Source organism: Corvus hawaiiensis, chromosome 3 (genome assembly GCF_020740725.1).
Source record: "Corvus hawaiiensis isolate bCorHaw1 chromosome 3, bCorHaw1.pri.cur, whole genome shotgun sequence".
Classification (NCBI taxonomy): Eukaryota; Metazoa; Chordata; class Aves; order Passeriformes; family Corvidae; genus Corvus; species Corvus hawaiiensis.
The window spans coordinates 86,234,388-86,338,383 of record NC_063215.1 but is presented as its reverse complement, the minus strand read 5'-3'; the positions used below and the strand labels follow the sequence as shown (position 1 = coordinate 86,338,383).

At 56.6% G+C, this 103,996-nt stretch overlaps 6 protein-coding genes and 1 long non-coding RNA gene across 22 annotated transcripts in view; 3 read left to right on the top strand and 4 right to left on the bottom strand.

The window, feature by feature from the left end:
* Positions 1-5,999: 5,999 nt before the first annotated feature.
* Positions 6,000-19,448, top strand: NFKBIE (NFKB inhibitor epsilon). Its single transcript, XM_048298721.1, has 6 exons — positions 6,000-6,717; positions 16,993-17,095; positions 17,620-17,851; positions 18,023-18,111; positions 18,392-18,640; positions 18,960-19,448. The coding sequence occupies exons 1-6, from the start codon at positions 6,374-6,376 to the stop codon at positions 19,023-19,025; spliced, it is 1,083 nt and encodes a 360-aa protein (XP_048154678.1). The 5' UTR covers positions 6,000-6,373; the 3' UTR covers positions 19,026-19,448.
* Positions 19,449-21,477: 2,029 nt separating this feature from the next.
* SLC35B2 (solute carrier family 35 member B2) lies at positions 21,478-28,265 on the top strand. Its single transcript, XM_048298099.1, has 4 exons — positions 21,478-21,526; positions 24,222-24,415; positions 24,706-24,866; positions 26,142-28,265. The coding sequence occupies exons 2-4, from the start codon at positions 24,238-24,240 to the stop codon at positions 27,078-27,080; spliced, it is 1,278 nt and encodes a 425-aa protein (XP_048154056.1). The 5' UTR covers positions 21,478-21,526; positions 24,222-24,237; the 3' UTR covers positions 27,081-28,265.
* A 1,889-nt stretch (positions 28,266-30,154) lies between these two features.
* On the bottom strand, positions 30,155-37,100 carry HSP90AB1 (heat shock protein 90 alpha family class B member 1). 2 transcript variants are annotated; one of them, XM_048298098.1, is made up of 12 exons: positions 36,992-37,099; positions 36,732-36,878; positions 36,345-36,551; positions 35,875-36,034; positions 35,555-35,688; positions 34,763-35,074; positions 34,157-34,322; positions 33,773-33,963; positions 33,352-33,499; positions 32,816-33,084; positions 32,053-32,386; positions 30,155-30,725 (listed from the first exon to the last, which is right to left on the bottom strand). In XM_048298098.1, the coding sequence occupies exons 2-12, from the start codon at positions 36,876-36,878 to the stop codon at positions 30,616-30,618; spliced, it is 2,178 nt and encodes a 725-aa protein (XP_048154055.1). In that variant the 5' UTR covers positions 36,992-37,099; the 3' UTR covers positions 30,155-30,615. The 2 variants fall into 2 exon arrangements, 1 of the variants encoding a protein (XP_048154055.1); XR_007202448.1 differs by lacking the exon at positions 30,155-30,725 and adding an exon at positions 32,604-32,710 and having other exon boundaries at positions 32,318-32,386; positions 36,992-37,100.
* A 2,231-nt stretch (positions 37,101-39,331) lies between these two features.
* On the bottom strand, positions 39,332-73,319 carry SLC29A1 (solute carrier family 29 member 1 (Augustine blood group)). 9 transcript variants are annotated; one of them, XM_048296391.1, is made up of 14 exons: positions 73,155-73,319; positions 67,026-67,190; positions 46,914-46,996; positions 46,377-46,458; positions 45,966-46,138; positions 45,596-45,735; positions 45,254-45,388; positions 45,004-45,101; positions 44,585-44,675; positions 44,368-44,456; positions 44,124-44,232; positions 42,760-42,845; positions 40,893-41,092; positions 39,332-40,332 (listed from the first exon to the last, which is right to left on the bottom strand). In XM_048296391.1, the coding sequence occupies exons 3-14, from the start codon at positions 46,940-46,942 to the stop codon at positions 40,221-40,223; spliced, it is 1,344 nt and encodes a 447-aa protein (XP_048152348.1). In that variant the 5' UTR covers positions 46,943-46,996; positions 67,026-67,190; positions 73,155-73,319; the 3' UTR covers positions 39,332-40,220. The 9 variants fall into 9 exon arrangements, with proteins under 9 accessions (XP_048152348.1, XP_048152351.1, XP_048152350.1 ...); XM_048296394.1 differs by lacking the exon at positions 73,155-73,319 and adding an exon at positions 72,407-72,478; XM_048296393.1 differs by lacking the exons at positions 67,026-67,190; positions 73,155-73,319 and adding an exon at positions 64,456-64,857.
* Positions 73,320-74,898: 1,579 nt separating this feature from the next.
* LOC125322593 lies at positions 74,899-94,493 on the bottom strand. 6 transcript variants are annotated; one of them, XM_048296383.1, is made up of 32 exons: positions 93,913-94,493; positions 90,692-90,799; positions 89,151-89,306; positions 88,325-88,456; positions 88,009-88,200; positions 87,844-87,927; positions 87,610-87,728; positions 87,341-87,455; positions 86,984-87,070; positions 86,546-86,661; positions 86,225-86,369; positions 85,915-86,021; positions 85,729-85,798; positions 85,425-85,550; positions 85,217-85,348; positions 84,693-84,949; positions 84,452-84,575; positions 84,091-84,285; positions 83,628-83,783; positions 82,941-83,161; positions 82,449-82,626; positions 82,004-82,150; positions 81,379-81,777; positions 78,308-79,813; positions 77,813-77,893; positions 77,504-77,590; positions 77,287-77,378; positions 76,989-77,074; positions 76,359-76,425; positions 76,073-76,236; positions 75,664-75,798; positions 74,899-75,453 (listed from the first exon to the last, which is right to left on the bottom strand). In XM_048296383.1, the coding sequence occupies exons 1-32, from the start codon at positions 94,339-94,341 to the stop codon at positions 75,218-75,220; spliced, it is 6,249 nt and encodes a 2,082-aa protein (XP_048152340.1). In that variant the 5' UTR covers positions 94,342-94,493; the 3' UTR covers positions 74,899-75,217. The 6 variants fall into 6 exon arrangements, with proteins under 6 accessions (XP_048152340.1, XP_048152341.1, XP_048152343.1 ...); XM_048296384.1 differs by having other exon boundaries at positions 85,729-85,795; XM_048296386.1 differs by having other exon boundaries at positions 85,729-85,792.
* A 6,444-nt stretch (positions 94,494-100,937) lies between these two features.
* The window catches only part of CAPN11 (calpain 11), a 12,975-nt gene continuing 9,916 nt past the window's right edge, over positions 100,938-103,996 (bottom strand). For both annotated transcript variants that reach the window (XM_048295956.1, XM_048295957.1), the window contains exons 18-22: positions 103,389-103,457; positions 103,180-103,258; positions 102,603-102,719; positions 102,469-102,527; positions 100,938-102,222 (exon numbers count right to left, since the gene is read on the bottom strand). In XM_048295956.1, coding sequence (XP_048151913.1) covers positions 102,196-102,222; positions 102,469-102,527; positions 102,603-102,719; positions 103,180-103,258; positions 103,389-103,457 — 351 coding nt within the window. In that variant the 3' untranslated portion in view covers positions 100,938-102,195. The remainder of the gene's footprint in view (positions 102,223-102,468; positions 102,528-102,602; positions 102,720-103,179; positions 103,259-103,388; positions 103,458-103,996) is intronic.
* The window catches only part of LOC125322312, a 2,570-nt gene continuing 1,021 nt past the window's right edge, over positions 102,448-103,996 (top strand). Inside the window, exons 1-2 of the long non-coding RNA XR_007201944.1 lie at positions 102,448-102,548; positions 103,117-103,996. The exon at positions 103,117-103,996 is cut by the window's right edge and continues 1,021 nt beyond it. This is a non-coding gene — a long non-coding RNA (uncharacterized LOC125322312). The remainder of the gene's footprint in view (positions 102,549-103,116) is intronic.

The window sequence follows — 103,996 nt, the reverse complement described above, 5'->3', positions numbered from 1 at the left end:
ATTCCTTATTAATGCAACAAGGGGAGCGTGGGTGAAGGAACGCACCTCTTGCTCCAGTTAAACAGCATCCCTTTGCCAGTGTTGACTGGTCAGTGGTGTTGACTGTCTGGGTGCCATCTACCTCTGCAAGCTTTGTCCTCAAGGAAATACGTGCCATTAGTTATGTTTTCATCTGCTACACTCAGACTTCACATCTGCTGGGAGGAGATCCAGGTGTGCCTTTTTTATTGTGGGAAGGAAACCCCCAGAGGTCATGAATTTGTGACTGGGAGCTTGTTTCTGTTTAGCATCACTAACGGGGTACACATCACGACTGTGGTCCCCAAACACCCAAAATCCTAAACCTCACAAAGTAGGTGGGTTTGTAGCTGCTGCTCTGGGGCACATTTCACAGAATAGAATTGCTGTCATTGAAAAGTCTTTGATCCCCGCTCTGATCCTTTCTTTTCCAACAGGCTGCCTGCATACAGTTTGTTTGTTTTCCATCCAGCCCCATGAGAGTCTATTTTGTCATCATCACAGCTATCTGTGAGGCTCCACAGAGGTTTCTGGGTCAGGTTAAATCACTTTCCTCTCTGCAGTAGCCCAGCAGGATATCCAGGGCCCTCCCTCACATCCCCCCTAGAAATGAAAAGCGGATTCAGTACTGCCCAGATGCTGTTTGACAGTCCTCGGGACATTTGTCAGACATAACTCCAGAGCAGTGGCAACTGCCCCAAGTGCCTGGAAACTGAGCCAAATCTTCCCTTGGCAAATGTTTTGTTCTCACTTAAATTTTTGGCCCATCACCCCCAGAAAGGAATAAACCACAGAAACCAATGGCTCGGGGAACTTAGTCTGTCTCTAGTTATGGTCCCAGGAGTCACCTCCCTAAAAGACGAAAATAGGTTTCTGTTGCAGTTTGCCTTCCTCATACTGAAGGGTGGGAGCTGACATACCCTGACCTGGAGAATCATCCTGTCCCACCAAGCTCTCCCCATGGACCTGGCTGGCAGGGAAGTCGCTGTTCTAGGGAAGGGGCTAAAACCCCCTGAATGCTTAGGCATCATTGTATAGGCCAGGTCTGTCAGTCTGGCCAAGGTCCTGGGGAATGGCTGCAATCCTACTTTCTGTGTGCCCCATCACCTGGGCAACACAGACTTAGTAATCACTTTTTCGAGGACTCAGAGCTGCTCTGTCCAAACGGATAGCCACCTGCTCCTGCTCAGCACCTGAATATTTCAAACAGCTCACTCATCCCTACCTCCCTCCCTGCCACCCCACTCACTCCTCTCTCCCAGCCCCTGCCTGGGCTCCTCACTTGCTTTCAGTAATGTGGCTCCACCAGACCTGTTCCCAACTCACTCTGATGCAAGTGTGGAGAGACACAAGCTCTAATTCAGTCTGGCAGCTGGGAGGTTTAACTCTCCTGAGAGCAGAGCCGAGCTTGCATGAGTAATACCTAACCACTCGGAACACTGATAGGAGACAGGCACTGGGCTAGTGGGGGTGCAGGGCTGCGCTGAGGGGCTGAGGTGACAGGGAAAGCAACTCAAGCAGAATCAACTCAAAAATGAGAGTTAACCCATCCTCCCTCCTACCAGCCATCGGGTCCAGTGCGGCAATGCTGAAGCCCAGGATGCAGCACTGGCAGCATCTGTCCTGTGCTCCCTGGCAAGGTGAGCTGAGGGATGCTTGGGTCGGTTGAGGTTTTTGTTTTGTCTTGGATAGTCTCTGCCAGATGAACTGTACTTAGAGAGTCATGAATAAATGATAGCCCGGCGATGGAGCACTGTCTTCCACAGCTATTCCATGGGGAGGGAGGAGTGTTCTTCATTATAGTGATGTGGCCAGACAGAGGTTATCAGAGCCACCCTCTGGAATTGAGTCTGTCTCTTCACTAGCTGTAAAGAGAGCCCCAGGTGACAAGATTTCTCACCTAGGGCACAGTTTCACCATCTATTTAAGCATGGGTTTATTATCAGTTCTCCAAGACCATCTGCCACCCCCTCCCCATTCATAACCACATCTGCCATCTCCTTAGGGAGAGCTCTGAGCACACACACACACACACACACACAAATACATAGCAAGGCCTCTCAGCCATGCAGTTGCCCAGATGCAAGCACAGAACATTGCTGCTGCAGCCACCAGGCTGACAGGAATTACACAAGAGGGATATAATTTAGAATGAAGTTTTAATGTTAAAATATCTGGGGGGTTTGTTCATTCACTTTATCAGTTCGAGGATTTTTAGCGCATCTTTGTACCAAACATTTTCTGTTTATGGAAGCGAATGCTGTGGCCGAGAGCAGAGTGAGTTAGGTGTGATCCCCATTCAAGGGATTAACCAATCCTCTTGCCCAACTTCCTACACATCATACACACACATACACACAGTGAACAACAGAGGAGGTAGAAACTTCCCTGTTCACTGTGGGACTCTGAGCAACAGTGGGAATCTTCTCAGGAAGGGCGTTAGCTGGGCAACTTGCCGACCACCTACCACATGCAGACAAACCTGATCCGCTCTGGGTTGTGTCACCACACTGGCATGATGGCTCCCATACATAACAGGAGTGCACAACGGAAGGATGAGAGGCATCCAACGCAGACTGCAAGGAGAAAAATTCTGGCTGGAAATAATCCCTTATTGAAAAAGCAAGCAGATGCCCAGAGCAGCATCCCTGGAGAGATTCAAAGTGACCCTGTGACTTCAGCCAGACTTACCAGGAGACAGCAGCCAGCGCTTTCTGGGCTGACTACCCCAGAGAATGGGTACCTGAGGAGGACCTGCTTTGCATTGCTCTGTTGGAAAGCTTGGCCTTGCTTCTGGGCACTGAATCTTGAAAAGTCATGTTCCTCCTTTCCTCTATTGGGGCAGAAAGTGAGGTGACCCAGTTTGGTGCACTACAGAATGGATTTGCTGTCAGATATATGGAACCACAATCAGAGCAGAGAGTCTGTTGTCTTTCCTGCAACTTTCATCGCTCTTCCAGGGCTTCTGCTTCCCTTGAATGCCCACCTCACAGGGCTGAGCTCTCTGAGCTGGAGCTGGAGCCCCAGACAGAAGTCCAGGTTGTTGCTTGGGGTGCCCAGCAACGTCTCTGGTGGGGAGAATGCAGAGAGAGCTTCCTCAAATGGGGATCTAGCACCTTTCTTATGGACTCAGCATTTCTGATTCTGCGGATGAGGGAAAAGGGCTGCATCCCCAGGGAATGGGGCAGCTCAGTGCTCATGTGGGACCAAAGCTGTGCAGTGGACAGTCTGCATGGGGGGAAGGTAGCACCAGTCACGTTGCCTGCTGTGAATTATTGCAGCAGTAACTGCTTATCACAATGTCAGGTAACCCATGTTGCTTAAAAATTACAGAACCACAGCTGGTAATTGAAGGGCCATTATTTTTCCTCAGACCAGACACAGACTGGGTATAATCTCCCTTTCTCCATATCTCCTAGCTGCACTTCACTTATTTTACCCAGTTAACAGCTCAAAGAACAGCGAAGATGCTGGTGCTGGGCCAGGCCTTCGTTTCGTTTAGTAAATCAGAGGGCTGTGCTTGGGGACAGGAGATTATCAGGGACAATACCCGGGGGTCCCGGTAGCCTAGGGACTCCTTCCCATGTCCAAGCTCTGTCCTGATGCTCATGGCATCACAGTGTGGAGGTAGAGCGCTGGTGCCTTGAGCAGCGTGTGTTGACACTGACCTCTAGTGGGAATAGATCCCTTCCTCTTTGGATTTTCCCAGCAGTTTTAACCATTTTAAGTGACACATATTAAAGGGGACTGGAGAGAGCCCAGAATCAGAGCTTCGTTTTAAAAACCCTCAAAACCAAATCAGATCAAGACTTGCCTTATATTACATTTAATTATTTTTAATCCCTCTACCACTACCTTCAATATATTATATATAGGTATTTATGCATGCGTATATCTCTCTGTATTTAAAGCCTCTGAAAATAATGGAAGTCCAAAACTTGTGCAGCCAGGCAGAAAAGTTTTCTATTAGGAAGACAGCATGAAAGGGAGCCCAAGCCTTGCAGAATGAGTAATAGAAGGCAAATAATGGGGCAAAGTGGCCAAGTTCCTCTTTCAGATTTTCCAGTGAAATTGTCTGAAAGGTTAATAGAAGCACAGCCAGTCGGAAGAGGGATGGCATGAGATGGTGCCTGAGCTGGGTGTTAGTGGGCGTAGTTGAAAGGTCAGAGCAGAGAGTGGCTAGCCATGGATGCCTGGGGGCATAGCTGATGTTAATGGCAAGTGCCTGGTCTCCCCTGCTCAGCTGCAGCCGACCACGGCAACACAGCCCTGGGAGAGCACTAGCCAGCTCAAAAGTGTTCAAGGCTCACCTTAAGGAAGCTGCAAGATCACAAGCTCCAGCTAATTTCACATCAGCAGCAGAGGAAGGCCACTTGCAGGGGCTACTTGATAGCCAGAGGCGTAGACAGCTTGCAATGGACCAGACTGTAAAGTCCCCAGTGGTAGATCTTGAATTGCCTCTTTGCAGAGCTGGTCCAGGGCTTACTACTCCAGGTTCTGTGCTTTGGCTGAACTGTTCCTGGACATGTGCTAGTCCTGGAATCAGGATCCACACCTATTCCCCAACTGGAAGAGTACATCACAATAAAATCAAGGTGTGACTGTTGCTTGATGGAAAGGTAAGCTGCAACTCCTTCACAGAAAAATGAAATCTTTGTGTATCACCACATAGATTTGTGCTGATTTGACCATTTTATCCATAGGAAAGTGTACAAGGAACCATTCCGTGATGGAGCTGCAGCTAGTATGTCACCAGAGAAAATGGAAAAAGGCATTTAGGAAGGCAATTGATGGGTAACCTAGTAGCAGTTGGGTATGGAAAGCTGAAAGAATAGAAATTCTGTGTGGGGATCAGGAACAACAGCTACAGGTGGAGCTGGGATGCAGCCACCACCAGGATGTGAGAGGGAGTGACATAGATACATAGCCCAGATCCCCAGACTGCACTGGACAGAGCTGACAGATGTGGGAGACGCTCCTTTCCCTTAGTAATTGTAATCTTGCAGCTACACGGTGCCAGAGACACAACTGGAGACACTGAAACAGATCCTGAGCGTGGAAGGAAAACCTGTGACTGGAAGTCATTGATGCCAAAAGAGACTTACCTGCCTCCCTGCTGCTGCCCTCACACCCCAAAAGCTTTCTTCCTACAAACCCAAAGTGACAGCTGCAGTGTGGGATAAGGATACATTTGTCGCTCTGCATGTGGTTTCTGCGAGCCCATCCAGTATCCATCACCAAGCTCTTCCCAGGGAAGCTTCCTTGCAGGAGATTGTTCCCCTCCTGCTCAGATGAACTGGAAGAATGGGGACCCTGCAGAGACAAAAAGACATCTCAAGCAAAAAGTGAAACTGATTTTAAAGTGTCAGGTGTGTTCAGAGCTATCTAGGTTGTCTTTTGAGGAAAGCCCATTGCTTGGGACACTGGCAAGTAATTACATGACATCTATGCAGATCCATGAGGAACAAACACCACTGGAGTTTTGGCACTGGGAGGAGAGCACTGAAATGCAGTCTGGTCAATCATTCACAGGCAGTGAACTGGGCCTTCATTTGACCTTCTCTTTTCAACTTTGATCTCTATGTCTTGGCTGCTCTTGTGTGAGCCCTGGCAGCCACTCTAGGCTTCGAAAGGATTTCTATTCGCAACACAGAAAGGTGATGGGAAGCGGCTGGACCAGGAGGCTTGTACAGCCAACTACCTCCTGGCTTTTCTTGTAAAGGCAGAACAGATGAGAAGGTGTCTCAGCGGGTGGAACAGTTTGATGTGTGCACATGGGAAAAGCAGACGTCTTGTTTGCACCTCTGCCACAAGTGACAGCCACCATATTGTTTCCCACAGAGCCTGTGGCTTCAGTCAGCACCTGCACACGCAACAGCATCCTCACCCACACACCGCCTGGTTTGACAAGGTCCCTCCCTCCCCTGGCAAACCTGCGTGCTATTTAAAGAACCCAAACCAACAGGACAGGGGAGGAGGCAGGCTCAGGACGCACTGCCGTGCGCTGCTCGGCGCAGGGAAGTGCAGCGCGGCCGCTTCCCTCCCCTGCACACGCCTACGCTGCCGTGGCCACCGTAATCTGCCTCCCTCTCGGTGTTTCTGCGCTCCCCCAGACAAAGAGGGCGGGGAGAGGCAGCCCCTGGTAGTGCCGGGGCGGGGTGGCGGCGGGGGAATCCCGGGCAGGCGGGCCGGCCGCGGCTGAGTCAGTGCGGGCAGGGGCCGGAGGAGGAGCCGGAGCCGTGGCGCCTTAAGACTGCACCGGCCGCTGCGCTGTGGCTTTCCGGCCATGAGCCCCCCGGCAGCGGGGCCGGGAGCGGGACCCGGGCCGGGGCAGGCGGACGGCGGGCGCTGAGCCATGTCGCGGGCGGCGGGCGGCGAGTGCCGCAAGGAAGCGGCGGGCTGGGAGGGCGAGGACGGGCAGTGCGACTCGGGCATCGAGTCGCTGCGCTCGCTGCCGGGCGGCAGGGAGACCCCCGCCGCGCCCGAGGGCCGCCCTGAGGCCCTCGAGGAGACCCTCGCCGAGGCCGCCGCCGCCGAGGAGCGCCTGGATTCCAGCTACGGCTCCGGCGCCCTGCTTGAGGCGCTGCCCGGGCTGCCGGGGGCTCCGGGGGGCCGCCCCGAGGAGCCGCCGCCTCGGCCCGAGGGACTCAGCCGGCAGCAGCTGCAGGCCCTCTCCTACATTTCGGAGGACGGAGACACGTGAGTGACCCCCGGGGAGCTGCGAGCGCGGCCCCCCAGCCCCGGGCTGCTCCCCGTGCGGCCGGCCAGCGGCCGGGAGCTGCTGCCTAGAGATAAGCCAGGCTGTAGTGGTCCCCAGCCCTCTCCCGAGGAGCATCCGTTCAGCTGGGCTGTGAAGGAGTCCCCGTGCCCCTGTCCTAAGAGCCTCCCGCCTTGCCTTGCTGTGCGTGGATGCTTGGCATCCTGGTGTAGGTTTGGGTGGATGACCCTCCTCACCCGGCTGAGGGGTATCTGAGCCAGGTCCAGCAGAGTGAGCAGGAAGAGATGCACCCCAGGCTACATGGCACAGAATGGACCCACCATAGGAAGCCAGCTTCTGCTTGCCATGGGGGCTGCTAGCAACTAGAAGAAAGGGGGGAGCAAATCAAGCCCCCGCCCCCCCCCCCCCCCCCCCCCCCCCCCCACTGTCTCTTCCTCAGAGAATGCAATGTTTCCTCCACAATGGGGGGAGGCTTGGCTGTGTGAGATGGCACATAAGCAAGTCCTGAAACAAGATTGGCTCTTCAGGGCAAGGCCTTGCAATGGCTGTGTTAGATGCTGCTCAACCGAGCAACCCAAGAACTATTTGTTCTCAGGTGGGAATCGCCTTGCTTTGCCAACTTGCCTGCAGAGCCGCAGTGTTTGGCACAGTTGTGACGCACACCCCGATGTGGGGCTGCCCTCCTGAGGTTCTGTGACGGAGACAAGTGTTTCTCTTAATGAGGGGGGGCTTCCCACATCTGAAATGCCCTCTCAAGGGTAGAGGCATCATGCCAGAGTTATTTGGTTTGGCTTCTGGTAATTACCTTCAGCTAATCACAGCGTTTTTTCCTGTTGTACATTCCCTCGATGGAAGGTTTTCATCATGAGTGTACACGCAGAGCATGAGCGAAGCGTTCTCACAGCTGAGGGCAAAGCTTTGCCCCAAACCCAGGCTGGAGTTTAATACTGAGTAATGGTGCAAGAGGAAGAGAAACTAAGAAGCACTGACATGAGCAAGCAAATGTCTTCAGTAGCGGGAATAGCAAGAAGGCTCTGTCCTTGCCTGGCAGAACACATCTGGACTGAAGCTGAAGATGAGCTGGGAGACAGCCTGAGTGTTTACTTCCCTGTTAGGAAGGAGTCTGTGCATCTGCTAATTAGTTCATTAATGCTGACTGTGGGATCTGTTCTGAGGATTGGCTGGAAGGCTCATGGCAAGCAAAGTTAGACTAAACCCAGCCTCCCACACTCCCCAGACAGGCTTTCTAGTCCTGTCCTATCTACAGGCTGATTCTGCCGCTCCTCAGAATGGAGGAGCTTCACCACTTTTCCTAGCCTGTAATGCTACAGCCAAGGTGTCCATGGAGGGAGCCAGGCATCTTTTAATCAGAGCTGTGGAAGTAACATTTCCCTGCTGGCTTGTCTGTCATGGTGTGCCCAGGGCTCCTTGCTTACTGCTTTATTAGTGAGCCCCATAGATGCAGCTGCTTGGAGATGCTTTTAGTGCTTGAGGCTGTCTTGTTTGGTGGTTGAAGCCCTTTGCCTGTCAGACTTGCTTGGAGAGACCTTATGCAAACATCTCATTAGCTAGGAAAACATTAATCAGTGGTGCCTTGGTTACTGTAGGCAGGAGAGGCTCTCAGAGAGCTCCCCAAACGGTTGCCTTTGCTCTTCTGTTTTCTCTCACTCACAGTGCAGTTCAGAAGAGGAAATCTGTAAAGAGTGAGGGAGGGAGTGATAGGTCTGCTGGTTGTACAGCTCTGGGTTTGCCGTGTCCACGCAGGCGACAGCTTTCCTGGGATCTACTCCCACTGCTGGGAAAAGAAACTATTCTTGTGGTTAGAGTGGTGAGGCTGTGGATTTGTGCCTCCGCTATTCTTGTCTCTCCTCCTGACCCTGCGGCAGAGGTAGGTGGCATTTATATTTAGAAGTGCTGAACATCCACCGCTCAGGTTGATGCAAGTGGGGACTGTGAGCACCCATCGACTCATTAAACTGCCACTGGTTTTGTATGTGAAAACAAGTCAGGGCTGATAGTAATGCTAAAGTGTATGGTGCAATTGCTCATCCAGTGACAGAAGGTCCCAAGAGAGATGGGATCACAGGGCCACAGACTACATCCCTTTCATCAGCCAGACAAACCCATCTTCTTTTCTTCTTTTCATCTCTGTCAGCAGCACGTTTCCTTGTGTGCCTTTTTTGAATGTGTGCCACAAAACAGCTCCAGGCAGAGAGTTAAAATCATGCTATCATTATATTTCAGAAGACTTGGGCAACTACACTTTCCTGTAATTGTAATTTTGAACATACAAAAAGTACAGGGGTTTTGACCAAGTAGTTCCTGTTTGCTCAGATGCCCTGGCTGCTACTGAGCTGAGAGGAGCACTGGGCTTGCACAAAGGGAGCTGGCAAAAGTCTTGGCTCTACATCTGACAAAAATCTTCACTGTCCATAGCTCCCTCAGGCTCACCCACCTGTGCCATCTCAAGGTGTGCCTGTGTTTGTCAGCCTGGTACTCGTGGGGTAAGAACAGGAGGTGGAGGCAGAGGTGCTTGGACAGCTGGAGTGTCAGCAGGATCCTCCTTGGATACCTCCCTGCCTGCCTCCGCAGGAGAGGTGCGTCAAAGCAGGCAGGATGAAGCAATGGGGCTAAAACTGTCTCTCCCTGTGCTCCCAAGTTAGAAGGAGTCTCACTTCGGCAGGAAGGAAGTTGGCTAGCAGGGAAGATGGGGGTGTGATGGCCAGTGAAATGCGTGGGTGCTGTCTTCCAAGAATTATTTGCCCAAATGTCACCCTCTCCATGACTCCCTAGTGCCACTGGCAGCCCCTCTGCCTCAGGGAAGTCAGAGCTGCAGTAATCGGGCACTGGTGCATTAGTCCCTGAGAGAGTGGCTCAGCTGTGAGGGCAGGAGATATCAAGCATGAGGAGTGGAGTGGCAAGCGGAAGATAGTGGCTGCACCTTGAGCAGTGATCTGTACCCCGTTTATTGTGTGGGCAGGTAGAGAACAAACCCTGTGCACTCAAGCTCAAATGGTCTCCTCCAAGCATCTGTCTTTTCTATGTGACCCAAGACTCCAAATATCTGTCTCTTCCATGTAAACAAGCTCCTTTTCTTCTGACGTGGGTCCTGATGGGACTGCTCTGCGTGGAAGTGAAGAGAGGGGCTTTCCAGCTGTAGGCCTGGCTACCTCTGAGCAGACTACAGGCAGATTTATTGTTGTGCTCCAGACCACCTCAATCTTTGTTAAGATTCACTGAGGAAACCCCATCCCTCCCAGCCTCATCTGGCAGATGCACAATTCCAGCATCCTGGGAAAAGGATGGGGATGGGACCAGCTCCTTCAAGGTGAAATGGGGTGTGAAGGGATCACCTGTTTTGTTCCAGCACAAGAGAAAACCTTCCCATTTCCTTGGGCTGATGTCAGCCTCTGCCAGCTCTGGAGAGGCAGAGTTGATTCATTAGTGTGTGAAGTTAAAGCAGAGTTTCCTCTCTCTAGGACTATATCATCTATCTTAAAAATATGTTTCCCTTTCTGCTCGTGCTGGTCCTTGGGCCACACACCACTTTCTACCATTGGTACCTGATGCCGCAGTGATGGAGAGGCTGGGGGCTATGCCTCTGCTGGAGAGTGACTGTCTTCTGCATGGGGCCCCGTATGCAAAGCAGTGCAGCACCTCTGCAGCAGTAAAGGTCGGGGGACCCCAGCTTAATCACAGGAGGGAGACCTAGGCCTCCTTCAGATGGAAAATGGGACTGTGTGGTTTTGGTTGGGTTCGTGTTTCAGGGAGGGAGGGGAGCAGAGGAAGCCTGACTTCCTCCTTCCACCAGAGACAAGTAGTGCCCATCTGCTGATAAGAAATCACGTGCCAGTGACTCGTGGGCTGAAATGCCTTAACAAGTGCTTGGGGACAGTTAATCGAGTAAAATCAGGGCCCCATGGGGGCTGATGTTCTGAACTCTGCTCCACATGATGGCAGTGAAGGGGCCTCCCTTGCCTGCATGGGTTGTTGCTGAGCACAAAGGCTCATCTTGAAGGGGCCAAGAGCCACTTCTAACCATTCACTGGCGTGTGCCAGTCATAACCCTCCCAAGTCATGTAGTCCTGGCCTGGAGATCTTCCCTGAGCAGGGGAATAGAGGTTGTCCCCATTCAGGCTGTCTGCTCCAGTGTGGCTGTTTTCTCACTGCTGTCCCTGCTGTACAGGGGTGTTGCTGACCCCCTGTGCCCTGTGTGCCTGGGGGAGTGCTCAGAGTGTGACAGTGAAGATAAAAGAAAGGGAAGGAAGGAAGAAGAAGCAGAGTACTGGAGAGACTCACTTTTAGGAGGAGGATTAAAGAAGTCTGATGCAGAGAGCACACCTTGTTGCTGGTCAGGCTGGGAGTCCCCCTGCTTTTCTGGGCTGGGCTGTTGCCAGCTGCCCAGCAGTGGGATGCCTGTAGTTAATGGGAAGTGGGGATGCTCCTGGTTTTACCAAAGGGTCTTCAGAAACCTCCTTGCTTGATTGCCAGGATTCAAGTCCATCTCAAGTTACTCCCTAGCATGCTGCCAGTTGTGGGGCCTTAGAGAAAGTGAGTCCTAACATGGGTCTGCCAGGAGGAAGAAGAGATTTTCCCGTGTCCAGCTCCCTGTCCCTGAACTCTCAGCTTTTCCTCCGTGCGTGCTCAGGAGTTTGGTAAAGAAGAGAGAGCTTGGTGTCCCTCCAAGCAAGGCCAGGCAGCTCTGCACAAGTTGCTTTGGGATGCCAATTCCAGCCAGGAATTGCTGGCTGCTGCAGGGGTCACGTACATACAGCCTTGGTGTAAAGTGGGTAAGTCCTGGCAGCCTTCTGAGATCGTGCATGCAAGAGGTTTTTTTCCTTGTTTGGATGACTTCAGCCTGGCCTGGAGGAAGTTTCTTCAAACTTTCCGCCTGCCTAGGTTTGCCTCGGGCCTGGGGAGAAACACAGGGAACTTCCGCACAGAGGAAGGGAAAAAATGGCTGGAAATTTCCATGTCCTGGGATGCAGAAGCCTGGCTGTAACAGATCAGCCAAGATGGGGATGGCTTCAGGTCCTTGCACTCTGCAGGCAGGCTCAACTGCTGCGGGGAAAGGGTTGGGCTCAGCTAATTTAACACAGAAATTTTCATTTTTTATTGGCTTGGGTTTGGGTTTTTTTAGTATAATGTGAATAAATGAGGAGTCAGACATGCCTGTGTAGGAAGAGGTTGTGGGATCTGAGCTGTCAGAGTGGTTACTGCATGCCTCTCAATGAGCTGCGTGGGATGCTCTCTGTGTCACAGCGTTGGGAAGCCCCTCTGACTGGGGCAGATACGCGGCTGAAGGGAGCCCCTGAGGTATCTTAGACCCACGGCTTGTGCCTCATTAAAAGAAAGTCCTGGGACAGTGAGAATACCTGTGGGGTTGTAAATGATTGCTAGGATGTGTTGTACAGGCTCTGGCAAAGTCCAGGCACTTCCCTGTTGTTAGAGGCTCTTCTGACCTCAAGATATCTCTTTGTGTACAGAAACTGTAGAATGCATTTGCCTCCCAAGGAGTGAGGTATGAGTTTGTTCTGTTTGATATGGATTAACCACAGTCAATGGATTTCTTGGGATGTTTGCTGCTTTTATTGAAATTGTTCATCATGCTTCTCTGACGGTGACTGGCCCCTGCTAGGGTGGGCTGACCTGTTTTCTGGCTTGGCCCATCTGTGCATAGATGGTAGTACGGGACAGGCCCCTTGTTTTGCAGGGAACAGCCCACATGCATCTGATGTTTAGTGCTTCTGCAATCCTAGACCCACCATCTGCTCAGAAATGGAGCAAAATTCTCAAATGTGTGGGTGCAGTCTAGAGGGTGTGAGACCAGGGTCGGGGCACCTTCTTGTCCCCACCTCACTGAAAAATGAGGCACCCACAGCCCTCCTGCAGTGCCTTTCCTGCCAGTCAGCCTCCAGCACTCCTCTTCCTCAAGCACTCAGACCAGACCCTCTGCAGAGCACCCCAGGAAAGGTGGGACTGTCTCCTCTGCTCACCTGTCGGTTCTCACCTCTCACTTGGGCCCCAGGAGCAGCAGGCTCGGAAGCAGCTGCTGCCCAGACTGGAGATCAGGAATGCTGAACCCAGCATGGCTGAAAGGACTTTGCATCCCTCTAGCTGCAACCTCCCTCCAGTCCCATCCCAACCCCCCCTCCACTCAAATTCAAGCTGTGCCCTTCCCAGGGAAGGGGCAAAGAAACCTGCAGGGCAGGAACACAGAACATGGGAGGAGGCAGCTGGGATCCGCTGCTCCCTTGGAGCTGACAGAAGGCAGCTGGAACAGCTTTATGGAGCAGGGCAGCATTGCGTTGCTATGTGGGGAGGAAGGAAGGGAGCCAGGCTGGGCTGGTTCAGGGCTGCAGGGCAGGATTGAGCTGTGCTTGCTGAGCCCGCTGGCAGAGGCTCATGCTGATGGCTGAGGAAGCGGTTAGCAGCGCAGGTTACAGGGCTGGAAGAGGAGAGCAGGGTAAGCGTGGAATTCCCCTGTTCTCCTCCTCCTTTGCTCTCCTTTCTATTGCTGCTGGGGCCATTTCCTCCCATGAACGAGTTTCTCTTGTGTGAATTGTTTGCATGATTTCCTACAGTTCCACTCAGCCAAAACAAGGAGCTGGGAATGAGCTGTTCCTGCTGCAGACAGGGACCTTGTCTAGAGAGGGAGAAAAACTTGTCAAAGCAAATTCAATTGAATGCTGGATCCCCTGATTTAGGTGCTTCTGAGGTGAGATGGTGAAGGGAGAGGCTGCTTTGAGGACAAGGTGTCTTCCTCTACAGATGGGGGGATCTGCATGGTCAGCTCCTTTTCTACAGAGGTGGAAAAGGATAGCCAGAGAACTGGTGGGGCTTCATCAGTTCTGCTTGTGTGTCAGAGCTGGGTGTCACTGTGGAAATGGATGCTCTACTGTGCTTAAGCTAGGACCACTTTGGGCATGGCATGTTCAGTCCCAGGGACATCCCCAGGGATAGCCCCAACCTCTCTGCTCCAGGGTTATCTCCATGATGATGGGTAGATCACTTTGTGCCAGGGATGTCCTGTGCCTTTGTGATTCAGAGCATTGAATCCCCTTATGCCAGGACAGAGCTGGTGAGCAAGTGGAAAAGCTGAGAATGAACCCAGCAGTCTGTACTCCTGCCACATTTCCTCTGCCCACAGCTCCTCCATCCCTTGCCCTCTCCAAAATTCCCCTTTGCCCTTTCTGACAGTTCCTGCTGAACACCCACCCCTGTGGCTGCAGCCAGGAGCATTGCAGGCAAGAGCCTGAGGAGGGAGGGAGCAGGCAAGTAGAGGAAAGCAGAGGAGAGATGTGCAGAGAGCCCGAGATGGGCAAGGATCTGATGGCAGGGCGGAGGGCTCGTTCTGGCAAGGGCACACCGCTGTGGCTGGGCGAGGAGCAGTGCCTGGCGGCGAGCAGGTGTCTCTCCATTGCCATGCCCTGGCTCTGGCACATCATGTGCCAGCATGTAGCAGCCCATCAGCAGCTGGGCCACGTGGCTGCCGTGGCACAGACAGAGAGGTATGCTCATAGCCTTGGTGGAAAAAAGTGGAGACTGGCACGATGCCTGCGCCTCATGTCTCCTGGGTGTAAGAGGTTTCCTGGGCTAGGAGAGAATCCCAGTTCCTGGTTGGCAGCACTGCCCGTGGCACAGAATGCCTCGGTGCACGTGTGCTCATGGTGAGCTCCTCCCAGCCCGCTGGCCTTGTCATGATTCCCCCAAGTAGCTCAGGTTCCTGCAGCCATTTCAGGAAGTTGAGGGTTGGCAATGAGGAAAGGCAGGAACGAATGCAGAAATGAAAGCCCAGGAGGAGGCTGCACCGGGTGGAGAAGGAAGAGGGGGGGAGAAGCAATGCTTCAAAGCAGGCACATCCCAGCTGCAAGGTGAAAGCCTGAACTCTGGCCAGGAGGATGATGGTCACCCTCGTTGCCTCTGCAGCATGGATGCTCAAACTAGCTCAGCCCCGAGCGGCTCCACTGTCTTGTTGAGCTTCAAAGGCAGCCCAGCCAGGAAAAGTGAGGTGCTGGCAGTGGCAGAGGGCTGCTCGGGGGTTTCCACCTCCCCGGGGTGACTGCCCCACTCGTCCCCACATGACAGTGCAGTGTGGTGTGGGTAGTAACAGAGGGGCCCGGGGGATTCCTGGGGCACGAGGGCTGTCTGCCGTGGAACACAACCCTGAGCCCTGCTCTCTCCCCTGGGAGCCCAGTGTGGCTCTGGAAAGCGAAAGCACTGGCGGTTTAAAGTTCAAGCTGAATTGCTGTGGAAAGTCCCCTATTTGAGCAGTCTTAACTCTGCTGTACCTGAAAAAGGCAGATCTGCAGCCTCTTCCCGCACGTGGTGCCTGGGAGCAGGTTTGGAGAAACAGGGGCTGTCCCTGCAAGTGTGCAAAGGCCACCTCAGCAGAGGTGCTGCCACAGGGACCGGGGCCTGATGCAAAACGCAGCAGGGAATATCCCTGCTCGGATCATACCCAGGCTAGGGTCAGCAAAGGCCTGATGAGGGGAGGGGCATTCTTGCAGCTGTTTGCCTTGTTCCTGGGCTGGGCACCTTGGCTGTGCCTCTGCCCCATGGACCACTGAGGGTGGCCAGACTCTGCCCAGGGGGCTGCATGGCCCCTGCTTGCAGCCCCCTCCCCTGCCCTGGGAGTGCTGGCAGTGAGGGGGCACCCCGTGGCTGTGCAGAGGCAAGCAAATATGGGTGGCCTCCCCTTCCAGTGGGGAATTCCCCTGACTGGGGCTTCCCTGGGGACAAAGCGTCTCCTGTTGGGCACAGCCTGTACCTCGGCAGCAGGGTGGAGAGGAGCTGGCCTTGTTTCGCCTTCAAAATCAGGTTTCAACTGAAGATGCCTGGGGTCCCAGATGCTGGCTTGATCTTCAAGCAGCACTTGGGAGGAGGTCAATAAAGGACATTTTTGGGACTGGCCTCGGAGCTTCTCAGCACACTCGTGCAACTGGCAAAAAGGCAGTCCCAGCCCCACTTCTTGTCTGCAAAGCTTTAGGGCCAGGTGTTGCCCCTCCTGCCTGTGGAGGGATGCTCTCTATCCCCCACATCACAGGTGGCATCCCAAAGCTGTCTGGAGAGTGTCTTGTCAGGGCTGGCACAGCTCTCACCCTGCATATCTTGGCCCTGTCAGTCTCCATCAAAGCAGCATGGGTGACAGAGCCCAGCCTTCAGTTTGGAGCTGATTCCTTCCAGAGAGAGAGGCCACCCAAGGTCCCCAGTGCAGTGGTGAGGAGGGAGCAGGAGGCTCAGCTCATGCCTGCCATGCTGTACAGAGTGGGAGCTCCTTGCTGCTGACCACAGTGGCCAGGTTTGGCCTGAGGGTGCTGCCCTATGGTGGGAGGATAGCCCTTCAGTGCAAGGGGCCTGGGAGACAGGAGGTTGGCAGGGGGAACTGTAAATTCCCTCTTGGCTCTGCCTCTGTTGTGGTCTCGCTCGTCTTCTGACTGTGCTGGGGCTGTCTGGAAATAAAACCTGTCCTTGGGCTGGGGGACTCTGGGGTGCCTGGCCACCCCATGGCTGTGAGGACCACAGTCCTGAGGACCAGAGCTCCCTGCTGGCCACCAAGCTCTGACAGCTGCATCTCTGGTGTCCCTCTGTGCTGACGGGCTGTGTGCAGCCCTGCCGTGACAGTGCTAAAAGGGAAGGATGTGGGGGAGAGAAGAGGAAATCAAAGTGGACCGGCAGGTCAGCTGGCATAGGGACTGTGCCATGCAGGTGATCTTGGACCAGCCCTGGGCTCCTGCACAGCTTTGACTCTTTGCCTTTGTGGAGGGGAAAGCAGAAGTACAGTGTGCAGCTGGCAGCAGGGAACTGGAATTCCCCAGGCAGCTGCCAGAGCCCAGACCTCCCTCCGCAGCCACCAAACCCAGCGCTTGGACTCTGGAAAACACATCCCAGGCTCTTTGGACCTACACCAGTTGGAGGTCTGGCTTTGGACAGTGGCAGATTGAAACCCTACAGATGCTGTGAGGTCTGAGGGAGGACCCTGTGTTGCTTAGCAGGGACAGGAGGGTCTGTTCCCCATGGGGATCAGAGTAAAGGACTGCCCTGTGGAGCCTCAGACCATGTTCCTGCCTTGGCCTTCTGCTGAGCTTCCCCAGGGAGAGGGCAGGATGGAGGAGCTCCAAGCTGGAGGGAGGGAGACTGGAGGAGGCAGGGGGATTATTCCTTCATGCAGCAGGAAAGGATCTCTGCTCCTGAGCATGGCACTCAGGACTTACTTTTCTTTTTTTTCTTTCCTGTCACCATTATCCCCTCTGCAGGTTGGTTCATCTGGCCATTATCCACTGTGTCCCAGCTGTAGCACTCTGCTGCATTGCTCAGCTACCCAGGGAGGTGCTGGAGATCCAAAATGATCTTTTCCAGGTATGCTGTTGTGATAGGCAGAAGATGGGAGGAAGAGAAATGCTGCAGCTGTTTCCTGGATAGATGCCCAATCCATCTGCCCTTTCCCCAGGACCCCACACCTGCTTCCCCCAGAGCGTGGTGAAGGTCCCATGTGAGCAGCCTCTTTACAGGGAGGGGAAGAAGGGAGGTGGAGATACCCTGAGAGAGAAGTGTGATAGCTCCCAGCACCGTGGGGTGAAGGGTTCCTTTGCAAGGCCCCAGGACATTGCAGACAGCTGTGAAAGAGGCATGGCTGGAGTGTGGCAGGGTAGATAACTTGGGAGAATGAGCTCTGTCTCCATGGGTGATCCCTGAGCTGAGGTGCAGGGGAACAGCAAGCCATGTGACCCCACCAGTGTCAGCCACATGTAACCTCAGGACAGGGATGGGGGTCTCCTGGGTGGCAGTCAGCCCATGCTGCCAGGCTAGCTCCTGGACACTGATGGGGCTCATCACACCTGGTGTCCCATGGGACATTCTCCCCTTTCCTAATTTCTCTCCAGACCCCGCTCCACCTCGCTGTGTACCTGGAGCAGCCCAGTGTGATCCAGGCACTGATCCAGAAGGGAGTGAACCCTGGGCTGCAGGACCGCAATGGCAACACCCCGCTGCACTTGGCCTGTGAGCAGCAGCACCTGCAGTGTGCCCAGCAGCTGCTGGAGGGCACAGCCACAGCGGATGGCACGACTCAGCCCCATAGGCACCACCAGGACCTGCAGCTCCAGAACTGGCAAGGTGAGACCTGAGGGCAGCCCAGTGGCAGAGCTGGTGGCCAGATTAGGGCAGAGATCATGAGATATGTATGCAGGGATCCAGGAGCACACAGAAGGGGAATGGGGCTGGGATTGGTGTGCCCCAGGGTGGTCTGAGCTGACTGTGGCTCTCTCTTCTGCCTCCCCATCACAGGCTTGGCCTGTCTGCACATCAGTACCTTGAAAGGGAACATCCCAATGATGTCTCTGCTTCTGGAGAGTGGTGCCAACATCAATGTTCGGGTAAGACTGGGCATGGTGTGATGTTTTATAAAGGCTGGGATGGTGGGTTTCTCCCTTGGGCACGCCCTTCAGCCCTGGGGAAGACACTGCTGTGAGGCTTGGGGGCACTGAATTTTGAGGGAGCAAAGAGTAAAGGTCCTTGAGAGGTTGTTGGGTGCTGTGACAGCAGTCAGGGTGGGGGCTGCCCTCTGCACCCAGTCGAAGGGGTGTGGGTGGGTGCTGCAGGGCCCAGCTGAGAGGACCCCCCCCCACCAACACCCTTGTGACCTTTGGGTTGCAGGAGGGCACAAGCGGGAAGACCCCATTGCACCTGGCTGTGGAGTGCCACAACTGCAGGGCTGTGCAGTTCCTGCTGCGCAATGGGGCGTACGTGGATGCCCAGATGTACAACGGGTGCACTCCGCTCCACCTGGCCGTGGGCCGCAAGGATGCTGCCATCGCCGCCGTCCTCTCACACTCTGGGGCTGACACCCTGCTGAGGAACATGGAGAACGAGACAGCTCAGGACCTGGCTGATGGCAACGATGATGTGAGTCTCTGTGGGGGGAGGCCTGTGGCTCTGCAAGCGTGTCAGGGGGTGCAGGAGTTGGATGATTAGAGGGCACCTCCCTGGAAGAGTTTCTAGCTGTTCCTATCCTTCCCTATAGGTTGTAGGCACTGGCTGTGTGGGGTGTGGGTAACTGCCTTTTGCCTCAAGCCCTAGAAGAAGCCCAGACAGGGTTTCTTGGCACTTCCCTGGGGAGGTGGGAGGCTGCAGGATTGGGTGCGGGGAAGGTTCGGGCCCTTACCCCAGCTCGTTGGAGACTCAACCCTGGATGCTTACGTGTCCATACTCTTGGTCTTTGCAGCTCCTCGCCTTGCTGCCCTTCGATGACCTGAAGATCTCAGGGAAGCCTGTTGTGTGCTCTGAATGAGCAGGTGGACTCCTTTGGCCTGTCGGGCTGCCTCCTTCCTCTGTGCTGCTGCCCACTAGGATCTCGCTTGCCTGCAGTTCAGTGGGAGCAGAGACACTTTGGGAGACTTACCCCACTGCCCCTCCCCTCTTTGGAAAAGTTTTGTTTGCCTCAGGCTGCCTTCCCAGATGGAAGAAGGTGGCATTATGAGCACTACACAGGGGAGGCTTTTCTTTTAGTATCTGTGCACTGCAGCAGGACTGAATTTCCCCTCCCTGACATGGGTCTGACTTGTGGGGATCTCCAGCATACACAGGGAAGGAGCAGGAGAGGACTCATTTTCACACTGTAGGCCGGACAGAGCATCCTCTGGCACCCCATCAGAATTAAGTGTGGGGTGAGGAGAGTCAACACTCTAATAAATGTTTGTTGTTGCTGTGGGCACCAGAGGTCTCATGTGATCTAACCCACCCACAGCATCAGGAGGCTGCGCATCACCGCGGGGGCTTGGGGACGTGAGGGCTACAGGGGTTTCCCCAGTCTGCCCGCTCCCTTGGGTCCTTCACACCGCAGAAGGTGAGTGGGAGCACAGGGATTTCCCCACTTGCAGAGCCTTTCTACTGCTCAGGGCTAAGGCTGGGGGATCCCAGCCTGGTGCCCTATTCCCATACTGTCTTGCCGAGCATCTGGCTTCAGGGCTGAAAAAAGGGCATAGGAGATGCTGAAGACGTGGTTGTGGATCCCTGCTTCTGCCATTGTGCCTGACACCTTGCTGCTTTAGTGTGCTGTGGTTTCCTTTTTCACAGAGGACAGAAAGATCCTGCCGCATCTCCTGGCTTGGAAGGGGGCTAAAAAACTTAGGGCACAGATCTTCCCTGGGTTTTAGATTCTCCCAGGCTGAAAGGGGAGGAGGTGGCAGCATTATCTTCCCATCCTTTCTGTTGTTCAGCTCACCACCCTTCCCTGCCACTTCTCCAGCCAGTGGAGCACATGTGATGCATTAGGAAATCAGCCAAAGGTGCTGTGGGAATGGATGCACAAAGCTGCCTTACCCCATCTCAGCCGGGGAAATTTCCCACTTGTTGCCTCAGAGCAGCTGCTATTGTTTGGGACAAATACTGGATGGTGCAGTTGACCAGGCTGCTCTGGAGTGAGCTTTTGTCTTCTTCCTCCGTTCTTGTAAGGGAATGCTGCCAGAAAAGCACCATAAGGGACCCCTGAGGCCTCTCTGGACCTTGCCTGATTTCCTCAGGAGTCCTGGGCTGGATTGCTCTGTTTCTTCTGAATCTTTGCCACTCACCTTCTGGCAGGGCATCAACCCTGCTGCAAACCCATGGGGCTATTTCAAGGACACCTTCACAAGGGACAGGAGACATTTCCAAGCTGCCCAAAGAAGGAATGACAGATGCTGCAGGGTGGTGTGGGATGGTGCAGCCAGGGCTGTAGCTGGGAGCAAAGGGAAGGGCAGAAAGATGTGATCTGCACTTTTTTGTTTGTTCTGTTATTTAAAAATAAAACTATTTGTTATAAAAAGATGTTTGTAAAATGTTACTGGGTTGCTACATGATAGCTCCAGCTGGCCCTGCAGCCATGCCTGGGGCTGGGATAGGGGATTTGGGACTGGGGCTGGAGTAGGTGCCATCCTGCCCTGAACCCTTCGAGCAGCACCTGCCCCAGGGAGCAGCTGTGTCTGTGCCCAGTGCAGGGCTGGCAGCTCAGAGCGGGTTGCCCTGAGCCAGGAGGCAGGGATGGGGGGATGTCAGGGCTCAGCTTTGAGGGCTTCTAGTTTGAATCAAGAATAGCATGGCCATCAGGACTAGGGATGTCATTGTCCCTCTGCACTTGTGAGGCCTCACATCGAGTCCTGTGTCCAGTTCTGGGCCCCTCACTCCAAAAGGGGTGCTGGAGCATGTCTGGAGAAGGGCAATGGAGCTGGTGCAGGGTCTGGAGCGCAAGTTGTATGAGGAGTGGCTGAGGGAGCTGGGGCTGTTTAGTCTGGAGAAGAGGAGGCTCAGGGCAGACCTTGTCACTGTCTACACCTCCCTCAAAGGAGGCTGCAGCCAGGTGGGGATCGGCCTCTTCTCCCAGGCACCCAGCGACAGGACAAGAGGGTATAACCTCAAGCTGTGCCAGGGGCCTTAGGTTGGATGGTAGGAGGAATTTCTCCACAGAAAGGGTGATTAGACATTGGAATAGGCCAGGAAGCTGGTGGAGTCACCGTCCCTGGAGGTGTTTAAGGAAAGACTGGTCATGGCACTCAGTGCCACGGTCTAGTTGAGACGGTGGTGTTCGGTCATAGGCTGGGCTCGATGATCTCAGGTCTCTTCCAACCTGATTGATTCTGTGATCCTTTGGTCGCGGCCCCCTCCCCGTCCCGCCCGCCGCGGTCCCTCCGGAGCGGCAGGGGCGCTGTGGGGCGCCGAGCGCCCCCGCTGGGCGGGGGTTGCGCCGCCGCTGCCGCCGCCGGGAGCGGAGCCGAGGGGAGCCGGCCGAGACCGGGCCGGGCCGGGGCCGGGCCGCAGGTGGGTAGCGAGGCCGGGGCGGACGCGGAGGGCGGGCCGGGCCGCGGGCGGCAGCTGCCCCGCTCGGCGAGGGCGGACGAGGGCCGCCGCCGCGCTGCCGGCCCGCTCGCTGCGAACGTGGCCGCCGGGCAGGGAGGCGGCGCCGGGGCCACGCTCGCCCCGCACCCGGCCGGGCGCTGCCTCTCCCGCGGGCCGCCGGAGCCTCGGGCAGAGAAGCCCCGGAGCGGCAGGCGTAGGGCTCTCCCCGCCGGGAGCCCCGGGCCGTGCCCGCCGCGGAGGGTGCCCCACGTCCGGCGGGGAGCGGAGCCCGGTGCCTCTGCTCGTGGCCCCTGGGCACAGGCGGCGGTCGGCCCTGGGGGGACAATGGCAGGCACCCCCTGCGAGCCGGCTGCGTGCAGGGACAGGGAGCAGACACGAGATCCCGAGGTATTAGCATGGACGTGTCAGCTCCAAGCTTGCATTTGACCTCAGCCCTTGCAGGCGCTGGAGGGGCGCTCTGGAGTATCAGGGCTGTAGGCAGAGATCTTTTTCAGACCCGGGACCCAAATGGTGCATCCCAGGCAGAGGGCTGGGTGCCAGCCCGGCTCAAGCGGTGCGTTTGAGAGCTGCCCTTGCAGTGCCCAGGGGAGCAGCTCGTGGGTTATTCCGCAGGTCCCAGACTAAGGGTCCTTTCATGCCTCAGCACGTCGCCTGCTCAGCCGCCCCCCTTTCTACCTGTAACACTGGCGTCCCTGTTCCTTCCCAGCCTCGGCAGAGAGGGCAGGGCCTGCTGCACTGAGTCAGCTCTCGGGGCCTGGGAATTGCTAGCGCAGGCATAGAGAACCATTGTCCCTCTATAGCCTCCTCTTCACGGTCGCTGTGGGAGAGCAGAGCTGATTCTCCTCCCATGGCAGCGCTGCAGGAGCTGGCGGGGTAACAGCAGGCGCAGTCGTGCTGAACGGAGCTTGCAGTCCCTGTCAAGTTGCAAATGTGGCAACAGACCCTGTCGTTTATATCTGACTTCTGCAAAAGTGAGTGGCGTTTCTGCACCCCACCATCAGCCAGGGTTACTTAATACAGGCAAACCCAGGAGCACACGGGCAACTTCAGCCGCAGGTGCCAGCCCCGAGCCCTGTTTTTACATCCCACAGCACCTGTACAGCCTGTGATGATGCCCCTGCAGCAGGAGGGATGGAGTGGAGGTGTCAAACTGTCTTTTCTGGTGAAGCGGGGGGAGGGTGGGGGAGAGAGAGGAATAGCAAGCAGGCAAAGAAACCCATCCCTAGCCATTTGCACTTCTCCCTGGGCTGGGAATTTCTGTGTACTTTAAGTCACAGAAGGGAGATTTCTGGGTGAAACACAGCCTCAGCTTTGGTCAGGTTATTGAACTCCAAGGGCCTGGCTATAACAGATGAGGATGAGAAAAGTCCCTGAGGTCTTTTCCAAGGGGACAAGAGGTTGGTGGGAGTGCATGCTCATGTAATGGCAGGGGACTTTCTTGCCTTTAAAGCCCTTAAGTTTGTAAATCTCTGAGTTTCATGTGAGGGCTACTAGAGGTCACAGCTGTACAATATTGGGGCCAGGTACACCCCTAAATGTTTCTAGGGGAGGAGGAATTAACATCTCTATTCCTTTCAGTCACAGGAGCTTTTCTGGTGTGTGTTTATGTAGCCAGCCCTCAGCACCCTCACCTGGCCCCCAAGGCAACTGGGAGGCTTTCTCCACTGAGGAAACTGGGGCAAGGATGTAGCATGGATCAGGGAAGCCTTCTGCCCTGATGCAGGAAGCTGCAGGTTGCTGTGTGAGGGAAGGATGCAGGTGGCCTTGGGTGTAGGAAGTTCTTGCCTGGTTGCTCATTCTGTTGAGTACCTGGTGCCCTTGAATACTGCATGTTTGTGAGGGAGAGGACAGTGAAGGGAAGAACTCCTTCAAGGACTGACTATTAAAGCTGTTTTAAAGCTGGATAGATCACTTCCTACAGCTATAGCTGAAGAATATCAGCTATACCTCACTGGATAGTCCTGGTAAAATCCCAACCAGACAGCTGCTTTCCTGTTCCTTTCCAGCCTTGCTTTCTGGCTGTGTTTTGCCAAGCGGGTGAACCCTGGTAATTTCGTCTGAGCTGTGGGGAATGCCTTGGCACACTTCCAAAGCTGCATGGGGAGGTGGGGGAGGCTGGCAGCTCAAATCCCCGCCTCTCTTCCACTCACCTGGTGTAGCTGGAGGGGAAAGCTCTGAACTGTTTGCTTCCAGAGGAAGGCTGCTCATGGCCACAGGCTAGAAACATGAGCTTCTAGGTAGGAGTCAATTTTTCCATTCAGTGACCTTTTCCTTTTCCACCCAAAAGCTGCGCTAAAGTTTAACTTGCAAAGGTGAGGTGTGAGGTGCTCCTTGCATTTGGAGTAAGAGTGTAGTCAAAACCAGATGTTTACTGCAGTGTTCTCTCTTATCCTGGGAATCCAAGGTTCTAAGTCCATATGTTCCAGAGCAACCACCTTTAACAGAAGCAAACGTAGATGTCTGGCCTGTGCTCTTCAGCTCCAGAGGAGTTTTCCTACTCCATGTGCTGCCAGCATCACAGTTGTGGCTGCGGTAGGGTCTGGGTGGCAGTATTACGGGTGGTGAGGAGCAGGCTGGGTGGTGGGTGTTACAGGCATGTGGAGTGCAGCTGCCCATGTACCAATAGCCCACCACCTGCCTCTTCCTCTCTCCGCAGATTTTGCCTTCCCTTCATGCTGGCTTCCCTCCCTGCAATGGCTGCTGGTGAAGAGATCACCCCTGCCCTGCAGGACTCGTGGGGGGACTTCTGGCTCTTCCGTTTCTTTGTTAATGCTGCTGGCTATGCGAGTATTGTGGTGCCAGGATTCCTCCTCATCCAGTACTTCAAGAGAAGGAACTACTTGGAGACAGGTAGGAGCAGGAGCTTCCCTTCTACATCCTGCATCCCTTGGAGCTCTCTGCCCCCACCTCGGTCTACCCCACTCAGGTTGTTTCCCCAACCTGCTTTGTCAGGCTTGAGCCAATCACAGAGCTGTGTCCCCATGCTGTCTAGGTGCTATCCTGAAACAAATTTTTCTGAGGCCCCCACGCCAGCAGATCTGGAGGCTAGTGAGGAGGGAGGCCTCACCTCTCTGGCTGGTGCAGCTTGTGGTGCCCAGGCTTTGGCTAATTGTGTCTCTATCTTCTCTTACCCTGTTGAGGCCGAGGCATTTGCTTCCCTGTCATCAAATCATGCGTGTTTGGCTCTGAGGTGAAGTCTGTACACCAGGACGATGGCTCCCTGCCACCCCGGGCAGAGCCCACGGAGTCCTCCACAGCCCGACAGGTCTTAAAGCTGCTCTTCTGTGCTGCTGGCCTACAGGTAGGGGTCCTGTGCATGTGTGGCTGTCCCATTCTGAAAGGAGGAGGTGGCCAGTGGGTTAGTGACTGTCAGTTCCTTGAAAACCAAGGATGCAGTGCTGTCCTTGATCAAGGCAGGGTTGGAGGCTGGGACAGCCTCTCAGCCAGGATAGCACGCCTCTAAGGGCTGCAGAGGTCCATTTAGCTTTTGTCATTTGGGTTGGAGAGTCCTGTCTGTCTGATCACAGTCCTCTAAAGCCATGGATAGGGAAAACTCTGAAAATTCTGTGATTCAGCAGATTGTTAAAGTTGCTTTTGTTCTGGCCCTGATGTCAGATCAGCAGATAGTTTGAGCCCTCTTATCTCCCAAGCTCTCCCTTGGGTCAGTGTCTGGGGCTGATGGTTCTGCCTTGATGAATTGGAGTACTGGAGAGAAAATACTGAATTCAGCTACAGATAAACAGGAATTTAAAATCTTAGATTCCCTAAGTCTCAGCTACACCCTGAGCATCATTAGGAAGGGCAGCTTTTTGGGTCTATGAGGACAAAAAATAGCAATGTGGGCACTGAGATGGCAAAACCTAGGTGTCCTGCAGCCAGGAAAAGACTCACTCTCTGGCCTACTCCCCCAGCCCATTCAGACTTGCTGTGGGCCACCAAATTCTTCCATCTTCCTGTGTCGTAGTTTCTTGGGAGATGTGTAGTGATAGGAAGCCTGTGTTACTTCTGTGAGGGGCTTGGTGTTGCTGCACCAAAAGTAGTGGGGATGGAAACCAGGACAGTGATCATCCCTCGTGGACAATTTTGTCCGCTGGGTTTGAAACTAGAATTGATTTGGATGTAAAATCTAAGGCTGGGGAGTTGGAAGTGAAAACCAATGCAGAGGCCACTGGGAAAACTGCCAGGACCTGCCGCAGGGAGCTGGCACAAAACCACAGTTGTGTATCAGTAACATTCCCTGATTCTGTCAGTCTGGTTCCACAGGCTTAAAGTAGCTCAAAGAGTAACTGCTCGCTCTCCCCAGGATGTTTGCATTGTGGACTTTTCTCCCCTGTACACTGAGCAGGTTTTGTTTGGAACAGGATGTTCCTGGTTGTAACCACATGGGACAGCGGGTTCCCTCAGATGGGTGGAGTGGGGGGTGGTCGCATCTCCCAGTGTCTCAGGGAAGCATTGCCATGCAGAGAATGATGCAACACTGGGGAAAGGAAGGATCTCCTGGGCTCAGTTCTTCCTGTTGTTGCTGGCAGCTGCTGTTGTGGGTCCTGACTCTCCCTGCGCTCCTGCTGCTTTACAGGCCTCCTACCTCACATGGGGTGTCCTCCAGGAGCGTGTGATGACGAGAACATATGGTGCCACTGAAACAGACCCTGGTGAGAAGTTCAAGGACTCCCAGTTCCTAGTGTTCATGAACCGCATCCTGGCCTTCACAGTGGCTGGTCTGTACTGCGCCCTGACCAAGCAGCCACGCCATGGGGCTCCTATGTACAAATACTCCTTTGCCTCCCTCTCCAACATCCTCAGCAGCTGGTGTCAGTATGAGGCACTCAAATACATCAGCTTCCCCACCCAAGTGCTGGCCAAGGCCTCCAAAGTGATCCCAGTGATGATGATGGGCAAACTGGTGTCACGCAAGAGTTACGAGTACTGGGAGTACCTGACTGCCGCCCTCATCTCCGTGGGGGTCAGCATGTTCCTGCTCTCCAGCGCTCCTAACAGGACGGTGTCCACTGTCACCACTTTCTCTGGCATAGTGCTTCTGGCTGGCTACATAATCTTCGACAGCTTCACCTCCAACTGGCAGGACGCTCTCTTCACCTACAAGATGTCTCCTGTGCAGATGATGTTTGGCGTCAATGTCTTCTCCTGCCTTTTCACCGTGGGCTCGCTCTTGGAGCAGGGTGCCTTGCTGGAGTCGCTGCGCTTCATGGCCCGCCACTCAGAGTTCACCGCCCACGCCATGCTGCTCTCCGTGTGCTCTGCCTGCGGCCAGCTCTTCATCTTCTACACCATCAACCAGTTCGGGGCAGCTGTCTTCACCATCATCATGACACTCCGACAGGCCTTTGCCATCCTCCTCTCCTGCCTCATCTACGGGCACACTGTCACTGTTGTGGGTGGGCTGGGCATAGCTGTTGTCTTCATGGCCCTCTTTCTCCGTGTCTACGCCCGCAGCCGCATGAAGAAGCGCAGCAAGAAGCTCCCGCCAGGCGAGACCCCTGTACAAAAGGTCTAAGGAAGCTGAGGCCATGGCATTTAAGCCATGCCAGCTGTCCTGCCTCCACTCAACAGTGTTCGCTTGATTTCTCAAAACCCACTGAGGAGAAGAGTGGGGTATGGATGGGCAAGACCAGTGACTCAGTTTTCCACCTGCTTTTCCTGGGAAAGGGGCTGGAACAAGCCCAGGAAATGCTCTGGGCTGATGCAGCTCCAAACCTTTCCATTTGCCTTAATAGGTCAAAGACTTAAGCCAAGGCACAGGCCTGGGGGCACACCAGCATGGGGCTGCTGGTATTCCTGCCCCACCTCTGTCTTGTGGCTTCTCCCCAAAGTCACTGATGAACAAGGGAACTCTTCCCTGGTACTGTCTTGCCTCTGGCTAATGCTCCTCCATTTCTGTTAGTACTACAGAGCTTGGCAGGAGGAAAGGGCAAGCAAAACACTAGGTTTCTTTTTGAAACACCTCTTAAGTGAGGCAAGTCCCAAGCTGAGCCCACCGAAGGGTGGGGAGTGCTCTTCCTCCATTCCAGGAGGGGCTCTGGGTAGTACAGGCACAGCTAAGGGAAGGACTCCCAGCCTATCCTACCCCAGGCCTGGGATCTGCTCTGGGAGGGCACCGCAGTGAAAGCCAGTACCTCCCAGTTTGGTTTTATCAATTCTTCACCCCTGCTCCAAGACACTTTTCTTTGCTCCCCTCAGCCCAGGCTGATTTTTATGCAGCACCTGAGCTGGCCAGTACAGTTCCCAAGGCTTGCCAAGTCCTTCGAGGTTGCTTTTTGGTTTCATCTGCTGCTGTTACAGGCCAAAGGCTGCGCTGCCCAGAAGCCCCAGCACCACCTCGGGGTCCCTCAGTGCCATGGTTTCTGGGCTTTGCAGTTGCCATTCAGACAAGCACAAACAACCCCTCTTTTTCCTGCCATCTGAAGGCACTGGCCCTGGTTTTCCCAGGGGCTGGCCAGAGTCTATGCCTGGAGGGTTGGGACATGGGGCAGAGCCCGCTTGCGGTGCCTTGTTCCTGCTCCACAGACAGCAGGGGATGGAGCAGTGAAAGCTGTTCTTCGCCAGAAGCCTGGGTTTTATTTGTCAATCCTTTTCTCGTCAACACAACCTGACTGACAAACCAGCAGGTTTTGGTACTTTTGCAAGGCAACTTTTTTTCTCTTTTTATTTTATTAAATTAAAAATATGCTGCATATAGTGCCATGGGCGTAAATGTGGGGTTTTTTTGGCTGGTTGGGGTTTTTTCCATGTACCTGGAAGGAGGGGAGAGACTTTGAACTCTTTCTGTGTCCCTAGTCTCTCTGGGACAGGAAAGTTGTCTTTCCATACACAGGTGACTCTCTGTGTTTGCCAAGGCTGGTGTCAACCAGGGTTGCATTCAGAGCTGCAAAGCCTGACAGGAGATTCTTGCACACACAACTGGGGAGGCACAGCCAGGTTTGGAATGCTGCTTATGCTGGTGGGCAGGTGGAGGAGCCATTAGCCTGAGCCTAGTTTGGCTCCTGGGTTCCCCTGCATGGTGCAACTTAAGGAAGGCCCAGTGGATGTTGCCACAGAGAGGTGATGCAGAGGCCTGCTGAGCACCTGGCAGCCAGGGCCACCAGTGCTGTAGCATTTTGTGGGGTGTAGCTGCAGCAGCCAGGGCCAGGAGAGGCTGGAGGTGTGGATGGTCCATCCTACTGGTACATGTGGGAGGCCTGGTGAAAAATGGTGTAGGCTAGAGTGAGTCTGGGGTCAGAGACAGGACTGGGGCCTAAGAGGGCTAGGGAAAGGGGAGACTCAGGTGAGGGTCACAAGAGAAACAGAGGAGGAGACTAGGGACAGTAGTGACTTAGCTGAGCCTGCAGGCATACCAGAGCTGGTGCTGAGCACAGCCCAGGCTTCCGAGCACTTGGCTCTCCAGCAGTTTTACTGTGCTCCTTTTCTAGCTCTGAGCTTTTGGAAGTGCCTGTGCAACCTCACAGCTTTTCATCCTGCCCTACAAATTGGCCCAAATGTCTGCAGCCACCATCTGCTGACAGACTGAAAATGGAATGAGATTTCCTTTGATTAAAAAAAACCTGAAACAACAAGAACCCACATTGCCAGGTTAGGAATAGGATACAATGGGATAACCTTTCTAATTTAAATGTAGATTTTAAAAAAACATTAGTGGAAGAAGAAAATCCCAAACATTAAAAGTTAATTTTTATTAATTCAGCATTTAGCAACACCTTCCTATCCAGAGAGAAATCCTACTTTTAAACCATTTGCTTGCTCAGCTCCAGCACTGCCTTCGCAGGCTGCACCCACACAGCTGCCACACTGGGAGCACAGTCAGTGTTTTGGTGTGCAGCAAGGGATTCCAGCAGGCTCTGCCTCCTTGTTGGAAGATGGATACTGGCTAAAGCCCATTCTACTTTGTGCCTGTGGCAGCTGGCATGCAGGCAGCAAGAGAACTCGGTGTCACTTTTCCCTGACAAACCCCAAGAGCCATTGTGGCCAGGGCTGACAAACCTCACAGGGTGTGAGCTCAGTGCAAGGGGCAGCTCAATCAGAGGTGATGTCCCAGGCTTGTCATCTGGGACACAGATGGAAAGAAGCCAGATACTGCCAACCACCCAGTGGCTGCAGAAGGCCAGAAAGGGCAGGCTGGAGGGTGGGAGGAAAGGAGCTGAGTCTTTGGCCAATAGCTGAAGAGAGACAGCTTGACTACAGTCCTGAGCTGTCACTCCACACCCTGCTCCACGCTGCCATGAACAGGCAGATGGCTCCTGCCACAGTCCTGCCCCAGAGATGCTCAGATCAAACCAGGCCCTGGCACAGCTCACCCAGCTGACCCATGCAGAGTGGAAGTTTGCTCCCAGGCTGTGGGGCACGCAGCACTGCAGGTGGAGAACTACTGCTCATTGGAGATGACCCCACCTGCACAGCAGGTCATGTGTTCCTTCCACCCACTTCATCTTGCCGTGGAAGAGGTAAAGATCACCTAAGGCAGGGCTCAGAAAAGCAGTCAGGGCACAGGAGAGACCAACAGTCCAATGCCCTCAGGCACAGGCTGAGACACTTTCCTCATTAGAGTAGGCATGAAACACAAGGGACCGCGCCATGTAAATCATCAATTCTTTAATTCCAGTAGAACAAAAAACAAGAAAAATAATCAACCAAAACCCAGCCAAAATACATGATGCTATCCTGGGGCTTCAAGGAGGCAGAAGCTCAGAGGAAGGGCTCTCCCACCCCAATGGAATAAGGACAGTGTTTGATGCCTACTGGTAACATGGGACACTCCATGAGGGGGAGAGAAGCCTGATGCCTCCTCACACCTCCACTCCCCATCAGCTGTTCCTACACAAGCAGAAAGACACAGAACAGACAGGCCTCAGGCTACCTGAATCACTACTAACAAACAGGGAATCATGCCCTCCTGCACCCTGCCAAAAACAACACCAACCAAACAGAGCCAAAAAAATAGACACCACCAAGGAGTCAGTAGCAGCTGGTGGGAGCAGACCATCTTCTAAGCAGACATGATACAGAGGTCTGGCAGGTGAAGGAAGAGCCTTCCTCCTTTAGTCTACCTCTTCCATGCGGGACGCATCTTCATCTCCCTCCAGAGGGGGAATTTCCTCAGGGACAGCTGCACTGGGCTCCTCTGCAGTCATCTCATCTTCATCAATGCCTGGGAGAGGGGAGGAAAGGAAGAGGTAAGGCCTCCAAATGACACCTGATCCCAGATGTCCAGCCTCTCCCTGAATAAACCTGGCTCCTGCCCCCAGCCTGAAGAATTGGGCTATTAGCATCCAGTAGTTCACAGAATCATAGAATATTCTGATTTGGAAGGGACCCACAAGGATTGCTGAAGCCCAGCTCCTGGCTCTACACATGACAGCTCCAAAGAATCACACCCTGTGCCTCAGAGTGTTGTCCAAACTGTGACCATTTCTCTGGGGAGTCTGTTCCTTGGCCAGCCACTCTCTGGGTAAGAAACCTTTTCCTAATATCCAACCTAATTCTCTCCTGACACAGTTTCATGACATTCCCTCAGGTCCTGTCACTGGTCACCAGAGAAGATACCAATGCAGGCCCCTCTGCTTCCCCTTGTGAGGAAGCTGTATGCTGCAGTGAGGTCACCCCTCAGTCTCCTTTCCTCCAGGCTGAAAACTTAATAGAATGCAAGTCAACATTGTTACAAGTTATTGTCAACTCCAGCATTAATCCTGTATCAGTAGCATCTTCCCAGTAACATCTACACTAGTATATGGATACTACCTGTGCCATTAGAGTGCACTCCTTAGCCAGTAGAGATTAACTACAAAAGACTTGTCACCCAGCACCACAAAACTCTGGAGTTTAAGCCAGGAGAACGTGGTTTAAGCCATGAATATTTCTCTAGGAAAAAAAATGCAGTAAATCCTGTCAAGTCACAACTAAATCAGTTGCAAGACTCTAGAGCTCATCAGTTTCCAACACTGCAGGTTGCTGTTTCAGTGTACTCTGAACAGAAAATTGCACCATCATACAGCCCCCTTACCTGCAATTTGACTAATAGAAGACCCTACTCCTACTGAGACTAGACAACACAGAGTTACTAACTTAGTTGTGCCAAGCCACAGCACCTTCTGACTTATATTTGTAGCTAAATAGTGAATTTGGAGGAAAAGGCTGTGTGCAAGCACAAGCTGTTTCAGCAGATGGGTCACATCACTCATGACAGACATTTCACACTTACTCTGAAGGAATAAAAAGCCTCAGCTTGTCATCTGAGCATCCTGGTGGTGGCTCCTGGTGTTGTGGAAGACAGGGCAGTCCACCCAGAGCCCTGAGCCCTCCTGAAATACCTTGTTCCACGTTTACACTTTCTCCTGGCCACCTTATGTACAGAGCCACTTCGGCACATCACACCAGCATGGCTCACTTACTGGCCTCGCCCTGCCCCAAGACATTAGCCTGACCAGTTAACCTGGTTTTCAGGCCTACTCCAAGCTTGAGAGGTTGCAGATACTCACCAAGCCCGAGTTTGATCATCCTGTAGATGCGGTTGGAGTGGGTCTGGGGATCTTCCAAGGAGAAGCCAGAGGACAGCAGAGCAGTCTCAAAGAGTAGCACCACCAGATCTTTAACAGCTTTGTCATTCTTGTCAGCATCAGCCTTCTGGCGAAGGGTTTCCACAATTGGGTGGTCAGGGTTGATCTCCAGGTGCTTCTTGGCCATCATATAGCCCATGGTAGAGTTGTCCCGCAGTGCCTGAGCCTTCATGATGCGCTCCATGTTGGCTGTCCAACCGTAGGTGCTGGTGACGATGCAGCAGGGAGACGAGACCAACCGGTTTGAAACGGTGACCTACCAACACAGCCAAGGGTTAGCTGAGCAAGGCTCCCATAAGCCCTGGACTGGGCCCAGCCACAGCACACTACAGCCCAAGTCTTTGCCCCTGGTTCACCTGGGGACACCCTGAAGCAAGCAGAGATGCTCCAAGCAGCTCCAGGACTGCTGCACAGACTAATCTGGACAGCTCAGCCAGCACTTAGAGCACCCACTGCATGTTTCCCACACTTACCCTCTCCCATTAATGCACGTATTTGGGTCAGTGCCCCTCGCCTGCAGCCTGGCTGCTTAGAGCAAGATGGTGCATGCTGGGACCTCCAGTCTCCTTTAGCGGCTCCTCTGCAGGAGATGAGAGGCATGCATTGAGCGGGGGCCCTCACCTGCAGCACGGAGGGCCCAGCCCTCCTCCCTCCAGCCCAGGGCTAAGCTCCCTGCCCATCTCACCTTCTCCACCTTCTTGTCCAGGATCTCCTTCATAAGTTTGCAGAGGTTCTCAAACTTGGCCTTGCTCTCCTCCATCTTCTTTTTCTCCTCCTCGTCCTCAGGCAGCTCCAGCCCCTCTTTGGTGACTGATACCAGGGTCTTGCCATCAAACTCCTTGAGCTGCTGCACGCAATACTCATCAATGGGCTCTGTCATGTATACCACCTCAAAGCCACGCTTCCGCACACGCTCCACAAAGGCCGAGTTAGCAACCTGCTCCTTACTCTCCCCTGTGTTTGTGGAGGGTAGAAATGAAACATCACCAAGATGTAAGAGCTGGTTACAGCAGGACAAACAGCACCAGTCACCTGGGACCCCTAACATAAAACTGGCAGCAGCCACGGTTCTAGGCCTGGTGGCCTTTCCCCAGCCCGCAGGAATGAGCTGTAATTCAGCAGGGATGGCCTGCTGAAGGCAGCAGGAAAAGTTTTAAATTAGGGTTTGTACGCAGGTTACCTGCCTCTACTTTGCTAGGGCTGAGAGAAGCTGTGGCTCACCTGTGATATAGTAGATACTCTTCTGGTTCTCCTTCATACGGGACACGTACTCTGAAAGCGAAGTCACCTCATCGCCTGACTGGGACGTGTGGTACCGCAGCAGCTCCGAGAGGCGTTTTCGGTTGGTGGAGTCCTCATGGATGCCCAGCTGGGGGCAGAAGAGATGCATGAAGTCTTCAGGATAGGACTTGGATGCACTTGGCCACCCCTAAGGCACAGCCATCTGCCCACCTCCTGATCATTTTGGCCTAGGGCAGCCAGAGGGGACAGCTGCCCGCAAAGGTACTCGGAGGCATTCGTAAGACCCACTCCCTTTATCCTAACATCCATGCAGAGGAAACACAGCATAGGAACAAGATTGCTCCTCAGGCATATGGATCATGGGCCCTTCCCTCCTCCAGGTGTAGGGTGCCCAGCTCACCTTCAGATTCTTGGAAAAAGCCTCGTAAAATTTCTTGTAGTTCTCTTTGTCCTCTGCCAGCTCAGAGAAGAGCTCCAAGCATTTCTTCACAATGTTTTTGCGGATCACTTTGAGGATCTTGCTCTGCTGGAGCATCTCACGAGAAATGTTCAGAGGCAGGTCCTCTGAGTCCACAACACCCCGGATGAAATCTGAGTAGGGGGAATGAAAACGGGCGTCAGGTTAAGGATTCTGAGCTTATACACAGCAAGAAAAGAGCTAAAACACTGACTGCTATGCACCACACCAGCTAGTGCCTCATCCAGTCCCTTTGTACTGGAAGTGGTACCACAGGCTGTGGGGATGCCAGCTCTGCGCTGGGAGGCTGAGGCAGGGGGCTCTTACTCAGGTATTCAGGGATGAGCTCGTCACAGCTGTCCATGATGAAGACACGCCTCACATACAGCTTAATGTTGTTCTTCTTCTTCTTGTTCTCAAAGAGGTCAAAAGGGGCACGGCGCGGGATGAAAAGCAGAGCCCTGAACTCCAGCTGCCCTTCCACAGAGAAGTGCTGTGGAGATGGGAAAATACAACAGCTGCTGGGGTGCTTCACTTCTACCCCTTTCCCCAGTTCCCACTGTAGGGACGCTGAAAGGCCATTCCTCAGCACTGGGGCTGGCAAGGGGGCACAGCAGCATCTCTAGCATCCAAGCAGCCTGTATTTCCTCCTGCTCAGGCCCACTATCCCCTATGTGCCAAGGTTCTCTGGCATCCAGCAGGCTCGGACTGAGAAGCCACTACTTCTCTGAGATCCCACACCCTCCTGTCTTGCTTATGGACTGGCACTGCCAATCCTTCCACCTGCATGGGAGCCACAGTGCAGGCTGCTCCATCACCGAGTGGCCTGAGAGTGCTCAGTCCCACAGAGGCAAAACCATGTGGTGACTCTAGATAAGGGCTGGAAAGGGGCCCTCTGCCTCTCCCTGGAAGGCAGGGTAGCCCAGCACGCACCTTGACAGCTAAGTGGTCCTCCCAGTCATTGGTGAGGCTCTTGTAGAACTCGCCATACTCCTCCTGGGTGATGTCATCAGGGTTGCGGGTCCAAATTGGTTTGGTCTTGTTCAGCTCCTCCTGGTCAATATATTTCTCCTTGATTTTCTTCGTCTTTTTCTTCTTGCCTTTGCTTCCTTCCTCCTCCTCATCAGAGCCCACATCCTCAATTTTGGGTTTCTCTTCATCTTTGGACACTGACTCTTCCTCCTTCTCATCTTTCTCCTCCTCTGCCTCATCATCACTGATCTCTTTCTCACGTTCCTTCTCCAGCTGTGGAGAAAGAAACAAGCAATAGTCAGGTTTAGCCCAAAGTTACAAAGAATCCTTTTGCTCCAGGTGAGAAAAATGGTGTCCTCCAAGGCCAAACAAATGCATCATCTGGAATCAAAGCTTCTCTTGGTAGCAGTCCTCAAAAGCCCCTCATCATGCAACCAAAAGCTGTGTCTGAGAAGAGACAAGCAGCAAGAAACCCTCCTTTTTCCATGGCTGGTTTAAGATGATCCTCAGCTGCAGAGACCAAAGGCCTTTAGTGTGGCTGGATACCCACCTCCTCAACCTCCAGTAAGCCCCCAGCCTCAAATCCTTTGGCCACAGAAGCGAGAGCACCACTGCTCAGTACCCAACACCCAGGAACTATAGAATAGACCAGAAGGGATCGTACACCGGGCCTTTTCTGTGCTTGTGTTCCCAGCACCACCCACCCCTGCCTCCAGCTTTCCAGCTGGTCCCCACAGTCCTATCCTTACGTACATAGAGCGTGATGGGGTAGCCAATGAACTGGGAGTGCTTCTTCACCACCTCTTTCACACGACGCTCCTCCAAGTACTCAGTCTGGTCCTCCTTCAAGTACAGGATCACTTTGGTGCCACGTCCAATGGGCTCACCTGCAGTGTGGGGAGAGAAACATCAGTGTTCCAGGGCAGACAGCAAGCAGGGCCAGCTCCTTGAGCCTAAACATTAGAGGATACCCAGCATTAACCAGTGTGACTGACAATGCAGCACGGCTCTAGGGAGCACCAGCAAAAGGGGTGCCTCTGGAAAACATGCTTGGTTTTTTGTACAATACGCACCATGGTCAGTTCGGACAGTGAATGAGCCCCCAGCTGATGACTCCCAAGCATACTGCTCATCATCATTGTGCTTGGTAATGACAACCACCTTCTCAGCCACCAGATAGGCAGAATAGAAACCCACACCAAACTGCCCGATCATGGAGATGTCTGCACCAGCCTGTGAAAGCAGAGAGCAACTGCTAAGACCAGTGTGGAGATAGAAAATGCCTGTGACTGATTCACAGCAGCAAAGAACTGGGTCAAGCACATGGAGAAGAACATGCAAGTGCCAACAGGCAACCAGCTCTACCCTCAGCTCCTCCCTGCTGCTGGAAAGGTAGGGGAAGCACACTTGGGTAGGCAAACAGTTCCCACAGCAAACAAGGCAGCGGGGCCTTTTAATTATTTATTTATTATTATTATTTGTATGTTCAGCGCCAGCCTGTAACTCAGGCCCCAAGGAACCCATGCAGCCAAAAGCAACCCACCTGCAGAGCTTCCATGAAGGCTTTGGTCCCGGATTTGGCAATGGTGCCCAAATTGTTGATGAGGTCTGCTTTTGTCATCCCTATGCCAGTGTCCACCAGGGTTAGTGTGCGCTCCCGGGGGCTGGGGATGATGTCAATCTTCAGGTCTTTCCCACTGTCCAGCTTTGAGGGGTCGGTCAGGCTCTCATAGCGGATCTTATCCAGGGCCTAGGAGAGAGAGGGATGCTCGACACGGCCTCCCTACTCGACAGCCGCCTCCGTCCCTCCCCTGCAGAAGCCTTCCCGGAGAGCCAGGAATCGGCCTCTCCCCGGGCACCCCCGGCAGGGCACCAGCCCGACCCCGAGCCCCTCGGCACAGGAAGGAGCCCACTCCCGGCCCGGGCTCACGTCGGAGGCGTTGGAGATGAGCTCCCGCAGGAAGATCTCCTTATTGGAATAGAAAGTGTTGATAATGAGCGACATGAGCTGGGCGATCTCCGCCTGGAAGGCGAAGGTCTCCGCATCCTCCTCCTCGTGCTGCACTTTCTCGGGCATCTACAAGGCAAACACAGGCCTATTTTCAGCGCATTTTCAGGGCACGAGCACCAGGGAGGGGGCGGTGGGAGCATCAGGCCCAGGCCCACCCCCATCCCGCATTCCGCCCCTACCTTCCCGGGCGTGAGGGACCGGCAAAAGAGCTACACCCCCCACCGGCCGGCTTTTATAGGCATGGAGCGGGGAGGCTAATTGTATCCTTCCGCCTTAAAGGGGTCTTGGTCAGCGAACCACAGATGGAGGGTGTATGGGAGGCATCGGCATTGCCGTTTAGCGGCGGCCATGGCGGGCGTGCAATGAATGCTCGGCTTCATGCAGCTGCTGTGCGGTCACCAGCTGGGGCTCCCCGCCGCTCTTCGCCGCGACGCTCGGAGGGTCGCAGGACCGGGACCTCTGAGCGCCACGGCGAGGGGCGGCGAAGAGCCCCGGCGAGGAACTCTTTTCCGCGCCCCGTCGCGGAGGAATACAGCTACGGGCAGAAAAAGCACTTCCAGAGTATTCCACAGGGGTTACGGTGGCGCCTCTTCGGCTCCACGGCTGGGGCAGGGAACCGGGAATCCGCCCCAGCTTCCTCCTGCAGCTCCCCCCGAGGCCGGGAGCCGCGTAGGTGTGCCGGCCTGGGGCTGCGTGTAGCCGCAGCACAGCAGAGAGGGGGCGGGGACAGAAGGTGTCCGGGCCCGAGTGTAGGGTAGGCCCGGGGCCCCGTTGTAAAGCCGTGTTTGGAGATGTTGTCTTTTCATTGTCCAAGGGAAATAATAAGATAAATCAATCTTAAGCCTTACCGTTCCAGTATCTGGAGTACTCTGTCCAGTTCTGAGCCCCTCAGTACAGGAGAGACATGGAAGCCCCTGGAGCCGGTCCAGGAGGGTAACAAATATTACTAAGGGACTGGAGCAACTCTCTTAAGAGGAAAGGCTGAGGGAGCTGGGCTTATTCAGCCTCGAGATGACTGAGAGGGGAGCTCATCAATGTCTATGAGTATCTCAAGGGAGGTGCCAAGAGGATGTTTCCAGGCTCTGCTCGGTGGTGCCCAGCAATAGGACAGGAGGCAATGGGCAGAAACTGATGCACAGGAAGTTCCACCTGAACACGAGGAAGAGCTTCTTTACTGTGTGGGTGACCCAGCAGCACTGGAACAGATTGCCACAACAGAGAGGCTGTGGAGTCTCCCTCAGTGGAGATACTCGAGAACTGTTTGGACACAATCCTGTGCCATGTGCTCTAGGATGGCTCTGCATGAGCAGTGAGGTTGGACCAGGTGAGCCACTGTGGTCCCCTCCAACCTGACCCATTCCGTGATTCTTGTGTTGAGGCTGTGGGTACAAAAGTCCTGACCAGCAAAGGAAGCTGAATTGCGAGGAGGGGACCCGAGCCCCCACATGGGTTTTGATGCCTAGTGGTGCAAGGAGGTGATGGCTGTGAATGATGTGGGACAGAGGGAGGGGGATTCCCACTGGCAGACAGGTGTAGTTCACCCCAAGAGCAGGAGGGGGCACTCCGGCTGTTCCCAGGCACAAGGAAAGCTCCCAGGTGCTGTGCTGCAGGTCACTGCACCACAAAATGTGAAGGTGCATCTGCTCTTTATCAGAGGTGTCGGTGGTTCCCTTGTGTACGTCGAGGGCAGCATCCCTGGGGTGCTGATGGATGAGAGACTGGCTATGAGTTCACCATGAGCACTCACAGCTCAGAAAGACAATCGTGTCCTGGGCTGCATCCAAAGCAGTGTGGCCAGCAGGGTAAGGAACGGTTTTCTGTCCCTCTGCTGTGCTCTGGTGAGACCCCACTGCAGTGCTGCATCCAGCTCCGGGGTCCCCAGCAGAGGAAGGACTTGGACCTGCTGGAGATAGTCCAGAGGAGGAACACCAACATGATCAGAGGGATGGAGCACCTCTCCTACAAGGAAAGAATTGGGATTATTCAGCCTGGAGAAGGCTTTGGTGTAACCTAATTGTGGCCTCCCAGTACCTGAAGGGGACCTACAAGAAAGATGGACAGGGACAAAATGTATGTAGGACAAGGGGGAATGTTTTCAAACAGAGGGAAGGTTTAGATATTTATTATTTATTACTGTGAGGGTGGTGAGGCATTGGAATAGGTTGCCCAGAGAAGCTGTGTATGCCCCACACCTCAAAGTGTTCAAGGCCAGGTGGGTAACCTGGTGTAGTGGAAGTTGTCGCGGGCCATGGCAGGGGGTTTGGAGCTGGATGATCTTCAAGGCCCCTTCCACCCTGATCCATTCTGATTTTATGGTTCTACAATCCCCTTCCCACACTGGCTGTGTCCTCACAGCTGGGCCTGACTGTGCAGGGCATGCCCACACCATTTCCACATCTGATGCTGGTTACAGGGGACCACCACATGCCAAGGAAAAGCCAGTGCCTTCTCACTTCAACCCTTGTCCCTCCACAGCCCCCCTCCCCTGTGGTGATGGAGACAAAAACACATACCCAAAGGAGCATTTTGGTCTTTTTATAGAAAATGGCAACTGTATAGACACATTTACACGACAAGGGACAGGAAAGCCAAGGGAGAGGTGAGGCCTCCCTTGCAGCACAGGTGGACAGGGACAGCAGCTTTGTTGGGAAGGGAGTTGCTGCCTCTCCTCTTGTAGCCCTCCTGTCACACAACCAGGAGGCTGAAAAAAAAACAATGGCAGAATCACCAGAACAAAAAAGGGAACAGAGGCAAGGAGAGGGGGAGAAGGTGGGGTGTGGAGACCTCCTCCTCCCTCAGCCTAGCCACAGCGTTGGCTCTTTCTGTGGCTGGGACACAGATGTCTACACTCTAGGGATACCACTGGGCAGGGGGATGTGCGTCTAGCAGAGAGCAGGGATGGCAAGGCTGGCTGGGGCTCTCCTCCCCATTTACAAGTCTTACCAGCAGGAGGAGGGGTGTGGGGTATTTCCAGGCCCCCTAGAAGGAGAGGAGAGAATCTCCTAGGTGCTTTGGAGACAAGGGCAAGAGAAGGACTAACACTGGTTACCAGCCTTTCACTCTGTCAGAGAGAAAGAGGCTGAAAATGGCTTTTGGCCTTGAGCCGGGGAAATTATGCAGCATGGGAAGCAGCTGGACCTCTCTGAGATCCCGGGGGGTCTTGCAACACACACAACACAGGGAAGGAGAAGGCACGTAGGCCTGAAGGCATCACACAGCCGAGCATGGCAGGAACCAGGCCAACCCTGCAGGAGTGGAACCGTCCCTGGGTGTAATGTCTGCTGTGGCAGTGTGATCTGGCAGGGACAGGTGTGAGCTGTTATTTCCCCACAGTGCTGAGGTGTCCAGGGCCTCAGTGAAGGATGCGGAGCCATCTCTTGGTGTCCCTGCACCCTCTGTGTGCCTCTGCTAGATGAGAATTCGGACCAGAAAGGAGATGGCAGCTCCTAGGGCCAAACCCAGTGACAGGAAAAACGCCATGACAGCTCCAGCTGTCTCTGCTTCGTGCGCCAGCACTTTCCTAGGGGAGAAACAGGTGTCAGAGATCCATCCTCAGGATGCACATCCTGTGCCCTGCTGTTTGGTGGAGCTAGGAGGCTCGTCTGCAGCAGAGGAACGGCAAGAAGAAATCCACCTTGGCTCCCAGAGCCACAAGAACTCCAAGTCTCCACCCTGTGGGCTCATAAAGTGCATCAGGGTGGCCACCCTGAAGCTGCTGGCACTAGGGACATCCCCCTCTGACCCCTGTGGGACTCCTCGTGCTGCCTCTGCTGGGCAAGGCTGCTCACCCTGCTGTGGGCGCTGTGCCACGCTTTGCTCCCCTCCAGATCCCCACTATATCCAGCCCATTCCCCTGCGTGGCAGGTAGGGAAAATGGAGAGCCCAAATAGCTTCCTCATCCCGAGGATATGGAGGCACAAGCCTAGGAGATGGGACACTGGGGGTAGTGACAATTCCCTTCTGTGCCTGTGGCCTCTTCTCCAGATGCCAAAGCTGGGCAGAGGCAGACTCCAGGAGTCATGCCAGGGCTGGCATCTGGGGGAGTAACCAACCCTTCCCTTGTCCGCAGCTCACACTCACTTTGGCCCGAAGCACATGCACAGGCTGGCCAGGTAGCCATTGGAGATGGAGAAGAAGATCATGAAGATGATGTACCAGGCGTCATGAGAGAACACAACGGGCAGGTAGTAACGGGGTTGCATGTTGCACAGCATGAACAGAGGGACAAAGATGACACGGAGGACCACCATCACTGGCAGGAGGCAGCTGTCCTTCCCGGGCTGGGAGAAAAACACAGATCGCTGAGCAGCTGAGAACTGGACATTCCCCATCCCATGGCAGGGGCTCTACAGAGGCTGTCCCTACTGCGCCAGGGCTGTGGAGGAGCCACAAAGATGGCAAAGCTGCTGAGAGACTTTCTCTGCCACAACAAATCTCAGCATCACCACCTGCTGTAGGTTTTCCTAGGTCTGAAAGCCCTGTTGCAGGTGACTTGAAGCAGCACTAGAGCCAAAATACTGAACTGGGCTTGTGGGCAACTGTTAAGCCCTTGCTGGCAACAGGCAGGCAGGCAAGAGAGCTTTGTGCACGCTCATGCAGTGAGCCAGCGTGCAGGACAAGGGTGGCTGAGGTAAATCCCCTGTGGCACCTCACCGCCTGCAAAATGGGCTTTAGCCAGCTTTTCAGCGTCCTGCGCCATCCCGCAGCCAAGCAGGGCAAGATCCAGCAATCTGGGAAAGGGATTATGCTGGGGTTGTTTTGGAATGTGCTGGGAAAGGCACGGACCAAATTACAGTCTCCTTGGATCCTACCAGAGTTCCTGAGCGACTGAGGCAACAGTCCTGAGGGACAAAGAAGGAGGTACCACCCCCTGTGTTGTCCCTGCAGCTGGGACCAAGGCAGCCCCTGGAACGAGACAGGCCTCGTTCTTTCTGGGGTCCCCTCAGTGAGGTGCCAGGTTCGTAGATGACAGGGCTCACTGGTCTGAGGTGAGGAGAGACCCACGGCTGCCTTGGGAGCTGCTGGGCTGGCGTGGCCACAGGAAACTCCATGAACACAGGAGGAAGCTGAGGTTAGGCCAGCTGCCATGTCTATGGGGCAAACTGGAGAAAGCAGTTGCCTCTCCTGCTTGAGGAGAAAAAGAGCGAGCAGGGCCCCAACCAGGGAAATGTGGCCCAAACCACATGCAGTCAGACTTTCCACACAGCCTTGTTTTGGAAATGTCTCCTGCTGGGTCTTCCCACCATGGAGGCTGTGGCCTGGACACCAGGCAAGGCGGCTCACGGCCAAGACCAAAGGCAACAAGCAGTGATAGCCAGGGGAGAAGCAGCTCCAGGCCATGGGGAAGTCAGGCCCAGGCAGACCCCATATGGCACGTGGTCCTGAGGAGCTTCTCTAAACAAACAGCCTGAACAATACAGGGGGAAACAGCACTTGGGAGGGTGGGTGAAGGGGCAGGAAGAGACCCAGACAGGACAGCCCCCTTCCTTGCCCATTCTGGGGAGATCAGAGCAAGGGGATGTGGCAGGGGACAGTTTTGTAGCCCACATGGCATGGCCCTGCCCTGCTCTCAGGACAAGGGTCTTTGAAGCAGCTGTGTCCTGTGCTGAGGCCAGAGGTTTTATTTTGGGCTGCCCTGTCTTTCACCCTCTTTCCCTGTCGCCATCCTGTCTCGTCGTTTGCATAGCTGGAGTGAAGGTTTGTTTACAGAGAGGCTGAAATGGAGGAGGCAGCTTCATCCGAGCCATGTTGAAAGAGGGGTGGGAGGACAGAACAACGCTGTGGTTCTTGACTCTAACCCATCAATCTCCACTTAGAACTTAAAGCAGGAGTTAGCTCTGCACCTCCTTCCTGCTCCAAGCCGTGGATGGCAGCCTCACTGAGAGCCGTGGCTGAGGGACCTAGGGATGGACACTGCCTGGGCATTTGCTCCCTGCCCCATGCTTACCCACATGAAGAGGGCAGTGAGACTCCGTCCCGTCCAGTCAAAGACATTAAAGAGCAGGAAGCAGGAGACAGGAATGAAGTAGAGACCTGCAGAAGGGGGAGGTCAGTGATGAGCTTAGTGTGCCCCAACCCCTCATACCCATTGCACAGAGACTAACTTTCAGGCCTAGGTCCTAGCAGTTTCCCACTAAGGCCTGGAATGGTCTCCCAGCCAGGCTGGTGTTCGCATCCAAACCATCATGCACAGTGGTTCCTTCTTCCCTTCAGGCATTCTGTATTTGGTTTGTGTGGCAAGGTTTTGGTAGGGGGGTGAGCTACAGGGGCGGCTTCTGAGAAGCTGCTAGAAGCTCCCCCAAGTCTGACAGAGCCAATGCCAGATGGCTCCAAGACAGACCCACCACTGGCCAAGGCCATCAGTGACAGCGGTAGGGTGATATGGGATAACACACTAAGAAGGGGAAAAAAAATCTCAACATGTGCAGTTGCAGCCAGAGAGAGAAGTGAGAATATGTGACAGAAACAGCTCTGCAGACACCAAGGCCAGTGGAAAAGGAGGGGGAAAAGGTGCTCTAGATGTCAGAGCAGAAATTCCCCTGCAGCCTGTGGTGAAGACCATGGCGAGGCAGGCTTTCCCCATGCAGCCCAAGGAGGTCCACAGTGAGCAGATATCCACCTGCTGCCTCTGCAAGACCCCACTCTGAAGCAGGTTTGCTGGTAGGACTTGTGACCCTGCAGGGGACCCATGCTGAAACAGTCTGTTCCTAAAGGACTGCGCCCCATGGAAGGGACCCAGGCTGAAGCAGTTCATGAAGAACTGCAGCCTGTGGGAAGCACTCACATTGGACTTCATGGAGGACTGCCTCCCATGCTGGAGGAGGGGAAGAGTAGGAGGTGTCCTCCCCCTGAGAAGGAAGCAGCAGCAGAGCAAAGTGTGATGAACTGACTGCAACCCTCATTCCCTGTCCCCCTGCAGTGCTGCAGAGGGAGGAGATAAAGAAGTCGTGAATAAACTTAAGCCTGGAAAGAAGGGAGGGGTGGATGGAAGGTGTTTTAAGATTTAGTTTTTATTTCTCATTATGCTACTGATTTGATTGGCAATAAATTAAATTAATTTTCCCCAAGTTGAGTCTGTTTTGCCTGTGACAGTAATTGGTGAGTGATTTCTTGCTGTCCTTATCTCCACCCAAAAGCCTTTTGTCCTATTTTCTCTCCCCTGTCCAGTTCTGGAGGGGAGTGCTGGAGTGGCTTTGGTGGGCACCTGGCATCCAGGCAGGGTTACCCCACCACACATACCTTCAAGCCCCACTTTCTTTTTACCTTGTTCTCAGTTTTTCCCTACCTCACCCCCATCCCTGGCACACTTACCCCATTTGTTTCCCTCTCCAAGGACAGTGGACACCTTAGCTGTGATGGCAGGAAAGATGCTGATGGTGACAGTGAAGACGAAGCAGACGGACAGGGCCATGACCCAGAGCTAGGCAGATGAAAGAAAAACGCTGGTACCAAACACAGGGCAAGAGACCAGTGCAGGGCTGGTCTCCTCTCCCCATGCTCTCCTACACCTGTGCCCATCCCGAAAGGAAGGGCAGGACGCTGGCAACTCACAGACCTTCTTAAAAATAGCAATGACAGAGGGCTGCTCATCAGGGTTGTGGATAGGGATGATCTTTGAGTTATTCTGCTCCATCCCATTCTCGTCTGCAGGGAGAGACACAAGTAGGGCATAGCAGACCCCACAAAGCTGGGATCTAATTCAGTCCTTCTATCTCGTTCTTTCTTTAAGCTTTTTCTCTTTCCCTTTTCTCTTCCTTCTCTCAGCCCCTCACCTTTCTTAATCAGGTCTCTCTTGGTCTCCAGCTCTGCATTGTACACGCGGTACTCTGTCTTGTCCTTCATGGAGTAGTATCGGAAGAAATCCTGCAGAGAGACAGCATGGAGGACTCATTCATGCGTGCAGAAAGAAGGCTGCCAGGGGCTATGTGACAACAGCAGATATGGGCAATATGGGCAAAGTATTCCTTCCAGTTATGTCTGATATTGATGGTTTCCTGCTCACCAAGGGACTCAGATACCCCAAGTATTCTGGGGTATCTGTGGTGGGAAGTATCCCAGAGTGCTCCCTTGGGACACAGGAGAGCCTGCCCTGACACAAGAGTTGGAGGCTGGTAGGAGCCAAGGCTGGGCTGCTGGGATGTGCAAAGGTCCCATGTCCCCAGGCCCTTCCCCACCAGGACAACAGTCTCACCATGTGAGGCAGAACTACGTAGGAGACGATTGCCAGCACGATTGTCACACAGGCCGTGGTGAAGTAACCGATGAAGCTGTCGGGTTGCTGGGCACCAACTGAGAGCACAGGAAGGGAGAGGAAAGGAAGATGATGAGGGCTGAGAGGAGCAAGGCCCTGCTGCCATCTCCCACACAGCATGACCCCAGCAGATCCTGTGACAGCAGTGCTCTGGGAAGGCCCTGTCACCTGCGAGGCAGGGATTACTCACTGGCAATACTGAAGATCATCGCCAAAGCAGCAAAGGTGCCTGCCAGACCCTGCCCGCTCATGATGGGGGCTGTGTAGCTGGCAGGCAGGAGCCCTGCCAGCCCAAACAGGCTGCCCTGCAGAATGGCACCAAAGGCTGCAAACAGGAAAGATGAGCAGACATGAGAAACCAGAGGCAAGGACGGACTGCACCTGTGCAGGGAGCCAAGGCCCCCGCCCTGCAAGGCAAGGCAAGTGTCCCTCCTCCCTGGCTCTCCCACAGTGAGGTTCATGCTTTTCTCCCAGAGGGATCAGCCCTAGCCATGGGGCTGTGTCCCTTTCCTTCCCCCACTGCTTCACTCACAGTTGATGAAGATAATGCTGATCATGGTAAAGACGAAGAAGGGAAGAGGCTCCATGGGGACTTTCACCATGATTGCGGTGACTAAAAACACCAGCCCAATGGCCACCAGGCTGCCCGAGATGCGGATCTGCTGGGGAATCCTACAAAAGAGGGACTCAGTGAGGATAACCCAAGCCCCCCAAAAACCTCTGGGGCTGAGACCAAGCTCTAACTGTGGGAATCCCAGCCAAACCCTGAGACAGGAGACCAGTGTTTTGTCTTAGACTTGACCAAATGGGCTGTAGCTTGGCTCAGTGCTGGGACAGGAGAACAGGCCAGGGCTGGGTGGACCTATGGGGGCTGGCAGGGGCAAGGACAGAGCAGGGCTCACCGCTGGTGGATGAAGGAGTTGAGGCAGGTGAAGATAAGGAGGGGCACCATGGCGCAGAGAGTCATGAAGTTGTCAAACACAGACTGCAGGTAGGAGGGTGTGACGGTGGCCTCACCAGTCTGGTTCCTGACGTGGCTTGTCTCCTCCGGGTCCACAAGGCGGCTGATGAAATACTGCAAAGGAAGGAGCCTGGTGGGGCTGAGATTCTGCAAGCCCTTCCCAGGCCATCCTTATTCTTTGTCCAGACCCATGGCCATCCCTCCTGCTGCCTCAGTGCCACTCATCACACCCAGATCACACACGCTTGTGGTCCTCTGCATGCTGTGCCATGCTGCCACATCCACACCATGGTCCCTAGACATGACAGGAGACAATGAGTGTCGTGGACAACAGCAGGAGGGAAACCCTCACCTCCCTGGCAGTCATGAAGAAATTCCATGGCAGCAGAGTTCCCAGGCCAAGGATGAAGAAAATCAGCCAGACAGCCTTGTACCTGTGAATGGGACAGAGTGCTTTAGAGAGGAAGCTGGGCAGTGTCAGGGAGAGGTATTGCTTCTGACCCTGTGGTGGGAAGCACCAGACAATATTTATTGCCCTGCCCCTGCCCCACAGCCCTTGCTAGCCTGGGCTGCCAGAGATGTGGCACTGCAGAGGGGCTGTGGGAGGCCCTCCCCAGGAAGGTACAAAGGCAGGGAGAGACTGCTCATCGGCATCTGGCAGCCAGATACACAGCATCCATCAGGAGATATGGGAGGGAGTTAGGCTCCCCAGGCATGCTTACAGGAGACTGTTTTCAGCCCATTTGCTATGGAAAAGCTGAGAAAGAAGGGACAGCTTGGTAGCCCAGTAAGCATGCAGGAGAGAGGGACCCCCAGATGCTGTGTCCCCCTGTCCTCCCTCACCTCCTGGTATCCTGGATGTGATAGCTACATCAGAAACCGTCATTACCTATCTTGGGGCCCATCTCTTGCTGTCATCTTGTGTGGCAAGAGTCAGCACAGGTCCCAGCAAGTCTTGTGGCTGCTCTCCGTCTGGAAAGCAAACAGAAGATTTTATGAGAAAGTGAGAGACACAAGCCAGGCAGGGGCAGCACTGGTTTTAACCCCAACCCATGCTGCCAGGTAAGTGCTCCACAGTACTGAGAGTCAAACACCAACCCAGAAAACACAGTCACACACTTATTCTGCTGGCTGGGCACACGAAGCCTTCCCTTCGAAAGGAAACTGCTTTCCCGAGGTACCCAGACTGCTCATGCTGGCTGCCCAGCTGCCTGCAGCAGGCTCTTAAGGGATTTGTGAGCCTGCAGCTCTCTGTCCCCAATCCTGGGGCTGTGAGTGAAGCATGTGCGCAGTGGGCTGTGTCTGCCCCCCCTGCCAGCCCCAGCTCCCTCCAACGCCCGGGGCTCGGTGGCACAAAAGACACATTTAATTCAGCAGCCTCTCCGGCCAGAACCAGCAAATCCCCCGTTTTCAATTCCACTTCCCTGCGGCTCTCACAGCCCTCTCCTGGGTCACCTTGAAAAGCCAAGGGCGTCCCTGGCACTGCTGTCCCCTCCCGGGCGCCCACCGCTCCTTTTTCCCCGTCACCACCTGCCCAGGCGCTGCACCGCTCTGAGAGCCCCAGAGATGCGGCCCCCGGAGCCCCGAGAAGGGACCTTCCCTCCCCGGTCACCCCCTCTTCCCGAGGCAGAGGGGGATTAGCCGCCCGGAGGAACCGCAGGCCTGCCTTGTCCTTTTCCAGTCCGGGCGGCGCAGCATGGGGAGCTCCGGCACTTCTCGCAGGGCTTCACCTGCAGCGGGGCTGCCGGCGCCGTGTCCCCGGCCCCCCTGGGACATGCCCCGCGGACGCCCGCTGCAATGCCGCCTGCAGCATCCCTGCCCGCGCCCTGCCAGGTAGGGCGGAGGAGGAGGAGACAGGCAGCAGCATGCTGGGATCTGTAGTCCCTTCCAGCCCCGGCATGCATTAAAGGCAGCGCAGCCCGTCCCTGGCGCAGCTGCCCGTGGGGTTCTGGGCACAGCTCGCCTCCTCCCCCGGTAGGATCCTGCAGGCTGGGGAGCCTGAGCTGTGATGGAACCGAAACATAGGCGGCAGGATGTGGAGAGGGATTCTGGAAGCCCCTTGGGCTGCTTGGGAAAGACAGAGCAGGACAAAAGTATGCCTGCAAAGGCTAGAGGGCTCTACCAACCCGGCAGGTGCCACCCTGTTTATGTCGGAGCCATCTGCAGCACCGCTCCCCTGCCTTCCCACACAGAGAGCTTGGGGGCACGACAGCTCCTGCCTTGCCCTTCTGAGCCATCTGGGCTTCCAGACAAAACATCCCAAAATCCCCTCCCGGCAGGCTGCCGGTGCCTCGGCGGGGAGGAGACATCCTGACCCGGGATTAGCAGAGGGGTCTGCAAACACAACTGCCATCCCCTTGCACACAGAAACCCCACCAGGGCATTGCTTGTCTCCAAGCAAACAGATCTCAACCCAAAATAGGCAAGAAAATCTCAGCTTCCCCCGTGGGTCCCCAGCAAGCCCTCAACATGCTTCCCCTTGCCAGCCAAGCCCCTGATCCCCCTTCCAGCCCCCTCCAGGTCATATCGCTGTCCCAAGAAATAGGGGCAGGGACTGACCCCACGGACATACCTGAGGAGAGAGGACAGAGCCAGGGTGAGCCCTGTGTTCAGAGTATTTGAAGGCAGTGTGTCCCCCTGCGTCCACACCCCCGCTCTTGGGGGTGAGTGCCGGGCCCTGGCTCAAGTCACGGGGGCTGGAGCCCTGTGGGTCTAGCGGCACCCGCGGAGGAGGAGGAGAAGAGGTATCGGGTACCACAGCTGGCACACAGCCCAGGTCCCGCTGCCCAAGCATCCAGGGAAGGGAGGAAGGCAAGTGTGCCGTGGAGGGGATGGCAGGAGCCGGGGGTGTTGGGGAGGAGGCAGGGGAGGTCGGGAGTGAGACTCTGGGGGTGCTGGGGCAGGGCGCTCCGCCATGCTGCTTTCCCACCGCCTCCTTCTTCCGTCTGGAGAGTGCCCACATCCCTGCGTCAGGAGCCCGGCCTTCTTGGCAGGCACTGCCCGGCCGCAGTCTCCTGCCTGCTCTGTTTGTTTTCTGTCTCACTTCGCTAAATGCCTCCTAATTTTTTCCACAAAGAGACAGTGCCTGCCAAGGGCAGCAGTCATTACAGTGGGAAACACTTCCAGCTGCTGTTATAAAGAACCCTACAACAAACAGAAAAGGTCACAGGAATCAACACCAGCAACAGGTGGCAACCCTGCTCCCTCTTGGGGGGAGGTGCCCTACCCGATGGGACATGGGAACAGATGCCACTCTTCCAGCCAGCACAGCTCCAACCGCCTCCCGCAGGAGTCTGCTGGTGTTTAGCCCAGCCACCAGCCTCTGCTGGTGGTGGCTGCACATCCTGAGGGACAGGGAAAAGGAGGAGTGATGTGGGGCCTTGGCCTTTTTTTCCTGGGCATAGAGTAGTCTGTCTTACCCCCACAGAAGAAGCAAGATCACAAAGAGTGGGCTTAACAAACCATAGGCTAGAACCTTTGAGCAGGTTCAAACAAGAGATGGCACAATTTTAATTGTCCTTTCATGCCACACAAAGACTGTGACAGATGCTAAGTGACACCCTCGGTGGCCACGTGCAGCCCCACTGCCAGCCAAGCCCTGGGAGCTGACGGCAGGGCCAGTTGTCACCAAAGCTGCCTAACCTCTGCAGAAAAACCCGCACTGCAGGACAGCCACACCTGCAGGCAGCCATTTGTCACCTGGCTTTGGACACTCCCCTACCTCTCCCTTTCCCCACATCTCCTTTTTCCCTGCTTCTGCTGCCTTAGCCAAGGGCGAGTGCAGTGCATGCTTAGCTTCCCACTTGAGCAATTCCCTGGTGCCATGTAGGCATGCTATGGCACCATGGAATTACACCCAGAATCACCAGCTCTAAAGAGAAGCCGTTTACAGCACACCAAGTGTAGAAGTGTCCTGGCAGTCCATAGCCAAGGGGTTGCCAGCAGACTCAATGACAAGCACCTCGTGTCCTCCTGACACTACTTGTCAGGGGATCACTTTGCAGGGATAATATCAGTACTTCCTCCAAGCACAGCCAAGATGGGACAGGACCAGTTGCCTCACCAGCCTTTCACCCCATGCCCTACATCTGCTTGCCCACTGGGCAACACCGAAGTTCTCCTGTCAGGAAGGCTGATCCAGGGGCCCCTCAAGGTTTATCTGCAGGCATGAAACAAGCCCAGCACAGGTATGCAAGTCACACGAAACCTTGGTGGCCATGACTCAGCTGGAAGATAGGAAGCACTCATGAGACTGCCCGTTTCATGAGATTTCATATGCGTGCCTGAACTCTGACCATGCTGCTTGCGGATCCTCCTACCTTGTGCCGGGGTGCGGGGAATCAGCGTCCTGGGCAGCGTCCTGCCCACCTCCACCATCAGTCACTGGCTGCGAGGACACACGCTTGTATTTCACAAGACAGATGAGTTGTGTGCCACCACTGCAGTGCTGAGAGAAACACAAGCCCTCCCAAAACAAGGGTAGGAAGGTGCCTTGAGTCAAAGCAGAGGCTGGTCTGCCTCCAAGCTGGTCTCCACCAGAGGGCAAAAGCAGATGCTAGGAAAGAGTAAATGTGGCACGGGTACGGACTAACTGCCTGACTGTTCCCCCAGCCTCTGAGCTGAAAGGGACACGATGTTCATGTGTTTTGTAGCCATGGTGGGTTTCACTTCTGTGAAATCCTGCTTACCCCTTCAACTCAGGAGCTTCTGAGAGGGGGCAGCAGCTCTCCCCACATGCAGGGCCTCACCAGGGCTCCCTTGCCTTCGACATCAAAGGGTGGATGAACATTGGAGTGGCTGCTTTACAGACCTGGATTGTATCCACCCAACAGCACATTTTCCAAACCGAGAAATTCTAGCTCACTTAGTCATTCAGGCATGGCTCCATGCCTTCGGTCCTCCTTGTTGCTTTTCTCCTAACCTTCCCTGGCTCCTCTCGATCCTTCCAGAGGTGCTGATTCTGGGGGCACACAGGGACTGTGGGGGGATGAGACACCGATTTGAAGAGTGGCACAAGGCTTTCCTGCTTTGTTTCTGCTTTTTAACTGGGAAAGATGATGCAGTATGTGTTTTTATGCACACTGAGCTATCTGAAATAGCCCCAGGCCTTGCTGTGAGTGGCCGGCTCATGGCTGGCTCAGTGCATAATCTTGTTTACAGATCTGGGGCTTTTTCCCTTTCCCCCCTTGTCTATCACTTGATATTTATCTAAACTGAATTTCAGTTGCCTGGTGTTGTAATGGTTGTCAGTACTCCTCCTAGCTGGCACTTGTCCCCATGAACCTGAGTAATCCAATCACCTCAGCAAAGCCCTATCATCTCCTTGCTCATTCCCTTTTCCAGGTCACTCATGAATGTGTTGAAAAAGCATGTGACCAACGCAAAGATATCTTTTCACTGCAAAAACTGACTGCTGACTCCTACATCCTCCTTCCTGTTTTCATACTAATTATGGAGCCAAGTAAGGACTTTCCCTCCTGACCAGCAAGTTCCCTTAAAAACTGGGCTGAAAGCTGACTGGAATTTTTTTTTTTGGAAGCAGTGTGGGCACTCTGAGCCCAGACTCCCTAGGACGTGCTGCTCCAGTCCTGGGGGCCCCTCGACAGGAGCCTCCCCACCTGCTCACAGGCCCTGTCCCTGCACAGACACCCAGGACACGCAGCAGATTCAGCAGTCGGCTTTTCCCTGAAGTTCCTTCCGCCCTTCTTAGAAAAGAACGTCATCTTTCCCTCCTCCCAGTCCCTGGGGGCTGGGGCAGTTGTGAATGAATGACTAGAGGCCACACAGTCACAGCGAGCCACTTCATCCTCCCTTTCCTTCTGGGAAACATTGCCCAGCCCAAGACACTTGTTGCTGTTTACCTTTGCTTTCTAACCTTGCCTCTGCAGATGCTCTGAGGAGCTCCCCAAAGGAAGGTGGAAGAAACTGCTCAGGCTCTTGTGGAGCTCACAGAGGGGCAAAAGCTTCATCTTTTTCTGCTATGGTCTCTCTTTCTCTGATCCCTCATCTGTCCAACATCCTGTAGCAGCTTTCCTAGTCCTGGAGTGCTTTGTGAGCGGTTTCCATCAGCAAGTTGATATTCTTCTTCTCCTTTCTGCTTCTCAGTAAACAGCCTTGTGATGCCATCTGCTCTCCCAGCCCTACTCCATGCCTGCATCCTGAGGAGAGAGCTTAGCAGGGGAGCAGGAGGGAGCAGGTATTTCTGCCTTCTCCCTTGACTTGCTGTCTGCAGACAAAGTCCACTGCTTTGCCTGGGCTCGGCCAGCAGAAAAAAAACCTCTTACAAGGTGCTCTGTGCAACACCCTCACCCCACAGAATGAGGGTCTCTGGGCAATGTTTCTGACCTGCTTCATCTCGATCCCTCCACTCCTCCAAGGACAAAAGGAGAGGCATCTCTAGACCCCCTCTGCCTCCGGGCTTGCTGCACTAGCAGACACCACAAACTCCTCATAGAGCAGCAGCTGTGGACACTGACGCCGCTCCCAGCACTTGCTGTTATCTGGGATGCCGGGTGGTGCAGGGGGAGCATTCAGCCCTGGTGTGTTTTGAACTGCGTAGACTAACCAGCTGCGAAGTCCCTTATCTGGAGAGTTAAAGGAGCCCTGAGAGGCTCCCTGGGGGCCCTTGCCCCTGGCAGGTAAAGCGATCCAGCTGGGCAGCAAATTCCCCAGGGCCTGTCGGGACTCAAGCACTGTCACTGAAGGGTTTCCCATCAGGTAGAAGGCAGAGCCAGTCTTAAAACTACCCTAGGTGACATTACTGAGTCCCAGGAAGCCCTGGACATCCACCTCTCCAGCGGGGCAGCTGCGTGGGTTCCCAGCCCTGACTATTACTGGTCAAATGCCATCGATGGCAGCCCCATGAAGAACCCACACACCTCTCTCCTCAGCATGTGGTGAGTGCCCAAGGCCAGGTGCAGTCTGGTCCCTGGCCAGAGAAAACCCCTCCAGGCACCCATACAACCCCCCAGGAGCAGAGATGGGTGCTCCCACCCAGCATCCCATCAGACGCTGCAGGGGGACATTGTAATGTCACAACAAGCTTACCAGAAAGGCAGGGTGGTCCCAGCCCCTTGCTCCTTGTCACTTCAGGCCACAGGACGATGCAGGGACAATGCCGCCTTGGGAGAGATAGGAAAAGCCCCACAAATATTGGAGCCGTTGCCTGCTCCAGGGCCGGTGGTTTGGGGATGCAGGAGGAGATACAAGAGCCTGGGGGAGGGCAGGAGCTGGGGGGGGGGGGGGGGGAACGTCATTTATGAGCAGGCGTCAGAGGAAAAGAGATAAGCTGATGTCAGGAGATTGTTTGCAGAGACGGGATTCTTCCAAGAAGCTAGTTTCTCTGATGGCACCCACTTAGGCTGCTCTGCCCAGGGAAAGGACCATCCCCTACAAGCCAAAACCCTGACCTGCTTCTTGGGAGGCTGTGGAAGGAGACATGTTTTTCCAGGGCTAGCTTCAAACTCCATTTGTTGGAAATTTACTAAAACAAAGACCCTTTCTCCCAAGGGCAAAGGGAGGGATTTGCTCAGGGCTTCACTCAGTGCAGCTGCAGAAGCCTCCAAGCCCAGGCAGAAACCATCTCCAGGACTTGGATGGTGCTTCCAGGCAGCTTTCAGCACCTCCAGGAACTGCAAGAAGGTGGGAAGGGGCAGAGGGTGACCCACTGTGGGCATGCACAGCTCATACCAAGCTCACAACACCTGACCATGGCTTCCTGAGGGACCATCATGGGTTTGGGGAGAGCCTGGGGGTGCCTCACCCCAAACCTTCATCCTTGCCTGGCATCCTCAGCAGACCCTCACAGCCCATGTCTGCAGGGCTGGTCCAAGCCCCAGGGGTGCCAGCATGGCCAGTGGAGGTGCTGCCTGGGGGCCACGGGGAGGGGAAGTGCTTCTGGAAGGGGTGCTTCCCTGGAATCGATCTGGGGGCTGCAGCAGGAAGAAGCACAATGGGAGGAAACCACGTTTCCGCTTCCAAGTGGAGAAAACCTTACAGGACACCTGGGGAGAACAACCGGACATCATTAATGTAAAATTCAGCTGGGAGCACAAGGAGCAGCCAGAGGCAGCCCCGAGCTGGAAGCAGGTCCTCCTTGCACAGAGGAGCCTGGGTCTTGATGCAGTAGTGGCACAGGCCAGCACATGCCAGGACAGCCATGCACAGAGGACAAAGGCAATCCCAACCATGCACAACACAAAGCACAGCTATGGCTCTTGCCTGCCTGCAGCCTGGCTATCTCACAGCCTTATTTCCACACGGGTGGGAAGAGGGATGCTCCCTGGTGGGCTGGGACAGCGCTTAGGTAAGACCCCTTAGGATGTGGCTGTCAGATGCACCTCTTTTGCATTAGCAGCTTTTGCCCTCTCTGTGTTCAGGCTTGCTCAAGAGGAATCCCTGTCTGTCTGCACTGATGGTATCTTGGTTGGCCACACCTTAGGCAGCAGCTGAAGCACGTGAGAGGGGTGGGCTGAGCCTACAGGATCATGTCCCACTTCCCCCTCATGTCTGCAGCTGAGGGGAGCGAAGAGGAGCTTACAGCAAAACAGGACCAGAGCAAAACAGCTCTTAGCCAGACAAGTCTGAAGATAAGGACTCACTGAATGCGTGGGAGGAAACCCAGGGGATAGAATCCCACAGCCAAGGAATGAAAGAGGGGTAAGATGAATTTTTCCATAGCCTGCCTTCTCCTGGGCTTGGTAGGGTCATATCAGCCAATAACACATGGTTACTCCAAGGTCACTGCTTGGGGAGCAGCACCAGAGAGGAAGAGCAGGACTGCAGGAGGCCACCTGCCCCCAGCAGCCCCCACGGTGCTGGGATGTAGAGTGGAGATGATTCCCCCTTCATTGCTTCATATTCCTGGCTCCAGGACTGAGCTCAGAGCTGGCAGACCCCAGAAGGAGTCAGGCCAGGAACAACATAAAGGAGCTGAGCATGGAGAAACCTGCAGTGAAGGTCCAGAGGAGAAGGATGGGGACAGCTTACATTCTATTTGAGAGGTCCTCAAGACAGTCCTGCAGTGAGGGGCAAGGCAGAAGGGGCTTGGAGGGCTCAGCTCAACCACTCTCCCACCCCAAATGCCACCCTGCACTTTACAAGAACTCCTTTCCCCAAGGAGAGCCTGAGCCCTCACTCACTTGTCCCCAAAATGGGGATGCTTCTAGAAGAGCAGGAAAAGCTGGCAGCCAACCAGCAGTGAGAGCACCTGCCTGCAGCAACCCCCTGCCACCTGGCCACCTCCTGCACCCCACAGCACCTCCACCTCCCAGGAGAGAGGCTGTCCTTCCAGCTCTGGCTTCTTCCTTGATGGAGCCAGATTCAAAGGTGCAGAGCTGGCAGGACCCTCAGCAGGCAAGAGCTGACCAAACCCAGTGGGAGCTGCTGAACTGTTGTCCCCCGAGCAGGTGGGAGAGCATCCCCAGGGCAGGACAAAGTGAGCCTTGCCCTCACACCTGGACAGCCCAGCAGAAGGCCTACAGCAGGCTGCCAGCCCTGTTTGGGGTGCAAAGATCATTTTGCTCCCCCTCAGCAGTTTTTTGGAGGCTGGTCTGGGCTGCACAGCTGTTTCCAGTTTAGTGGAGGACACAGAAATGAAATCAGAGCCAGAACAACACAATCTTCCCTTGGTGTCACCATCTCCCCAGCTTCCAAAATTCGGAGAGGCAATTCCTCCCCACTGAGCAGCAGCCCCCTTTGGCAGAAGCTGGGACAGACATGCAGGAGCCAACTACCACTGGCCTGCGGCGAGTCGAGGTTGGCTCTGTCCTCTGCATGTCAGCTGTGCCCAGTGGCCAGGACAGAAATACATGGGCTATCTTGGGTCCCCACAGACCAAAGGGGCCTTTCGCTTGTAGGCCAGCTCAGAATAGGGGCCCTGGCTGACCGCTGCTTTTGGCATTAAATGTCTGCAGCCCTGCTGAGAAAGGGGATGGTGAGCACAGAAGCAGGTTTTGGGACTTGTTGGGGTCCCGTGCAGTCTGTCTGCCAGCCACCCGTCCTGCCAAGATCCTGCTCACTGCCCGGACAGCCACAGCATCTTGCAAATCCCGAACTGGCTTCAGATGCTAAATGCAGCTATTTCACAGTGGCTCTGCTCCAAGAGACAGAGAGTGTCTATCCCCCCTCACCTCAAAAACCTGCTTTGTCCCAGCCAAGGGGCACCCCACAATCCCCAGAAACAAAAGGAAGGGGAAGGGATGGATGTCCTGTCTGGGTCTGCTTGTGCCAAATCACTCACTTCCAAAGCTGCAGCCATCTCCAAAGAGTGGGGTAAAGGGGTCCCCACAAGTCCCAGAAGCTGAAGGGACTCGAGGAGCCACATACACCTGCACATTTCCCAGCAGGAAAGATGCTGCCTGCTGAAAGTTGGGTTTGCCATATCCCTGCTCTGTGGCAGACACAGAAGAGCTGTGTGGGTAACACACAATCCGTGGACCAAGGAATGGAAAGCCAAGGAGGCAGCATGCTGTCAGAGATGTGGTGCAAGCAAAGGAGTTGGAGCAAACACCCAGGGCAGAAGCACCATCTCTGGCACCCTCTTCCCTGAATAAGTCAGCTTCCCCAAACAGCCTGGCAGGACTAAGGTCTCACATGAGGAGCCAAAGCAAGACTCGAGGCAGACACCTCCTTCGGAGCAAATAAGTCAGAGCCCAAACCTCCCACCCTTGGCACTGGCCTTGGCTAAACAGCAGCAAAACAGGGAAATCTTTATGCAAGTAGGATCAGGCAGGGAGAGAAAACAGGAGGTGGGGACAGCTGTGTCTGCCCAAATCCCATCAAAACAGAATCTCCCACACAACCAATAATAATAAGCCCAGCCACAAGTTGGGAAAGAGCAAGTCACGTCCCTTCCAAATCCCAGCCTGTGCTGCTACATCCGTGCAAACAGCCACCGCCCAGTGTGCCACAGCCATGATATCGCAGCCTGTCTGGGACCCTGAGTATCCTCAGGATATCCCAGGGAAGCATGGAAAACTCTGGATGCGAGCCACCAAGTGCTCTGCTCATGTGGAAATGGCACTTTGCAGCCGCTAGCATTGGCTTGCAGGCTCCACCAGCCTCTCAGCCTCCCCAGATTAATGTGGGGAGCAGAGGAGATGAAGGCAGCTCTAGACACCCTGCTGGGAGACCCAAGGTTACAGCAGCCTCACTGAGGTGGGCTGGCCATCTGGCAAGGTGTCCATCAGGGCTTGCCTGGGTGGATGCTGATGCACTCCCACAGTGATGCCAAGGGATGGGGAGCCCAGGGGCTGAGCCCTGCTGAAGCAATCCCCTCTGACACAGTGCATCCCCCTCACAGCCACAGCGAAGGAAGGGAGGGACAGCTGGTAGCAGATAACTTGTGTGTTGAGTATCGATTGCCAGGCTATTTACTGATGCTGTTTTGTTTCTGGTCAAAGGCTCCCCTTTTGGAGGCAGCCCAGTTGCAGAGCCCAGGCAAGGAGAACGCAGTGCTCTTCAGCACCTCCCTCATCCCCCGCAAGGCATGGATTCTGCATCATGTGGGCACCCCGTTCCCGCTGCCTCCGGGGTAACAGCCCTGTCCAGGAACACACTGGCAGATCGATGTCCTGATGTGGTTCACTACACAGACACGCCAGCCTTGCGTGGCCACAAGGAGTGGGTGTGAAGACGGGAAGGAGCAGCTGCAGGGTAGGGTGGATCACTTCATAATAGCTTGGTTGCGTTGCCGTTGGTCTGTCTCCTCCTGTGGTTAATGGATAACACTCCTGCTCTTGCCAGGATGCCACGAAGACCCACCCAACCCTGCCATCCTCAGCCACAGCCCAACACCTACAAACCTTAATGGGATGAAAGCACTGTGTGCGTCCTGTGGCACTGGGCTCCCTGTGGGGGCAGAAGTCCAGTCCAGAGCAAATACCATCAGGGAGCTGAGCGTACAGCACTGAAGGAGGATAAAATATGGAATTGCCTCCAACTTGGTCCTGAGGCCAGGAAATAACAAGGCTTGTCACATGCAGAGCAGGCAAGGCAGATAAGGCTGGCATCTCCTTCAACCCTGAGCCTTGGGCAGGACTGAGAAGCCAGATCTGTCACCAGTCCCTCCTGCCACCCTGGCTGTTCTCCAGGGGTTATCCCCAAGCTTAAAACAGGGGAGTTCTTCTCATGAGGGTTTACTATGACCATGAACAAAAACTCTAGCAAAACTCCAAAGCCCTCAGGGGCTGGAGCCAGGTGAGCAGGCCCTCAGCTGCAGGTGTAAACTGGCTCTGTGTCCCTGCACAGTGTCAGTGGTTGGATGTGCAAGGAAAAATGAACCAAGCAGGGATGAGGACCATGTTTGGAGCCACAGCTTGGGCAGCAGAGAAGCCAAGCAGGGCAACCCAGGCAGGACAACCCTCTCCCCAGCAGCCTTGCAGGAGGCTGGAGCCAATTCAATGTCAGTCTGGGGACGCAGATACACATTCAGGTTGATGGCTTGCCCTTGGCACAGCACGGCTGATGACACAGTCCTGCTGCCGTGACTGAGCCTCAGTACGTGGCCAGAGCAAGCTGCTCAGCACATGGGAGGCCGATGGCACGACCCTCCAGTCCCACTGCTGCTGCCCACTCAGCCACATCTCTCCCAGCCCTGCTCTTCACCTCCAGCCCCTGCCTGCCTCCTCCCTCTGCAGCTTCCTGGTCTGCTCACTCCATGAATTTCCAGCTGGAAATTTCACAGCGAGGTGCCTTCCTATCAGACTAGTTCTAAAGCAAATGAACTAAAGCAAGTCTCACTGGCAGTCGTGTGGTAGGAAGCAGCAAGAAGGCCCTGCGGAAATCTGCCTGATTTCCTGCTGACAGCTTCTGTACGAGCTGCCAGGCAGGCAATAGGTCTCTGCTCCCTTTTGGCCCCAAGGAAAGTTGGTCTCCTGGAGATAAAACCTGACTGTGCTCACCGATGGCTTAACCAAGAGGCTGAAAGAGAGCCTTGAGCACTGCACCCAGAACGCCAGGCTCACCAATTTGTGTCACAGTTAGTGCATGAAAGCCACACACACAGAGCTTTGAGCCTCCCCTTTCTTGGGGATTGGCAAGACCAGGAAAAAGCCTGCTCCAAGCCAGAGCAGGACCAAAAGGTCACAACAGTGATGTTTTTCATATCACCTCCATCAGCAATGAAATTAAGAAGGACTATTAGTGTTATTCCTACACAACAGCTTCCCTTGTCTCATGGGAACAGCAATCCTCAGAAGCATTCCTCATGCAGCATCACAGCTCTTCTCCAACACGGGGACCCCAGAGCCCATATACAGCCCCCCAGCTAGGTCTGCAGAATCTGGAGTGGGAAAATGGGGTGCAGTACTGTGCTGCAGCCTCAGCTGGGGCACTGAGACCCTCCAGACCACGCATCCTGATGTAACCAGACCCACCCAGGGTCTGCTCCTACTCTGCACAGTTGTTCCCCATCCCACATCTTGCACACTCTTAACCTAAGAAGCAATTACAGCTTCCTATAGCACTGCTTAATCAAATCAAAATAGCTGTGTGGCTGGTAAAACCCTGACTTCTGCCTGGCTGAAAATGCCTGTAGCTCACTCCACATAGTGCTCTGGGCCTCAGCTTGTTGGCAGCTGAGTAAGAGTTAGCACAGAGATGAGACTCTGGGAGCTGGCAGTCCTGCAGCCCCAAGCAGCACAGTGCTGGGCTGGCAGGTGTCTCAGGACAGAGCTTGGTGTTGGGAAGGCTCAGGAAGGCACAGGGAGGTAAGCGAGGTTTACATTGTGGGGTCAGCACGGAGCTGGCAAGGACCACTAGAGAATGGAATTCTGTGGATGAGAGCAGGTGCTGCAGCTTCCGTAGCACTTGCCAAGGGCCTGGACATTACACTGAACAAAAACAACCAAGATCTACATGTGTCCCGTGAAAACCACCAGAAGCTGTTTGCTGGCTTCCCAAAGCCAGTGGCTGGTGCCTTCCCACTTCGATAGGGCACACAGGTGGTCCTGGGCTCCCTCCATCCCAATGGGCTGCTCCCTAAGCCCTGCCTCTGCCAGGAGAGCTGGGAATGAAGCTGGGCAGAGTGAGGAAGGTGCAGCATGGGAGTGGGTGAACGGGCACCTTGTCATCCACACCCTGGCTTACCCCCATACCACAACAAGGAATAAGACAGGTCAGGCCAGGGCAACAACAAAGCCCATGGCTCATCTTTAAAGAGGAAGAAGCTCATTAACACCTCCCAGCCCAAGATAATGAGAGCACGGATGCCATGCTGGGAGTTGATGCCAGTAATTAATTATGCAGCTTGGCAAGGACTGGAGAAAAGGGACAACTGCAGGATGCAGGTGCCATATTGTCCTGTGTGCTGGTGCTACATCTACTGATTCAAGCTGAAGTGAATTTCTTCAGCCTCCTCACTCCAGGTATCTGATACAGTGTAAGCCTCCACCTCGTGTCTGTGCTAGTTGTGGAGGGAAGAGTCATCCTGCAAAGCATCTTCTGGGTCTGATGTTACAGCCCTTGGTGCTGAAAAGAAGGTGCCTTTGCTCTGTGAAAACCTTTTTGGTGAGCCAAGAGCAAGCCTACCTGTCTTTTCCAGGAGCAAAAAGCAATGGCAGGAGCAGGAGTGCTTTGGAGGGCATACATGTGGTGTCAGCACCGGACTGACACTATCAGTGGCCCATGAGCTGCACAAAGTGAACCCAAGGGAAAAGCATCCCTGCACAGCCACATCCTGAGATAGCTTTGCAGAGGAGGCAGGCTCGAGGGAGCCTGAGGCCGTCCAGCACCTTCCAGGGGCTGGTGAGTGGAAACAATGCCACCAAGCTGGGATGCAGTGCAGAAGGAGAGCGGGATTTCCTATGTCGGCACTCACAGAAGTCCCTCAACTGTGTCTGCTCACAACAGGGAACTGAGGGGCTGGTGGGCTGCTTTCTGTTTCAGAGCTGCCGGGAAGTGCATCCAGCTGTGGCCAACAGCTGCACAAATTCCTCCTGTAGCCCCTAGCCCTGGGGATCAAGGATACAGGCTTTACTTGTCTGCGATCCCACAGCTCCGGGGCTTAGCCGCTGTTGCCTTCCCACACAGTCTGCAGTTCCACAGCCCATTCCCAAGAGGCAGATGGGAGTGCTGGTGAGTACAGGCAGGGACTGTGTTGGTCTGGCAGTATTAGCATCTAGCAGGGGTGTGAAGCTCAGATTTAACTACAGGGGTGAGGAGGACAGCACAAAAGGGCTCTACAGGAGCTCTTGGTGCTTCTGCTTGGACCAGGCTCTCCCTTAACGCTGACGGTTTGCTCAGGAATGGAAAGAAACACTCATTGAAATCTTCCACAGCATCCCATAGCCAACTGGGAGCATTTTCTTGAGCAGGACCTGGAGCAACCCTGACCCAGCAGTTTTTCTGTCAGCCGAGGGGGCTCTGCCCCACTTCTCGCACAGCAGCACACGACACCCTGCCCACGCACCTGCCAGCGGCTCCCCACAACACCCGTCGGCTGAGGCACGGCGGCAGACACTGCCTGCCGTGCACACGCGCCACTGCTCGGCAGGGATGTGCACCTCTGCGGCCGCAGGAGCGCTGCACAAACCCCTCGGTGAAGTCCTGCGTCCCAAGTATCAGAGCATCGGTGCGCTTTGCATCCCCAGAGCCACGTGCTGGCCGCTCCACTTCGCATCCCCAAAACCACATGCTCTCCCCCCGGCAGTAACTGTGAAAGGGGATTTGTAGTTGCCGTGCAAGGTAGCAAGGAAGAATCCCCCCCAAAAAAGCAGTATCTGTGCTTTTTAAGCACAGATAAGCAGTATCTTACACCCCTCCGGCCCCCCAACCCGCGACTCGCACGCCGCCTCTCCCCACGCTGTGGCGCCGGGTTCTGAGCTTGGGGCATCCCCCGGCTTCCTCCGAGGGCTGCCCACGCACCCGGCAGCTTTGAAACGCCTCGTGGAGCCTCGGAGGGAGCCGGGGTGGCCAAAAGCTCGGCGACTTTGAGCCAATACCTGGAACGCAGGCGCCCACCGCTGCCTGCTGGCTCCGGCTCCTTCTCTCGCCGGTGCGGATGAACCCGCCGCCTCCGTCCCGCTCTCTAAACTCCTCCTTCCCCTCCTGCCGCCTTCAGTGCCACGCGGTTCCCGCGTGGGAGAGGCGGCGGGTTTCCCCGCTTCCCGCCCCTTCCCCGCTCCCCCTCGCCGCCGGGAGAGAAAGGGTGAGCAGAGCCGCGACCCCTCCGCGGGCAGCCGTGCGCACCTCGGGGGGAACCCACCTGCGCCGCGCTGTCCGCGCCGCCCCGCGTTCTGCTGCTGTCCCTTCCCCTGCCCGCCCCTGCCCGCCCCCATTTTTACGCCGACTGCAGCTCCACGCCCCGCATCTGGCGGGAAAACCCCCGGCCGCGGGCCGCCTGCTTCTTGGGAAGAGAGAGCAGAGCAAGCCCTCTCTAACTCCGGAGCCGCACCCAGCGCCGGGTTTGCGTTAATCTCCATGCGTTAGTAAATATTATAGCTGTAACGGGAGCTATGCATTAAAGTGTGGCTCTGAATGGAGTGTGAACTGGCCCCTAAGTTTGCTACGTTCCTCACTTGTCCCACATGCTGCGTTCTAATCCAGACAAAAACACTCTCTGCTGGCAGTCACCACCTAAGGGTGTAATATATATCCTTATTTATACATATACGGATGTGTATATATACGTACACATATACATACACAAGTGTATATATACATACGCATGTGTATACACATATATAAATAACTGTCTGGAGTTAGTGATCTAGTGGGTGTCATCCCTGCCCATGGCAGGGGGATTGGAACTCAATGATCTTCCAACCCAAACCGTTTATGATTCTATAAGTCACAGAGAGGATTAAAGACAGCTTTTTGCACTGTGTATTCGTGGTGGTGCTACCCAGGATGGCAGGCAATGTGCAGAGCCCTGTGAACCTTAGCAATCCCCCTATATTCGGAGGATATAAGTACCGTGTGTATGCAGTATCCAAAGGGCAGGAACAAACTCTAAGATGAGTTTTTTCAGGCTGCCGCCTCCAGGCTCCTATCTTTCCAGAATAAATATCTACTCCGCTGTGATAAAAGCCTGTTGCTCAGCTGAACTGCAGACGTGGAGGATTCCTCAGGTACTTTGTCCCACAGTAAAGGGGAGTGCACCTGTTTTTAACCTCATATCAATGCAGTTAAACAGTCACACAAGTTTGGGGTTTTTTTATGTAGCTGGGTGTTTAAAGGAAAACAGAGCACTCCTGGCTCTCTCCATTCACTGTGCTGTGCGGACACAGGCAGTGGCACCAGGAAGTCCCCGCAGCAGCTTTGACCATTAAAACATTTGTTCCATTAATAAACAGCCTCAGAAAATTCTCTGCAAATGGTGATCAGTTTGGGTTAGAAATTAAAACCAGAAGTTAAACACCCCCGAAAGCTCTGGCAGATTCTCATTCTCACGCTCTCTCAGCAAGATGATCTCTAACACACATCTTCCTGCAGAATCTAAGCACCAAGCTTGTATTTTAAGACAGACCTACAAAACATTGCCACATAAGCAAGAAGTCCTCAAAGCCCAAGAAAAAGGCAGTGGTTACAGGGCTGAGACAACTACCAGTGCTTTCTGATCTGCAACGATGACACTGCAGAGTGTCACCCTGAGGAAGAGACCTCTTCACTGATCCGCTCAGTAGCAGCCTCCACAGCTGGATCTCTCCCTCTGCGCTGGTCAGGGATACTTGTCATAGTTATGGGCTTCTGGGGTCAGATACGAGGGTACACTAACAACATGAAGGGAGCAGCAGACAATGCTGCCAGATAGTAAGACAGGAGGCTCTTCTCTTAAATTTAAGATCCATATCAGATCAAATTAAATTTAAAAGCTCTCATGTCCAATTAAACCTCCCAGGCTGCATCTCCCAGGCAATGACAGATCCAAGCCTTGGGCCTGCCTTTCCTCAGGCCCCTTTCCCTAAGCCATTCTGATCTGGAAGGTCTTCTGGTTAAGCTACAACACAGACAAGACCTCTCTTCTCCCCACCTTGCCTCACCTCGTCTTTTCTCTCCTCTCCTATCTCCTCTCTTCTCTGCTAAATCTGAACAAAACAGAAAAGCAAGGTCGCCTGCTTGGGATGTCTCCTGTCACCTCCTCTCTAGCTTTGAGATGTGCCATGCTGTCACCCACAGAGCCCCACAAGCCCCCTTGGTAGTCCCTGGAACATGGATGCCACAGCAGCTTGGGTGCCGTGTTTCTCCTTGTGATGTCCACACTTGCTGCTAAGCAGCATGAGCATCTCTACAATTTTATTTTTCTCTATATAAGCTCCAACTTTAGCACAGACTAAAAGCTGTGAGAACCAACTCCCCCAAGAACTTGAGCACAGGGTCCAGACTGGCGTTGCCCAGCCAAACTGACACTGTGCTTCCAGAAGCCAGGACAAGGCTCTCAGCATCATTATAACCTCAGACCCCATCGGGAGGAGAAACACCACAAAATTTACCTTTGAGTGGATATTCCAGGAAGTCTCTCCTTCAGGACAGGGTGGGTGTAACCACTGCCTCACCCCAGGCTTTCAGCAGCAGGGCTCGTAGCACTTACCATCACCAAAGTACAGGATTAAATGTTCTCTAATTTGCAGCTCTGGTCCTGTCTGCACAGCCACTCCCCCAAGCAGGGGAATCAACATCTCTCAACAGAGATGTCTCTCATTGGCGAGGGGGGGTTTGAAATCCATTAGGGCTGAACAGTGTCCCAGCCACCGGTGACCGCAGGCAGACAGGAGGCCAGCAGACAGGCCCGAGGGGAGGCACGGAGAAAGGCAGCTTCCAGCTCCTAAGTACAGCACGGGCTGCTGGCTGCTTCCCTGCACAGACCTGTGCACCAACCCATCACCAACTTGCAGGACGGGGCCTAATGATGTCTTCTCTTGTGTAGGTAGAAGACCTGGAGCGAGCAAGACACCATGGGGTGAAGAAGGCTAAGTCTGGGAGAGAGTGAGTGTCCTTTAAAATCCAGCCCTGGCTGGTGCAGGACAGGAGACATTTCACTCAATGTTCTCTTCTCTGTAGAGGCACTTCAGCCCCTCAGCGAGCACGGCTGCTCCCAAGAGTGATGCAAGTCCTTGGGTTGTGTAATGTCAATGGCAGCATGCAGTTTCAGAGGGGTGATACCCCCTCTGCGGTGTATGGGAAGGTAACAAATTGCACAGCCAATAACAACTCATTTATTGCCCCACAAACATGAGCACTTGCTGCAGGGCCAAGCTGCCTTGCTTCATCTTGGCAAAGGTGTTGTGTTTGAAGAGCCCTCTGCTCCCAAGTGACTCTCATGTTATCATCTTCACCTCTGCGTGTACAATAGCAAACCTCCTAGAAAAAACAAACAGCTACGAAAACAGTCTCTGCTCCAAACTGGAAACAGCTGTGCTTTGCCCAGCACTGGTACTGGGCCCACCACTGCATGACCCACAGATCTAGATGTTTCTCCCCAGTGTAATTTGGGCAAGGAGAAAAGGCAGCCTCAAGTGTGGCCCAGGGGCTTGCTGCGTTCCCACCCTCTCCATCCCCAAAGCAGCAGCACAGTGCCAAAACACGCTGCTGCTGTTGGCAGATTGCTGCGCTCCCCAGAGCAAAGGGAGAAGGCAAGGGAGGAAGGCAGCCAGCAAAGCCTCTCCCTTACATAAGGCTGGGAGTCCCATGGACATGCTTCCCAGAGCATGCTGGTGGGGCTGAAGCTGCCCAGCCCTTTGAGTTTTCTTTCTGAAAACTCGAACATGCACTGCGGGCATTGCGACGCCGTCACCTGGAGCCCAGTTTGTACGCTCTGCTCACAGCTAGTTTGTAACAGGCAGAACAAACAGGCGAAGTGCTCTCCCTTCAGTGATGCTTGCTGCCAACCTTTCACAAAAGCTGGGGTTTTTTTTTCCTTCCTCCCTTGTAGCAATTCCCTGCTTTAACTAAAGCTATGAAATCCAAAAAGGGAAAACAAATAAACAGCTGGTTTGGAAAGCAAGAGCAAAAAGGGAGATTTATTCCGAGCAGTGGATAATGCATCACATGAGCTGAAGGAATATTTTTGGTGCCTCTTGGGCAATATCTGAGTTTTAGGGCCTGAGGAGCTAGGCAGCATTTGCAGGCACTTAATGTTTTCAGAATGCTTTACACTTGGCACCCACGTCGACCGTTTTCCTTGGAGATTTCCAAGCACTTTGCAACCATACATTAATTAACCCACCAGCCCTCCTCTGCAATGAGATTTCCCTTTCCCTGTAATGTGCCTGTGCTAGGGACAGCGGAAACTGAGGCATGGCAAGGCCATCAGCCTGCAGCAGGGCTGAGGCCAGGGGGCTGCATGCCATCCAGCTCTCCTTTCCATTGCAAAGCCACCCTTCCCTTTGCAAGCACGACCCACAGTGACAGTGTTTCCCTCCGTTGGATGCTGCCTGCCCCATTCCAGAGGAAGGCATGGGCAGTCAGCTCAAAGAGCCTCTGCACTGGCCCTCGGTGCCATGGAGCAGAGAAACAGAGAGCCAGTATGTCTGAAAGGCAGAGCAGGCAGGCAGGAGTGGAGTGGCAAGCAGATTAGCAGCTGTATCCAATTGCCTGCGTGTGTGAGAAGGCAGCCCTATCGGGAAAGGGGGGAAAGGGGGGAAAGGGGGGAAAGGGGCATTTTAATCAGTCACATGGAGGGAAACATAGAAGGTGCCGAACCTCTGTCAAGTGCCAGCACGTTATTAATCTATTAGCCAACGGGGGCAAAAAACCCACTGCAGGCTCCCAGGAATCCAGTTATAGTGAGACTACAATGATCATGGATGCTTTGTTAGTCAACAAAGCATCTCAGCCTGTTGCTGAGATCAGCAAATGGCTCGGGGACCGATTATTTTAGTTTTCCTCTTCCCTTGCTGGTCCCAGCTGACCCTGGAGCAGGGTCCTGGCTGAAGAGCTGCTGGCAGACCCTTTTGGGGCGGGAGATCTCCAGTCATTGCTTGCAGGACTCCTGATGGTAACCCCTGGGCTCTCGGTGCCCTGCATTTTGGGATGAGGTGGTTAAGGCAGAGGTCATGCTCACCTGATGGCCTGAGCCTTGTTGGGATGAGGTGGGTAAGGAGTGGGCTGCAATACTCTCCTGAACTCTGCCTGTGGCACAGAGATCCAGCTGGTACATCACCGCTTGCAGGGAGCCACGCAGACCTCCAGCATCCTGTCGTCCCTCTGCTTCCTTGCACGATCCGGCCTGCAGGGATAAAGTCAGGCAGCTGCCTGTGACTTCTTCACTAGCGGGCTGAGGGCAGCAGGAGCTCACTGCCAGCAGCAGAGCAGCCCTTGGTGAAACCCTCCAAGGAAAGGCAGGGCAGGGGGAGGCTCCTGCTCCCAATCAGCCTCACCATCTCCCCGTGCTAAGCATCCACCTTTGCTGGTAGCACTGAGATGCAATGTGGTGATACCACTACTCCTAAAGCACTCACAGCCCTGGTGAGCAAATGGTCTGGAGACACGACAAGGAAGGGCCTCCCAGCCCAGTGGCAAGGCCATGGGTGTTTTCCAGCTGGGCAAGCAGAAACAAATCCCATTGTCCGCTGATTGGTCCCACTTCAGCAAGGGACCCGTGGTGCCCACAGGGCTCCTGGGACCCGGCACGGACAGTGGAGTCCAGTCAAACTCCAGCCCCCTCTCAGGCAGCTGGAAGTGGGGGCAGCCTGCCCCAATGGAACAGCAGCATCTTTGGGACACAGGGCATCCCCCTGCTGTCAGGATGGGGGGACACAAGCCCCTCTGCCCAAGCCACTGCTGAGGGTCTCCCATCCTCACCATCTTCCTTCACACAATCCTTCCCTGGCAATCCATCCCCAACCCTCTGCCTCCCTCCCTGCACTGCTGCTACCCTCTCCCGAGCTCCAGCTGCCCATGTGCTTTCTCCTACAAGCATTAAGGGAGTAAATACTGACTAATGGCACCAATTACCAGCTGAGCTGCTGGGTGCTAGTTACTGAGTGACAGCTGTGCCGCCACCGGCCAAGGGTGAAATGTTACCTCACAGCAGGCAGTCTCCGCCTGCCAGAGCCCAAGCTGAGGCCTGGATAAACTTAAGATACACAGTTCAGGCCCCATTTGTACCAGAGGAGACAGGGTTAACCCCTGGCTCATCGACAGGCAGGAACATCCTGTGGCGTTCAGAAATGGTAGCCCCGGGCACAGACCACTCCAAGCACCCGGTCAGGGTGTCACACCAGGTCTCCTTGGCGGAGGATGGAGCTGGGGCTGGCAGAGGGAGCCACACTATAGTCAAGGTCATCTGGCCCATTGAAGCAGCGCCGGGGGCACATCCTGCTCCTTAGCTGGCAGCACCAGTCTCCCACGATGGAGCACAGCCATTAAGGAAGGAGCTGGCTGGCACTCAGCCACACTCGTAAAACACCGTGGGGGAGCTGTGGACTGTTGGGAGCCAGGGAACCTGGCAAGAGGAAGAGGGGTGGCAGCTGCCGTGTGGTCCTGTTCCCCCCTCGACAAAGTCCATCCACACCCCAGTGTAGCAAGGTGCCCAGCGACTCCCAGAACCATCTAAAAGGCAGAAGGCGGCTTTCTGGAGGATGGGTGAATCCCAGCTCTGGAGGATAGCCTGAAGCAATGGCTCCCCATCAGCCTTCCCGAGGCACCTTGGTGGCAGCAGGCAGAGCCATGCTCCGGCACTCAGGGAGTGCTGCTGCAGCCAGAGTCTGCCCATCCTGTGTGGCAGGGCAGGGCCAAGGTGCCCACCTGCTCTCCCAGCCAGCCTGCTCCCGGGCAGTCTCTGTGCTCACCACGGGGACCATGGCACATGGCCACCTGCAGAGATGAGAGCTCCAAACACAGGTCCAGGAGTTCTCACAGCCGTGCCAGCCCTGGTCTGTGCCTGGCCCGACATTTGCTGGCTGGTGTGGAGGAATTCCGCTCTGTGCAAATGTCTGGCAAAGCTGACTAAATCCTGTCTGGAAACTAAGTCCATCCAGTCATGCTTTCCCCTTTGGGCGAATCAACAGTGGAGCTGTGGCTGAATGCTCCTAAACATCCCCCAGGGAGGTCTCCAGGAGGGCCCTTTCCCACAGCTTCCAACAGTACCAGCCGTTCATCATTTCTTCTCCTTGCCAGTCATGCTTCCGCAGGTTCCCAAGCTGAAACGAGGCCCCCAGGCCACCCAGTGGAGCACAACCATGGGACATCAAAAGAAGGGCAGGCCAAACCCATGACCAGCAGCCCAGCTGCCAGGGTACCGCTGGGACTGCCCTCCCCCCTTTCCTCAGCCCCTCTGCAAAGCTGAGTGTCCACCCGTGGGCAGAGGATGCTGTAACACGGACCAGGGAGGAGGAAACCCTCAGGGGGTCCTGCACCCCTCACACGACGGGCTGGGGTACGTGGCTGGGAGCCTGCAGCGTCCCGCGCCCATGCCGCGGGGGGAGCGCGGCAGAGTTGGCCTGTCGCCGGGGGGGAGGCACTGTCCCCTGACCCCTTCCCACCCCTCTGCAGAGCTGCCCGACCCCGCGGGGCCCTGGGGGGCCCTGGGGGGCTCTGTGGGGCCCTGCGGGGCTCTGTGGGGCCCTGGGGGGCTCTGTGGGGCTCTGCGGGGCCCTGCGGGGCTCTGTGGGGCCCTGGGGCCGGCCCGGCGCTGAGCACCCGCAAACTCATCGGCGGGCGGGCCGCGGCTGCCCCCTGGCGGCGGCGCGGGGCGCGGGCCCTCTCCCGGCGGGAGCGGGAGCACGGGGAGCCCACGGGGAAGGAATTAGCCGGGCGCGGGCTTAAGCGGCCCCGCGGAATGCGGCGGCGACGGCGGGGGAGCAGCGTGCGGGGAGCGCAGCTGGGGCGTTCTCCCAGCAGCGGGGAGCTGGTGGCTGGTGGGAAAGGGTCCGGCATTCCAGGGTGGGGAGGTATGCCAAGCCACCCCTCGGGCGGGGGGTTTAGGGTAGGGTAGGCACGGGCCCGAGCACTGGGGTCACCATGAGGATGAGGAGGCAGTGAGCTGCAGCAGGGAGTTGGGGGAATAAATGGCACTGGGAGCCAAGTGCACAAAGTGGGGCAAGGCACCCCGAAGAGTGGGCTTGTTGTGTGTGCTGTGCTAATCCGTGGGGGGACTGGGGATGAGCGGGAGCTGGGAAATCTGGGAGTAAGCAGGGAAGTCCAGGGCAGAAGCAAGAGCTTTTTGTTTGAAGGTGGTTTAAAGAAACCGAGTTTGCCTGTAGGTAACACACTGTGCAGAAGGGCAGGGATAGGAATCAGATCTCAGGGTCAGGATGGATCGATCACATGAGGACACAACACTGTGACAGTCACCCTGAACATGATAACTATCATGTGGGGCTGTGCTTGCTGCTCAGCTGCAGGCCACAGAAGGAGTCCTGGCTGGTCCCCTGAGAACCCCAAGTTCCACAAGGATGGGATGGGAAAAGGCATGAAGTGCACCTCCTCAGCATAGGTTACTTCCCAAAAGGCAGCTTGCGTCCCTCTCCCCTTCATCCTGGGCTGTGAGGCATCCAGAAGCACCCTTGTGCCACTGACCCAGTGCCCCAGGAACAAGAGGGCCTCCTGGCACTACCCTCCCCTGGACTTATGGCCTCAAGCTTACTCTATACATGCATACTCAGCTGATAGAGACTCAGTCTCTGGGGAAACAGCCTGCTCTTCTAACACTGCTACCCAGACCCAGTAAATCTCTTTTCTGGTAAGCCAGGTGACAAAAGTCAGCCCTTACAACACTGGTGGCTGGCTTCCCACAAAGATCCCTCTTCTGGGGAGGAGCTGCAGACATCACCAACCCCCTGTCTTCTCCACTCTCCACACAGGATCTGCCATCTCCAGAGGATGCAAGCAGGTGGGAAAGTCTCACCTGGCTTTTGCTACTGCAGTATCCTGGGATGGCAGAGCTGGGAAGATCTCAGCAGAGCTGAGCTGCTATGCAGTCCCCAGCAGTGCTGCTGCTGGCCCTGCTTTGCACTTGCAGTCATGGAGGTGCTGGGTTCCCAGAAAAAAAACAGGCTTCTCAAGAAGGAAAAAAGCTCCACAAAAGCCTAGCTTTCTGGAGATCCCTGGAGGGTCTTGTTGCTGGCAGTAGCTCAGGGCAGGGCTGCTGTCTTTGATTCTGGACAGGCTTCTCTGCCACTGCTGCCCGTATTGCCCATCCTGCTGGTCCCAGTGCAATCCAGCTTGCCTTCAGGGATGCTCCAACCATTCCTGGCAGTGAATGGCAGGATTTCTTATATGTCTGTGGACAAAACAGCTGGTGGAGCACAGCTGGTGCTCCTCCACCACATCCTCCATCACCTTCCCTGCACAAGCCTGAGGATCATGACAGATAAGTTTCACTATCTCCTACCACCCAACTGTGCCAACTTCCCTCACTCCCTACATTTTCTGATCCATTCCAGCCCCTACAGCACCCACTCCCTCCCAGGACAGCATCAGGGCACTGGAGGTATAAGGACAAAAAGCAGCAGTGGGGACCCTGTTTTCTCACCTCTTGCATTAAGACCTTTACTGGGGCAGCAGGGCAGTGCCCTGACCTTGAGAGGCACCACTCATTTGGGTCAAGGGCCATGCTACGAACCCTGCTCTGCCTGTACCTTCACCTCTCTTCCACCTGCACACGAGGTCAGGCTCCTGCAAACAAGCCTTGGGTCATGCCTTGGACTCACAACGCAGCCAGGACCTCTGCGCTGGGCCAAATCACACCGAGGGCAGCCAGGGAATGGTGCCTGGGGAGAAAGGACCTGCATGGGGAATGGTGCAAGGGGGGAGGGCAAGCTTCCAGCGGTCAATCTACAAATAGAAAGGGTCATGAGAGAGTGCCCAGCTACTACTGGGGCAAAGGGCCTGCAAGAGGCGATTTGGGCTGTAGAAGAAGCTCTGGCAGGGAGGTGAGCGGTGGCACAGCCCCAAGAACCCCAAGAACGTGGAGGGCTCCCTGAAGGTGTTCCCTGTGGTGCAGGCAGCCCTGGGGCCGTACAGGAACATGTGACTGGCGGGGCAGGGAGGGAGCCAGCACTCAGAGAGGGCTGGGACTGACACAGGAAGATGACGGGGCCAGTAAGCGGCGGCCGTGCCAGTGGTCGGGTGACATCTCCACGGGCAGGGTAACCAAACACCGTCCCCAGCTGGCTGTATCGGGGGATGGCGAGAGGGGAGGCGTTTCTTGCCCCGTGGTACTGCGTTCCCGGGACAGCCTCCCTGACCGGCCCCGCGGGGGTCCTGTAGATGGAGGGGAAGGGAAGGCAGCAGCACCCAGCACCGGCAGGGTCGGAGCCCCGGTCGGACAGCCGGCCACCTCCGCAGCCCCGGCCACCTCCGCAGCCCCGGCCGCCGCGCACGGCCGCGGGACGCCTGCCAGGGCTTCCCCGAGCGCTGCCGCCGCTGCTGCCGGGGGTCCCGCTCCGCCCCAGCGCCCACCCGCACCCGAGGCAGCCGGGGCACCACCACGTCGCTTACACGTTTCCCCGGGAGCTGCCGGCTCCTTCCCGCGGCGCCGCCGCCCGCAGGGCACGGTCCCGTCCCGCACCGCCCGGTGCCAGCGCTGCCGGCCGCGGCACGCCGGGTCCTAGCGCTTCCCGCCGCGCCAAGGGCACCGCGCGGGCGGGCTGGGACAGCCCTCGGCTCCGGGCCCGCCGGACTGCAGCCCGGTGCCCCCACCCCTGCAGCCCGCTTTGATCCGGCCCTTCCAGCTGCATCGGCCGCACCTGCGAGCGGGATGCTGCTGGGGTCGCCCCGCTACCGCAGCTCCGGCACAGGAATGCCCGGTGCTCTGGCTTTTGCCCAGTGTCTCCCCTCTTCCTGGAACAGACAGCTGGCCCTACTGCCCCGGGAGGGGGGCATAGCCGCGCTGTCCTTTTGCCTAGGCAAGGAGGGCAGGGTGCCGCAGCCAGCCCCTCCACTGCTGCTCCCCCGTTTCACTCCCCTCTGCGCCGGGGTCAGGCTCCGAACCCTCCTTGCAGCTGGGGACTAGAAAGCTCCGGACCCTGGCTGGGGTCCCTCAGTGTGTGATGGCTCCAGAGCTCAGCACAGGCTCCGGCTGCAGGGTGACCTTGCAGCAGGACTGCCGAGCAGCCGAAATGGAGGACAAGACCTTGGCTTAGTGAAGGGGGTTGGAACCAGACCCTCTCCTTGGTAGCCGGCAGAACAAGGCACATCAGGGACAGTGCTTACTCTGGTCACCTCCCTGCCTGCACCCGGCCCTTACCTGGATAGCTCAGCTCTCCTGATGCCAGATGATGCTGCCTGCAGACTCCTCACTGCCTGGTGCTAAGCAGGGTTGGATTTCCCACGGCAGGAGGACCAGGGTGCAAAGGCTTTGCCACCCTCCAGGCTCTGCAGCCGGAGTGGGTTTCAGAGCCCTGGTGCTGGCTGGGGCTGGCTGAGCACGGCTTCCGCTGGCTCAGCAGGTGGAGGCTGCATGCACGGGCAGATTAGTGGGGGGGGGAATTGGCTTCTGCCATAGGAACTAAAGGCGGGATTTGTCAGCGGGTTGCTGTGGGGCCAAGTGCCAGCACAGGGGAGGAGAGGGGAAGGCTGTGGGTGGGCTGTTGCCTCGGGGGTACAATGAAGCCCGTACTACAAGGGGGGTACTGAAAATGGTGCTGCAGGTGCCAGCATCGTCCCTGGAATGGGGTATTTCTCTAGAGGCACATGTCACCCCATGCTGCTATGCAGGACTTGGGCTATGGTGGGACTCTTGTTGAGCTCCCACCCCACCATGGGTCAGCATCGACCTCTGGGGCCAGCAGGGGGGCCCTTAGTAAAGCACCCTGCACCCACTGCCCCTCTGCCGGGCCCCGCAGATGCTCAGGAATGAACTGGCACCAGCCCACCAGCTGCTCTCTTGGTATGTGCTGCTGGGGCTGGAATGCTGTGCCTTGGCTTCCTCGCTGGCCTGGATAGGCCTGGCCCCTGCCCAGGGCATCTCCCCTCCCAGCCCTACCATCCTGCTCGTCTCTTCCCATTAAGGAAGTGGAGGCAGCTGAGCTTTGGTGCTGGAGAAAAACAGGTGTCAGAGCCAAGAGTTATGGAGCCAAGTGGACGGTGGTAAAACACAGGGGAAGCTCAGAAAGCACACCCCCGCCCACACAGCAGCACCTCGCACCGGCATTTCCTCCATCTCTTGCTGGGAACGTGGAGAAAGTCCCTCTGCTGGTGACCCTCGTGTGCCCACCTCCACCTCACTGCCCGTCCCCAGCCCCAGGAACACTGCAGGAGGGAGATGGGGTGGCGGGAGCATTTCTGCTCTCCCAGCCCTTACTGCAGAGCTGGGCTGCAGCCAGTGCTTCTATTTTAAGCCCCACACTGTGTTTGAGGAGGCGAGTGGTGCGCACAGCTGAGCCTCACAGCCCAACAGGGAGAGGATCTGCTACCCACGACCCTAGAAACTTCCCCTTCTCCCTCTTGGGTTGGTACAGGCTCAGGGCAGGTTGGACCAGCTGCTTTCTCCCCTTCCCAGTACAGGCAGCAATTGGGGCAGTTGAAACTGGCATGGTCTGGTGAAGTTACTGCAAAAATATCTGGGCTGCAGCAATGGGGGTCTAGCCACACAGCCCTGGCCCCGTCCATGTCATGCAGTGTTCACCTGCTGTGACCTAGGCTGGCAGCCATCCTGTGAGAGAGCACGGCTGGGCAGGCCTGGCAACATTGTGCAGGCAGGAGTATTTACTCTGTAGGTAGTGACAGCCCTGCTGAGCTCCCAGGGCAGGGAAAAGGGGCCTTGATAGCCTGTGGGATTAGCTGGGCTGAGTGCAGGCAGAGAGGAAGCACAGGACAAAGCATCCTCGTGAGAGGCACCGAACGGCTCAGGCTTTCCCCCAAGCAGGACTGAACCTCACTGCAGGCCCCTCCTCATCTGAAGCTCCCTGACTCCTTAGCAAGGACCACCTTGCAGAGAGCTCCTTTCCTCCTGTGCCAACGGGTGCTGCTGGACAAAAAGGCTCCCAGACTAAACATCTATTTATTTTTTAATAAAAACCATCATCCACCCCCCTCTGCTTGTGCTGTGTGTCATCAGGATGCCTGGGGAACCAGCAGCACCCAGGTAGAGCACTGGGCAGGAGGGGTGCTCAGCACCAGGCTGAGGCTGGGGGCTGCAGTGGCTGGGGCACAGGGCAGCCCCAGGGCCGGCTAAAGCCATTTGGCACAGCCTTTTGCCCCTGGGGAGGCAGCGAGCTGTGAACTGGTGCTGGGAGTAGAGACCATGCCAGAATGGCCCGAGAGGAGGATAAGAGGCAGGTTAGGGCATTTTCCCCCTTTGTCTGGGGCTCACTCTTTCTTCCCAAAGAACTTCTTGAAGACAGATTTGTTCTTGGTGCGAGGTGGGCTGGTGGTCTTCTCCCCAAGTGTGTCCCGGGGGCTCCCTGTTCGGGCCATGAAGGAGTGGCAGCGTGCCCGGGGCATGGCTGTCACCTGCTCCCCTATGTACAGTGTGACAGAGTAGCTGCTCCCAGCCTCCACCGGCTCCTTGGGCACGGCCAGCGGGGTGATCTTCTGGTAGGTGGCTGCAAGAAGGAGCAGTCAGTGGTAGGGGCAGGGTGCCAGCAGGCACTGGCAACCCTCTAGGGCCCTCCCCAAATGGGGGCTGCAGCCAAGGGCACAGGTATGTAGGACCAGGTGCGTGCTGGAGCAGCATCGCATCTGTCCTCGGCTGTCTGTGAGGACAGAGGCAGTGGTGCCACCTCCTGGCGATGACAGCAAAATCAGCACTGTACCTGAGGTGAAGGAGTAGGACCTCCTCTTGTTGGCCACGAGCCCATAGTCGTCTTCTGGGCAGATGTTGTCCCACAGCCCGGGGGACCCCCTGGGTGACCACTGCTGCTCCTTGTGCCCAGTCCCCTGAGCATTCTCTGAAGCAGAATGGACACATGTCACAAGGCAAGGCCACCACAGGACATCCCTGTGTCAGCCCCAAAGAGAAGAGGGAAATGTATGACTATCTCAGTAACCCAGGAAGTGAAGTAAATGTTCCTTTCCCCAAGCCCTGAGACTCCTAGCCCAGATACCACCAAGTTCAAGGCTGACTGACAGCCTTCAGCCTCCCCCAGCTGTCTGCCATGTACCTCTTTGGGCTGGGAACAGAAGCTGGGGGACAGTGGCAACCCAACCAGACAGAAAAGTCACCTGCTGCTTCCACAGTCCCATCGACTTGGCCATCCTGGCTGCCCAGAGGCCGCTGCAGTAGTGTGCTTGTGCAGGGTAACACCACAACCTCCTGGCTCTTGGTGGTCGTCACCTGGTGATGTCCCTGGACGTGGGAGCTCCCAGGGCTGGAGACCTTGCTGAAACTGAAAGTAGCAGAGATTTCGCTAACCAGACTGGCCACCAATGTCCTGCTGGAGCAGCACACACTGGCAAATGTGGGAGAGAGTAATAACAAGACCCAGCTGGCCAGCTCCTGGCTACTCACCTGCCAGTACCAGCAGTGCCCTCGACATGCTGTGCTGCCGCCTGGAAGTAATCCACTTCAGGGAAACCTGGGGGCACAGCAAACATCCTGCTGGATGTCCCATACAGGACTGTTGCATAGAGCCAGTCCCTGATCCCAGTGCCCATGCTGCATGGCTGCATCCTCCAACCTCCTGCTCTAGTGCCTGCTCTTGGTCCTGACAACCAGCCTAGGATCTCAGAACAGAGCTTGAACTCCTCAGGTATGGATACAGCAGCAGGAAGACCTCAGTATCACAGGTGTCCTTGCCTCAAGGGCAAGCAAGGCATTTCCAGGCCCAGAGGATATGGAGGAAGACCAAGGCACAATTATAATTTTCCACACGGGCTTTTTGCTGCTGAGGCACCACTGACGTCAGTTGTGCTATTCCTGATTTATAGCTGTGTATGTGGTGTGAAAACAAAGCCTCCAAATCCTGCCTGGCAGAGAACTACTGTTCCCAAGGCAGGCTAGGAGGATGCATAAATCAGAGGGCAATGTTGTGCTGCTTCTCTTCTGACCCCCCTCTGTATCAAAGGACTCAGCAGGGGCTGAACAAACATGGTAACCACATAGAGCTGGGTCCCTGCTCTGCCAGCAAGGGCTGCTCACCTGAGTTTTGCTGCAGCTTTGAGACCCATTCATTCATGAGGGGCTGGGTGGGGGCCCTCAGGAGGTATTCAGAACCATCCTGCAGCCTGCAGGGAGAGGAGGAGAAAACAGGTCAGCAGTGATGTGGAGTGCAGATGCCACAGCCCCCACCAGACCAGAAAAGAAGAGAAGCAGATGAGAAAGAAGGAAGGAAATCCTCATCTAAGCACTGGACTGAGCTGGTCCTGCCTGGGGGTGTTGGTACATGTCTGCCCACACTGGGGAGGGCTGTGGCTACTGCCCTGGACTGGGAACTCACTGAAGCCTGAAGCAGTTGGTCTTCTTGGTGTACTCGGCATCTGGGGTGCAGACCGCCCCGGAGAGGTGCAGGGGAAGGGCCACCACGGAGCTCTGCAGCATAAGGGAAAGCAAGAGCAACAGTGGGGTTGGACAGCTCTGCCTTCCTGGCCATGGGGCCCAGAGCCATCACCCTGCTGCCAGCCCCCTCCCATGTCCCCCAGTCTCCCCCACCGCACCTTGAGGCTGTCCCTGCGGTCCTGGTAGAAGCATAGTGTCTGCCTCATCAGCACGGCGTGGAAGAGGCCCCAGGCCCGGCAGCTGGCCTGTGGGATACAAGCAGGGGACAGCTGTGATGCCAACAGGTTTGTAAGAAGACAGATGGTCTCATGCCACTCAAAATGCAACTCAGCCCCTCTGAGGCTCTGCCCTTCCAGAATGGCCAGCAGCACTGCCGTGGTAGTTCCAGGAACATCCCTGGCTTCCCTCCATCCTCCACCATGTCCCAGCACCCCTGTCCCAAAGGAGCTCCACACCCATGTCTGTACCTTTCTCCCTCCTGCCTGCAATACGTGCTTCCTTTCCAGCGTGCCCTCCATCATCTGAAACTCCATTTTACCAGGAAGGACCTGCAAGGGCACAGAGGGTGAGCAAGAACTTCTCTGGGGCTGGCAGTGCCAGCTCAGCCTCCATCATGCACATGGGGTCTATCTGACCCATCCCTGGTGTGTGATGCCAAAGTGGGAGTGGGATGACAATCAGCAACAACTTCCTCACCTGGGCAGGGGCTGGGATGTGTGTCAGCTTCAGAGGAGAAGTGCTGCCTTGCTAAGGCTATGGGTTGGCAGGGAATGTGTGTGCTGCAGGGACCCCAAATACCCCACCTAGCCCTTCCCCACCAGCTGAAGAAAAGGGGCCACAGGAGTTGGGGAGTCCCCAAATACAGGTTATGTTTGCTGGAGTGAATAACCCAGCTGCTGCCTCGGGTGTTCCCCAGCCCCCTACCTGACCCTGAGGGAGAGTCCCTGGCCTGTGGATCTCACCTTGCTGCTCTCTCTCCCCTCTTGCCCGTGACTCTGCTGATTCCAGGCGCTGGACGCATCCAAGGGGGCTGCAGACACCAGCTCCTCCATGTGGGGGGAAACCCTGAGCCTGCTGGGGCTGCCACTGCCACTGCGCTCCACTCTGGGGCTCTTCTCTCCCGACGGGCTGTGGAGCAGCTGGGCAGTGGTGGGAAGGGTGAATTTGGCCACTAGCACGTTGTTGGCTGATGAGAGGATGAGGGGCCCACCAGCAGTGGTGCTGGGGCTGGGCAAGCTGCCTGCCCTGCTGCTCGTCCGGTGGCTGGCACAGCTGCCTCCTGGTGGGCTCTGTGCCTGTCGCTCGTGGGCCCCATCCCAGATGGCCTGCAGCTCCTCCTCCTCTTCCTCAAACTGCCTGTGGGCAGGGTGGCAGACTTCCTTAGTGCCCAGTGCAGGGCTCTGGGGCTCTGGAGAGCCCAGTGCCCACTCAAAGACAGAGAGCTGGGTCAGGGCAGCAGGGGAAGCTGGGGACCCTCTGGGCTGGCTGCTGCTGGCTGGCTGCTGTGCACAGGCAGGGCCAGGGATGGCTCCAGCCCTGCCTGGGATGCTGGCAGGGGATGATCCAAGCTCTAGCCAAGCGGCTTTGTGATGCCTGGCCCTGCCAGTGGCACCGGGGCTGTCACTGTGGCCAAAGCGGGTGGACAGCTCATCCCCCATACCGACACGGGACGGCCGGCTTGGTCTCGAGTCCAGGAGGTCTTTACTGGTGCTGCTGGGGCGCTGCGGGTTCCAATGCTCCTTCCCAGCACAGTGTGCCCTTTGCTGGCTGTAGCTGGGGTTGAAGCTCACCTCCTCAAACCACGTTCCTTTCTCACTCTTGGGGGACGTCCCCAGCCTCTTGCTGGGCCCCTGGGGACTGTGCCCATTTTGCTGCCATTCAACTCCATGTGTGCCTGTGGGCTTCCACAGCCTCACCCCTTGATCCTGCCTCTGCTCCTGCCCCTCTGCCTCCTGCTGCTGTGCCACAGCCCCTCGGTGGCACCCCAGGACCACTGCGTCCCGTGGCAGCTCCAGGCTGAGCACAGAGCCCAGGGAAAGACGGGGGCATGTGATTTTTGGGTTAGGCAGGCAGGGGTTCTGGGGGGCTGCCCCACACTCAGCATCGATGTCCTGCACCAGCGGGTTCCTGACATAGAGGAGCAGCTCCCCAAGCTGGGGTCCAGCAGCAGCTGTCCCTGGCCCCTCCTTCCTGCGACCATACTTCTGAGGCCATGTGTTGCTGGGGCCATAGCATTCCTCAGGTGTGGGCCGCAGGGAGCTGTCACCCATGATGCCCTGGAGAGTCAGCAGCCGGGCCTGCTCTGCCCTGGCCTGCTCCCGCCGCTGCAGGCTGTTGAAGAGACAGCCAGCCCTGGCCTTAGGCAGGGTGTGGGAGACAGCCGGCATCCCACCGCTGGCTGCTGGAGGGTGGCGGACAACAGCGGGTGGCTGCTTTGCGGTGCAGGTTTTCCTGGCCTCCACCTGCACCTGAGGAAACAGAGAAGGAGAGAGGGGTGATTCCCATCGCTGGAGCTTCCACCACCCTGTGCCAACTGCCCCCTTTCCATGTTGCATCTCGGAAAGCAGGGAGCAGCAGGGGCAGGCAGACAAAAATGCTCACCAGCAGCACGTGCAGTGCTGGGAGCAACATGGCTTCACCTCAGTCCCCCGAGGGCTGCTCCCACTGTGGTGCAGGCAGGGTGGAGGCAGACAAGGGAATCTGCCCATGATGGAGTCCCCCAGGTGTGGTACAGCTGGGGGTGACTCTGCCATACAGCTTTTCCCTGGCACTGCTGACCTCCAAGCCGTCACTTTTGGGTGGCTACTGAGACAGCAGTCACTGCTGTCCATCCCCTGCCAGCCCTGCATGCTCCAGGCAGTAAAGCAATGAATGCAAGGGCAGGGGTTGAGTGCAGACTCTTCCCTGTCCCTTCCTCACAGACCCTCTCCAGCTGCAAGAGTCTGCAGGAGCTGAAGCAGTGTCCCCCTGTATCCATTTGGCTGGATGGTGCCCTTTACCAAAACCCTCCTGGCAGCCCAGCAGCCCCTCACCCTGCTTCAGTGCCCTCTGGCCTCTCTGTCCTCCTGCCCTCTCCCTTGGGCTTCTGAGCCCGGCTGCCCCTGGGGCTCCTCACACACAGACCTTTTTGCACAGGCTCTGGAGCAACAAAGGGATGCAAGCCCCAACAAATCACCAGACTCCCATCCCCAGGGTTACAAGCCAAGCAACCTGGAGTGAGACCCACGCCCCCACAAAACATGCACCTCACACAGCCCCAGCCACCCTTGCCCCTTCAGCTGGCTACACAAGGAACTGCTGCTGTCCCCCAGCAATGGAGCAGGGAGGCTCTCCCACTGGCCACCAGCTAGCCATACCTCCCATGGCTACCGAAACTACTTAAACGGAGGGCCAAACTGCAGCAAGCCCTACCTGAGGCCCCCTCCTCACCTGTCCCAGCACCCACACTCTGGACCTCACAGCACCAGAAGGGTTTTCTCTCTCCCATTGGACCAGTGCCAACAGAGCACAGTGGCATGGACAGGAGAGTTGGTGGCAGGCAGGTTCACACCATGCAGCCACACTGCCCAGCATGCAGCCTTCCCCGGAACATTACCTCTTCCACCAGCTGGCGAGGTGGCTTTCTTTTTCGCTTTAAACTACCCCAAGTGTTTCCTAAAAGCCCCTGGCAACGCTTCCAAAAGGTTTTACAGCCTGAGTGTTTAGTGGCAGGGAGCTGAGCAAGGGCAGAGAGAGAGACACACAGAGAGTTGAGGACAGAGTAGGCAAGGAGCTGCAGCAGGAGAGCGCAGACGAAGTGGGTGGTGCAAGCTGGCCTCAGCCCTAAGGCATCACTCAGCATCAGCATGGCCAAAGGCCCCTCTCAGACTGACACAGTCCCAGCAGCTCACTCAGAAACAGCCTAGAGGGGTCTCAGCTTGGGAGTTACCCCACAGCCCCCTAGTCTGCATGGGGCACAGCTCCAGAGAGCGGCCCTGGCTGTGTGGCTGCTTGCCCGTGGCTCTGCCAGAGCCGCCTACCATCCCCCACGTACCGTCGGCAGTGCCTCCTCCCCCGGCCGCTCGCTGCTGGCCAGCGGCTGTGCCTTCTTCTTCTCGCCCTTCTTGCCAATGCTGAGGATGAGGTTGACCGTCCCCCCAAGACCGCAGGGGCCCCGCGGTGGCAGCAGCAGCGTGGAGGTCTCGGCAGGATCCCAGGTGGCAGCCTCCTTGGGGGGTTCTGCACCGTGGGGTGTTTTGCTGCTGGGCTCCCCCCAGCTCTGCTCCACTCCTGGTGGGGCATCTGAGAGGCCTGATGCTGGTGGGGAGATGGCTGTTTTCCCTGGAAGCTTTGGCTCTAATCTTTGCACAGGCTCGAGGAGAGAGCAAGGCATGAACTTCACTGGACTGTGGATGCTTTCCAGATGGGGTGGAGCACACGAAGCATGCTGCTCCTGGGGAGCAAGGCAAGAGAGGGAACATGAAGGAAGGGCTGCTGGAGCCAGGTATTTTCTCAGGACAGCCTTCCCTTTGCCCTGCCTGAACCCCAGAGACTCCCAGAGGTATTGGCACACATCCCTCCCCTACTTCTGCACCACCCACTCCACCCAGTGCATCTGCTACCCTCAGCCTCAAGGCTGGTCATTCTCCCCAACAGTCTCAACAGGGCTGGGTACTCACCTGACCAGTGGGGGACATGCTCAAGGGGCTCTCCGGGTCCCTCCTGTCCTCCTGTCTGCTCCCCAGATCCTGCTGATACCTCTGTGCTCGCCAGCGCACCAGCACCCAGCCCAGCATGCTCTGCAGCTCTTCTAAGCGCTCCTTTATCTGAGGGGAGGAGAGATACTGGGCAGCCTGCAAGGACCTCTGGCCCAGGGACACTGGCCCTACCAGGATATCTCACTACAGAGAAGATAGGAGGTTTTCGGGAGTGGGATCACAGCAGCTCAGATCTCAGGATCCACTGCTGGGTGAAACTTCTTCCTGCCCTGAGCAGCCCCAGGGAGGCATAGGTGCCCCTATCCCACTTACTGGGTACCCTTTGCTCTTTCTTTCATGGTCTGTCCCCAGAGGACTTCAGGGAGTGCTGAGAATTTCCCCCCGACCCTATTTCCCCTGTCCTTACTGTTGCACTCAGGTAGTGCTCCTCAGACACCAGCTGCTGCCCTGCTGCTGCTAGTGCCTCAAACTCCTTGAGCTTCTCTTCAATTCTCCTCTCCAGTTCCTCACACGGAGTCTCCGGGACACTGGAGCTGCTTGGGCTTTCAGAGAAAATCTGAGCCCGCGTGTCCTCCGTCCAGGAGCTGTGAGCACGTGAAAGACAGGTTGAGGAACGACCCAACCCTTCTTCAGCCCTGCAGGCCCCAGGGAAGCCATTCCCATGCTCAGGGATAGCTGGAAGCAGCTCAGTGGGGTTGTAGCAAGGCTGTTGGGTCAGGACAAGATGCTGTGGGGCTGCCTCACAACAGAGAGCTGTGGTGCAACCCTGCATTCCAGGCTCCCCATGGTCACGCCTGGCTGCAGCTCCAGCACTGCCCACATACTTGCCAATGCCATGCTCTCACCAGCTCCCCCTCAAGCACCACACAAGCAACCCCAACAGCTCACTGCCACTTACATCATGGCTAAATAATCCTTGAAGAAGTGCCGCAGCCGGCTGGCCTGCTGCACACGGAGCCGGGTCTCCTGCAGCAGCTCTCGCAGCCCTGCCCAGGCCCACAGAGTCTCCTGCAGCTCCTGGCTGACGGGGCACTGCTGAGCGGGGCACAGCTCTTGCAAGCGGGCAGCTGCCCTCTCCAGCTCCTGCAGCTGCCCTTGCAGGGTCTGCGACACTGCATGCTAAAGATCAGAAGGCAGGAAAGGTTCGAGATGCATCCAACCCCTCTGAACCCAGGCTGTGCTCCCCTGCATTCTGGCACGAAGGGACAGAGGGGAGGATGCTGGGACACAGGCTGAAGAGAGCGGGCAGAGCTAGCCTTGATGGGGAGCACGGGAAGAGCACAGAACTGCCTGGCTTCCCTGCCCTGCGTGCATGAGTCGCTTTCCCACCAGTGGGAAGATGAGTGAGGTGCTGGCAGCCGGGTGGTGGCACAGTGGAGCTGATGCAAGCTCTGTTCCCTTGCCTGGCCCATGCTATCAGAGGGGAGCAGAGCAGGCAGGTCTCAGCTCTGCTGGAAAATTCCATCCCAGCCTGCCACAGTGTGCCAAGGCTTACAACACCTGGGCCCCCAGAGGGGGGCCAGTGCCTCACTGGGACAGCCCCAGCCAGCCGGGACACCTCCCTGCCCGTGCTCCCCTGACTCACCTCCATTTCCTGCTGGCAGCTCAGCAAACCCTGCAGCCCTTGGAGGTCCTTCTCACTCTTCACTGTGGTGAAGCCATTCTCTGCTAGGGCAATGTCTTGAGACAGCGCCTTGGCTCTGCACTGAAGGGCCTCCAGCTGTGGGGATACCTCTGCTACCTGGATGGGCAGGAGGGGACATAGAGGAAGATTAGCCCCAGGGTGGAACCCCCTGTGCTACCACCTGCCACACAGCCCCAGCCCACCCCAGCCTGGGGACACCCTGCCAGGCACCTGCAATGGGCAGGTGCCAGCCACAGGAGAGACAAGGACACCAGCCTCTCACAGACTGGTCCCCATGAATCCCAATGCCCCTGTGTCCCACTGGGAATGGCCGAGGTGCATGCCCTGTCCCAACTAGCTGGCATGTCCAGCTGTAGGTGAACCACCCAGCTGCATCCCCAGGCCCCCTGCCTCCATCCCCTACCAGACGCTCCAGGCTCTCTGTCTCCGCTGCCACCTCCATGACCCGCTCTCGCTCCTTCGCTGCATCATTCAGCATTTCCACGGCCTCCTGCAGCTCTCCCAAGGGGTGGCTCATGTCCTCACTGCTTGGAGGCTGCTCAGCCTGGGCTGAGTGCAGGGGAAAAGACCCCTGCGAGCCGCAACGCCCGCTCCCTGGCTGAAGCCAGCAGAAACACCAGATGTAAGAGAGATGGGGAGTGACACCCCAGGCAGCTGGGCTGGAGGCGAGCACCCAATAGGGTCCCCTTGCCAACTGCAGATCAAGCCTCGGTCCAGTCCCAGGTGCTGTGTGATCCCAAGGGATGCCCGGCCGCGCTGCTCACCGCTGCAGATCCCTGCTGGCTCCGTGCTTCCTCTTCTTGCAGGTCCTGCAGGAACTCAGACAGCACCAAGGAGTCCCGCAGATCTGCTGCCCGGCGCCGCAGGGCTGCCTGCACGTGTGCCAACCTGTGGGGAGAGGTGCCCATCAGAGGTACTGGCAGCCTCTGCACCTCCTCAGGGACAGCATCCTCCTCCCCACCCAGCCTGGGGACCAGAGAAGAGGCACCTTCCCCCAGGACTCACTTGTCCTCCACCATCTCCACTTTCCTCTGCATCTTCCTTGCTCCCTCGTGCTCAGTGGGCGACTCGCCTGCTGCTTCCTCCCGCAGTGCCTGCAGCTTGAGGCCGCATAGCAGGAGCTGCTTCTCCAGCTGGCCCATCTCTTCCAGGTCCTGGCGCAGCTCCACTGGGCTTCTCATGGTGGCTGGTTCCACGAGCAACCCAGCCACAGCTTGCAGCCACCGCTCAGCCTGGTCCAGCTCCCCCACCAGCCTCAGTGCCTTCAGGGAGAGCAGAGAACCCATCAGCCTGGCTCTGAGCCACCCAGAGGAGGCAGAAGCCGTGCTGCCATCGCACTGTGGGTACCTGGGCACCGGCAGCACTGGCAGCACAGTTGGAGAAGGGTGCAAGCTGCAAGGCCAGCCAGAGATGTCGGTGCCAGTGTTGCAGCTCCAGGCCCCACAGGTGGCAGCTTCGCTTGGTGATCCCCAGCAAGCTGCTGCCATTGGAGCACGCCCTGTGCCCACCCCAGCTCTGCCTCCACATACCTTATCGATCTCTTGCAGCACTACACCGTTCTCCTGGTGCTTCCTCTGCAGGTCCTCCCACAACTGCCCCAGTTCCCGCAGCATGGCCTCCACCTGAGGGCTCCCGGGAGGCCTCCCTTGTGCTGGCCCCTCCTGGGAGGCAGGGAGGGCAGTTAGGATGGGCCCCACCTGGAGTCCTATCCCCCACCTCACATCCAAGCAGGCTCACCAGGAGCACAGCCCTGGCACTGGAGCTGGGGGCCAGGGGCTCTTTCTGCATCCGTGCTGCCTCCAGGCTCGCCACTGGACATGGGGGGACTCCCATACCCACACTCTCCTTGTGTGGGGACAGAGTCTGCCGAGGAGCAGGAGACATGCCGAGTTAGTGCCCAGACCAGGGGTGTGTGCACAAGCATGCATGCCCACAAGCAACAGGAGGGGGTCAGGGAAGTGAGTCCTTCCCCAACACTGTCTCCTCTTGGATGGGCAGGGAGCAAAGGGGACTCTTGGGGAGACGTTACCGCATTCACTACCTGGCAGACGTCCTGCACTTGGGCCTCCAGCTGCCGCATCCCCCACTCAGCCTCTGCCTCTCTCCTCCTCCAGCAGAGAGAGGAGAGGGACAGTCAGGACTGCAAGGTTCCCCCCTTGCACAGGGGAACCCCATCCCTGTCCCCTCTGACTGTCCCGCTCCCACAGCCACCTCCACAAGCCAGTACCTTTTGTTGTCCCCTCCATGAGGGGGCTGTCCCACTGCTGGGGAGCCAGGGCTGCTCTCCTCTCCTTTCTTGTGCTCTGCCATCTTCTCCAGCACAGCTTTTGGTACCTGCGGCACAAAGGTTCCCATTCCTCCTCGGCCAGCACAAAGCATACACTGCTTTGTCCCGGGCCTGGCACTTATCACGTCCCATAACTGGCGGGACCAGATCCAGGAGTGTTCGGCTTGGACTTTGCCCAACACCTGAACTCCTTTCCCTTGTCTTCTCAAAGCAGAGGAGCTGAAGACACCTGGAGGAAGACAGTGCTTACCACGCTCCCGAGTCCTCTTGTCCATTTGGGGGCTGCTTCCTTCCCCACAGCCCCATGACTGCTATCATCTCCTCGAGGCTCAACATTTGGAGCTGCAGCTTTGCCCCCTGGGGAACTGCTTGCCCGTGCTGGAGCCTTCTCTGCCCTGGGAAAGGAAGGCAAGGGAGGCCCAGGGAGCAGAGGATGAAGAGAGACCTTGAGTGGAGCTGGTGCCCCAGAGACAGCCTGCTAGGGGCTAAGCCAGGTCTTTCCCAAGCTTCTGGCTCCAGTGCTGGGAAGTCAGGGCTGGGACCCTGGTGCTCCTGCCCAGCTATGCCCTACCTCAGTGCCTGCTGGAGCTGCGCCCAGCTCTCCTTTACGTCTCGGTGCCTTGAGCTGACTCGGGCTGCCAGGCTGGGCTGCAGGTTTAGGAGCTGGGACACAGTCACATCCAGCATCTGGAGAAGAGAGAGCAGCTGGGACATGATGGAAACAGGGTTGATGAGGGACAAACCACCATGGCCATGGGGCGACTGTGTGATGACAACGCATCACCAGCCCTGTGGGGGCAGAAGAGGCAGCGAGTGCTGATCCCAGTCCTCTGCTGCCGCCGGGGAGACTCCCCTGTCCATCACACAGCCTCAGCCACCCACGCAGCTGTGGGGTGCCCACAGAGCCCACAGCCCTGCAGGCAGCAGAGCTGACCTGGGAAGGCACACATTCCCCCTCTGTCAGGATGCTCCCCAGGGCTCAGAGGACAAGGAAGAGCCTTGCACTCACCATCACCTGGCTGGCTATGTCCCTGACATCCCGATCCTGGCATGGCTTGCCCTCCCCAGGCTTCCCTGCACTGCAGATGCTGCTCTGCTGTAAGAAGAGGCCATGGTCAGCAGTGGGAAGAGGATAAAGCCCTGCTCCCAGCTCCAGCAGAATGAAACAGTGCAAAGCTGCACTTGCCAACCTGGCTCTCTTTCTCCACGCCCTGGTTCTCTCCCCAAACCCCAGGCTGAGAGTTCCAGGACCACAGGAGACCTTGTCCCCATGCAGGGGACAAGAGCAAGGTGCTGCCCACCAAGTTTCATTCAGGCCATGCAACAGCCCCGCATACCACGGTGAACCTGGCTCCAGTGCAAATACCTTTGCATGGATGGCCTCGAGCAGGATATCTGCCTGCTGGAGGAAGGAGGCCACCTCCAAGGCCAGCTGCAGAGCCTCGTGGTGCTCCTTCAGGGTCCCCTGCAGCCGCAGCCACCTGAGCAGGTGGAAGGGGAAAGGTGAATGGCAGTCTGTGCCTGTCTGGGGAGCTGTGCAGAGCTAGGCCAGGAAGTCTGGGGGGTCCTGCTTCCCAGTCAGTCAGCTCCTGGTGCTCAGCTCAGCCCTGTTCAGCCCATGTGTCCTCCACTCACGTTTTATTGAGGTGCTTGCGCCGGGCTGAGATGTTTCTGCTCTCACTTCTGCCTTGTTTCTCCAGCTTCTGGGCCAGGCTGTTCAGCTCCTTATGCAGATTCTGGAACTGCTGCTCCTCCTGGCCCAAGCAGAGAGGAAAGACATCAGCATCCCTCCTCAGGGACCTATGCCATGCCCCAGCCTCAAGGTGGTTGGTGTCCCTGACACACCAGCAGCCCCCAGCAGCCTCTCACCTGCTTCAAGTCAAGGATGCGGCGGGTGAGCTGGATCTTGTCCGGGCTTTCCTGCAGGAGGGCTGCCAGAGAGGGCTTCTCCTCCTGGGCCAGGCAAGGGTGTGAGAAGATGGGGGGACAGGCAGGCTGTCCCCTTCCCCAGACCATGCTTCCCACCCCCCAAACCTTGTGCTTGATCCACGCCTCCAGCTGCTCGGCTTTCCTGTTAAAGTCCTGCAGACTCCGCAGCCCCCCCAGGGCTTTGCTCTGGCTGGCAGCCGTCTGCTTCAGGAGCTGCCACTGGTCCTGCAGGGCCAGCAGCTGCCTCCGCACTGCCTCAGCACTGGGGCTTGCCCTCCACATCAGCTGCTCGCCCATCTGTGGGGCCAAGGGACCCACTCAGCACCAGGGGTTCCCAGGGACCCTCTGCTGCAGAGAACCCAGGGACACAGGTGCTGTGGGTAACGGGAGCCATGCCACTCCATGCCATACCTGGCCTCACCTGATTGAGCTTTATCAGCGTGTTCTCGAAATCCTTCATGTCCCGCTGCAAGGTCTGAGCCACCTCCTCCCAGTCCTGGAGGTCACAGCCATCCTTCAGGTCCCGCAGCTTGCCTCGCACCCAGCCCTCTGCCTGCAACATACAAAGAGCCACATGGCTGGGGGCCTCCACCAGAGCATCTCAAGGCTTTGGAGACCCAAGCCCAAACCTTCCCGGAGCTGTGACAGGGACTGGAGCGCACCCGTTCAGCTGACAACCCATTTGCTCCGGGAATCAGCAGGTGGCCAGCACAGGCACTCAGAACAGCATCTGTGGCAATGGGGGTGTGCAGGTGTGCAGCACCTGCCTCCTTTCCAGCATCTGCCTCAGCCCAGCAGGAGAAGCTGGGCCTGCCCAAGCAGGCCAGTCGGCACAGCACATCCCTGCACAAAGCATCTCTCCTCGCTGCACCCTGCTCCCCAGTGCAAACATCCACGCATTCTTCCCACCATGACATGGAAGCAGCCCTCCCACCATCTCGGTTCCCATGCTGCTGGGGAGGCACAGGGTCTGAGAGGAGGAGGAAGAGGATGGGGGATGGGAGGAGCATGCGCACATGGAGAGGAAGCAGGGCCCTGGTGTGGGCTGACCCCCTCTCCCTGGGGCTGACAGCCAGGGAGAGGCAGCCAAACATGATCTCATGCCACAACCATGGCTTCGCTGGGCTGGGAGTTCAACCCTCCCTGCTGCGCACCCCACCCCACAGCTCCCATGAAAGGACGCCGCTGGTGGCCCTCCAGCTCACTTCCTGTGCAGCCCCTCGGGTGAGTGCCCCAGCTGCCCTTACCTGCAGCATCTCCCGGTTGAACTGGGCTATCAGAGGACTCAGGTCGAGGAGAGGGCCTGCTCCCATGCCGCTTCGCCCGCTGCATCTTGGTGCTGCAGCAGACTCCTTGCCCTTAGGGCTCTCTTTCTGGGGTGATGACACTGGGGATCCTGCCAGCTGGGGGGAGCAGAGGTGGGGTGGGGGTGTCAGTGTGGTGCCCCAGGGAGCCCTCCCCATCACCTCCCAGGAGCATTTCAGAAACCCAAATTAAGTAGGTCAGCATGCCTTATTCTTGATTCCACTCCTTCACTGATGTATTTGGGGCTCTCCTCCAGCACACTGAGGTACCACTTCCCTCTACCAAGGCCACACTGGTGACTTTTGCAATGCCAGCAGGGGGTTGCTGGGTTGTCCCTCAAGTGGGTCACTCCCTGGGTCGTTCCAGGCTGTTGGGAGGGCACCCAGCACCTGGGCCGGTCCCAGCACCAACACTGGAGATGGATAGAGGGCTTGCTGCCCCTCCAGCCTGAGGATGTGCATCCCTGTGAGGAGCATTCACGTCTGTAGCATCCATTTGGTGTCACCCAGGGGGACATTGCCAGGGGATGGGATGGAGGGGCCATGGGGCAGGTTCCTGGTAAGCCCCACCACTCTTTTGGTGGCACCCAAGACCCCCATCCCCAGTGAGTGGTTGGAGGGAGTGGAGAGTGCAGCATCTCCCTTGGGACTCAGCCTTGTGGGCAGTAGACACTGACAAAACCCTCTGTCAGGGTTCCAGCTCTGCCAGGGGTGACAGCAAAGGCCAGCCAATGAAAGTGCTGGCCTTTCTCCAAACTCAGCCCTGGGCCCAGCTGCACGCAGCCCAGGGGACAGCACCATCACCCGGGCAGTTACTTCCCACCCTTCTGCCCAGGGATGGGGATCTAACTGCATACTAACTGGTGGCAAACAGGAAACTGAGCATTTTCAGGAGGAACTCAAAGGTGCAGGGCTTGCTGCCTCCTCTCAGCAGGCAGAAATTGCTCTGGGGCCAGCCTGGGACACCCCTTCCTCCTAGAGAGAACTGGGTGTGAGCTGCCCCACAGGGTCCTAGCTGCCCCTGAGCCCACCAGGGAACAATTTTCCAGGAGCCTGTGGAGCAGTGGGGTGCAGGCAACTGTTTCAGGCTCTCTAAGCACTCTGGCATGTGCTGCCCTGCTGACAGCATGGGACTCACTTTCCAGTGCCTGTTCTACTTAACCACAAGAACTACAGAAATCCTCTGTCTTTTCTTTTTTTTTTTTTAATGGCAACACAGATTCTCAGGCCCTCCTGTGACTCTGTGATCTTTAGTCTCTTGACTCAGCCAGGGCTGGAGGAGCCCATAATCTGGCTCCCTTGGAATCAATAAAACCTCTGGGTGCTGCGCAGGGGGCTGATCCCTTGCCCCATCATGCCCAGCTTGTTCCCACACTCTCTGAAAGAGGCAAGGCTCCATCCACACCTGAGGCTGCGAGCAGCCTCATTGCTCAGCTCTAAGCCGCACATCAGGCCCCCCTAATGCTGAGGGCAGGGGGACATACCACATAGAAGGGAGAACATCTGTCCACCGGAGAGCAGAACACACTGGCCTGAACACTCCCAGGCTCCTGCTGCTTGTCCTCTGCATCCACATCCTTCCTGAGGAAGACCTAGAGGCAGGAAGGCACAGCTGTGAGCCTGGTAGTGCTCAACTGTCCCAGCAGCCAAAGAGACAGAGGAGCATTCACCCACCTCCCCCTGCTGAGGGACGGAGGTGGCTGTGGCAGCACCCAGACACTGCTTGGCTGGGCTCTTGCCCATCCCCCCTTATACACCAAGGCCAGGCTCCTCCAAACAGCATCCACAGCTCCCACCACGTGCTCAGCAAGTGGCAAGAGCTCCTACACCAGCTTTGCTCAGCACCTTCTCCATTTTAGCTCCCAGTACCCCCCATACCCTTTTCTCTCCTTGAATTGACTCCAAAGCCAGCAGAAACCCGTTTAGTGATCACCACTGGTCCCTGGTCATCTAAGGATGCTCAGAGTGAGGTTTCCTTTCCCTCCTCCAGGACAGTAGGGCAGAGGCATGGGGGCACAGGATGACATTAACTCCAACATCATGAACCTGAATCCTCTCAGCTGCTGATCCCTGATCTCAGCCTAGCTGGGAGACAAGTTAAGGGGGCAGCTGGCTTGCAGAGAAGGGCTTCCAAAGGTCAGGGGTGAAGGTGGAAGCAGGAGAGGCAGGAGGAAGGAAGTCCAGGAACTGCGGCCAGGCACAGAGAGGATGTCCAGGATGAACTCCACATTACCTTATCCTTGATGCAGCACAGCCCCAGGAGGAGAGGTGCGTGGGATTGTTTGGATCATGCCCAAGGGCATGAAGCCTCATCCTCTACAGATGGATCTTTTCTTGGGCTGTTGGATGTAACAGGCTGATTTAGGGACCTCATTCCACTCCCTTTCTGGGGCCACCTTGCTGTCTCTGTAACAGCCATCCAAGCAGGCACAGGGCAACAGAAACAGGGTGGTGGACAATGTGTGCTGCCCTGACAACTCCTCCTCCTAGACCACCGCAAATGGGGCGCTGGATCAGCCAGAGCCAGCCTACCTCTGCTCAGGCCACTCCAAACTGAGGACACTGTCCAAGGGAAATGAACCTAGACAAATCAGAACTCCCTCCCTCCACAGAACATGGCTTCCAACCATCTCTGCAGGACTGCAGAAGAGTCCTGACATGAATGGCAGCCCCCAGCACTAGAGCTGCTGCCACCAAAAAGGCTCAGAGCCCTACAAACAGCCCAACAGCCCCTTGGAGAACAGCACCATTGGACCTTTCCAGGGGCTTGCAAAGCCTGGCTGGTGGCTGCAGAGGTCAGACCATTGCCACATGCCACAGCATCCCATCCCAAGCAGGAAGAACAGGCAGGGTACAAGGCTGAATCACAGCCCAGCAGGCACAGTGAGAACTCAGCAGGATGGTTTTAGAAGGGGAAGGCAACCCCTTGCCTGACCACGGGGCTGAGAGGTTTGGATGCATATTTAGGGAATGACAGGGAGCTAAATGTGATGTGCTTGTGAGGCATAAGACCCTAAAAAGTTCTATGCAGTAATGTCTCACGCCAGCCCCCAGGGCTCAGCCGTGGGAGACAAGCCTGCAGGTGACACGGGAGCTTTATTTAAAGTCCCTGTCTCACGATCCGTCAGCCGCAGGAAAACAGGGCTGCCAGCACAACGATGACTTCATCCTTCCCGCAGAGCTGCTCCACCGGGACTGCCCCCCCTCCTCAGTCCCTCTGCCTAGAGCTGGGTCCTCGACCCGGCAAAACAACAAACTCTCTCAGCAAGCGAAGTCTGGGAGGAGTTGTGCCTGCTGCGGCATCCATGAGGTGCTGTGCTAAACGCCCCCCGGCAGGACCCCAGGCTTCATGACATGAGCAAAGCCACATGTGAAACGAGTGCAGCAGCCTCAGCTGCCGCCTCTGCAAACACTTCTTTCCCCCGCTAGAAGCAAAATTAACACGGCACATATGCTTGCCGCATTCCCATAGAATAGGCGCCAGTGACTTCCCACGAACAAGAAGAGCGGGGCCAGACCCTCCTAGGCAGCACTGTGCTCATCCCGGAGGAGCCCTCATTCCTGCGGGGCAGGAGCGAAGGGCAAATCCAAGGACTGCGGGGAATGCTTGGGAAATTAGTACCGTGCTCTGTGTGGGGGACAGTGTCCCTTCTCTCCTCCAGATGCCATCCCACGTGTTTTCCCTGGCCCCCCAGCTCCCTCTTTCCCTCCCAAAGCTCCATCTTGCAGCCTGCCCACCTCTTTCAGCTCCACACGCTCATGCTGGACAGGGAGGAGGGGCCGATCCTGGCAGCCTCCTGAGAGTCGCACACCACCGTGCCCAGCACGTGTCCCTTCCTTATATGAAAGAGGGGAGCCCTCATGCCGATGCCCTTTGGGCTGCGCAGACTCCGGCCGCCCAGCGGAGGAGCTGCTTGCGTGCCGGAGGAAGCGGCACCTCTTGCGAGGCTGTGCCTGGCCTTTATTGGCAATGAAGATGAGGGTTTTGGCAGTGGACTGTGCGGCTCTCCCTAGCACTATCCTGCCGGGAAACCAGCTGTTGCAGGTCAGGGTTAAATCCCAAGGAGTTCCTGCCTGCTCTTGCCAGAAACTGCGACGTCTCCGAGATGCCTTCCGCCCCATCCCACCCCCACAGGGGGTCTCCCGGGCTCCGGCACTGTTGAATTCGTACCTCTGCGCCTGCTAGCGCTCAGACTTGGCGGGGGAGGGGGGAAGGGGGGGGATGCCGAGAGCCCTGGGTCCTGCTCCTAGCCTTGTCCCAGCTTTGCCTGGCTGTGTGGCCCTTCATGAGTCACTTCCCTTCTCCCAGCCTCCGTTTCCCCTCTGGTAAATGAGGAGGTGAGTTCCCAGCTCCCCGCACACAACGGCATCATCACAGGCACCCCGAAAGCTGAGCCCTCCATAGCCAGGCTCTGGGGCAGGGCTTTTCTGGCTCATCTTAGCCCCGGGGAAAGCTCATCTCCGCTCACCCGCCAAGACTTCCTGCCCTCCAGCCCGATGGTACAGAAACGTGCGTGGGGGGCACATGGGAGGAAGAACAACTACCACAGGAGCCCTGCAGCGAGTGTTGCCTGGACGGCACGGGGACAAGGCAACAGGGATGGGCGCAGCCTCCCCAGGACCTACCCATCCCTTGGCAGCGAGGAATGGGGAACGGCACGGAAGACGGGGAGAGAGCAGGGCACGGGGTACCGGGATCGCTTACCTTGAACTGAGCTTTCCCTGTCCTGCTGTTGTTGTTGTTGTGGTTCCTCTCGCCGCCGGCGCGGGCAGGGTTCCCGGGTCCCCCTGTCTCTCCCGTGCCAGCGTCCCCGTACCAGTTGGACAACGTGATCTTCTTAATGGAACGGGCTAGGGAGTTGCGGTTCAGCCGGTCCTCGTCGGTGCCCCCGTCCTCACCGGGGCTGGGGCTGCGGGGCTGCTCCGCGGGGGCGGCAGGGCCGGCCCGGGCGTGGGCCAGGTAGAGGGAGATGCGCTCGTTGATGCTGCGACGGAGGCCGCGGTGGCTGTCCAGCGCGGAGGCGAGGGCGATGCCGGGGCAGGCGTCTCCGGGAAAGTCCGCGGCACATTTGGGCAGCGAGAGCCTGGTGCTGATGGTGAAGGGCTGCACCTTCCTCGCCGTGCTGCCCGACATCCTCGCCCTCCCCGCTGCCCGCTGCGGGCAGTGGCGGTCCCGGCCCGGGCACCGTGGGCTGAGGCGGCGGTGCGGGGCCCCCGCCGCCCGGGAGAGCGGGTGATGGAGATCGCCCGGGCAGCGCCGGCTCCTTCCCCGGGGCGGGCGGGGGCGCTCAGCGGCGGGGCGGCCCCGCGGCGGGAGGCAGCGGGGCGGGGGGCGGCCCAGCAACCATGGCCGGAGCGGCGAGACGCAGGCGGCCGTCCGGCCTCGGCTGCCTGGGCGGGCCCTCCGCCCCCGCCGGGGCGCGTCCCCTCCCCTGCCCGGTCCCTCCTCCCGCGGCGGGCCGGGCAGGCAGGAGGAGTCGCCGCGCCCTGCTCTGCCTTGCCGGGTCCGTCCCGTCCCGTCCCTGCCCGTGGCCGGCTGGTTTCAGTCGTCCGCCTTCTTGCGCAGGTTGAGGAGGCAGAGCAGGCAGGTGAGCAGGGCCTGGCGGCTCTCCCGGGAGCGCAGCCGGCGCCCCAGGCGGCGGAGCGGCGGCAGCAGGCGCCGGCGGGCCAGCGGCAGCAGGCGGGCGAGCAGGGCGCGCAGCAGCGGGGCGGCCAGCGGCGGGGCGGGCATGCTGCCCCCGAGCCTGCGAGCACGGCGTCACACCCCGGCTGACCTGCAGGAGCGGGGTGCTCGGCGGCTCCTCACGTTTTGGAACGTCCGAGCTGAGCGGGATGTTGGAGGGGTCCTCACCCCCCTGAGAGCGGGGGGCTGCTTGGGGCAGGCTCGAGGGAGATGCACTGGAGGGGGCTCCTTCCCACCTCTTGCCCTGGTCGCTCTTACCCTCCTTGGGATCCTTCCTGCTCTGGGACACCACTCAGCCCTTTATCCCGGAGCAGCCTGGACTGCTCAGCTTCCCCAGCGTGGACCTGCCACCAGCCCAAACGACAGGAACAACTCCAGGGAAAGGGACAACAAAACCCCCCAGCTGTTCATTTAAATGCCCCCTCCTCCCAGGCCCGACACACACTCCCTGAAAGTGATACTGCTTCGCAGCCGAGGCCCCATTTGTCGGGGTGTCAGTGCAGGGGCGAGAAGGGGGGCAAGGCAGGATCAACATCTGCCCACCACAGAAATGTGGGCTGGCAGGGTGGGGTTCTGTTTCACTACAACGCTTTGCCACAGCCCCTGAGGAGGCAGCTGAGTCCGAAATATGCTTGCCTGTCATTCCCTGCCAGTGCCAGCAATTGTCACCCTGCTCCCATAAGAGCCAGGAATGCAGACCAGGTGAGCCAACAAGGAGAGTGGGCAAGGGATGGCCCAAGGCATCATACACTGAGGAGCAGTTGGGAACTCCCCTGAGAAAGAGCTTTGATTTGGCTGCATGAGTGGCTCAAGAGCAGGATGGTAAGCAGTGTCCTGCACTTCCCAGCTCTGTTCCAGGGTTCCCAGGCCGAGTTAGCTTGGGGCAAGCAGCCAGGGGAGAGCAAGCTAGCCAGAGTGAGAATGCCGGCAGGAAGGTCCATGGTCACATCTGTGCCCTTCCGCTTCCCTCCTGTGCTGAACCTTTGTTTGTTCCTGGTGGCTGTCTGTCTTCATTTCCTCCCCTTGTTGTTCCCTTCCAAAACCCTGCCAAGGCCCTACTCTTGGCTCTCACTCAAGAAGAATTTAGGAGAATGAACAGACACGAGGGACCAAAAGCTACTGCTCTATTTCCCTGCCTGCCTGCTGTAAGCTGTCCCTTGCCCAGTGAGTCCCATCCAAGGGTGGTTAGTTCAGCCAGGGTGACCTTTCCCAGCCCCACGGATTCCTCCCAGGGAGCCAGCCATGGATGAGGAAAGCAGGCCGGCTGTGCCTCAGCACGGGGACACCATGTGCTGAAACCAGAAACAGCTCCCCGATGGCCCCAGAGCTTCAAGGACCGGGGTTGACGTCAGCCCCTTGGGACTGGCCTCCTGGAGGCTCCCAGGCTTCTGGTCTGCTGTGGTCAGCGGCCGTGGGGCTCAGTGTGCGCTGCCGCCAGCCCCGTGCTGGCCGCCCTACGGGGAGCGGGAAGAGCTCAGACCAAGGAAGCAGGAGCCAAAGCTTTGCTGCAGCTATGCCAGGGTTTACATTTCCCCAGGAGGGAGTGTCTCCCCTTTGATCAGGGAGGCAGTGGGTGCAGTGCTTGGCCTGCTCTTGAGACTCCTGGGCTCACTGTGCTGCAGCCGATGCTGGATAAGCCTTGCTTGGTGCCTCAATTTCCCCAGCAGTACAGCTCCACTGGGAATATCCTCACCTTGTGCAGAGGGCACTTGGAGCATCCTACCTCTGAGCAGGCTGAGGACCACTGGGGTGAAAATTGTAGCATCCCAGGTCAGTGTTAGTGATGACAGTAATGGAGGAGAGTGGACATCTTATTCACCAGGGAGCCTTTTCCTAGGAAAAGCCCTGCCTTGAGCTGGGAGAACTGATCATCCTGCTGTCGCTACTGGAGGAATCCTGTCCTCCAACCCCACGGGGAAAGGGATGTGCTGACCAGGTGAAGAGATGCGGCAGCACATTCCTGGGAGCATTGCCTCTGAGTGTTACATTGTATCTGAGTGTAATGTTGAGATACACACGGGAGGGGATGGAAAATTCTTTGGGAACAAAGGGGCCTCTAGTGTGTGGCCTCTGCAGAAACCTGTTTCTTCCCGGGGAGGGAGCACAGGAGGCTCTCACCCTGCTTTGAGAGCCAGATGCTTGGAACATCCCAGCACTGGGAAGAAGGTGGGACAGGGCTTTATTGCCAAGCTCTTGGGACTCATAGAAAAGGCAGATTTTTGTCTCTTGCCAAAAAGGCAGAGATTTTCCCGAGTCACTTTCCCCATCTGGAACGTCAAGGTCTTTAGCCTCTGTTCACAACTGGGCAAAAGTACAGCCCAGGGAGTTGAAGGGATGTAAACTTGCTCCTCTGTCCAGTCATGCACAGAGCTGGGAAGAGAATGCAACCTTGAAAGAAAACAAAATTGCACCAGTATCTAATTCGAAACGCAAGATTTAGTGCATTTCCTAGGCCAAGGTACGTAGAGCCTTGCTGTAACTTCTCTGATTCATGGAGGACTTTCTGGTCCTGCAGTCACTGCTCTGTCTCTCAACACTTTTTACTTGTCTATGTTTCATCCCTCTCCACCAGGGGACTCAAAATTCCTCACCAGATGGTTGGCTTATGTTTTGCTGGGTATGTGTCAAGACCGCTTCCTTTCAGGCATCTGTTTTCTTTATTGTATCTATTGCATAACCACATATTGCCTATTAATTGATGGGAAGGGCTGAAATCCACTTCCTGAGCCTAAACAGGGACTGTATACTCCTCCATAGTACTTACATGTACTTACAGTACTTACATCTCAGATGATCAGTTAGCAACTGGACATTGGCAAACAAGGAGAAAGAGATGCCCTTGGGCAGCACAAAGATGGTGTGGGCTTCTGGTAAGCCTGTGGATGGAGCAATGCTGGTGAGATAAAAGGGCTGGAAGCAGCTCACACAGGGGCCTATCCTCAGGGTGGTGGCAGGACTGTGCAGAGCTGTCCTCTTGTCTTCTCTTCCCTTCCCTGCCATCCCAAAGCCCTGGGAATTCAGCTTGTCCAAAGCCCAGCCCCTTCCTTCTTGCTGCTGAGCAGGGGTGAGCTCACAGCCCACACATCCTCTGGGCAGCTCCTGGGCTTGGAGCCAGCCGGCATCTCCATCTCCTCTGGGAGAGGATGGACCATTGGGAGGCCACATCAGAGGAGGCACAGCTGGAGGGTCGTGGGTGTGGGACATGCCAGCATCTGGGCAGGAGATGGCTGCGCTACCTCCTGGTACAACTCCTCTTGGCTGCTGCTGCCTGTCTGTGGAAGGAATGTCTTCCGAGCAGTCCTGTTGCCTGTCACACAACAGGCAAAGCCAGCACAAGCCACCCCATGAGTGACCTGCCAGCACTCAGCCTGCTCCCAGAACAGCATCTCTGCTCCGTGGGAGGGCAAGGCCCTCATGCCATCTCAGAGGGAGGCACAGGGGACAGAGCCGATGCTTAAACAGGCTGTTGTGTGATAAAATCTCCAAAGGATTTAGCAGGGATCCTGGGAGGAAGGGCATGACCCTTGGGTACCTCTTCACAAGATGTGTGAGATCTGCTGCAAATCTTGCTCTGGACAGCACTGGAAGCTCTCAGAAATGGTAGGGGAGGAAGATGAGAGCCAGGAAGGCCAAGAGTCTTTTGTTATAGGAAACCTCACCCTTCTGGCAGGGATCCTAGAGGGTGCTGGTGGTGGGGACACTGGTGGCACCCGAGCACCCAGCCCCGTGCAGGAGGAACACGGGCCATTCCGGCTGAGGAGGGACACAAGTGCTATAAATAGGCTGTTTAATGCACTGTGGCCAGGCCCTGGAAAGCCCCAGCCCATGCACATTCCCTGCTGCTGGCACTGAGACGGCAGCTGTTGAAAAAGGCCGAATGCAGCAGCTACTGGCTGGTGCTCCTGGCCCTTGCCCCAAGTCCCAGCCCTCCCGCTCCCCTCGTGGAGTGGCTGAGCCTCTAGCATCCTTTGGCATGGGTGCCAAGGCTTATTAGTGTGATGCCAGCTCTGTACTGATGTTGGGACTGCTTCCTGGGCTGGCAGTGACCGCAGGATGCTACTGGTGCTGGAGGGACAAGGAGGATGAGGAGAGGGCTTTCCTCCCTGACATCCTTTGCAGTAGTAGGGACACCGCCATGCCTGGGTGGGAGCTGTGGGGCCATGTCAGAGTCAGCTGCTGCCCACCCACGAGCCCTCAGCTGTGGCTCTCCCCAGCCCCAGCTTGAGATGCTGGGCTGGGCCCCCACTCCCCGTCTCTGCTCACACAAAGGCCCCTTGTGCCCACGGGAATGACATTCCTGCAGCCGTGGGCCCGGGGCAGAGTGAAGCGTAGCCAAGGGGGAGAGGCCAGAGCCCAGCTGCTGGGGCAGCTGGTGGGGCCAGGTGGGGACGGGCTGCGGTCCTGGCCCCCCTCCTGTGCCTGGGGGATGGACATGAGCAGCTGGTGGGAGAGGGGGAATCCCCAGGAAGGGCAGGCAGCTCTGGGCTGTGGGAGGCAGGGCCATATGAGGTGCAGGAAATTCTGGGATGTTGGGGAGCAGGAGCAGCGGTGCTGTGTATCCATGGGTGCTGCTGGCCCACCCAACACAGACTATGGGATAGGTGTGGGAAAGGCAGAAGTGGGCTGGGCTGGCTTTTCCTGGCTAGTGCCCATCCCACGACAAACCCAAAGCTAAGAGCAGTTTTGGTCACTTCTGGCCCCCTTGCTACTCACCTCACCTCAGCATTTAAGGCCTCTGCTGGGCATCTTCCTTGTCCCTTTTGCAATGAGGGGGATGAGCCAGGCTACTTTTAGTGGCATTAGCTGGCAGCTGGGGCAGCCCCTGCCTGCTGACCCCTGCTGATACTGGCCTGCCAGCTGCCAGGGCCGGCGAGAGAAGGGATCTGCCAGCTGGCACCCGCAGGGAGGGAGGGAGGGGGCTTCTGGTAAGGCTACGCCAGGGGCACCTGTCATCCCAAAGCCAGGGTGTCACCATGCCCTACAATTGGGCCTGTGTGTGCGTGACGAAGCCCTGCAGCTGGGACAGCTCTGCATGCCTGCACCCCTGTTCTGTCCCCACCTGAGCCCTTGCTTTGCAGGGGATTTGGGATTGCATGGAGGAGCAGGAAGCCCGGGCTGGCAAGCCCTAAGGTACTCCCACCCCACAGGGAGGCAGCTCAGCTCAGAGGTAGTCAAGAGACAAGCACAAGCAGCCCACCTCCATCCAGCCCTGGGGAGGCTCTATAGGAGAGGGCAGCCTTGTGAGGCAGCTGGAGGGGTTGTTTTGTCCTGCTGGCACACCTCAGCTCCTGTCCATGCTCTGAGCCAGGCTGGCTTGCCCCAGAACTCTGTGCTGCCCCACGGTGGGGACACTGGTCCCAGAGAGCTGGGCTGGTCCAAAGGGCACCCATATAAGGGATCCTGAGATGCTGGGATGGATAAGTTATGAAAGGTCGCTCCTCTTACAAATGCTGAGCACCCCTGGACCATCCAGGCTGCAATGTCCTTCTGGAGTGGGAGCAAGGGGCAGGATGCACAGACAGCAAGTCCTGCTCTGAGCCATGCTATGAAAAGCCCCACCATGCAGCACACCACTGTCATTTTCCTGGAAGGCTTCTGCTTCTAGCTGTACCTGGCATGACCCAAAGGAAGCAGGGGAAAACATTCACTTCCCACAGGCTCTACCCAGGGAAAAAATATACCTCTTTTGATCCCCTTCCAGGGTCCAGATTTCCAGGCTGCTCTCCACTTCCACCAGCTCCGTAGTTAACTCCATCCTATCCAAGTGGATCTTCTTTCCCCAGCCTCCACAAGACACCTTTCTTTAAGAGCAGTGCTCCCTTCCCTCTCTCTTACATAGTGCTGCCCCACGTGTCAGCGTTAAGACACCCGTGCAAAGGTGTCTAGGAGATGTGGACATCTCCAGCCCCTCAGCAAGACCTGCACCTGGTGGTGCTGCTCCATCTGTACCCCAGGCTGGGCAAGCAGCATGACCTGGGCTTGGCTCTGCACCAGACCATGGTGAGCAGAGGGAGGACGCAGACCCCACGTCACGCCCGGACCACACGTCTAACAGATCTGTTTATTCCTGGAGAGCACAGTGAGCAGGGTGAGGAAGCAGAGCTGCCAGGCAGGCAGCAGTGGTTATTGCTGCGGGTGCATCCTCCAGCGACAACAGGGGTCTGGGGGAAGCAAACTGCCTGCCTACCTCTACAGGGCACGGGATGGGCTCTCACCCACTGCCAGGCTGGAGCCACCCCAGTACCCCAGAAGAAGGGGAAGGGAATGGAGTAGCACTGAGAAGTGCAAATATGTTGGCACTGGAGTCCATCTGCACTGGGCAAAGGAGCCCAAGCTAAGAGGAGAGTGTAAGTGTGGGAGGATGAGGGACTGGGAGAAGAAACCCAACTGTGTGCTGAAGACCCCCCCTAAACCACCACACCCTGCTCTCTGGAGGAAGGCATTGCCTCTAGCCCTGCTGTGGGCCATGACCAAGCGCAGCAGATGTCCCAGGAGATCCCAGGGATGGGAGGGGAGGCCAGGCTGCTGTGACAGTGACGGCATCGCTGTGCCCATGTGGAAAAGAGGAGCTTCAGCTGCTGCGCTACAGGGTCACATGTGTTCACATGACGGAGGAGCCCCGAAACATTCAGTGCTTGAGTTGTAGGGCTTGACCCCGTGGTGGGCATAGGCAGGGGCATGGAGGTGGGAGGGATGTGTTGAAGGCCACGCAGAAAGAGCCAGCAGGCTCCATGCTTTGGTCGCGTTTAGTGGTGACAAGTACAGTGCAAGGGCTTCAAGAAATCGAGTATGGCCATTCCTCCTCCCAGAAGGCCACTCTGGCTCCCTCAGGAACCTGCTGCTTGAGCAAGGCAATACCTGCTGATGCTCCCAGGTGTGGGTGCAGAGATAGGCAACGTGTGCCGGAGGGGATGGGTCAGCACTAGAGCAAGCGATACGAGTGTCCTCCCCCTCATGCCCCAGCAGCTGCCTCTCCCTGCTCTGTAGCTGGCCCCCAGCCTGCCACCATGCAGGGATTCGTAGGTACCCCATGCTGCTTGCCCTCCTCCTGTTCTGGGGTGAGGGGGAGAAAGGGGGAGTGGAGAGAAGCCCAGCCCAGAAGAGGAGAAGGGAATCCCCTGCCTGCCTTGACCCCTGGTCCACTGGAGAAGATGGTGTGAGGCTTGCCGGAAGGCAGGGCTGGTGGCTCAGTGTGGGATGGAGCAAGGGGGGAAGAGTATCCTGTATCCACGGATCCAAGGGGAGGCACTTGGAGTAGGCCTGGCCCATTGGGGTGTTCCAGCTGCAGCGGATCTGTTGTAACTCCTAGCCACACATCGTCAGCAGCAGCCACTGGGAAGGAGTGGGAGAAGGGATGAGCAGGGTGCATTTTTGGCATGTTCTCATGAGCCAGTTTTAACAGCCCTCCAAGAAACACAGAGCCTGCAGCGGTTCTGTTTACTCATCTTGATCTTTTATGGGTTCTTTCCCTACCCAGGGGGCTGGAGGGCTTTCTACCACCCACCCCAGGTGCCCCATCCACCTTAATGCCATGTCCCCTTGTTTCCCACCCCACCTTCCACTGGGCTGAGCTCTCACCTCAGAAAGGTTCATGACAGCAGTGCCAGTGCCTTCAGCATCCATGCTACGGAAGAACCCTGCAAGGACACAAGCACAAGGTGAGCAACACATCTTTCTGTTCCTGCCCTCCCTGCCCCAGGGCCATCACTCACTGAACATGGTCTCCAGCTTCAGGAGGCAGCAGACAAAGTTGTCAAAGTCCACGCCCATGTCACTGTCTGCATAGCGGGCCACCACTACCTGATGCAGCTTGTTGTTCAGCTTGAAACCTGCAAGGCAGAGAGCAGTCAGCCCCCCAGGGAGGCAGGAGAGCAGGGTGTAGTTGTGGAAGTCCATACACCCACACAAAGGGTCCACCAACCCACCCAAGGAAGGGCACTGTGTCCAGCCTCAATAGGAAGAGGGGATGCTCTCCCTGCAGCCATATATGACTAGTTAGCTCACTGATCCACCCCAGGCCTCTGCTTTGCCAGGATGGGATTCTGCAGGTCAGAGGAGGACAGAGGCTGGGACCATCTTGCATGCATCCCTAACTGAGGCTCCAGCACTTGGCACAGCTGGGATGGAGAAAGCCTGGTGCATACATGGGCCACATCTCACTACAACAGGTTGGCTTCAAGCATGCAATATAGGCTGCTTACACCCTTCTCCTGCTATTTGGAACAGGACTCTGACAGCAGGAGCCCCCTCCCCAGCCTCCAGCCCAGTCCCATCCTTCTCCAGACCTACCGGCTGACTCTAGAGCCATGCGCATCTCATAGGAGCTCATGGTGCCTGACTTATCCAGGTCGTACTGGCGGAAGATCGTCTGCAAAAACATCACAGAGGACATGAGGGGAAGACTCTCCTTTGGCCTCCACCCTGGCTGTCCCCTCTCTTTGCTGCCCCAGGAGGGGGGCTACCCCTGTGCAGTGCACCATGCCCCCTCTCCTCCTCACCAGCCAGCTCCGGATCTTGTTCCACAGGATCTGGAATTCCACCAGCCCAAGGCGGGCACTGCCGTCTTTCTGGGGAGCAGAGGGTCAAGGAGGTCAAAGCAGCCAGGAAAGGGGGTGGTGCAAAGGCAAAGCTCCCAGATCCCAGCCACCTGAGGCAAGAAAAGCCTGGACACACTTGCTCTGCCCAATTTTTCCTCCAACCTTCCCCTCTATCCTGCAACATCGGCAAAATAAGAGACTGCAATCCAGCAAGGAAAGGGAACTAGCTGCCATGTCATTCCCTGGGGCCAGCCGTGCTGCTGCTGTAGGAAGCACATTGCTGTGCTGTCCTTGGACCGAAGCTGGGCTGGCCTGCAGCAAAAAGGGAAGTTGTAGGGCCAGGCTGGAGAAGGGCTCAGAGGTGCTCCTTGCCTGACCCCTCAGCTGCATGTCGTTGTGCAAGCAGGACACCAGCCATGGCTCTTGTCGCTTGACACCTCTCATCCACAACAGCTGGACAGGATGGTTTGGGGTCAAGAAGCCCAGTAGTCCTTGTTCCCTTCCAGGAGTGCCTCAAAGGCTGGGTGGCACAACAGCACATCAGGCTGGGGAGCCCGTGGGAAGTGAAG

Bases quoted from the DNA above. Each gene is read 5' to 3' on its own strand.
- NFKBIE (XM_048298721.1), top strand. From the start codon at position 6,374: ATGTCGCGGGCGGCGGGCGGCGAGTGCCGCAAGGAAGCGGCGGGCTGG. The intron at 17,852-18,022 runs GTGAGACCTGAG...TCCCCATCACAG, and splicing joins GCAGCTCCAGAACTGGCAAG to GCTTGGCCTGTCTGCACATC. The intron at 18,641-18,959 runs GTGAGTCTCTGT...TGGTCTTTGCAG, and splicing joins TGGCTGATGGCAACGATGAT to CTCCTCGCCTTGCTGCCCTT.
- SLC35B2 (XM_048298099.1), top strand. From the start codon at position 24,238: ATGCTGGCTTCCCTCCCTGCAATGGCTGCTGGTGAAGAGATCACCCCT. The intron at 24,416-24,705 runs GTAGGAGCAGGA...TACCCTGTTGAG, and splicing joins AAGGAACTACTTGGAGACAG to GCCGAGGCATTTGCTTCCCT. The intron at 24,867-26,141 runs GTAGGGGTCCTG...GCTGCTTTACAG, and splicing joins TCTGTGCTGCTGGCCTACAG to GCCTCCTACCTCACATGGGG.
- HSP90AB1 (XM_048298098.1), bottom strand. From the start codon at position 36,878: ATGCCCGAGAAAGTGCAGCACGAGGAGGAGGATGCGGAGACCTTCGCC. The intron at 35,689-35,874 runs GTGCGTATTGTA...CCCACACTGCAG, and splicing joins CACTGTCCGAACTGACCATG to GTGAGCCCATTGGACGTGGC. The intron at 33,964-34,156 runs GTAAGAGCCCCC...CCCCCTACTCAG, and splicing joins GCTCATCCCTGAATACCTGA to ATTTCATCCGGGGTGTTGTG.
- SLC29A1 (XM_048296391.1), bottom strand. From the start codon at position 46,942: ATGACAGCAAGAGATGGGCCCCAAGATAG. The intron at 45,389-45,595 runs GTGAGTGAAGCA...TCCTGTTTGCAG, and splicing joins CAGCATTATCTTCATCAACT to CCTTTGGTGCCATTCTGCAG. The intron at 40,333-40,892 runs GTGAGTGTGAGC...TTTCTCCCCTAG, and splicing joins TGCATGTGCTTCGGGCCAAA to GAAAGTGCTGGCGCACGAAG.
- LOC125322593 (XM_048296383.1), bottom strand. From the start codon at position 94,341: ATGTCGGGCAGCACGGCGAGGAAGGTGCAGCCCTTCACCATCAGCACC. The intron at 85,799-85,914 runs GTACTGGCTTGT...CTCTCTCTGCTG, and splicing joins CATGGAGGGGACAACAAAAG to GAGGAGGAGAGAGGCAGAGG. The intron at 77,379-77,503 runs GTGCGGTGGGGG...CTTATGCTGCAG, and splicing joins ACCGCAGGGACAGCCTCAAG to AGCTCCGTGGTGGCCCTTCC.